At 46.2% G+C, this 144,179-nt stretch overlaps 2 protein-coding genes and 1 pseudogene across 2 annotated transcripts; 2 read left to right on the plus strand and 1 right to left on the minus strand.

Moving 5' to 3' along the window:
- Nucleotides 1-7,947: 7,947 nt before the first annotated feature.
- Nucleotides 7,948-65,715, minus strand: LOC120846292. The gene is made up of 9 exons (XM_040218008.1): nucleotides 65,670-65,715; nucleotides 61,841-61,906; nucleotides 59,390-59,508; nucleotides 24,188-24,268; nucleotides 23,980-24,131; nucleotides 22,836-22,876; nucleotides 12,954-13,068; nucleotides 9,309-9,485; nucleotides 7,948-8,017 (listed from the first exon to the last, which is right to left on the minus strand). Exons 1-9 carry the CDS (start codon nucleotides 65,713-65,715, stop codon nucleotides 7,948-7,950), a joined length of 867 nt encoding a protein of 288 aa, XP_040073942.1.
- A 1,554-nt stretch (nucleotides 65,716-67,269) lies between these two features.
- Nucleotides 67,270-68,328, plus strand: LOC120846293 (annotated as a pseudogene).
- A 71,661-nt stretch (nucleotides 68,329-139,989) lies between these two features.
- Nucleotides 139,990-140,853, plus strand: LOC120846287. The gene has a single exon (XM_040217998.1). It carries the CDS (start codon nucleotides 139,990-139,992, stop codon nucleotides 140,851-140,853), a length of 864 nt encoding a protein of 287 aa, XP_040073932.1.
- Nucleotides 140,854-144,179: the final 3,326 nt, after the last annotated feature.

A 144,179-nucleotide genomic window follows, 5' to 3' on the forward strand; every position in this document is an offset into this window, starting at 1 on the left:
TTTCTCACATAAATCGGTAGGTAGAGGCACGTAATGGACGTTACTTGCGGGCCTACCGGGACGATGGGGACGCTTGTTCCGCCGATGGTCAGAGCCCCGGCGTTGACGATTCGGCTCATGGCCGTTGACGATGTAACAGACATCTGAAAGTTGCTGCCTCCCAGATGCTGCACGGAGAACAATTCGGCAGTGCCGACAATGGCCGCCGCCGCGTCGAAGATAGAATCCACCGACGCGCCGGGCGGGCAGGAAACATCGAACGTACATGCTTTCGTAGGCTGGGCCGGCGATGCGGGTGTCATGGCGCCGCTGACAACGTAGACGAAACGGCCTACGTTGCCATGGAAATCGCCATCTTGGTCCATTGAAATCTTCGAAGCTTCCAGAGGGTCGTTCTAAACCAGTCGCGCCAAGATTACCATGAAGCATCATCGTACTGGAGGCGTTCCTCGCCAATATAAGAGTCTTTAGCACTTTTTATGCAGTCAACTTATTATTCATGCCCTTCTACATGGATCTCTTACAATTATATTGTTCTTCTTGCGTATTTAAATACAGTAAACTTATTTTTCAGTGCCTTCAGGCACCGACACAGCTTCTGGTGGTGGTACGACGGTGAACGCTTGTTTCACCGGTGTTTGGTTAGCATAATCTCGGTATACAAAAAACCTCTACATAAAGCTACCCGTCACCAGCGGATCTAGATCGGCTCACGAAGAACGAAGGGGTCAAGGAGAAATTGCTCATTTCACGGACCAAGATGGCGACCACACGGGGAGCTTGGCGTTACTTTCCCAGGATCCAGTGACTTTAGCGCACACCAGCACGGAGCACGTCGAGCGAAAGGTCTGTTGCAGAACCCAGGATGCTGGGTTCAATCCCCAACGCCTGCCCGTTTCGATGTTGATGAGCATCGCACCGGCGTGCAGTCGTGTAACACTACTGCGGGATGGACGTTAAAGACCCCAGGCTAGCGGTTGTACGGCACTGCATGGCTAAATTTCTCATCTACAGCTGGGAGAATCTTCCCCGTTGAGGCAGACCAAGTTTTAGGCAGTATCAACCTACATACAGCCCAATTTTTTTTTATTTGAATCGTAAATGATAAATAAAAATAGGTAACAGTAGGGATGCCAATTATACAAACATTGCTTGGATGTGGGCTAGTTGACTAGACATTGTGATGGTTTGCTGCGCCACGTAGATGCAAGAAAAACGCTCTTGATAAAGATATAAACTAAAGCAGAGTATTGACGAAAACAACGTACAGGAATGGCGCGGACTAACTGTGTAATTTCTTTCTCATCTCCCCCCCCCCCCCCCCCCCCGCCACACACACACACAACGCCACACAGCCACATTATTTTTATTATTATTATTATTATTATTTTTTTAGAATGGAGTGACAGCTCGCGCTGCAGAACCCAGGATCGTGGATTCACCCCCACCCCTGCCCTTTTCGATGTTAATGAGCATCGTACCGGCATGCGGTCGTGTATCACTACTACGTGGTGCACGTTAAAGACCCTAGGCTAGCAGTCATACTGCACTGGCTAAATTGCTTATCTACAGTAGGTGACAATGTTGCAATGTTCTGGCATGTTCTCCTGCTGTATAAACAACTAACGGCCAATTTGTTTGTCAAAATACGGTGTGGAAGAAAAAAGATGAGAAAGAAATTACACAGTTGTTAGTCTGCGCCATTCATGTATATTGCTTTTCTTCTATCATCTGTTTTGGTTTGAATTTTATCAAGTGCGTTTATCTTGCATCTACGCAGCACAGCAACCCATCAAAATAATTGTAAAAGCCTGTAGTTAATGGTAAATTGCGTTCCTGGTTGCAGATTGTCGTAAAAACACATTTGTTTCTAGGATTCACTTTGTAGAATTTGGATGTAGGATTCACGACGGGGACGACGGTCCATTCATGGCTCCATCGCCTCAAGCCCGGCTCGCCACGCAGTTCATCGCACCTTTCCACGTCTTTCGAGAGGCGATAGTGTTGTTGAAAATGAACGTCGTCCATGTCAAACACATTGGCGGGGTTTAAATACCTATGCCGACGGCAAAACACAAACGAAAACGCTGCCATTTTGGACACTTCTCCCCGATCTCGCGCCCAACTCGTCCAAACTCGCCTGGGTCGGAGCCGGCAAGCTTTTCCCATCCGCGGCGGCTTCTGCCACGTCACAATGACGTCACCGCATCTCGCCGCGAGTTCCGAATATGCAACTCTCCGACCGCCTCAAACCCTCCGTTTAACGTCACGATCTAGGGAGTGTCGGCACGTGTCGTCATGCACGGCGCCGACTAATCGCGGCGGTCGGCGAGTTTGGCGGAGAAATCGCCTCGATCTCGCCGCGCCGAGCTTAGCCCCCCAGTAGACACAATCTTCCAAGACACCAGTGGAAGCGGACGTAAAGTCGCGATTTACGGTGCTTACCTCAACATTTTAATGACGACTAAAATAACTTCACGAAATACTGTGTTTCACGGGGTCCGGAAGATGTTGTAAAGGTTGTTACATTATAGGTTCCCAGAAAACAAACGCCGTTGCAATATTTTCGGAAGTACCGACACACATAATGTTGTAAGTACAGCTTAGGAGGAATATGATGAAAACCATCAGAAGAAATAGGAATACGTTTATTTGCAATGAAGACGCTATGAATGAACGGCGTTTAGCGACGGCAAGTTATGAGCGTTCGGGAATTTATAAGTTCACGTGATTGCTAACTATGGACATGCGTTTTTATCGGGAGATGGGGTTGCGGTGATGACCTGATATCGGACGACTCGTGGCAGACGAACAAGCAAGTTTCTTCTCAGCGAATGGTAAGTGTCCAGTGTCAAGCACAACACGTGGCTACCGAGGTTGTCGACGCTTCGAACACTTACCGCTTTCGACAAAAGTCCTGGCACCTGGGCTAACTTTCTGGAAAGACTCGAAGTCTTCCTTGAGTCCAACGCCATCATGAACAGTAACTGAAAACGATCCACTATTCAATCGGTGGGCGGCGAAACGTATGCGCATCTGCGGAGTCATGGGCGATGCGTACTCTTAGTGGTTGGAAGTTTACACGATGCCTGCCACAACGTCCAAACACGTCATTGGCGTTCTACGGTCTCTTTTACCTACTTTTGCCCTACCGAAAATACTTTTCTCTGATAACGCAACAAATCTTGCTTCAAACAAAATAAACAAGTTTTTGAAGAAAAAAAAACCGGCATCAGGCATCACATTAGTGCACCATACCATCCTGCAACCAACGGGCATGCAAAACAGATGGTGTGCGAAACAAACAAAAAAAAAAAAACCTTTTGAAACTTACGAAAGAAGCAGTTCAGTGAAGAATCGCCAGGTTGTTGTTCCAGCAGCACGCGACGGTCTCATCTTACACGGTAAAAAACCCCGCCGAAGCAATATTCAGCGGACGAAGAGCCACACCCCTCAATCTCATGATACCATGGCTTATGAACGAAGATCGAGAGATTCCCAGATCGGGAGTAATGGCAGTTTATTCGGTCGGACAACTCGTCTACGTAAGGAATTTCATCGAAAGTCGGGCCTTCCATGTAAAACTTGAGTAGAAAAGGCTCTATGTTGGTTGACCAGAAGGTGTCATCTCTCTGAATACGTTGGATATCAATGCCCTTGAGTGTAAATATAACTAAATCACAAAACTCTCTTTGTGTATTGTGTAACTGCCCTTGTATTTTATAGTAGAAGCTATGGTGGTGACTTGTACCTTTCGCACCAGGCTCCTTTTTCTTATTTTTCGCCTTATACTCCTTTGCGGTTTAAGTATGCTTCAAGAATCTTTTGGAACGGGGACACTTTACGTCAACGAGGCCATTTGTTCCAAGTAGTCAATCAGGGAATTCTGCTAGAAATTCGTCCCTCCTTTTAACGAATAAGCCGCACTTCTGCACAGTGCAGTTGTAAAGCAGCATCCTCATTGATTCTACCATATTCTGTTGCGGGTGAAGAAAGTCTTTGGGTACACGATACTTGAAACAAGTCTGGCACTGTACGTTGTGGTTCGACACCCACAAATGTCGTCGTCCTTATAGAGCTTCATCATTTAATCATTACATCGTCACCTCATATTGCTCTTCATCAACAGTAAGTACGTACAATAGGCTATCGCCATATTACAATCCAAGAATTGAAAAATTGAGTTGTTCAGTCCTTTAACAAGTTTATTATTTATATAATGTTATTACGTTACATTACCTCGAGACAATCGACGTCCATCGTCGATCTTCAAATACTTATACCTGTATATAAATTAGGCGCACAAGGGGGTCGGGGGGGGGGGGGGGGGGGGGTCGGTGGCCGAGTGCATGGTCTAGCGCACACCAGCTCGGATCACTTGGAGAGAAAGCTCGCGCTGCAGAAGCCACCCCGCCCCTGCCCGTTTCGATCTGGAAGAGCAGCGTACCGGCGTGCGGTCGTTTGTATCACTACTGCGTGGTGCACGTTAAAGACGCCAGGTTTGCGGTTGTACCGCACTGGCTAAATTGCTCATCTACAACTGAGAGTCAGACGCCCACTAAGGCGGACTAACTTCCGGCTGTATAAACATACACACAACAATTTGCAATTAGACGCATAATAACAAAGAGCCCAGCGTGCCGCCTCTTTCTTTGGATGCCTCTTTTTAAACCAGCGCAAGCTCGCGCGTTCTCTCTTTTGAGACGGTTAGAACGGCCGCACATAAAACCCGCGTTTCTCCTACCCGGCCGCTTCCTCCTCTCATTATGTGTAGTTGGTTATAACTAAATCAGCTATAATAATAGTGTATTATTCATATTTACTTTCAGTTTCAGTCAGGGAGAAGGAGTTTTGCGGGAACTAGAGCAAATAAATGAGCTGCGCTTGGAGTATCGGCACTCTCTTCCCCGTCAGTGTTGTGAACGCCGCCATTCTGGTGCTTGTGCAGTGCAGGCGCAACTGTCGATCGTCATGATTTAAAAGTGCGACATCCTTAGCATTAGATTTGGTGTTAGGAAGCTCATGCAATGTTGCATTGCTTTGTCGCACCCTGTTTAAAGTTGAGGACGGAAAAGCGTTTCTTGTGATTTCAGATAAAGCTCAAATAACTGGCAAACATGATTTTAAGCCATAATATGGCCTAGTGTCGCTACTCTGACGCGTAGCTTATTTAATGACACTATTCATGCTCTTGTTCAAGAGGCTTGTAATACCTGGAGGGGCCATGACGTGAGCCCCGTGGATTTCACAATCCACTACCTTTTGACACCTGCCTCTTCCTCATTGTTCCCACTTGTGCCAGTAATACCCTTGTTACACGAGCGCACTTAACTGCAGTTACGCTAAGCCACAGTTAGCGCACAACACAGGCCGACAACATTCTTTGGCTATGCAGTCAAAGCTATGGGCGAACGTGCGCTTAAACATCTTGAGCACACATCGAAGCAGTGCACGAGCGCTCTCCCCTTCTTCTGAAATAGCTGTCCGAGAGTATAGTGCGGTAACTGTGGTGCCACGTAACAGCACTTAAAGCTGAGTTAACCACGGTTCACAGTAACGACACTTGGCCATAATGTGACTTAAAATCATGGTTGCCAGTTACCTGAAGCTTTATCTAAAATCACAGGAAACGCTTTTCCGTACCCCACAAATGTTTAAACAACCCGCGACAGAGCATTGCAATATTGCATCAGCTTCCTAGCACCGCATCTAATGCTGAGGAAGTCGTACTTTTGGATCATGACGATCGGCAGTTGCGTTTGCTCTGAACAAGACCCAAAATGGCGGCGCCCAAAACAATTTTGGGGAACGGAATGCCGATACTTTAAAGCTCATTTAGTGACTCTAGACATGAAGTGAACACGGGTGTATTATTTTCCTCTTCGTCTTTATTGTTTATTGATTTCAATCACTTCGAATAATGAACACATTATATCACGCTACAAGTGTGTAATTATTTGTCTTAGATTTATCAATCGGACCCAGTACTTAAACCATTCATTTATCGATAGTAAATCTTCCAGTATATTTTTTAAATGTGAAGGTAAAAAGACACGGAGATTGATGATGATACAGACGCCAACGCCGCCCTCGGAAATGTTTTGAACTCTAGAAATCAGCAGTTTGTCTGCCATCCGCCAGGTAGCGCAACGAAACACCCAAAAAGTTTTTAATTGTTTTTAAAATTAGCTAAGCTCTACACCTATTAAGAAACCAAAGCAAGATCACTGTGAAAATTTAATACATCGCAATGTATATCTATTCCTAACAGTACTGCTATTAGATGCCAATAAATCTGTTTGATGTCCAAAAAAGATATGCATCAAAACAGGTGAGTTTGAAGGGCTCCTGGAGCGTTATGACTTCGAAAATGAAAAAAAGCCATCGTCCACCTCTTGGGCAATCATTGCAGCTCTGAATGTTATAAAAGATTTTGTCATAGCTTAATTATTTCCTCAGCGGCATTTGAAGTACCATGACTCGAAGCACAAAAAAGTGCTACGTTTGATATAAAATATCTAAACAAAAAAAAATTTTACACAACATAAAATTTTTTTCTGCATATTACCTATTATAAGCACTACATCTGTAGCTAATTTCATTGCCCTAGCGCTTGTCATTAAAAACATATTTGTGATGAAAAATGTCAATTTTAGGGCAATATTTAGAGGGATGAAAAAAGCAAAGTGCAAATACCAAAAAAGTGTGTCGTTACATTCTGCTCCGACATCATCTTAACAAAACTGCTATATTGGAACCGTGCTATCTTTAATGGATCGTTCATAAAACATGAACTAGCGGAGCAAGTGAGGGTCCGCGCCATCATATTCGCAACGCTACAAACGCGCATGAACAGTAAAAACCAACACATACATAATGTCAAATGAAAGAGGATTGCATTGCCTTTCGAATGACATTAATCCCACAAAACAGTATTTAAAAGGAGATTAGTAATGACCTGCCAAGAAGTACCTAAACTGCCACATTCAGTGGGACCGTGGCCTTAAATGACTACGTGTTGTTGAACCAGTGGGTTGTGTCATTCCCAACGTTCTCTAACTCAGCTGAAACTCTTTCAGCTGTGTTAGACGTTGTGCTTGTTCGTTGTCTTTTGTCTCGTGTAGTTTTGGGGTTGTGCTATGCCTGGTATGGGTGCTTTATTTCAGATATGCGTACACGCCCGACGAAAGTCTATACTCCGTTTCACTTTAAGCCCGACCGTAGTCGAGGCCACGATCTCATACGGCCAATCAGGCACCGTCAAAAGTGCACCGTCACGGATCTCGTTGTGTTTGTGAGTTTTCTATCAGCGGCTCAAGCAATCACGCAAAATGAAACATCCCAGCATCGTTGTGCTCTGCGTGATTGGTTCAGTCGGTGATAGAAAACCCACAAAGGCTTGCAAACTGTGCATTTTTATCACTTATATATTATGTTGATTTGTTGAATACTTTAAAAACTTTATCATCATAAAAATACCAGTGCAGACACCTTTTTATCGCACCCTTAACCACAATATATGCACGAAAAGTTCCTTCTGGAAATTATAGTATTTCCTGCTTAGCAATCTCCTCGTGACCACGGGACTTTTACTAATTTTTTACAATTGCTTTAATCAAAGGAAGTCATATCCTTAATACTTTTGTTTTTATACTAGCCTAGATTAGAGCACTATTGCACACCATTTTTTTTATAACGGTAGCATAATTATAGTCAACTTAAATACAACTGGTTTTGTGTTAGAGCATGAAGTTGAGCATCGAATTACCATTTAAAAAATGATTCAAGGTTCGTGGATTATATATATATATTAACACTACGCATAGGAATACGCACCAATAGGAAAACACCGCGATTCGCTATCGGTTGTGTACAGATAGTAGACTCAAGTGTTTATTTATTTATTTTTTTAAGACGAAGATTCGCTGGTTCGCTTTCTTGCAAGTATTATTTCACCTCATTACTTGACTGTATTTGCTTGGGTTTGTCAGATTCGTAACAGCCGGGTCCACGGTGTCTGAAATTGGGTAAATATTAGGAACAACAGTCCAGCACTCTTCATTTAAAGGAAATATGTGACTTAGTGGTTATGATTTAAATAATTTATTCTGGTATAAGTCAGAGACGTATCCATATAAACATTAATTTGCGAAATCGTTTTTTTTGCTCGTTGTCCTTAATGGGTAATTACTCGGTTTTATATAGTCCACCTAAAACCTTATTTCATCGATAGATTTTATATTCATAAAGCAATCCAAAGTAAAAAAAAAATTAAAACAATACGCTGTGCAAATTCAAATGTAAACCCTAAAGGGCGCGGAAAGACAATAATGACCTTACAGGCGTCCGAACCAAATCTTCCCATTACGGCTAAGGCATGTAATTACTACAATCTATTTTCAGGGGTCAAAAAGCTGTGCCGCTAAAAACTCAGGTGTGGCCCCGATTCGACCGACAATGGGACACTTGCCGAGGAGATCGAACTTTATATGGTGCGCTTGGACCAGCGTGTTTTCCGTACGTGCTCGCGATTAAGCCGACACGAGGCCTGGGGTTTAAATTTTCTACGTGATCTTCCTCTATCAATTGCGGGCAAGGGATGTACCAATACCTACTAGAAGACAAGCCCCCCTCCCCCCCCCCCCCCCTCTTTAACGTAATCAGTAGTGAATCCAAGCAGCGCCGACTAGATTGCATCAGCGTCGCCGCACATGTGTCTTGCAGCATCTCACTACGAGCGCTATGCTTGCAGACGGCAACGCCAAAAAGCATGTGTCAGTCGCTTTGCAGCGTATCCTCGTCGAGCTTCCACATGTGTGTCTGTTTGAGTGGGTCGGGGATCCACTAACGATGACGCAATGCTCAGGTCTTGTCTTGCAGGCGGTATGGGCTGGGCACGAGTGCTGCATAAGCGTTCGACCGGGACTCGTGTTCGATTGAACAAGAGCTTCAACCAAACGCTGACCTAATGTTCTACTACGTCAGCTGAGCACTGCGTGAGAAGCACACACAAATATGACGTGTTGTTGCTGCACCCATACGTTTAGTACTCAGTTAAGACGCCAGGGACGCGACGGCTGGGCCTCCTACTCAATTGTTCAAACGTGGGCACCATGTTAGCATGTCCGGGGCACCTGAACCTCAGTGGCACTTGCTAAGCACAGGTGAATTGTTTGGGCGTGACCTCTCCCAGTCTCACATTGAATAGGCACACCAAAAGGTGTGATATATTTTACATCAAGCACATTCGTGTTCTAGGCATTATAAAAGGCATAAAACGGAAGAAACATCAATGAAAGTGCGCGAACCTTAGACCATTAATGTACTGGTGCGCAGTGCAATCAGATACTTTTAAAATGTTTTTTTCGTTCGTTGGAGGCTGGCCCATAAGGTGACCCTTCTCGTACTTGCACCAACGAGCTCCATCGCTTCCTGGTACAAAGGGCTTTGGTGGAGGGTCCTCGCCGTCGTACACAGAACCCAGGCTAAAAAATAAGAAAGAAGTGTACGTGTTTCTCATAAAATGCACTTAGCATTCCACACTTGCATGAATTTGAATAAAGTTCATCTGTGCGCCATAAAGAGACAATGTATGTACCTAACAGACGGCACAGTAATAATTGCATAGACTCCAAGGGGTGAAAACATTGAAATATATTAAAGAATTCACACCATCAATAACTCAAGCAAAACCTCTAACGCAAACGTATAATGCCGACGTCGTAAAAAACAAATCTTATGCATTAAGCTAGAGAGCGTGAGCCCTTAAGTATTTCTTCACAAAATATAAAATTCTGCAACTTTGCGTTCCTTCTGCCACGGACCTGTGCTTGGAGTCCGAGAATGTTTGATATGCTCAGTATCTAAAAGCATGTGGAGTTTCTGAATGCATTATTCGGTAACTATCTGTATGTAGTTGTGATTAATATTGTTTGTATTAATGCATTAACACTAATAGCCACATGACAGGGGAAATCCGAAACAGTGGACAAAACAGTACAAGAGAAAAGTGCGGCGCGTAGAGAAGAGTAATGATGGACAAAGGCGGGAGGTAGGTGACGTCACGGGGCGGAAGCCAATGCGCGCGCGGATGCTGGGGCGAGTCTCAACTTGCAGGTGTGCGGAGTGCGTCTGGCTTGGAGAGAATAGAGCGTGAATCAAGTACTAGCGCTGGTCCCAGTAGGCAGTAGAAATTCAAGTGAAATCCATTGGTGGATCCTTAAGAATGCATTAGCATGACCCTTGGAAAACATCACACAAGTACGTCCCTCTGTGGGAAGCTATGATACTGAAGCCATAACAAAACCGAAACGAGGCAACGAGAAACAGAAAACGAAAGAGAAACCCAAAATAGAAAAGTGAAGGGATCAGCGTTAGGGTTTCCCAAAGGGGCGTTCCGAAGGTTCATGCTAGTGCATTCCCTAAGGTCAACCAATCGATCTTCCTTAATGTTTACTGTCTATCCTGGCCACGTAATTTGCGAAAAGGCTTGGGGAGGAAAAATGTTCTTTTTAATGTTTTTGGCCAGAGAAAGGAAAATAAAATTGTAGGTGTGGCAAAACAAAAGCCGATGTCATTTACACTAAAACCGTGATACCTTCCAATGGCGTGGTCAGAGCCAAACAATGTTTTCGCCTATCCAACGCCAAATACAGCTGAGAAATAGGAATGCATACAAGCGCGTTTTATTTTTTGTTGTTTTGTTTTGTAGCATACCTGTACACCAGAATAGTATTTATGTTTTATTTATTTTTAATAGGAAACACTGCGAGCTTCAATTCAGAATTTCGGAGAATAAGGATGCAAACTAAAATAAACTCCGATAAATTCCGAATTTACGGAAAAAGTAAAATCCGAAAAAAACTCTCTGAGTTTGACAAAAAATAAATTCCGAAAACACGAAATCCCAAATATAACAAATCGAAAAATACATTAAGCATATTAGATGATGCCACAACCTAAAGCGTGTCGATCACAGGACCTGGGATCGAGACTATAGGAAAGAAGGAAGGTTGTTCTTTTCACACACCGTAGATGGTATGAGGAAGGGTTGCACGACATATTAGGTGAAAATTTTATTTGAATGCTAAAGTCAATACCAACAGAAACTTAGAAAGAAAAGGAGATGAAAGCGTGCGGCTACTTCGGAGATCTGAGCTCTGATTGGAAGGATAGTGATCGAGTAGACGCAACGTTTTCTTAATGAGAGCTCGGCACTCTGTCGTCGCCGCCTGCTCTCATCCGCTCTCCTCTTTCAGTTTATCAAGGAGTACTTATTTTCGCTATGAGATGAGGCATAGCAGATGATACAAGCTTTGGGCTTTCAGCCCGAAGGTTGTATTTCTTCTTTGCCTCCTGCTAAAGCTTTGTATACGCTTTGGCGGGGAGGCTGCAAGCATTGGGCTTTCGGCGTCCCCGCCAAGCTGTCTCGTGCAGGGTAAGCATCGTTCAGAGCAACACGTTCGTGCTTGTAGCTCTGCCGTCGCTCGAACGCAATACGTATTATAAAACAAACTTAGTCGGATTACGCTTTACGGGTTTATAGTTGGGGAGAGAGAAATTTATTTTTATAGTGGTAACATGTACTGTTTATGGTAATTGGGAAATATATAAATTTAGCAGGCCTCTTTTATGTGTTAACAGTTCAATCGGTTATATACACTGACCAAAGTCCCAAACAGATTACGTATATTCAAATTTGGGCCGCACAACGGTTTTGCAAAGAATGTATAAAAAGACCGAGACCTATTGAAAATATCATTTTGAGAAAGCGAAGTATACGATGAACATTGTTGGTACAGTTGTTACTGTGTTTTTCCTTTTTCATAATTTGTTAGACTGAAACCTAAGTACTTGTGTGCAGAAATATTTTCAAATGGCCAATTATTGAGCGTCGTGGGGAACGAAAAGGAGGAGAAGACGACCGACAACCAGGTGACAAGTGCGCGCGTGGGGAAGTCGGAGCTTGAACACCGCGAGGATCGGTATTCGTTTTTTTTACTTTCCACAGCGTATAGAGGGCCTCACATAGAGCACACCGTTATGCTGATATAACTTTAAATTTTTTTTTGTTGGCTAATAAGTCAGAGACACTGGAGACATCTGTGTATTTTGATAGATAACGCAATAATCGCAACTAATATAAATGAGAAGTAATAATGGACGCAGAACAGAATCTTTGGACACACCTTGGCGTTAGAGATATTCTGGTGGTTATAAATTTAAATGCTGATGAATTGTATGCTGACAAATTCTTCAAAGTTAATTAACACTGAGTATCCATCTGAGTACATTCGCGTCAATGTTTACTTAATTACGGTTGTATAAGAGTGATGTCTGGGACACTATCAAAGACTTTCGGAAAGTCTAAAAATACAATAAACTTGGGAACACAGTCAATATAGAGTGGAGGTCATATCTGAATTATACTAATTGCGTTTCACATGCTAACGCTTAAAAAAAAACAGGACCGAGAAGAACAGGAGAAAGTAATCGATTTTAGGAAATTTATTGAACTAAAACAAACGATATGTTAGAGCATTTAAAATAGGACACGTCAATGAAACCGGGTAAAGACTACGTGGGTTTTGTTTATCAGCTCCCTTATGTATACCAAGACCACATTAGCTACTCTCCGATCGTCTCTGGTAAAATGCCCTGTTCCAAGGATTGTCCGGATACATTCACAAGATTAGTCATATATTTTGGTATTTTTTAAGAACTTGGACTTGAAGACTATTCCAGAGGATGCGAATAGTTTAAAATAGTTAATTTTGTTTACAGCACGTTTCAAATAAAATAACAAAGATTTTAATAAGACGTAATTATGAGCTATGATCTTGCAAAATTAGCCGATTGATTGATTTGTTTCATTTGCTTGTCATTTATTTTGATTGACCCTATAATATATGTGTGCACACTTTGAAACTGTCAATTGTTGTACGCGAACTTACAGCCTCGATAGCTGGCGAGCAGCACTATAGACGCCGCTGTATGTCTTGGCATCATCTGTCGCCGCCGCTACGTTGTGGCCCGTCAAACAAATCGCTCCGACCTGTGCTTCTATGCCTGAAAATTGTATTATTAGCGTCAGAGATATATTTTTCCGATTCAGGAAAATTAAAAAAAAAAAAAAAAAACTTAGGTCATAGAGATATACAGGGTGTTTAAGAGAACGCAGGCCAAATCGCTCCTGCTAAAACTACTCATCGCAACAAAAAAAAAGGCTTGTGGCGTTTTGGTCCTTGGCCTGGGGCCAATTTAGAAAGATTATTAAAGTCCGAAATAATTAAGTTGTTAATTATTTTTGCGTAATTAACTTTTTAATATTGTGTTTAAGGGCATAGTTTAAATTAGAAAATTGCTCTGTATCATAGGAAACACTAAATCAACAAATTTCAGAACGATAGAAGGCACGCGAAGCATTTTACGGCTTTCTGAAAACCCCCACAAATTCGACCGGTTTTAAAGTTTCAGTTTGCTATCGGCGCGCATCTGGGCCCCGGCGGCACCGCGCCCCGTGGAGAGATTATGCAACGAGACTCTGCTGCGTCGCGCGATGACAGCGTAGCAGAGGCTGGTTGCACTATCACTCCACAGGGCGCGGTGCCGCCGGGGCCGAGATGCGCTCCGATTGCAAACAGAAACTCAAAAACCGGTCGAATTCGTGCGGTTTTTCAGAAAGCCGTAAAATGCTTCGCGTGCATTCTATCGTACTGCAATTTGTTGATTTAGTGTATTTCGATGATGCTGAGCAATTTTCTAATTTAAATTATGCCATTAAACACAATATTAAAAAGTTAATTACGCAAAAATAATTAACAACTTAATTATTCCGGACATTAATAATTTTCCTAAATGGGCCCCTGGCCCATGACCAAAACGCCACAAACCTTTTTTTATTGCAATAAGTTGTTTTCTCAGGAGCGATTTGGCTTGCGTTTCCTGAAACACCCTGTATAGTGTTTCTCCTAATAGGTTCGAAATCCTGCAAACGCTAAAATCATGGACAATATGAGAAACTGGTTTACGACCAGAAGTTAATGGCTGTATCATCGTAAAAGATTTGATTAAAAAATGCATATTTATTTTTATAGATTTACTTTTCTAAAAGCATAAAGTGCTTTGCTAGGAACCCCCCATCCCCCCAAAATGCCTGTCCGTCGGTCCGTGCATTTTCTCATCACGTGAACTGAGGTCACATGACCTATACCTTATTTCAGTTTCCGCGCACAATATAACGTGGCAGTTCGTGTCAGGTGACGAAAATACCAATCCACTTTTGTGGTGTAGTGACCGCGGCCGAAGTGACAACCAAGCGGCTGCGGTCGAACAACTGCAACTCCTTTTTAATATGTCAGCGCATGTTTATATTGACAACAACACTAGCGACAAAGACAATACAAGGTTGACAGACTTAGCACAGATAACCGAAACTACGATACAATATATCCTCCTCCTTAAAAAATCACAAAGTAGGTTAGTAACTCGTTAGTACGTTACTTCTGTAAATTAAAGAATGTAAAACCTGAAAACAATTTAAACTAAAACAAACAACCCTTTACTTATTTGCAAGCGCATTGCAAAGTTAACAGTTTGAACAATTAAGTATGTGGAAACATTATTTCTTTAAAGTTCTTAAACTTAATCGCCGTAGTGGTTTGGAGCCTGCCTTTCTCTTGGTGGCTGAACACGTCGAGCAGGAACCTTTTGCTGCTCGGCTGCTGAGACAGTCGGAACCACCAGTGGTGCAGGCTCGGAATCGAAGCCTGGACGGAGAGCAGCTGAATCCTCCCAACAAGTAGGCTCGGTGGTAGGCACCGGGTGGACGGTAGCTGGCTCCTCGAGGAGGGAGTCTCTGTGTCAGGAAAGGGTACGGGACGGTATAGTGCTCTAGGGGAGCAGGCGGGGAAGTAGTCGAAGCTCAAAGAAGATCAGGTGCTCAATGTGCAACTGAGGTCTCATGGCTCCTTGCTGACGGTCCCGGGTTCCACCTGGCTGTAGAGTTCTTGAACCCGCAGGAACCTTGGACTACTTCGAAGCGTTCAATGTTCTTCCACCTCCTAGGCGGAAAGATGACGATTCTCGCTGCCCAACCACATTTCGGCGACGGCTGAAGGGGGATTCCCTTTGGAGGCAACGGAAAGTTTGTTTACTCAAACGAAGACGCCGATTGAGACTTTGGTCTTGCGGGCAGCAGGGCGAGTGTCTGTGTAGCTTCGGCTACTGTTGTGCTCTTCACGCGCTGGCGCAGTCACCCGAGTTATACTGCCAGATAATTGAAAAAGGATGGTGACACGTGGCCTACGACGTCCAAGCGCTTTCAGGGCAACCTTCCACGGAGCGCCGGAGCCGGGGCAACTCCCGTCGTAGCGTGTGGCATGGAGCGGTACACGCGCAGGTAGTCGACCACCGCTTGCCGAAATGGTCGATGCTCCAGCAGAGCGACTTAGACAATATTATTAAACATGCTGTTGAAGCGTTCTACCAGCCCATTCACATGGGGCAAGTAAACTGTAGAACGGGCAAGGCAAACGGCGCCGTCCTTTAAGAACTGCCTGAATTCACGCGACGAAACCTGGGTCCCGTGAGGGTCCCGTTGTAACCCTCACGGGCGAAAACGGAATGCAGAAAACTGGTGACCGTGCTTGGGGGAACCTCTCCACACAACTGCACTTTAGGCTACTTGGAGAACTATTCAACTAAAGTGATGGCGAACTTTCAGTCCTGTGGTACTTTTTCCATGGAGCCAACAATGTCGTTGGCGATTTTCTGCCATGGACGTTCTGGTAGATGACGCGGTTGCAGCGGAGTAGCTGCAGTCTTGGCAGATGCTGCAATTTCGGAAACCTTCTTCTACTTTGCTGGTTAATGCCTGGCCACCAAGAGCGTTCCCGGAGACGCGCCTTGGTCTGAACTGTACCAGGGTGGGTCTCGTGCGCTCTCGCGATGATCTGCTGAGTGAGGGACCGAGGAACGACGAGTCGTTCCCCGCGCAGAAACAAGTTGTCGACAACGGACAGTTCTTCGCAGTAGGTAAAGAATTGCGGGAATCCGCCTTCCGCAAGATTCGACTGCTCGTGCGCCGAACCCTAATGGCCGTTTTCGGAACCATCCTGGTTGGCCTCGGCTGCAGACCGTAGGTTGCAGACGAACGAGCGCCGAACGAAGTTTCTCTCTCAAGCCTAATGCCAACGTCGTGTGCCGCATATAATTGTTTTATATGGCGCCAAGCAGGTTTTTTTTCTTTTTTTTTCTTTTTTTGTTGGTAAACGTGACACGCAGCGCCGAGAAGCTCGGATAAGGGCTGTGAGGCGTCAGTGTGAAGACGGGAGTCCACGGCTGCCGTCATCGTCGTCCCGGCTCTGCGGATTTAATTTTGTGGAAGGTACATATCTAAATAATACATAGCCCAGCGTGTTCCAGCTTAGAAGGTACTTCTATGCAGGCCAGTGCTGCCGCCGTGTCAGTAGAACTGTGTGCATGTTCGTTAAGCCTGCTCGCATGCGAGAACTGGAACATTATGACATCTGGCATGATATTGCCGCGCGCAGGGCCGAGAAAGCAATGCTCGGTCACGGACTTCTAGAAGGTTCCCGTTTATTCTTGCCCCAAACGTAGCCTCTATCATTCTAGAAAGTGCATGTTCATTCTCACCCCAAGCGCGCGACGCTCGAACCTTCGTCGGCGAATCTTCGAGATTCTGACGCATTCTAGATATAAGAGGCCGACCTTCGTTGTTCCTTCTTTTGGCGTTGAAAGCGCGCTCCGCTTTTTTGCATAAACTTGCCAGCTGCGAGTAGGTGGGCAGCTTAATCGAACGCGGCACTTCCGTCCAGCCGTTGGCCACGGCAAAAAAGTTTCCTGGATTAAAATCTTGCCCTGGGGGCCGCATTCTGCCCCACAACTATATAAAAAAAAAAAAAAAAAAATCTTAGCACAACGGAAGGTAAAATGCCCCTAACAACACCCAGTGTGGTCGGTCGTAGGGTTCAGTCGAGAGCCGTCTGCAATGGGAGGCCAACCATATTGTTTTTCGTCGCACCCGTAAGATGGCGCCACAGCGCAACGCAAAATGCGAATTCACCCGAGAGAGACTTCAGGGAAGGCCATGATGGCGCAAAGTAGAGACTGACGTGCTTCAAATCAACGTCTTCGCCCAGCGACTGCTCGAACTGCTCCTTCGTCAAGCAGAGCGGCGCAACGAGGGCCATGACTTCCTCGTCGAATAAGCCGTCTTCCAGTAGAGAAGAAACTGGAGGGCGAGAAAGGGCAGGGCGTCCGTCAGCCACTTGGTTCTCCGAGCCCTCTGAGCTCTAGAGCCATGAAACGACGAAGGGAAACCAGGGCTTGGTGGTCCGTACGGAGCGTAAAAGGACGATCCCAAAGATCGTCCCTTTACATACTTTTACGTTGGTTCCAATGCTTGCAGGCACAGCCTATGCGGTTACTTCACGTTCTCCGACTGCTTACTACTCTTCGCTGGCGAAAGCGTGCGGGGTGCAAAACGCGATTTTGCGCAAACTGTGATCACCCAGTGCCAAGCTCGATGTCGGACGCATCCGCGGAGACGATCACGGGGAGACTGGCGTCGAACATCTGAAGCACGATCACGGGGAGACTGGCGTCGACAACGGCGCTTTAGATGAAGCGCTGGTTCTTGCGCAGCAAGACTCTTATTAGCTCTAACACGTCAGCAAGGCAGGTGAAGAATTTGGCATAGTACTCGACAGGGCAATAAACGAGCGTAATTCAGCAGCGTTGGTAGGGGCAGGCCTGTTCAGAATGGTGTCTACTTTTGTTTGTCAATGACGGGATGCCTTGCGCAGTCACCTTATGTCCTAAAAGGATAGTTTTTTTTACTCAGAACACACACTTGTCGTTCAGCTTCAGACATACAGCCCTGATGCACCGAACAAAATGGTCAGGTTGGCCAGGTGCTCTTGCTCACTTTTGCCGAACACGATGATGTCGTCGACGTAGAGAAAAACGCCATGACATCCCTAAAGGATCCGTGGTATCGTCTGTTAGAAAGCAGCTGGAGCCGATCCCAGGCCGAAGCATATCCGCTTAAAATGTAAAAGTTCATTGTGCGTGATGAAGGAAGTGAGGTTACGACCCTCTGTATTAGGAAGCATCCGGTGGCATACTCCGTTTCATCTTACGATGGACCGCAACGGACGCTACATGAAATCTCAACCAATCCAGTGCCGTGTTAATGATACGTGACCTGCGAGAGATGCGCACCGACGCGCTTGGCGCGCGTAACGTACTACGTGCACAGCGCTTGATAGGCTGGGATGGCCTGTAGCGCCAGCTGCGCTCCATCGTAAGGTAAAAAAGAATATAGGACGATTCGAGATTTAACTTCGAGAAGTGGGTGGCACTGGCTAAACTGTCGAACAACTTTTCTGCATGCGGAAGAGGGAAACTGTCCGTGACAGCAGCTTTGTTGGGCTTCCGAAGATCAACACAGAGTCAAATTCAGCCGCCCTTCTTTTTCCCGTTGACGATGGGAAACACCCACTCCGAGTCATTGACGCGCTCTATATCATTCAAGCTTTCCAGGCGATGAAGTTCTAGAGACACCTGAGGGTGGAAGGACAGCGGCAGAAGCCGAAGCTTCGATACGACAGGTGGTACCGTTGCACGGACTTTGACTTGAAGAATATTACCCATGGCAATTCCGAGTTTTGTGCAAAGAGAGATACGAACTCGCGAGAAAGGGACATCGAAAACCGAGGGGGTGCAAGAACAATCTGCAATGCGGAGGGCTGGTCGGTTTAACATGAGGATGGCACCGACGTTGTTTCAGAGCAACGAAGTGTAGAACCTTCGACGGGAAGGTATAAAGCCTCGATGGCGTCGATACCGAGGAGAGATATGCCTTGCAACATAACGTAGACTAGGAGGCGTTCAGTGCGTCTCTTGAGCATGACTTGAGCTGAAAAGCAACCGCGTACTGGGAGGTTGCTTGGAGTATTAAAACAATTTCACTCGTGGGGCAGAAAGCAACGATTCCGCAGCGAAATGCTTTATGAATTGGTTGTCCGTCCAGATCGAGACAGACGAACCAGAGTCGAGAAGGAATGTCAGTGTCCTGTCAGCAACATAAACGTCGAGAAAAATGCCGGTGCGATCACTGTTAGGGACAAAAAGGACGCTCAAAACTTCGTCATCGTCAGATGAATGGTGGCAGCCTACTTCAGCCACGGCGAGCGCGGACGAGTGTTGCTGCTTGTTGCAGACAGAGCAAAAATGGCCACGCCGACCACAGTGAAAGCAATGCTAATCTTGCGCCGGGTAGCGCGATGAGGAAGCACGGTGCTGGCGGGAAGTGCAGCGGAAGCAGGGCGGAGAATTGTGCGAGCCACGGGAGCGCTTTGGACTGACAGAGCGACGGTGATCATGAGATAGTTGACGTTTCCCTGAGATGCGGAAGGCACTTGGAAAGCTGAGTCACGGCGTGGCGTTTGGCGGTGGTTCGCTAGCGGGGATGGCCTCCAACTAGAGGATGAGCGAGACCTTGCTGACAGAGCCCGACGCTGATTGATGTTTGAAGTTAAACGCTGAACTGGGCTGGGAGTGAACTCTTGGACTTCCTGATCAGCTTGTTCAAGCTGTTGTGCTTACAGCACTGCACGTGTAAACGAGAGTGCCAAACCTTCGAGAAGAAAGTATTCTCGAAGGTGCTGGAAAACGATGCCTTATAAAAACTGGTCACGGAGAGAGTCCTCGAGGGCGGCAAATGTGCAACGGGGCGCGAGTTCTCGTAGTTCGGCATCATACTTTAGGACGGGCTCGCCGGGCTGTTGGATGCCACGACGGAACCGGTGGCGTTCGACAACGACATTGCTCGCGGAGGCGAAGTACTGTGTTCAAACAACGACGGCTGGACCGCACGGCGGCCGGAGAAACGGCAACAAAAGAGCGAGCCAAAAAAAAAAAAAAAACTCATGCTGAGACGTTACTGGCGAAGTAACGCCGCAGGGGAGACTACGAATTTTTGTCGCCAGTGTGGTATAGCAACCAAGGAGAAGTGACAAGCAAGCGTCTGCAGTCGAGCGACTCTATTTTTATATGTCCACGCATGTTTTTGTAAAGAACACTAGCGACAAACACAATAAAAGTGGACGGCCTTAGTATACCAACTGAAAGTACGATACAACATGTTTTTCCAATAAATCTAGCGGATAGATTGTTATCCAATCTCATATAAACCAATTCATCTCCGCGCAATTCAGTAGGGACATTAGTACGATGTGACATATATATATATATATATATATATACATATATATATATATATATATATATATATATATATATATATATATATATATATATATATATATATATATATATATATATATATATATATATATAACGGGCATGGTGGCGGGAGGCCGAAGGCGTGGGTATAAAACTGAGAAGAAAATACCCTTAGTGAAAAACAGCAACAACGGACGATTTAATCTTCGACGTTTCGGCCGGAGTCCGGCCTTCGTCAGGAAGACTATATCTATCAATATATATATATATATATATATATATATATATATATATATGTATGCAGTCTTCCCGCTAAATCTACATGAAGATTGACGTCGCATGACTTCTGAACCAATTTAGTTTCGGAGCACTTAAGGCTATAGATCAACTGAAGGTGTCCTCCAGCTCCGGAGATGAGCAAATTAACTCTAAGGTATTGATAAAAACTAAACACATTTCTTCCACTTTCCTCTGCGACATATTCTTTCGATCTCTTAAACTCTTTGAAGTGCCATCCGATTGGAAAATTGCTAACGTCATACCCGTTCATAAGACAGGTGACCGCCAGCTAATCAGCAAGTATCGTCCCATCTCGCTTACCAGCGTTTCATGCAAACTCTTGGAGCATATTCTTTATTCTAAAGTAATATACCTTCTAGACTCTCATAACCTCCTTTTCAAGCACCAGCATGGATTTCGCAAGTCATACTCATGCGGAACTCAGCTAACAGCATTTCTAACTGACGTTTACCCAAATTTCGATTCCAATGTTCAAACTGACGCCATCTTCATTGACTTCTCCAAAGCGTTCGACAAGGTTCCTCATCAACGTCTTTTATTGAAACTAAGAGATATTAATCGTCACCCCTCTGTAGTCATTTGGATTTCTGAATTCCTCGCTAATCGCACTCAGTACACTTCTATCAACAATGTGAAATCTACTACAAGCACAGTAACGTCTGGCGTCGCTCAGGGTACCGTTCTTGGCCACCTTTTTTTTTAATCTACATTATTGATCATCTCCACCATGGCATCAATTCTGAAGTACGTTTGTTCGCCGATGACTGTGTCATCTATAGACCGATTCATTCACGCCACAATCAATTAATGTTGCAGAACGATCAACAACTTATAGTTCAGTAGTGTCATAAATGGCAAATGGCTTTAAACTATAATAAATATAAATCGGTATTGTTTTCCCGCAGCTCACATGTTCTCTCCTCCTCTTACCGCCTATCTAGCATCCTAGTAACTGCTTGTTTATCGTATAAATATCTAGGAATTCATCTGAATCTGACCTGTCACGGACCACTCACATAACATCTGTCATCGCCGATGCTAACCGCACTCTCGGATTTCTTCGCCGTAACCTCAGACAAGCTACATCCCTAGTAGAACAACTAGCTTATACTACCTTGGTCAGAACTAAACTAGAATTCGGTTCTTCCATATGGTCATCGTGTCAGGCATACCTTACTAATAACCTGGAATCCGTTCAAAGTAGAGCCCTCCGTTTTATTTATTCCGAGTATTCCCCTTTCACAGGCATATCAGGATTTTGCCAATCAACTAACCTTGATACTTTTTCTCACCGCCGCAGGGTGTCTCGTCTTTCTCTTCTTGATCGGATATTTTATTACAACAGTCATCTCAGACAAAATTTGCTATCGAACCCCTACCGCATTTTCTCTCGTCTCGATCATTCTTTTAAACTCCCCCCACTTTCATCGTCAACCGTCACTCAACAAATGTCTACTTTACCATTGGCCATTGACGACTGGAACTTACTGCCTGACGTAATTGTTTCGTTATCTGACACTAAGATATTTTCTGCAACCGTTCGCTTATTTTTTTATTACCTATAACTAGATAGCAGCATGTTTTTGTTGATAAATAGTTGCTATTTTTTTTAAGTGTTCACTCCTTTCTATAATGCCCCCTGGGCCTTCAAGGAATAATAAATGATGATGATGATGTGATGATATGTTCAGCGAGGAGAAAAAAATATGTAGGCTGATATCACTCCTCCCTCCCCCCCCCCCCCCCCCCCCCCCCGCAAAAAAAAAATAATATCTTCTAAACAAAGATAAACAATCCCTTCAGAAGAGTGCATTTCGGGCTGTATTGGACTTAAAAAGAAAGTTCGCTGCCCATTTTCATATGCTCAGTAAGTACTTTCTTTGCATGTTTCACACATGTTTCTTTAAACGACTGTTGGTTTATATATAAAGAAACTGTGGTATTTACTTGAGTATAAAGACATTCCTTATCAAATTTGTCCAAGGCCTTTCCTCTGCAGAGCAGTGATACTGTTAATAATCGTGTTTTATATAAAGCATAACAAATAAGAACAAGGTTTAAAAAACGACTCCCCGCAAAAATAAGGTCTGGGCTGATACCGTTTCGACCGAGGACGTTATCTCGGTGTCGTAAGTCGCAGCTTGTTCTTCCATAAACACGTGGAAGCACAGACTTTGTTCATAAGCAAGTGCGTTCATCACTGGAATAAATCCGATATTGGGCACGCCAACACAAGCAAAAACACCTCAATGTTTTCAGCTTACCGAAATTCATCTTTTGTGATTCTTCGTTTTTAATACTTTCCCTGCAGGGAAAAAGGTGCAGTAATTCGATTTTAACAAAACCTTAACCATTCCTACTATATTGTCACGAATGACAGGTGATAAAACGGCAAATGACTGAGTAAACCGAACGTTTAATAGGGCGACCGTGTGCCCAAAAATAAAAAAAGGAAACCGAAGATAACAGCAGAGCGTCGCGGGCGTCGAAGTCGGCGTAAGAGCAGAGTCGAACGCTTGCGCGAAACTGATTCCGGCTCGCCACGCGGGGCCCCTTTTGTACCCGCGTGGACTTCTGGAACAATGTGCATAGAAGATTCGGCGCGTAGAACATTCTAACCTAGAAGAAGCGACACGGTTCTCGAAATTTGCAGGAATCTAAATTGAAAGAATAAATAAAAGACGCGGCGCTCCCAGGAATCGAACCCTGGGCTACCGCACGAGAGCCATGTGCGGTAACCACTCGGCCACGCGCGCGCTCGCTCGCCGGTGGGCGTGGCAATATGTTGCTTACAACTAGGCTGGTGTAAATATAGCGATAAATTTCTACTTGAGTAAAATAACTTTATCACGAAAAGCTTGTAGCCGCCTAATGCCATGGCCCTGCATGGCATTAATGTACGAATAAATGGTTTATACGAATACAGCATTATGTAGTTCTAACTCTCCAAGAAAACAACGTGACTTCCTTCGATGTATGATATGTAGTTAGGGGTCTTATATTGACGCTGTAGTTGGGCTATTATGTAAAAATGGTGTCCCCTAGGATAAACGTATTTGCCCTCCCCCCCCCCCCCCCTTTCACGGAAACTGCACAGATCGTTGATGTAGCAATAATAATTCTTTAAAAGAAAATGTTACCCCCGCTGCGCCCTGGTATTCATGAAGGTCGACACCGTCCGTTGGCACTGAGTGAACACATTTTACACTTTAATATTCACAGAAATTGCTTGGCTTTCATCTTGAAACCCTGATAGGCTGGAGAATCTACAACTTATTATATTGATCTAGTTTACCCAGTGTTAAGTTTTCATTGTCTCTAAAGCATAAATATCTTATGGATATTAAACAAAAATTCCTTCCTTATGACCTTGTTTTACGAACACCAAAAAAGTAAAAAAAAACTTACGTAGTGAGAAAGAGCAGAGCATCAATGTTTTTTCTATGATGCTTTCCTTTCAGTTTTTTCTCAAACCTTTTCATAAAAACTCCGAGTACTGCCTCCAGTAGCTCGGCGTCCAGAACATTCTTCTTACCGGAAGCGAGTGCTCTATAGGCGTCCTGCAAATATACAACTTAAAAAAAAAAAATATCACATGAACAAAAAACGCACTTACTCTAAACAGACTTGAATCTACAAGATAAAATTGGACATGAAGCACATTCTTTTTTTCCTGGTTGAGTAGTATTTCATTGATCTGAAAGAAAATAACAAAATGTGGTGTAATGCTTCAAACTGCTTTGTATTGAAGTATTATATTAAATAAATAATGTTTTCAAAAGGTAACGAAGCACATTAAGAACTAAAAATAGGATTTACCTAAATTTATTTTTTGTTAATGCATAGCTGCGGTCTGACGGCAGTGGTTCTCGAGGTGCGTAAATGCATCATTATTATTTAATAAACAGGGTGCTCCTTTTTTAGATTAGCAGACTTGTTTAAAAATAGCCGTTAAAGCTACACTAGTGCGGCTCATCGTTGAGCTACACTTATCGTTGAGCAATTCGGCCAGGTGGACATATTATAAGGCGCTAATTCTAGCGATCAATCGCCTAATTAAGTAAAATATGTTCATGAGCGTTTTAAGTAGTAAGAACAGACATATGTTTTCAATTAGAAACTTGCTGCGCGTCACCAGAAACCACTAAGTAATTTACAGAAAGACTGAGCGCTCGAGAAGCTCAGAAGTGTGCTAAATTTACCACTCGTGCAGCAGATGCGATAAGGCGTCCGCGCGACCTTTTCGTCACTTATCATAGCCACATCCTTGTACTTGTTGCACGAATGGTACGCGCTCGGGCTCAAAGTATTTCTAAAAAATATTGATTTAGTGGTTTTGGATGACGCTCAACAAGTTCCTAATTGGAACCATGTGACTTTTTTAGTAATTAAAAAATTAAAGCCGTTTACAACTCCCTGTAACGCCGAATTAGAGCGCAGGACTTGAGGAGGGTGGAAGGGTACTGAGGGGTGCGCATACCCCAACGTTGCATACCCCCTCCTCCCTCCTCCTCACCTCCTCATCTTGCCTACTACTCCTCCCACCGAGCGGCGTCGCCATCGCCGTCGCCGTTGGCGTAACCGCGAGATCACGTGACCTCAGGAAGTCATGGGACGCCACCGGGGCTACGTGACTTCACGGAGGTCAAGTGACTTTAGAGGGGTCACGTGACCTTACGATTACGCCGAGGGCGACGACGCCGCCGCTCAAGCCGGAAACAGGCGCGTAAGAGCTGCACTCTAAAAGTTAATTAACAAAGTGCATTTAAATAGCACACTGATCGTTACGACTAGCCCCCTATACCATGTTACCCCGGCTTTATAACTCACCTGCGCAAACCGCATAAATCTAGCTTTCACGGCTTTCTTAAACAAATCTGGTATAAGCTTAAGAACACCCTGTATGCGTAATGTTTAACCGAACAACGGCCAAACGTTTTTTGCGAAAAATAACTTGTAGCACATAAAACGATGAATCTCGTATTAGTTACCGCAGAAAGGTCGATTTATTCGGTGCAAAAGGTGTGAAGTAATAACGCTTTTTTTAATTTTTTGCTTAATTCACATTTTGGTTGCAACAAAACGAAATTTTATGTTTTAAAGGGGCACTCAAGTGGTTTTGGGGGAAGCTACTCTTTGGTGCAATGGCGTTTAAAAAGTGTCAGTGAATGAGTATCTTCAGTTTTAGAAGGCAGAACCGCCTATTAATCAGGCAGGAATAAAATACGTGCGGACTCTTTTCTGTTCCTGCGCCGACCAATGAAATGATCGTATATTTGAAAATTTTGGCGGTCTTTGTAAAGTTTCGCTAAAGGAACAATTTTCAGTTCAATTAGATATGTTGTGTATGGTAATTTCACAAGACGTAAAATAGTTCTAGTTTAGAACACGCAATACTGCAATTATCGTTTCCCATACAAGGGGCTACGTTTTCTCCTCGCCTTCCTCCGCGGGGGGTGAATTTCCTGTTCCCTCGGGATGCGCGCGGAAGCGCACGTATTATGAACTGCAAACATGGCGTCGGTGGTAATCGTCGACGTGGACGGCGTGGTGAAAGCTCATCGTTCCGCTTAAAAGCGCTATCCTTGACTGTGAATTTTCGTCGTGTGTCGCTATGATAACCCAGCACGTAGTAGAAGGGAAGACCACCTACTCGTACGGCGATGTCGTGGCGGCACTCGCAATACAGCAGAAACGCCCGTGCCGTCGTGTTTGTTTACTTCGACTACAGTGGTGCTTTCTAAGCGTTTGTGTCCTCGAACATCGCCCGGATTTCTTATTTGGCGCATTTCATACGTGTGCTCAAGTTCAAGGTATTACTGGCGCGTACCGTATAAAGGATGCGAGTTTTCACGCGTTTTCTTCACCGGAAAAAAGTGATTAGTGTTAGCAATCCTGAATTCTCGCAACGTCTATCTGATCACGATATCATATTTCTACGTTGCCATATTGCTGCTAAGATTACATCGTCTTTTATAATCGTAGAAAGGGCGTGTGGCGATATTTGTACTATTGGCCAAGCCGTGTATTAGAGCCATGATCGTCTAAGACGGCGTACTGCATCTTTTTCTGTTCATTTTTTCATCCACTGTACTCTGCAAGCCTACCATGAAAAAAAAATAAAGCTTTAGGCTATAGAAAACTGTCTGTTTATATTCTGTTACGGCATTGAGTGGCAGTGCGTCCCATTTTTAGAGGCGCCGCTGAAACAGCTGATGGCGGCGTAGAAGCGGTCGCCGTGCTGACGACCCGCTGCGCTTGTTCCAGTGGTTGCGGGTGTAAGTACTGTTATGAACGGCCCCCGGACCATGTTCACAATGTCTACATCTGGCCGTTTGTTTTCGTCGAGCGCCTTCCGCGGGTTCAAGGTCATCTGACTCAGCGAGCCTGGCGCAAGCATCGCTTCGGAAGCACGCCTGCCCCGCGGACGCACCAGACGGGCGCCGTGATATAGCCAGACTTTGCCGTGTACACGCGTCTGGATATAGCCTCCGAAGAGGGAAAACAACGTCTCAGGTTTCCCACCAGGGCACGATCCGGGGCGATGAAATCATCAGGACGCCTTCATTCAACGCGTAGACACGAAGAGTCGAATGTCGGCACGTCACGTCGCGGCCCCGGACGGTGTTTTGACCAGCTGCGTGAATTCCAACGAGCCGGTGTTTTGGTGAGACTCTCGGCGCCGTCTAGACCGACGGTGAAGTGTTTACGGCGGCTCAGTGTGCGTAATAGTGGAATGTGGGGCGGTGTTTGAACTAGACACCTTTCTGTGATTGGCCGACTATCCGCCGATGTAGGGGTCCCTACCTAGGGACCTGGGGAGAACCAAGTGCTTAAAATGAGCGAACTTTGACAAGCAAACATCTTCTCTGGTCTTGAACCAACTGTACATCATGTAAATAAACAGTGTACATTTCGAGAGAGATCGCGGCTCATCGTTGTTCCCGCTGAGCTCCAGCCCAGTGCCTGGCTCGAGTCGCCCCTCCACCACCACGGACCCCGCTCGGTCAAAACAGTACGCGCGGCGCAGAGCGGTCGTTCCGGTTGCAACCAGTGTTGTACACGTTCCTGAAAAAAAGGAACGAAAGCTCGTTCCTCGTTCCTTCTGATTTTTGGAACGCGTTCCCGTTACAAGTTTCATATGTGAAAAAGGAACTCGTTCCCGTTACAGTTTCAAAAATGGAACGTATCGTTACATATACGTTACATTTGTATTTTTGCTAATTACCATATTTAGTTAAATCAATCAGAGTTTTTTTATGTATCCCATTAATAGTCAACATACGAGTTTGCATGTCGGGATGGAAGGGCACCAGGAGTAGAAAACACGCGGAAGTAGGGTTTTATTTGTTGATATATGCATGTTAAAAATCCCAGCTATTAAACATGTCCATGTTTGTAGTGGACAATTCAGACGAGCTAAATTTAATGTACTTTTACCCAAGGTTGCACTAGCATTTTACAACAACCTCACACGCTTCAATTTAACAGAGTCCCGTGTTAGAACTTGACAACAGTTGCTTCTCCTTGTTGCTGTCCGCAAGACAAGCGAGTGAAGGAGAGGGTAAAGCTTCTGGTAAGTCAGTATTGAAAGCTACAAATACTTGGTTGGGAAGGTTGAATTTGTTGTTCAGTTTGAAGCTGGGGGACAAGAGAAGGAATAAAGGCTATTTTTTGTGTATCTTTTAAGTGAATAATGTTCGGGATACAAGGGTGAGTCCGATATCTCGCAATCTGTGATCTTGTTGTAATTGTAGGTCTCGTTATTGAAGTTCAAAAATGGCTGTAGTCGCAATAAAATTTCTGGGTGTATGAGGATTCGTGGAACCAAAGAAAGTAGCTGAGTTTGAAACAACCCTCTTTCTTTGTCTTTTCCTACGACTAAAAGTTTTGCTTGTTGTGCCGCAGTTTCGGGCACTCAAAAATATATCGACTCCCACCAGCTCTCCTGCACCCGAAACTGTTAGCAAGCAAGGACCACACAAAATAATCCATAAGATTAGTAGCCAAAAAGTTAACGAGATCCTGCACTTCGTAAAGATATTGTGTTTGTACTTTCATACTTTCCCTGTTAGAAATAAAATAAAAATCACCCCACTGGACGAAAAAAAGGAACGCCGTTACTCTTTCCGTTCCAGCAAAAATGTAACGCGTTCCCGTTCCAGTTCCAGCGATGCAAAATGGAACGGCGGCGTTCCTTCGTTCCTCCTAAAAGGAACGCGTTCCAGGAACGCCGTTCCTTGGAACGCCGTTCCGTACAACACTGGTTGCAACGGACGTAGTCGTAGGTAACGCGCTCGTTGCAAACGTCTGAACCAGCGTTCCCCGTCCTCCCGAAGCGAAAGTCAAAGTGGCGACATCGTTCGACATCACGTACCTATGCAGAACGTTGGTTTGGTTACGGCTTGCCCCAACCGCAAATCGAAGAACGCCCGAAAGGTCTGCGTTTCGTCGTCCTCGAAACCCGAATACGACTCAGAAGCGCTGCTATTGTCCACATCGCACGTCGGAGTGGCGTCATAGGAGATCATTCCCAGGTCGGCTCTCTGCCGAAGTATGTCAACCTCTAACGTCGTCACGTCCTCGAGCGTAGAGAACTCTGACTCCGCCATGACCGAAGCTCGAATGACAAAGAAGTTCAACCGGTGCGGCTACCTCATGATCGCTGCGCGACGGAACGTCGTTCAACGCCATTAACCCGAGATCGTTTTGATATGCGTGCGATGACCAATGAGAGTGGTTTCGTTTTCAGATGGATCCGAGGTTTGACGGCTTTCAATTACATTTTTATTAAAGAAATAATCATCGGATGACTATATTTTTAGGTTTTTAGAGATACTTAGGGCGTCTAAATTCAGTTCTCATCATCAAAACACGAACTCAAAAACCACTTGAGTGCCCCTTTAATTCAAAACTTGTCAAGCGTTATATATAAAAAAAAAAAACTCGTATACCACAAAATTGTAGAATAGAGACTACAAGATACGAAAAAAACTTTATCGATTCGTTGAAGCAGGATGCATTGTCGGGACCCAGAGAGACGAAAACTGCACTCCATACCTTTATAAGATTTACTGATTTAGTGGTTTCTGATCATCATCAGAAATATAGTTAGCACTGCTTGTTTTAAATGAATAAAAACTTAGTTGGCAAACTTAATTAAAAACCTAATTATTCGAACCCCTGCATGCCATAATGAATTGGCCACCTGACAACGAATGGCATTTAACCAATCTTTATTTCTGTGTGAATGTTTTTAGACGCAGGCTTTGGCCGATGTTTGGTGAAACCTCTGTTATAAAACTCTACGTGCACAGAGTCAATATTATTATTAGATTTTGCGAACATTCTTAAGCGAAGTTTGACAGGCCTGAAAACATTAAGCATCTAACGAAACGAACGTTATTACGTGTAACTGAATTGCAAGTTATGTTCGTCATATATAAAGATATGAGTTACAAATTTGTGTTTATTAACTTTTAAGATAAATAGAAGCTAATCGGTTCATAAAAAAAAACTTAAATGTTTACGCCTTTTAGCAATGCGAGATTAGAGCGCAGCTCTTTGAATAATGTAGATTTTTTGATATACCGTAGTAGAGAATTTGTGAGAGAACTATATATATATATATATATATATATATATATATATATATATATATATATATATATATATATATATATATATATATATGTGGTATTAATGCAAGTCCAGGCGTGCTCACTTGGCTGCCACGCTGTGTGTAGGGCCGAGGCCACACAATTATTTTGGTTTTGCACGGACTGTACTAGCCCAGCGTGTCGATGACATTGTTGCACCAAAGGCGCCTGCCATCGTGAGCTCGTTCCACGCCTCTCGTGAACATCCTCGTGAGCGTGCGTCCCGTGGTAATCCTTCCGCTGCGTTAAATTCTTGGGCGCGTAAGCATCATTCAAATATGACATAAATACTTCATAAAAAACCGCCACGGCACCCTTGCGTGGTCTAGATCTCCGCTCCCGAAGCGGTGCTAATCCCAAACACATCCTCATTGCTACTTTTGTGTGCGCTCCGGTTGCTCGGGGGTGATTGTGCTCAGGAGCTGTAACAAAGACTGTGCCAAATACTACAAATCAATTTATTTCGTTTTATTGAATTGGATTAACATTGTTTATAATTACTAATTTCAAAGATATACGGTAATTGTTTTGCTCCTGTTCTGAATATTTTTAATACCCTTCATAGTAACTCTTCCTCTTCCACACGAACATCAACAAGAAGAAGAGGACATTTCACAACCATTCACCCTGAAGAAAAGCGGTCCCCGCTTGAAACGTCGGTGCAGTAAAGAAAGGCCTCTCCTGGATCTCCTCCACTTTCGTTTTACGTCCAACCGGCCCGTTGAACCTTCTTACCGTATATATATATATATATATATATATTGTGAGACAGAGACAGGTCGGTCAGATGACGGTTTTTTTATCAGAGTCTGATGGCTGTAGAACGTTTTAAAAAAGGTGCCACTAATCAGCTGACGATGCCGATCGCGCCACACACAGCCAAAAGTGACGACGACGATGTCCTTGGACAGTGCTACCAGAAGCGCCCTCACAGTTTTCCCCCGGTTGCGGAAAGGTGGCCACCTGGCCACAGAGGGAAGGAAGGGGTGCCGTTGAGCGGGGAGTGAAAGGTTTCAGTCGGGAGACGTGAATCTGTTCGCGGCCGCGGTAGCGGCGATCGGTGGGTGTTTGTACTGGTTCCACGAGAAAGTTGACAGGAGTTGTTTGAGCGATGACGCGGTAGGGGCCGATGTAATGAGGCAGTAACTTTTCAGAGAGGCCGGGCTTGCGTGTTGGCAACGAGACGAGAACAAGGTCTCCAGGTTGAAAGCTGACGTTCTTGTGGATGGAGTCGTGTCGGGTTTTCCGTTCCTGTTGGTGTTGAACAGTGCGAACTCGCGCAAGTTGACGGGAGTCTTCAGCACGGGACACGAGGTCATCGAGGAGAGTTGTATGGGGCTCAGTTGGAGTATACTCGAGTACTGTGTCGAGCAGTGATGTCGGTTGTCTTGCGTGGACGAGCTCAAATGGCGAGTACCCAGTTGTACTTTGAATGGCCGTATTATATGCGTATGTTACGAATGGTAAAATTGCATCCCAGTTGGTATGATCTGATGATACGTACGTTGCGATCATGTGCGCAAAGGTACGATGAAAGCGTTCAGTGAGCCCGTTGGTCTGTGGGTGATAAGCGGATGTTGTTTTGTGGATGACTGCACAAGCAGCTAAGACCTCTTGCACTGTTTGTGACAAGAAGGTACGGCCTCTGTCGCTGAGCAGCCAACCACTTAAGCGATCGGCACTGGTTGATATAGAAGCACCTTCGTGTTCAAGTGAGTCCTCAACACTGCGCAGCCGTGTTGGCGACGGAGACGTCGCCAAAAAGAAATCATCGGGGTCCCGTGCCAAGCCGAACGCGAAGCCAGGAGTTACCTAAAATGTGATGAGTGACGTTCAAGACGCTGAAAGAGGGCCTATATGAGGACGAATAGCGAGCTAATAAAATTCCTCTAAATTTCACAACACTAAATGTCTGAGGTCTAACATCTCGTGCGAAACAGGTGCAACTTTGTCGGCTCTTGCAACGTGAGCGGCTGGACTTTGTTTCGATTTAGGAGACAAAAATAGAGTCGGAGAAGGCCACAACAAGTGCGCTCAAGCCCTTTCTACACAGGTGTGAAGTTTGTGTAAGCCACGCTGTGGGGCTATGGGCTGGTTGTGCCTTGTTTGTCCGCAAAGACCTCGCTCTCGTGCACGGTTGGCACTGAAGGCCGTTTTATCTGTTGTGACATTTACTTAGAGGGTATTTTCTGGTGGCTGATTTGTGTTCATGCCGAAAGGACTGTTCGAGTCGGCTTTCATTTTGCCAAAATTTAGATGCTTTTCCTGACACCGACGAATGTGTTGATCGGTTTGGCGACTTCAACTGTGTATGCGAAGCCCATGACCGCTCGATGATCATCTGAGACCCGACAGCAGTAGCATTGCTCTCAAGAATCTCGTGCGCCAACACTGCTTAAGTGACGTCGGTGCCTTTTGAAAGTCTATCAGTTGCTTCACGTACTCGCGAAGTTTTGGCCACCAATGCATCGATAAGATATACGTGTCGAGTTGACTTTTGGAACACAAATTTGAATATTAGGTAACACGGGTATCCTTCTCTGACCATAGTTTTTTTAACTGTCAGGCTGGGTGAGAAACGTAAAGAAATGTTTAGACCCAAATGGGCACAGTGGAAGTTAAACAACAGTGTTCTATAGACTGACACGCGGAGTGGTTCTGTTTATCAACACGGCCGGAAGGCTGCGCATGCGCGGTAGCTATGTGGGCAAAAGCTACCCGGCTCTCCGTGTTTTCGCTATTGCGCTGTGTGGCGTGCGCTCGTTGTTGACGTTATAGGAACGCTTCTAGCTTTATTTGTGAGTCGCATTTCGTGGCAACGTATGTTGCGTGCTATGCCCGACTATTTGAGCTCGCTACCCGATCCTGAACGGTGGCGGTATCGAAACAAACTGTGCGTGGACGGCGTTGCCTACGAGGATCCGTACGCCGTAAACAAGGCCTGCTGGACTTCCGACGTGAAGTTGCTGCCACCGAAGTCGACGGCTTACGTCGTCGTTTATTTAGTTTTTTCGTCAAGCCAGTTCACGGCCGACACGGTGCAGGCGTACAAGTCTCTCGAAGCCTACGATTAGTTCGAGTCGGTTTCCGCACTGCCGGCGGGATCCGCGGACTGTGGGTCTGCGGGAGTGTATTTATTAATTGATTAAATACACACAGCGTCCTCAAGTCAAGGTGCGATACTCTTCCTACCTTCATGACCACAAGGCATGACAAGCAGTAACGCTTTGTCCGTTCTGCAGTGTTGGCAGTAACACGTTACAACTAACGGCGTTATCAGGAACGCGACACTTTTTCCAGTAACGTAGTAACCTACTCGTTACTTTTTCGACACAGTAACGGGTAACGAACTTAAGTTACTATTTCAAGTAACGTAGTTACGTTACTCATTACTACAATGCACTTCAATTTTCCGTGTTTTTAGGCGTCAGGCCATGTTTTTCTTTGCGTTTTATCTCGTGGGTATTTAGGTGAAACCGTGAAAAGAGATAAACAAATTATGTTCAGTTTCTGCATGAACATAATGTTTTTTGATATATGAGCTTATGCATCCCTGTATAGTCAAAACCGTAAAACGTGTTAAATCACAACTTAAAAAGCAACGCAGAAGTACCGTGCGTTACGTTTTATCGGTAGCGGTAACGCGTTCCTTTTATTTTTAGGCAACGTAGCTCAGTAACGAGTACCTTTTATTTGCAAGTAACGAGTAACGTATTTCGTTACTTTTTTTCGGTAACGCCTATACAACACTGCCGTTCTGTCGCCTATCCCCTTCTGCTGAGTAGCACGGGCGTAGCGAGCCTCCGACGAGCGCTTGGCCGGTGCTTTGTGCGCGAACACCGTGGGAACAAAATCCGGGTGGCCTCGATCAGTCGACGTTTTCCCTGCACCTAAGCAAGCCTCGGGACGAAGATTGAAATGGAATCCGCACTTGCCTCCAAGAAAGTGCTTGCCGCACAAACGGTCGTTCGCGCGAGGCGTCCATAATTTTCGATCCACGGATATTATCCACCTTCTATGCCTTTCAGAGTCTGCCGGGAACTTGTAGAAGCTCACTCCGCTATTTGTCTTGTACATTTCGGTGAGATTAACGGCAACAAGCTTCGCGCAATGCTGAAATGCTATGACGCCCATGCGAAACGTGCGCCCTTTTGCCCACACCCCCCGGCTCCAGCGCGATCGCAGCGCCGCCGTAGCGCCGTGACGTCAAGCCCTTTAATGCGCGGCTTATTACCTGTTTTATGGCCAGTGGTAGTAATACCGAACTTTCCATTTTTCACAGTGGGATAGTTTTAAGCAAGAAGCTAAAAACATCTCAAGTGAGTGTGCGTGTATTCAGTAATATTACGAGAAAGCGGACAGGCGTGCACTTACCAGGGTTGTAAAAGTTACTTCAAAAATTTACCTAAGATACAGTTACAGTTACTCATACGAAAAGGGACCTAGGTACGTAACTAGGTACGCGCTTAAAAGTACCTAGGTACAGGTACAGTTACTTTAAAGATACTTTATTTTCCCCGAATTCGTAAATATATATTGGAAGTAAAGCTTTTTATCCTAAGGATTAACACAAAAACTAGTTCGATAAAAGTGCTTTATTGGTGTCAATGCGAGAAATCAGAAAAACCGTATTCACATGAGCCGGCGGTGACGTTGAAGGGCTCAGAATACGTCGGCCGCATGAAGAAATGCATGAGTCGAGAGCATATGCACCTAACCTTTGCGACATCGAGCGAAAGGCTTCAAGCTTCTTCGTTTGTTTTTCTGCTTTCGCTAGTTTGAAGAAAAATAAGCTTTTTTTCTTTTTTCTTTTCGGAACTTTCTTCGTTTTGATAACCGCCAAATTTGAGTCCATTTATTGAGTGGAAACTGTATTATATACGCTACGTTACATTTATTTACGGTTGTAATTATAATCAATTTTCAATTATATTTTATATTGCATTTATGGCAGAAGAGAGCCACCACCCAGACAAGATACAATCAACAGAAGCTGTGCACATCTTTCAAGTTATCTCTTCTGTATAGTTGTCAGAGGAGCTTTAAACACGCATTGAAGTCGATTTCGGTTTGAGATGAGGGAAGCAGGTCGCTATTTTCCCTAAACGTAGTTCCGATTCGACTCGATAAATTCGTGTCGCTTGAACGGCATCGCTAATCTATCGATCGCTCAAATGAACACCGCCATTCGCTAAAGCGTCGTTCGATGAAACATCATGGCCGGGGCTTCGTTCGCTAAAACATCGTTAGATCAAGTCAGTGCCTCCCAGGTCGTACCCAGCTCAACATTTATCACGGCACATGGTAGTGTGTTGGATTTATAGCTTCCACCATTTTGATGAAGTTATAAATCCTGGACCTCAGGATTTATAGCTTCTACCATTTTGATGAAGTGAATAAAAAAGTACCTGTAAAAAGTTACTTAGACACAGATACAGATACCGAGAAATGAATTACCTAGGTTTGTACCTCAGGTACAACAAAAGTACCTAGATACCTATTTCCAGTTACTTGTACCTAGATATATTACAACCCTGGCACTTACACATATCATTCACGAACTGTATGAGCTAGAATGCGAAAAGCAAAATAGTTCTCAAGAGGAAATTCGCTTTCTGAAATCTGGGCTCCAATGCCATGAGCTTTAACGTTACCGGGGAGTGGCCATACGATCAAGATGTCAACGCCTTGTATCGGCTGAACAACGTACTAAAAGGACTTTGGATGAGAAGTACAGACAGGCCTTAGCACATACAATTTCGGAGTTCCTATGTAATGGCGCTTGCTCAAGATGTACCTTCAGCATTATGACCGCATTCACGCAGCACTATTAAAACTTATTTGGTCAGGTCCTCCCCTCATCAAACAAAGAGTATATGCCCCTCGTTTCACTGCTGCCCAGCTTGAGTGACGAGGACTCCGAATTATTTACTAGGTCGTTTTCTCTCAGGTCGCATTAGCTAGTCGGAACTTTCATGACCTATAAAGAGCGCGCTTGTGCCTATCGAAATGGCTGGGACCTGGATGACCGTCGTAGAACAGCAGTAAGACGCGGGGTCTGCGACGCGCAACTAATTCTAGTTTTGCTTTATCCAGCAGTACTACAACTACCTTATTTTCTTTTCCGCCAGGAAGGTGTAGACAAGCACCGTTTTCGGGAAGCCGGTCATCGAGAAGCTAGGAAGCGCAATTCTCACATCGCGGTACCACAGTCGCTGAAAGTTGCGAATGGTGACATCGCTGAATATCACGTCCAGCGGCAGACATTAGACACATCGTTTAACTACAATCCATATTCCGTATAGGGGAGTTTGCTATAAACGTATTTGGGATACGGAAATGAGTGAAAGGATAACAAAGAGAGCCCACATAATAGCCACGGCACTGGTCTCACCTTCTTCAAGTAGGTCGCGTTCAGAAAGGCACTCAACGTTAGGGGACGATTTGTAGGTATGTTGAGAGGTCATCCTGCACGTAATTCGTTTTCTGTCCTGTTCTCTGCTTATCAATATTTGTTTTCAGGCAGTGTTCGCGAGAGTAATAAGTGCCGGACTGACGACAAAAAGAAAATACTCAAAAACAAAACCTCGACGTTTTGCCATAGTAATATCAAATATACAAGCAAAAAAAAAAAAGTGCCTTATTTTTGTGTTTACTCTTCATACTCTTGTATTTGTTATTTTATTGACACTAAAGTCTGCATTGTTTAAGTGGGTCGTTTCCGGTTCTGCGTTGCGCCTCAGTGTGGCAATCTCTTCTTCCGTAAAAGCACCCCTTTTGTTTGAGGATTTTTCGGGGAAACTCTAGGAAACAAAAGGCACCTTTCGGAAGGCGAGGTAAAAACCTTGATTGTACGAGCTTTGGGGTGAAATATGAGACACAATCGGCACAGAAGTTATGTTTTCACGATCTCAATTTAAGTCACCGTTGCTTATCGGAGCTAGCAACAGGATTTGGTTGCTCAAAAGAATGTCCACATTTGCTAGTGCCACGCCCACGCCACTTCATGCCGAGAAACTCAGAAAATGGAGAAATGCCAAAATGTATTTGAGATAATGGGTACAAGATACTCATAAATTTATATAAAATTCAGTATCAAAAACCCTCGATCAAAAGTATCTGCAAGATACAAAGATACTCTAGAAAGTATTTGAAACAGAGTATATCAGTATATCGAGCAGAGCATCTGCGATAGGCACAAGTATATAAACAGCACATCAAACGAAAGCCTAATATATGATCTATATCGAAAAAAAAAATTATCTGCATTGTGAATTAGGTGTAATGCAGTGAAACAAACACCTGAAGAAAAGAGGAATCGCTAAAAGTACGATATTCAAAATAAATTTTCTAAAAAAACAAATTTAAATTTTCTTGAAGTTTTGTATGGTAACGTTTTAACATAATCGGGAAACGTTGATCAAAATTAGATTGTTTTTTTAACGTAACGCCATGCGTTAAAAAGTTGATATTATCCATTCTGCTATGCAATGATAATCTGGATCTTCACCGATTGTTTTGCATGGTTATATATTATCTGTTGAGATCTGACTTATTTCATTTATTGTATGAAATTTTATATTCTAAACACTACTGATAAATCAAAGGTTCGTTTAATACAAGCTATGAAAATGCATTGCCACAATTTAATAATAAATACTTAAAAACAACGTTAAAAGCAATTTATAGCAAAAAAAAATATTTCTGAAACTTGGCACAGCTGCATTCACAAATATATAGGTACAGCATTTACAAGGTTTTATGAAAACTTCTAAGGTAACAAACAAAAAGCAATCCTGTCTAACCGGTGACAGGTTGATCACGTCGATCTACAGGGCGAGGAGACGTAAAAGTTGCCTAACATGGCAGCTTCTCCCCACGCGCTAATGCTATTGACAATCGAATAGTTCCTTTTTTGTCTTAATATTTCTTTCAAATAAACACTTGTGCAGGTAAAATGGAGATATTAGCACTAACGCGAAAAAAAAAAACACCTCAAAAACGTTCATTGGGATCAGTCTGATAACGTGGCTAACACTTCACTTTCACGGTTTTGCGTTTATTTTTTCAATCACCAAGTTAACAGACCCGTCTTCGTTCTCAACCTTTACCCAGAGATGGAATGTCTCAATGATTTTCACGGGCCATGCAGCGTTCCAGTCTTTTTTCTTAATGTTGCGGCAGACCTTTAGGCAAGTTGCATCACTTCTGAAAGCACGATTCCAGGCCTTTATGTGGCAACCGCCTGAAGAAAGTCGTCCGCACATCCGATTGTTTCCAGGGGCCCTAAACTCGTGAAACACGAAGTTGGGGCCGAAGTTGAGAAAGCGCACCGATTGGACTATCACGAGGATGACTCGGCGTTTTTGTCGCCAACATCCAATCGGCGCGCTCCGCCAACTTTCCGCTCCAACTTTGTGTTTCACGAGTTCAGGGCCCCAGTTCTAATGATCTGAGGTAGGGCTGGGCGTCGATTAAAAATTTTAACCCGATTAATCGTCACCCTTTAATCGATTAATTAATCGATTAATCGGTTGCGTTAATTTTTATAAATAATTTATTAACAAGAATGCAACAACTCGTCTTGCATTTAAAGACTTATTTTACTCTCTGTTACACGGCGCAAAGGACATTTAGAATTGAGGACACATATAGTGCAACGATTCAAAGGCTCACATATTTTTGCTCCAGCTCCGAAGACAAAGAAGTGTGTCCACATTCTCCGGCAAGAAGACAAGAAGTCAGAGCTTGGGCGATGCTTTCTTCTTTTTTTTAGAAAAAGGAACCTCGATGAGAAGGCGTTGATTGTTTCCGTTTTGGCGGATGGTCCTCGCTGCAGCTACATGGGTGCTTCGCTCGTAGGCGATACTGAAGCGAACTTACGCTTCCACTGTGCGAAAACGGACTTTTCGGATGATGCAGTGGACTTCCTTCGAGTTAAAAACCTCACCGCTGGAGTTTACTTCAAACCAAAACTTTCCAGCGATATTGCTTTCCATACTCGTGAACTCTTCCATTTTTACGTGCCGAATACTGGAACAAGTAACCATGGCGTTGTTAGCTTCCCAGGTTGTTTTTCTGCTTGTTTGTCTTGCCTAGGCAGGATGTGTAATCGATCCTCAACACGTGAAGTTTCTCGGTCGCGTGGGGATAAATTGCGGGCCCGGCTTTTTCGTCTGGCCTCGGCAGAACTATAATATATATCCTCGAACACGTGACGCTTCCCGAGCGCGAGAATTGAACCTTGCTCATAGCACCTGGCTGGGAACGGACTTCTTTTGAGTACCGATTAAAAAACCGAATAACCGCTTAAAAAGTTTGATCGCGATTAAAGCCTTAATCAATTAATCGGAAGGTTAATTGATCAATTGCCCAGCCCTAATCTGAGGTTGTGCAGGCATGCCTGGTGTTGGAGCACTGCACCCACACCATCACATGCACTTTTGCCATGCCCTGTAGCAGAGAAACTCCTCTTGTTCAATTTATTTCTTTTCATCATCTCGTACCGCTGGAACCCATTTTTGAAATGGCTTGCTGCTCCGTCGGATATAGAGATTAGTTCTATACTTCGTTTCAGCTTCGGTCCGAGCGCGGCCGATGTTATGAGCCGAAGGGCCAATCAAACAGCGCAAAAAGCAGCGCGTCATGGCGTGCTCTCTGCGCTTGATAGGACTAGCCGGCGGAGGAGCACGCACAGAGAGAGAGAGCGAATACCGGCTGGTCCTATCAACTGCAAAGAGCACGCCATGACGTTGTGCCTCTTTCGCTGTTTGATTGGCCCTTCGGCTCATAACATCGGCCGCGCTCGGACCGAAGCTGAAACGAAGTATAGAAACACGGGAATATATTCTTCAAGTCACCCTTCAATTGCACTCAAGGCGAACAGTGCGCGTGCTGTATCATGTTCGATGTCGTCAATGATGACTTCGAAGCTCTAGGTTTTCTTCCGTGTTGTAGCAACGCAGGTGAAAATAGAAACCATTTGATTTTTCCAATAAAAAACTTGTACGGCTCGTGGAAGAGCAACATTCCAATTTTCTGCGAAGTCAAGATGCAGCACGGCAGTTCGCGGCTTGATGTGGCGTTTTTCGAAGCATATTACAAGTCTCTGGGCTTGACAAATGATCCAGTGGAAAATGTACTTCGTCGCCCATTTTTTTGTTTTTTTTGTTAAGCAATTCATTGAATTCCAAATGTTTTTAATCAATTCACCGGGTTCCCATAGTGCCAGCTCCACTTCGTCTTCCTCATTGATTCACCCCGATTCTAAAGCTAAACCATCTTTTTTTTCGGGCACGATTTACAGTTTATTATAAGACACCCCTCCAATGGGTTTTTGCACAGGCCGTTTCTTGAAGTTGTTTAGACTCAAATCTTTTCTGCCTGCGTTGGATAACGCCGCAAAACAAAGGGCGAAGTTCCCATAGTAAATACAACCGCACTGTTTGTGCACGGAACGTTTCATGAGCCATTTTGGTCGCAGGGCGTAAAATGTCGTCAGCCAACCTTAATATCTAGATTAAATGTCTTCATTTCTTTTTGTACATCTCATGGACAGACATTGTTAAAAAAACGTTCGCGACAAGGGTGTTTTGTTTGTCTGAGCACAGTGTCACAACATCTTATCTACTGGGACGTGGCCCTCGGCGCAGGCCGAGGGCCACGTCATTTTTGTTTAAGAAATGGCATTGGTTGGCGTTGACGATCGCCCAGACGCGCTTTCGTACTTTCAGATTTTTTTAATCTTCCTAGAAGATATGTTCTGACTTCGGAAATTAGAGACATAAAATTTTTTTTCGTCAAACCGGAGGATAGCAGAGTCAGAATTCGGCACTTTTCTTGTAAGGACGAGCTATTCACGTAAGCGCACCGTACGTTGGATGTCCATTGAGAGCAGGACGAACAAGAGTCCAGCAGCTCGGGGTTTTCTGTTGTGTGATAAACCTCACTAAGACGGCGGCCGATCTTTTTCGAGAAGTCTTTTGTTAGCTTTCTTTCTACATATTTATCTCGAAAATCTTCCTTCAGCGCGGACGGAATTTTCAACGCTGTCACACTTACGTTTGCTGCACTGATGACCTCCTTCACGTCTTCGATCATGGCTTACTCCTCCCCAACTGCGGCCACGCTTAGCGAAATTCTCCTCTACTCATTGACGAAGTCTTGCAGGTCGCTTTCGATCATTAAAAAGCGCTTCTTGCAAATGTTGTCGTCCTGTTGACAAATACCGCTTGTGCCGTTGGAAGTAGCATGCTTAGCAATTCGAAGTCCAGATCAGACACATTGCGGAAACTGCGCTTGTATTATATTTTACTTCTGTGTCTTCTGGCATAATCAGGGCAAAACTGTCTATATTCGCTTAAGGTGCCTGCCATTGTTCCTTCTTCGGTGCCAGAAACGACCAGCTCAGCTGACTGCGCAACTGAGCTTTGAGAAAATTAAAAAGCGGTAAGTTTTTGGCTCTGTGCTGCCAGAAGGCCACCGCCACAATGACCAGCTACGCATGTGAAGAGATATAAGGCTTTAGAGAGAGAAAAATCCGTCTAATGTTATCCCGTCCAGAATGGCCACAAAATCACCTTCGGTTGGAAGATAAGAAGAGAGGAAAAGGCACAAGGGGTAAAATGGGAAGCCGCCGCTACCCCAGCGGGTAGGCCCGCCATTAGAGTCTTATCAGCGTAATAACTTCACTGGCTCGACCGAGCGGCCAACTCTTATTTGGTAGATCTACAACACCACCTATATTGTCCCGAATGAAAAGGTGAAACAAACAATAACTGGGGAAATTGAAACGTTTAATGGGGCGAACTTGTGTCCAAAATTAAAAAGGGAACAGAAGAAAGGAGAGCGTCGCGGGCGTCGAAGTCGGCGTGACAGCAGAGTCGAACGCTTGGGCGAAAACTGACTCTGCCTCACTACGCGAAGCCCCTTATGTACACGCGTGGGCTTCTGGAATAATAGGCGCAGAAAGTTCGACGCGTAGAACATTCGGAACACGAAAAAGCACCAGGATTCTCGAATTTACCAGAACACTAAGTTGCAGGAATAAACAAAAAACAAGTCGCTCCCAGGAATCGAACCCTGGCTTTTCACGTGCGAGGCAGGCACGATAATTGTTAGGCCACGCGTGCATGCCTACTTGGCCAGTCGCGTGCGCGGCATTACTCCCCCTTTTAAAAAGTGCAGCGCCCCGATGCAACACAAAACAAAACAAAATAAAAAAAATAACAATAAGTTAAGGAGTCATTTGGAGCACATAAGGTCCACAGTCCTATCGAGCGTAGTACGGCTTCAGGCGCACGACGTGGACGACTTCAGGTTGTGGTGGGCGGCGTGATAATGTTCTTGTTCTATCGCAACTGGTCATGTAGGCAGCACGTGCGGCAATATTCCTCTCCATGTGTTTGCTTTAGCTGTCAGCCAACTCTTAGAGACTCGCATCTGTTGCGACATGAGAAAGGAACTTTACTTGTGCAGTGTCCGAGAAGGGCTCTCGGTGGCCCAGGCATCGGCCAGCAAATGACCTCAGCAAAGGGACAGCGGAATAACACCGTCGCGGAAAACAAAATGAAAGTAAAGGCCTATCTATCCATATGCATCGTACCCTAAGCAACTGTCAAGGTCTAGCGGGCGTTCCCCTCGGGTACATTGAGAGGGCAAAGTCACCGAGGCGCGCTCAGAGGCGTGACATCAAAGCGTCACGAGACTGAGACGTTGTGAACCCTGCAAGACGCTACGAATACGTCGCCTAGACGCTTGCAAATCGGTTGAGGATAGAGCGCATGTGGGTAGGCTTTAAACTGTTTCTCTTCCTGATAATGCATCCTCTTTTGGCGTCATGCAACAGAAAACATAATCAACCCTTGAATTCTTACAATCAACATGAAACCTCACTACTTTGAAACAACTTAATTAGATTACTACTATTTAAATAGTAATGCTTATAACGAGGTAAAAAATGAAGATGGCTCGTATATCCTTTTTGTATGTGGATTTGTAGAGACGTCTAGAGTAAGGTTGCCTAAACACGCAGGACGCTTACGATGTGTTTACTTATATCAAGTTATGTTCTGCGTGAAACATATAGAAACAACAGACTTCTCACATGTCAGTTCTGCTACAAACACAAATATACCAGGGGTCTCAAACTCATTCGAGTGCGAGGGCCAGATACCCCATCCCCCGAAAGGTCGAGGGCCAACCTAGGGGGGGGGGGGGGGGGGGGGTGTTAAAGGTCATGCTCCCGCTTTTTTTTTTGTAAACTCCCAGTGTATAGGTACTGGCATCTTCAGTTGTGCTTTGTTTATACGACTGATTTGGATCCTTGCCTGATGTGATAACAAAAATTAAATGGGCACTGCTCCTACGAGAGCAATCACACTGCTGTTTTTGTTCACCAATTCACTCGGGAATTATTCAAGCTCTAGATTTCCTTAAAAGAGGAGAAAATCTTTTCATATGACAGTGCTTTGTTTCTAGGGGATTCTTGATAGCAGCAGTCTAAAAAAATACATGTAGTGAAATGGCGTTTTTTTCTGAAGGCAAGAATCTCAAGCTCTTAGCTTTATCTTCGACCATTCCTCTGCTGAGCGAGAGTTTGTGCAGCCGAAGTGTGTCCTTGAGCAAAGTGCTCGCGCTTGCAGCCCAAAAGCGAAATTGTGGTACGGGTGACTAACGTGACACAATTTGGGGAAGCAAAATATAAAAGACACAAGGCAAATGAAAACGGAATAGTAACTGTGTGGATACGTTATAAGAGGAGAGCTATGTTTCAAGCGAAAATAAATCTGCAACATGATATCATTATAGCGCATGCCATTTCTTGCGCTCAAGGCATGGGAACGAGGGCTCGCAGCCCGTCGCCCTCGGGCCGCGTCCCAGCGACTCGCGGGTCGCGTGTTTGAGACCCCTAATATATAGAATAGTTCAGATGTCAGCAAATAATAGATAGCCGTGGGAAATAATCAGTAACGATTCAGATTGTCATGCATAGCGGAGTGGAAAATATGTTTTTAAGCGCCTGACATTACATGAAAAAAACGAAATGCCCACTTTAATCTTTCCCGCTAAATCTAGCAGAAAAGTTTCCCCGCCAAATTTAGCGGGGAAAATTTTACGCTAGACTTAGCGGGGAATTTTTTCCGCTAAATTTAGCGGGGAATTTTTTTCCGCTAAATTTGGTGGGGAAAATTTTCCGCTGAATTTAGCGGGGAAATTTTTCCGCTAGATTTAGCGGGGAAATTTTCCGCTGTTTGGCGGAAATTTTTTCCGCTAAATTTAGCGGGGAAAAATTTCCGCTATATCTAGCGGGGAAAATTTTCCGCTAGATCTAGCGGGAAAATATTTCCGGTAAATTTCGCGGGGAAATTTTTCCGCTAAACTTAGCGGGGAAATTTACCCATCATGCACCGCGCGGTTACGCCGATGGCGGCGGCGACGCCGACGCCGCACAAGCCGGAAACGGGCATCTAAGAGCTGCACTCTAAGAACTAAATAACCACTCTAATTTTTGTCATCGTTACAAGATTGTTTTAAAAGATTTCTGTAAAAAAAAAAGAAAAAAAAAATGAAAACTGGCATTTTTGAGAAACTTGACTTTCAATATCGTACCTCTGGCGATTGGTCTTTTTAGAACGCAGTTTTTACGCGCCCGTTTCCGGCTTGAGCGGCGTCGGCGTCGCCGTCGGCGTAACCGCGCGTAACCATCGTAACCCTCGTGAGAGTTACGAGGGTTGGTTACCCTTGTTGCGTTGTCACGCATGAGCACAGCAGGAACGCGTGATTGTTGATAGTCGCCGCGCCAAAAGCGATATCTTCGGCATCGCACTTTTTCTTTCATTTGTTCTTGGCAGCAGCCGATAAAAGTCGGTCGCGCCGCCACCTGTATTGTTCTTCGGTTTTCGTCTGTCGGCAAGCTTGCCTAAATTAAAACGTGCGTCTGCCCTGCTCCCGGTGTCGTCGTCTCGCCGTGGCCTGGAGTCCTGATCGGCCAAACGCAACACCCTCACGAGGGTCACGAGGGTTATGAGAGTTACCCTCACGAGGGTCACGATAGTTACCCTCACAAGGGTCACGAGAGTTACCCTCACAAGGGTTACCCTCACCAGGGTTACCCTCGCGAGGGTCACGATGCTTACCCTCACGAAAGCCACGAGGTTTACTTTCACGAGGGTCACAATGGTTACCATCACGAGTGTTACCCTGACGAGGGTTACCCTCACGAGGGCCATGAGGGTTACCTCCTGAGGTCAAGTGACCCCCTGAGGTCACGTGACCCCTGATGTCACGTGATCCCCTGAAGTCGCGTAACCCCCTGAGGTCACGTGACCCCCTCAGGTCACGTAACCCCCTTAGGTCACGTAACCCCCTTAGGTCACATGACCCCCTGATGTCACGTGGCCCCTGATGTCATGTGACCCCCCTGAGGTCACGTGATCCCCTCAGGTCACGTGACTCCCGTGAGGTCACGTCACCCCCTGAGGTCACGTGACCCCAGGGAGTCACCTGTCCCTTAGTACACTTCCATTCTTTCACTCAGTACCCTTCCATCCCCCTTCTCAAGAGGTGCGCTGAAATCCGGCGTTACAAAGAGTTGTAAACGGCTTTTATTTTATTTTCAGAGTTTGGTTTCGCTGCATTAAACCTGAAAATGCCGACTATTTTTTTTTAAATAGATATATCTTAAGCTCTCGTTATGTGCTCTTCATGCCAAAATGTTACACGAAAGGAACGTTATATTCACTCAAGTTCGGCAAATATTTGTCAAAAAGAGTAGTTTTGACAATTTTTATTTCGCAAATAAAATTTTCAGTTGTTATTAGGACATTGTACCTAAAGCATAAAACAAGGAAGTTTTGACAATGTTTATTTTGCAAACTATGAAGATAAAATTTTCAATTGTTATTAAGAAATTGTACCTAAAGTATAAAACAAGCAAAAAAAGTTATATTGCTGTCAAGCCAATATTCGAGCGTATCAGGGCTCTCAAATGTGCGAACTCTGACAATCGCCAAAATCTCAGAATCCGTTTTTGGTTAAATAAAAATTAATAACTCGGGAATAAAAATTTTTCTTCAAAACCGTTTCTGATTTTGCTTCAATGAAGACTTTGCCGACAAGTTATTTTCTCCGGAACTTTCGAAGACCCAAGATTTGTTCTTGCATGATTTGAGATAAAATCACCCATAGACATGTATAAGTCAACGATGCGCACTGTCGGAGTTACTAATACGAAGTTTATTGCGACGTTTCAAGCGGGGACCACCTGTTGAAGAGCGCTCCCCACTCGAAACGTCGCGAGAAACTTCGTGTGAGTAACTCCGACAGTGCGCATCTCTGAGTTATTAACTTTTCCCGGTACATTGTTTTATATTTTCTCTACCTCACCTATATGTTTGTATGTATGCTAAACTATGTATGTATGTATGCTAAACTGCCCCACAGCCGGCCAGTTTAGCGAGTTCTCTCCCCTACAAGACCTGGACAACTTTGCACGCAACCTTGGGTTGCGAGAATATTTTCACGGCAGACCTGAAAATGTCCCTGATCCTTCATTAGTGAACACAGACAAAAGCTGGACTTCCAACGCCAATCGCGATAAACATTTGGATCTATAGATAAAAGCAGTCCAAAAAGACGTAGTGGCAAAATACAGAGAACGCAAACCGCACACCTACAACTTAAGCTCTTCCGTGCGGGATTCTCTTAAATTTCTGAGCAGTAGACGTGCATAATTATTAAGCCAGCCGACAAGGGAGGGGCCTTTGTAATAATGAACACCGATGATTACTTGGATGAAGGCCATCGCCAATTGCGAAACACATCAATTTATCAGGCACTCGAACATGATCCTACTAAAGCACGTTCCGCCATTGTTATGCGCGCACTCACGGACCTGAAAGACAGGGGCAAAATATCAAGGGCAATTTTTGATTCTCTCAAACCAAAATATCCTAAGGTAGGGCGTTTCTTTATGCTTCCAAAAATACATAAAGCGGGGAACCCTGGGGCCCCATTATATCTGGCACTGGTACATTAACTGAACCTATCTCAAGTTTCATAGACCGCCTTAGCGAAATTCCACCGACATTTTATTCTTTTGTAAAATACACTAACCATTTTCTCTCACAAATCTCAACGGTCGTAGTTCCAATTGGCTCCTTCCTGGTAACATTAGACGTCTCCTCACTTTACACAAATATCGCCCACGAGGACGGAATTGCCTCGCTGATTGAGGCGTACGAGAGCGTAAGGCGCCAAGACCTCCGCTACTGTGGCACTCTGGCAACACTTGCCCGCCTTGTATTAGAACTAAATAGCTTTGAATTTAACGACAACTTTTTCATACAAGTCAGCGGAACCGCAATGGGCACTAGAATGGCTCCCAACTACGCAAACATCTTTATGAATAGACTAGAAAATACGTTTCTTTCGGACAGACCTCTGCGACCCTCCTTTTACAGACGATACATTGCTGACATTTTTTTTAAATATGGGAACACACGGAAGACCAACTTTTGGAGTTCATCAGGGATTTTAATTCGGCACACCCATATATTAAATTTACCCATGCGCACTCCCGAACCGAGGTTAACTTTCTTGACGTCACGGTCGTGGTGGTAGGAGAGAGTTTAAAAACAAAACTCTACAGGAAGCCTACAGACTGCTTGAAATACTTGCATTACAACAGCAGCCGCCCCCGCCACTGTAAAACTAGTATTCCGTATGGTCAGGCGCATAGATTCCGACGGATATGCTCGGACGAGCGCGACTTTAATGCCAATGCAGCCCACCTTCGGAGCGCCCTCATCGAGCAAAATTATCCGCCACCCGTCGTTGACAGCGCAATCGAGAGAGCCAGGGCACTAGACCGCGATAAACTGCTAACTGGCACGCCACCGGACAGAAGGGAGAATCGTAAAAATAACTTAGTCTTAACGTATTCAAACAACACCCCCAACATTAACAACATTCTAAAAATACATTTTAATAATATCCAACAAAGCGAAAGGCTGAGAAATATAATTCCTTCCCCACCACGCGTTGTATTCAGACGTCCTAGAAACCTAAAAGACATGATTGCGAGGGCCAGGACCACCCCGGTGGAGAACATTGGGAGCCGACCATGCCTGAGTCCGCGATGTGAGGTTTGCCCACACATCTCCCCCACCCAGACAGCTAGGAGCACGGGATCAAACTTCACCTTCCGAATTCGGGGTGATGTACACTGCTTTACCGCCAACGTTGTATATTTACTGGAGTGTCGGGAATGTCACATGCAGTACGTGGGCCAAAGAAAATCTCCATTTCGGACGAGGTTCAATAATCATAGATCTGACACCGAAAAAAAGCCCACTCTGCCACTCTCAAAACACCTAAAACTAAAAAATCGCTCGTTTGAGAAATTAACTGTCACAATTTTAGAATCCGAATTCGGTACACATCGCGAGCGGGAACAGAAGGAATCATTCCTAATTCGTGTGTTCAACACACTGCGAAGAGGGATTAACGAAGATGCTGGCATACTAGCACCACTTCAAGTCATTGACACCTAAATCTTAAAGCGAACGCAAGAATTAAATTGGAGTGGCCAGACGACGAGGCTTTACGTGCCCACGGGTCGACGGGCCGCAAGCCGGCGCCGATGGAATCCGTAGTGAGAGAGACAGAGAGAGAGTGAAGGGAGACCTTTGTTCGCACGCCGCGGGTAGCGTGGTCTCCCCACCTGGAGGGTATTATCTTACTCCGTGCCCTTGCCCAACTAAAAACTTTTTTTTTTTTTTTTGGTGGGACTAGGGAAAAATTGTACCGATCTCCCCCGCTCGTCATTCTGAAGAATAGAGGCCTCCTCTCGAAACGTCAATAAACCATTCCTTGTTTTTGTTCAGTCCATGGATATTTTCTGTATATATATATATATACATTTATATATAACGGGCATGATGGCGGGAGGCCGAGGGCGTGGGTATATAACTGAGAAGAAAAACCCTTTTGTGAAAACGGCAACAACGGACGATTTATTCTTCTCACGCGCTTCTCACGCGCTGAAAGTCTTCCTGAAAATTACTGATTTAGTGGATTTCGTGAGGCTGAGCAAGTTTCTAATTGGAAACATATATCTATTTTTATTAAGTAAAAAGTTAATTAACAAATTTTAGTTAATTAGTCGACTGACTGTTACGATTAGCCCCCTATAAAATGTCCCCCTGGCCGTATAACTCACCTCCACAAACGGCATAAGTGTAACTTTCACGGCTTTTTTTAAACAAATCTGTTAAGCTTAAAAAAACACCCTATATATATATATATATATATATATATATATATATATATATATATATATATATATATATATATATATATAAATGATTCTTTTAGGCGGTTTGAGAGTAGGACGAGGAGGGTACGGTGAGAGTCCTGTAATTTGACGCGTGCGATGTTTGTTTCAACGCGAAACATTTTGACTGGTTGCTCCAGATTTTGTGAAAACGCCTCTCGTGAAGCCGTGGCCTGTGACGTGACATGACGTCACAGTTTCCCAACTAAATCTAGCTGTACAATTAACGCCACGCGGTCTCAAGACCAATGCATTTTTGCCGCTAAATTTAGCAGGGACAAGGGCGTCACATGACTTCGTGTAACGTCACCCATGAACAAATTCAGGTTTCCCCGCTAGATTTAGCGGGAAAATTTACGTCCTCCGACCTCAACACCAATTCAGTTTCTCCACTAGATTTAGCGGGAAACTAATACCACATGACTTCATTTCACGTGACTTATAAAATGTGTCAGTTTTTCCGCGAAATTTAGTTGGAAAACTGGCGACACATGACCTCAACGCCAATTCAATTCCCCGCTATATTTAGCGGGGCAACTGAAGTAGTGTTGAGGTCACGTGACGTCCGTTTTGCCGCTACATTTAGCTGGAAAACTGAACGCGTGCTGTAGCATTATGGGACATCACGGACCTGCACAGCAACTCAGTTTCTTCGCTAAATTTAGCGGCGAATTAGTGTACAGGTCTGTAACGTCCACTAATGCAACGCGCGCGGTTACGCCGACGTCGACGACGACGCCCACGCCGCTATACTCTTAAACGGGCGCCTAAGAGCTGCGCTCTAAAATTAGAGGTTGGGAATCAATAGGCCCCTTTCCAAAGTGTGGCAACTCTGTGCGCCTCGGGCAACAGTGTGCACGCTCTCCATGGTGAAGGAATGTTTTTCCTTCGGCCCGCTGGCTCTGCGTGAAAGAGTAACAGGGCAAATGAAATAATGCGGCTGTTTGCTGCCGCCGGCTGGGAAAATAATCTTGCTAGCTAGCTTGCTAGGTATGAAACCTGAAAACAAAGATGGTGAGATGATGACAAACCATGACAAATATGACAAATCATGATGTGTCTGCAAGTCGCCACTAAACTTGCATAAAACGAAGCCCTCAAGGGGAACCTAATGCGGTGCTGTCCCAACTCTGCATGGAAGCATAAAGTGTTAGTGGATGCCTCAATAACATAAAAGAAGATTAAAAATATGTGACTGCAAGGTAAAGCTTTTTGGTTTTTTTCGTGCGTTTATTGTTAAAGTGTAGAAAATGTTCGCAGGACTGATACGGGAATTCAACTACTCGTTTAGCCTCGCCAATGGTATCAGTCTACCGAGCAACAGCAAATAAATGTGCGGTGAAATAACAGCGTAATGTATGAAGCAGGCACGTAGCCAGGATTTTGTTTCGGGGGGGCCCGCCCATGACAAAATGCTGAATGAGAAGGAGGGCGAGAGGAGGTCCCAGCAAAATCGAAGATTTCGGGGAAGGGGGGGGGGGGGGGGGGGGAGGCCCAGGCCCCATGGGCCACCCCCCTGGCTACGTGCCTGGTATGAAGCAACTGCAGGCAAAATAGTGTGGCCGGCCGTGTCACAGAAACCGGCTGTTCCAGAAACCGGCGGGCGTCGTGATGACGTCTGCGGAAGAATAATGGCCAAAGAAGTAAACGACCGCCTTCGGCGGATGAGCTCGCGGCCAGGCGCGTGTCAGGTTACGCTGGGAGCGCTTAGTTGAAGCGACCGCATGTTCGGTGTTTCTTGGTATACACAACCTAGAGTGGTTTTGGGGGGTACACAGGTCTCTGCAGCCCCAGATTTACGAGGCAAGCTGGCGGCTCGCTGTTTGAATGTGTTTTTCGTCAGCGTTCGGATTGCCTGGCGGGTCTTAGTGTTTAGAAGAACCCTGCTTTAGGGTCAGGGGTCAGACCGAGGGGGCAACAACCTACCGTGGGAACAAAGAGAGTGCGGGAACCGCGGACTGACAGTGCAAGAGAGAACTCTAAGGCGGACGGACGCATTGCGACGTCGAGGGATGCGGCGAGACCCTGTCGACGGCCCCACTCCAGGCACCGGACGAAGCTTCCGGTGAGTGTGCGACCGCAAAAAGTGGGCGTGCGGGGCCAGTGAGCCGCGCCCACGGTGTGCCAAGCCACCCGCCGGAATTTTTCCACCTCGGACGGACCGCGCAGGGAGACGCCAGCACCTCTACGCCAGATGAGATTTTTTCTTTGCACTCACTTATCCTCCTATTTTAGTTTACCATTTGGAGTCTCTTAAACTTAGTATTTTTCTAGTGCTGTCTAGGCAACCCCAAGCATGAAATTGTAACTGTTATACTGTGCGTACCTGTGCTTCTGCCGTTTGATGTCTACGTTATTTTTGCATATTATATAGCGCCTAATTGTCTACCCTATCCCTTTCAAATTAAACGTCATTTATATATCTGACACACGCCTCCGTCTCTCTTCATTGGTAAGACTCTCCACCAGAGCGTGGCCCTATCGCTCGGTCAGCGGTCCCCTTCTTTCACATGGTTACTCGGGAGGCCTACCGACTTCCTGTGACAGGCCGGAAGGCAACGGATCCGTCAGGTAAAACCGACGCTCGTTTATCCGCGTCAAACGTATACCCGGCTAACAGCGATAGTGAAGAAAACACAAAGCAGTAGAATTCAGAACCAATATATTATCCTCATTAAGCAAATGCATGCGAATTCGTGAGGTTAGCCAAACGGTCGCGGCAGCGGACGCTCCGATAGGCATATATAAGTACTCCCTTCCGTCCGAATTTGTCAGTGTATTCATATCGCGTGCAGACCGGGACACAGCACTGTGTTAGCATCTTCTCTCATACTCTGGAGCGCCTAAACTGTCCTTAAAACAACACATGAAGCGCCTAAAGCTCGGTTGGTGCACAGCGAGGTTGCGACCTGCTTTCCTTCACCATGTCACGCAGCTGCTGACCGCCTCGCTGTTAGCATGCAAGGGGTCTATACTGTATGAGCCGCTTTCTTAAGTTGATTCTCATCAATATATAAAAAAAATATTTTATATGTATGTTTGATTTGCAAAATAAAAAGTTTGACCAATCAGGGCACGACACCGCCACGGGAACAATGTACTACTTACGCCTCCCCTTTGTACAGACGGCCCTGCTCGCTGCCGCCCATCACATCGGTGCGCTCGGAACCAGCGACGCAAGCTCGACGAAGATTGCCACGGACCACTACGGGCTACCATTGCTGATGCTGCTATCTGCTGAGACTGGCAGACTAATGACGCTGCAACCCACGCTCATCGAGAACCTTTACAACAACTGGCAACAACGAACGGTGACGTCAAGCCAAGTACTACAAAAGCATGAAGCACTGCTCGGCCTACCAGGGCACGACACCGCCACGGGAACAATGTACTTACGCCTCCTCTTTGTACAGGTCAGTTACTTGAACCATTCTTCGTGCATCAGGAGTAGTAATCGTTTCTTAATACTGGTGTCGTGCCCAAACGACTTTGCTGTGACGCGGAAGTGCATGTCTATCTATGTTCAAGCATGCGCCAATATCTTCGTGTCACACTTGCTGTTGCTGCTCTCCGGTGATGTGGAGCAGAATCCCGGTCCCCTTACTACAGCCCAGGCTGACTTACTGAGTCAAATCCACGCTACTGTAACCCAATTACAGACGGCCGGGACAGACAGACCTGGCGAAACAAATAGGTTCACTCACTGAAAATCAAAAGCGTACTGACCAGTTAGTTTGCGACCTGAACGCACGAGTGAGCGCGTTTGAAGAACATTTGCCAATTCCCCTGAGGGACCAGCATACCGCCCAAAAAACCGAGTCCGAGCTGAAAGCAGCCCAAACAGAGCTCGTGCTTTTAAAGGCGCGCTGTGTCGACAACGAGAACAGGTCACGCAGGTCGAACTTAGTCTTTTTTGGATTTCAAGACAAAGCGAAGGAAACATGGTCTGAATCTGAGTCACTCGTGGTCAACCTGTGCGCGAGTAAACTAAGAATAGCAATCAACCCTGATAACATAGAAAGAGCACACCGTATCGGTCCTTTTAATACTGAAAAAAAACAGGCCAATCATTGCAAAATTCTTTAAGCAAAAATATGCAATATTAACAGCAGGTATAAAACTTAAAGATACTGGATTTGTATTCAGTGAGGATTTTCCTTGACCTGTGCAGTTGGCCCGTCGTAAAGTATTGGAATTTGCTAGAACACAAAACACTCGTTATAAACTGCGCGTAGACATATTGTACATTCAAGAAAAGTGCTTTAGTTTTAATGATGTGTCAGACAGTGTTGTTGAAATAAAGAGATAGCAACCCGGGAGCACCGCTGTCCGGTCACCACGTTCACGTCAAATTGAATCCAGTGCACATCCTCATCGTAACCATTCTATTGTAAAGCTTTCCAACAGACCCGTGCCCTTTCTTTAAACCAATATAAGAAGTGTTAAGTCAAAGCAAGATGAGATATGCAGCCTCATAGCATCTACTGATTCTGACGTCATAGTTCTTACTGAAGCATGGCTATCATCATCTGTCACTGATATCGAAATTTTCCCCGACGTATCTGGTTATAATTTATTTCGACGGGATAGGACATGTGGCCGAGGGGGTGGGGTCCTGATCGCAATAAAAGATAGTTTCGTGTGCAAACTTGTGGATATTTCCTCGCCACTTGAAATGTTGTGGCTCTCCTGATCATCTTTGCATGCTACATTTCTTATTGGTGTATGCTACCGACCACCTCACAAGGATCCAACTGTTCTTATTCATCTGAATGATGCACTCGGTGTTTTGTGCCTCAGACATCCCCTGTCCAGCATTCTGCTTTTCGGTGATTTTAACTACCCCTCAATAAACGGGTCGGCCCTAGCCTGTTTCAACTCCCCTTGATAAGAGTGAAGCAACGGAATTCATTAATTTCTGCTTTAATTTCAATCTTTCGCAAGTTATAACTGAACCCACGCGATCAACTTCCCATTCTTCTAATATTCTTGACCTCATTCTTTGTTCAAAGCCTGAGACTTTGAAATCGATCAACTACTTACGCGAAATAAGTGACCATAAACTAATTCACTGCACTTTTTCTTTGCATCTTCAGTCTAAATCCAAGCGACTTAAGACCGTATCACTATACGATAAAGGGGATTACCAAAGTATGAATCCTGAATTAGAAAATTTTTTATTTTTTTTTTCTGGTTGATTTTGATGTTCGCTCTGTTTCTGATAATTGGTTTCTTTTCAAACAAAAAATGCAAGAACTTGCGGCTATGCTCATTCTAACTGTCACTTTTTTTGTGAAAACTCGTCTGCTCCTTGGTTTAACTGTTCTTTAAAACACCTAAATTCAAAAAAAGAAGAGACTTTCGAACGGCTAAGCCCACTGGGTGCAGCTTAAGCTGGGACAAATTTTATTCCGTCGATAGGCAGTACAGAGTTGAAATTAAGAACCAAAACAATCATTTCATAACATCGATCTTGCGTGTATGCTTAAAAATGACCCTAAAAATTTATTAATCCTAAATCTGATACTGCAATCGCACTTAAAAATAATGGTGACACTTGGTTCAGGATAACGAATGTGCCGAATTACTGAATCATGCTTTTTGTTCCATATTTACGCAAGAAAATAGCGAAGCCTTTTTTCTCCTCTTCCCGCTATTCCTACAGCCATGTCTGGTGTTGTGTTTGAACCCGCAAGCGTCGTTAAACTCATTGACAACCTTAAAATCTCTTCATCAGCAGGCATGGATAACGTAAATGCAAAAATTCTAAAAGACACGAAAGACTTGGTGAGTGTGATATTAGCTAAAATATTTTCGCAATCTCTTTCTAGTAGTCTTCTGCCTGATGACTGGAAAGTAGCAAAGATTGTCCCGATTTTCAAAAATGGTGACAAATACTCCCAATTTAACTATCGACCCATCTCCCTAACAAGCCTATCATGCAAACTAATGGCGCTTATCATCTACACTAACATCATTCAATTTCTGTCAGACAATTGTTTAATCAACCCATCCCAGCACGGCTTTTGAAAAGATTTTTCATGTGAAACTCAACTTGCATCGTTTACTAACCTTGGTTCAAACATTCAAACTGACGCTATCTTCTTCGACCTTGCTAAAGCATTTGATAAGGTTCCTCATAGACGACTCATATACAAGCTTCCTAAACTCAACTTAGATTCCTCGATTCTGAACTGGATCATTAACTTTTTAATTAACAGACAGGAACTTGTTACCGCTAACCAGTCATCATCTTCTTTTGCTCCAGTCATTTCCGGTGTTCCTGAAGGACCCCTTTTATTTTTAATTTACATTAATGACATGCCTATATCAATAACATCGCATGTTCGTCTTTTCGCTAAAGACTGTGTCATCTATCGCCAAGTGACTAACCCACCAGATCACGTACTCATCCAAGATGACCTCAACCGCATCCAAGCTTGGTGCAATACATGGCAGATGTGTCTCAACGTCCATAAGTGCAAGCTTGTGTCTTTTACACGTCGCTCTAAACCCTCTATCTTTTCCTACTCCCTTAACAGCGTTTCTTTGGAAAAAACTAATTCTTACAAGTATCTCGCAGTTCATCTTACATCCGATCTTTCCTGGGCTACTCATATCAGTCACACCATATCTTCTGCTAATCGCTCTCTAGGTTTTTTAAGGCGCAATTTGAAACTGGCCCCTCCTTACATAAAACAACTTGCGTTCTCACCCCTTATCCGCCCTAAACTGGAATACGCATCTGCTATCTGGGATCCGCACCAAGCCTACCTGATCAATAACATCGAATCAGTTCAGCGCGAGCATTACGTTTTATTTACTCAGATTCTTCTTCTTTTACTAGCGTCACATCTCTTCGAACCCGTGCCAACCTCCCCCTCCGCTCTGAACGCCGCCGTTTAACTCGGTTATCTCCTTTTCACAATTTTTTTTTACAGCCCGTGCCTCCGATTATCATACATCGTTCTTTCTGTACGCCGCAACCGTCGCACGGGTCACAATCTCGATGTTCAGCGACCAAAGGCCAAGAACCACCACATTTCAGAGCTCATTTTTTTAACGTACAGCCTCTGATTGGAATGGGCTCTCCCAGAACATTGTAACTATTCATGACTCATTAGACTTTAAGGAATTAATACGTGCAATCGCGTTCTATTTGTATTTGGTGTTTTTTTTGTTGTTGTTTTGTTTGCATATTAATTTTCTTTACGATTTTGTTTTATTTTATATGCATAATTTGCTTTTGTGACATTTGTACTCTTTTGTTGATGTTAATTGTATGCCACCCCTTATGTACGCAAAAATGTTCCAAAAGCCGGGATTCATGATTAAAAACAAATACCTCCGACTTGCATAACAATACCAACATTTATCAGACGTTTCGTCTCCTATACGGGAGACATCATCAGCGCTACGGATGAAGAGAAGGAAGAAGAAACGTTGGATTTCTGGTAGCTAGTCGGGTGTTCCCAGGCCGCACTAATGATGTCTCCCGTATAGGAGACGAAACGTCTGATAAATGTTGGTATTGTTATGCAAGTCGGAGGTATTGGTTTTTAACCCCTTATGTAATACCCACTACGGGGGTCCTTAAGGTATATAAATAAATAAAATAAAATTCCAAGGGTGTTTGTTCACAAAACTGCAAGTACAACAACAAACTTATTTCAATTTATTTTTAACCAGCTTAAAATGAACAAATAAATGCTAGAAGACAGTCCAAATAGTAAGTTTTCTTGTCCTTTTTGTCAAGAATGTGTTAAGATGAATTATTTTGCTATATTTAGGTATACCCCAAATTATCCAAAAGTATACCGGGGAAAAGAAGAAAAAAAGAAAGAAAACGTAAACCGTTTGCTAAAATCCGCTGTCGGCGGTAAATAAAAAATAATGATATTTGAGGATTTATTAAGATGGACATTTTGTTCTTTTCTGCACTTGGGGTGCTATAGTTTGTTACAGCTTAAAAATTCACGATTTTTTTTGGCTTTTGCCTGCTTTTTGTATATAGCAACACATCATCCTTTTTTAACTGCGTCTTGTCCTCCTTAATGGCGCATTCACACTGGAAGCGGATCGGCGTTCGCGAAGCGGTCGCGGATGCGGTTCGCGAGCGACCCCGTTCAGACACACTGAGAGGCGGTTGGCGGTTTTTCGGCGATCACGCGTGATCTTGTGAGACTTGCGTTTGTCAACCCTGTTTTACAATCCAAAATCCACTTTAAGTCAAGATCCAAAGCCAACGTTTTGCTATTTTGGCACTCGGAATATTTTTCTCCGGGATGTTCGCGCGCATCACGAGTTCACGCAGGGAAAAAAGAAGCATGGACCCGCCAAACTCGCCTGTGATTCCCTCGACTTCGCCCACAAGATAAGCCCAGCTAGGCGCGCCTTGCTGACTCAGAACAGGATGCCCCCGACCTTTTTTTCGGAGTGGACCCTTCCCGAATGAATAGCTGACCTTGTTCTCGGGATAGAGGGCCAGTTTTACGCCTTCGTTGTTCGCTCTTATCATTTTCGAAGTTGTGAGCGGTGGGGTGGACCGTGGTGCAGGGGAATGTGTTCGGTGCCAGCCAGTCGTTGCTTCGTTGGTGGCGGACTCTCCTCTCGTCACTCGCTCGTCGATCGAGTCTACTGTTTGTTTGGCATTAAGCTCAAATAAACGCCATATGGATTACCTCTGCATTGTCTGGTACGTACACTTTATTCTTTGAGTAGGTTCCCTTTATTTATTTTATTAGTAATAAACGTTACAGGTCGAGCTAGCGCAGGTACCCTGCCCCCTCAGCGGTAATGCGTTGGTTACGCAATCAAGATCACGACGTCTCTATCGGCCTTCCTGGTGGTCATGCACGTTGTCGAAAGCTTTAAATAGTTCACGCGACTATCCTAGTGGGTAGAAAAGCTGACATTTCGGTCGATCAGGGGCGGGTTCCGACGTTCTACAGGCAGAGATTAACAAGGCAGCGAGCTTGGGCTGTGGCACCCGGAATAATAAACAAACTCTTACCCGAACCAAATCACCGGTGCGAAGCCCGTTAAAATTACGAGTCAGTTCTATTCGTGGCGGATTCAAGTGACGGACGTGAACATGAAGTTTCTCCGTTGATTTGTCGAAAGCTAAGACTACAGCGCTAGGACTACAGCGCCTTGGACGCCTCACCAGCAACAGGTGCCATCTTGTTTCGAAAGTCACTGACGTCACGTCAGTGTCGCGTTGTGATTGGTTGCCGCTTTGCGGTTCGTGAAAGCGGTTGGGAGAAATCGGTCTCGAAGCGGTTGGCAAAAATGCGCTCCAACCGCTTGATCCTAGCCGCTTTGCGGTTGAGAATGCGCGGATCCGCTTCGCGAACGCGGATCCGCTTTCAGTGTGAACGCGCCATAACCCTCCCCTTTCTCCTCGCTGCATTTATTGGAGATCTTACTACACAATACAATACAATATTTTTTTTTATATCACGTACCCCTGAATGTAATACAGATAAAGACCACGAAAGCCAATCTTGGATTCTCGTGGGGCTCAACGGAACGTCTGTTTATTTATTATGTAGTCAACATAAACACCAAAGCACACTAATTTTATCATAAGTAGCCGTAGATTCTTAGAGCATGTATTTACAAAGCATGGGATGGCATATTTAAATTCCTGCGATTGGTTTATAAACTTCTGTCCCCAAAAAGCGTCAACGACAGTTACGCTTAAACATAAATTGGGGCAAGTGCAACTCAGGCAATGACGTGGAGTTAGATTTAAACTAGTCGCAACACTATTTGGAACGTTGACACTCGCATTTCCACAAATTGAGTATAATTCACTTACCTTGTCTACAAACTTTCTTAAATATTTTTCTATTTGATTTTTATCTTTTAATTTATTTTTGTGTTGTTCACCATACGCGATGTACAGTTCCAGATACGCTGAGCTACCAACAGATATTCCTGCAAAGCAGACGATGGTACCATGTCAAAGCAAGACCAAGCGGCTTTGTCTACAGCTGTGATTTTGTAAAATAGGTATATAAATTGTCATAGTTTTGTAGTGGATTCGTTGTCATGTTATCACAAATCGAGAATGGCTCAATTTATAAATATAAATGAAAATTTACCAATGGTCAGTTCGTACTCGTAAAAAACCGTTACATCTGACCACTAGCACTTGCCGGGCTATGGGGGCAGTAAACTACGTGGCTTATTTGAAGTAAAAACGGCTTTGTTGTTTTGCTTAATATGCATTAGTCATGATCATGCAGTACATTTACCGGTATTCACTTATAGGAAAAATAAACGGATGTATTTCGGTGTTTATTTATTATTAAGATGGGGTGTATCGGCGACCTGCTTCGGATGAACACTAGAACAACAGTGATTTTAGGTAAAAACACTTATGGCGAGCTAAGCATTCTAGAAAGACAGTCCTAGCTGTAGCAAGAATTTCAAGAAATCGGCGTGTTTAGCCTTAATGTTATTTTGTCTTTTTTACACCAACGACCGTTTATCGCTGGTTTTCTGTTTGAAACGATTTTGCATTCTTGATACCCAAGGATGTTTATCGGGCCTTGTAAGGTTAAAACGAGAAGTCTACGTCTTAGTCATGACGTACAGGCCGAATACATAACCGTTGTTTTTCTTCACCATCTCATATAATAAAACAAAACTATATTTTAATGCGGAAGTATAGCTATCCCATGGAGTGGAAGCGTTGGCGTCTGTAACCGCAAAAGAACGCAAAAGAAATGCCCATTTTCCCATTGGCTGAACGAAACTTCCCCTAGATGGCCCTTGGCCGCCGTTTCACGACAGCGCGCGCTCGGCCGCCGCTCTTGTGTCCAGCGATCCCGGAGGTGGGGGAGGGGGGGGGGGGGGGGGGTTGTTGCGGCCGCTTCTGCTCCTCTGGCCGCCGACGAACAAGGCGGCCCCTGAGGCATCTATGTCGTCGGCGGCCGGAACCTCAGCAGTTGCGAAACGTGGCCGTCCACGCCAGTACACAACAGATCTCAAGGGAGCTAATGAATGACATTCATGCTTTCGCATTCACAACTCAAAAGGAGTGGTTAGGTGTCCTCGGAGTTTTTATAGCCCGTGTCTTCAAGCGTGTGTTTCTACATTTGCCGTGATACATGTGCAAATCACTATTATATCATGTTGATTTACTAAAACAAATGCCTTTTCTTAGAATTAAGAATACAATCAAAAAGATTTTTAAAAAAAAGCAGGTAAATATTTCACTATTTTGCTTATAAACTTCTGAACCCTAAAGAATAAACGTATTTTTTCTTGAGTCACACGAAAAAAAAGGTGTCAATTGAACCACCCAATTTTTACTTTTTTAAAGGGTAGTAAAGCAATTTGTTCAAAAAAAAAAAAAGAATTTAAGAACAGCAGAACTGTCAGAGCGGCGTTGAGGAATGTGACGTTTAGAGCTCTGGAACAAGTGTGTTGTACCGTATTCCGCAACTTCATGCTCACTTTTTTAGCCATTGTAGTTTTCGGGTTCGGTGGTAAAAAACTAAGGTTAAATAAACTTTAATATAAAAAAAAAAAAATTATCACCTCGGGCGGTTAACTGCTTTTTAAATATTTCGTTTTTTTTTTTTTTTTTTTTTTTTTTAAGTCATTGCAGGTGATTGAAGGAAAAACGGTGAAGGCCCGTGTAAATGCCGTTGTCGAAGCGTGTTTTTTTTCGGAAACAAGTTGTTTTTGTGTTCTTAATATTTATTATTTGAGTACTCCTCGTAGGTTGTTTCTGTGAAAATTAAATGAAGTAGGCATAAATGTGTTGTTTGAAGCCGTTTAATTCGCATTGCGTTACTTCACAGTGGGACGTGTGCATATCATTTCTTTTTCAGGACTTTCTCTCACACTGAAATTGAATGTCGGAAGTGCATGTAAGTGTGCCGCTAAAGTAAGATTTTTGTCTGTAAAGTCTAGCCCTTCTGCTGTAAGGTCCGCGGGGAATGGTGAAAGGAGAATTTTAAGAAAAGTATTGTGGCGACAACAATGCCGAGGTACTAGCACGCACTTCAAACTCTCGAGAAGCCCCGCATGGTGCATGTGGAACCTTTCGAGAGGTGAACGTGCTATCAAATGATTCGGTGTCGTCTTGCCTTGATTAACGCTACACGGTTAGATTCGGTAAACATTCATTTATGCCGGCAGCACATTTCTGTAACAGCTTGTGCTATGCGTTTGCGTAATGCTGTCTATTACATGGTCAGTTACCGTCAAACAAACATGACTACTATACGAATTCACACATAAAGTAATTGCTTGCCTGATGATCGTTCTATAATTTCAGAATTGTTGTTGTACATATCAGGAATTACATCCAGCGACGTCACTAAAAGAACAAGAACAAGGCATCAACTGAATTATTCCTCTCAATGAGAAAAACTGGAGGGAAAACTAGTAATATGTAAATTAATTTTTCGCCATCACAGACCTAGATCTTGATTTGAAAAGACCTATATTTTATTTTTATGAATCTGATGCCCTCAATATAGTAAAAAGAGTCAGTGCATTATAATACCTAAGGTCATTGTTTTCACGCGATCCTTGACGAACGCTGAGATCTTTCTTGCTTTAACATCCTAACTTCATCTTTCAAGACTATGCGCACACAAGACAATCTGGCGCGATTTTTCCGGGATATCGTGTTTTAAACTACTATTACGACTGCATATTTTCTCCACGGGCCATCCCAAATTGTCACGCTGGAAGCTATGCTTTTATGCAAGAAATAATTGAAACACTGTTTGATGTCTAACATTTCTACACGATATATGTAGGTTTAAAAGTTTACACCCCTTTAAAGAGTTTATTTTTTAAACAAAACGCCTACTCTCGTTAGCAATCAGCATTATTTATTCTCAGTACAATCCAGTCGATACGTTTTGATCAGGAGAAAGTCTATCTTTGAAACCTTGCAACAGCATCGTGTCTTATGGTACAAAATAACTTAATTTAACGTTCACAGACTTCACGCAGTAAAGTTTGGTGAGGTCAGATATGTCAAGTATGTTAAGTTCAATCTATACTAATTAACGGCAATGACGCAGCTTGCTAAGAATTACCAGCTTCTGGGGGCGATGCCGCAATTAAACATCGTTCGTTTTTTGTTAATGTTCTGGAGAAATTGTAAAAAAACAATACTGAGAACATGGAACATCCTCACTATTTGCTCAAAATCATTTGCATATCCCTCTGCTTACATCTACATTAGGTGACACTACACAACGCACTTCTGCACATCAATGTTAACAAAGAAATTAGCTGGAAGACACCACCTCCTCATGGAGAACGAGCATTACGTTAAGCATTCTTATATGTTCCTGAACATGGTACGCTTCCAGTTGATTATTATGCAAAACGCTGGGATTGGGTCTTTTCGTCCTTTGATCCAAAGTAGGGATATGCGAATATTTGAGTTTCGAATTCCAATCAAATAATAGTTCTCTGAATAGTTCAATTTAACCCTCGAATTCTTAGTGCTCGAATTTGCTTGTTTTTATGATAAGATTATACGAATATTAGTACTATTAACACAAATAAGGTTTATTCAAAAACGCTGCTGATATGCAGAAATGCCCTTGCAGGCTTGTGTTAGGTCTAAATCAAGCATGTATTCAGCAGCTTTGACGACGAACAGTATGAACAAGAAGTAGTTTGTTCCTTCTGTCTCTCGAACAAAGCAATCATGCTAAAAACCTCTTCGATGCGCCCGACGAAAATCCAAAAACCAAGCACGACGCTCTTTTAAATTCGAGAATCTTGCGTCACTTGCAGCTATCTGTGTGCACTATAACCTTGCGGTCGGTTGTTACGTTCATAATATGCCAAATTATTGCCCAACTAAAAATGACTAAGATAATTTATTTGGTTTCTTTCTCTAACCCGTCGCTCCCCGTGGCGTCGAGAGAGATGCCAGTGCTATATGGAAGAAGGTGTCGCCAGATTAAAACGAATGGGCCATATTCGTCCATGTATCCAGTGCGCTATGTATCCACACATGAATGGCTCGGTTAACTGTGTTCATTAACATCGTTTTTATTCGCCCTGCCTTCTCTTCGTTCTGCGTTCCCTGGAGTAAAGTAGACATGGAGGTGTTTTACTCATCTATGTGGCACTTTTGTTTTGTTTTGTGAATATTGCGAACAATCACTTTGTTATTCGTATTCGACTCTACATTCAACTTTTTTCATTATTAGGTCCTCTTTTGTTTGAATTCCATTCTTTTGTGAAATTTCACTATCCGCGCTCCTCTACTGTAAAGTATCGACTCGTGGTAACTTCATTAATTATCTTAGTCTAAAGTAAGGGGCCCTGGCAATAAGTGGTAACCGTATCTGTGCCTTTTATAAATAAAATAATTGGGTTTATCCCTGAGGCTTTCCGCCCATCTATTTGATTCCTTTGATGTTGTCTCAATAAGTTTAAAACATATTAAGTTCCTTTCCTGCTTTTCTGATATGTTGTTTTTCTCCTTCAGATGTGTTGTCTTTTCCTTATGCGCGGAGACGTACACTGTGTAACGAGCCTACGTGCTACTTTTTTATTATCCTGGGAACATTCAGGAAGTCAATAACTGAAATCAACAGACCGCTTCCAGCGAATGACATGCCGGAACAAAACAGTTCGGCTAATCAGCGCAATTCACATAAAATAACACCACGAAGTCTCGATGGTGCATCGTAAATGAGCAGCTGGATTTTCTGTCGGACCATTCCCGGTGCGCCGTCTTTCGCTGTAGGCGCGTTGGGTAGCAGTGATAAGCCCCAGAGTGGAAACAAACCGTGCTCTTTTAAATCAAATAGATCAGACTTATTTGATTTAAATCAGGTTAGTTCGATTTCAATTACTGTAGCTAAAATAGTGATTATTTTCCATTAGATGTATTTGTAACATGGCAGGTTAATTAGTCAGTTCGTCCGATCACTGATAACAACATGGTAGTAAGAGTTATGCTAAATGTAAATTAGCTCACTAATTGAATGACAGATACTATGATCAATGATCCGATGTTCTCAGAAGAGCACCTCTCTTTGCTCATATTCAACCTTATATAAAGCTTTCTTTCTTCGCGATTTTTTGATTTAAATTCAAAACAAATGCGCATAGAAAGCATCAAGTAAGAAACCACCGGTAAATAAAAATATATTTCGGGATTCTTTTGTGGCGAGGTTCGACTTAAATCACTTTCGAGTTTAATCCCCATTTAAATCATAATTTAAAGCGCGATTTTAATTGTATTGATTTTTATTCTCCACTCTGATTGGTCTTCCATGAGCTTTTAGAAGTGGAATATTGGAATAAATCTTTCAAGCGCTTATAGACCCAGCAAAAAATGTCGAGTCATTGGGCTCTGGGGGCAAGTTAATATTCCATTTTGATATTCCACAGACGATACCGACAGTGCACGCTCAGCACGCCTTCCACCGGCCAATAAATAAAGATGGCTGTGTGTAAAACGCTATTTTCGGAATGGTTTTGCACAACATGAGTGGCTGCTTATTACAATGCTGCTCTCTCTTTGTCGACTCAGTTATTATTAATACACTTTTATCAGGCGACGGCTTGATTTTCAAGAACAGGACAACATATAAATCTAAAGGGAGCACACGAGACATTCTTTGTTACGATTATTCTGTGATATGGTAGCCGCTACTACGGTGCCGTACTAGTACGAACAGGCCGAGTTTCCCAAGCGTCCAGACATGGCGAACTCTCGTGATTGCGAACTGTCTTCTATGTGCCTTTCTGACTTGTGTTTACTTTCTACTGGTCCACAACGCTGTTTTTACCCTTGCCGTCTTGCACTAGTATCAGCCAATACCAAATGTCTCACAGAGCTTCATTGCACTACAAATTAATCACAGGACTCTGGAAATCACTATACATTTGTTGCATACTAGCTTGCAGTGATTAAGGCATCAAAAATCCTGATCACAGATTATACAAGTCACAGAGCATTACACAAACGTTCCATAGGCGTCCACTTAGAACAGAACAGAAAGCGCTCGTCTAAGCATTTGCGAGACTTCAATAGGCATGCCGCGAGACATCGACAGAAAGTTGAATAATGAAGCTTTCAGTGAAAGGCTTACCATACTGTAGGGCGCATAATACAAGGAATGCTCTCAGCAGAACCATCATCAATGTTGGTTGATCCTCAGTGGTGGAACGAAGACACTTTTATGGCCTTATATATATACACATACTATTATGAGATTCAGTACCCTTTGGATCAGAATTAGAGTGTTTCTCGCTTGTCAGCGTTGAAGAGGTGCCTTACGCTCTTGGAGATCATTGTTAGATAGTTTTTTTTAGTATGCCCTTTCCCTGTTACAGCTTCACGGGTCTAAAGACAGTATCAAATCAATTGTTTTGTTATACGAGTAATATTTTGTTCACATTGTTAACAAAGCTCAGTGCATTTTGACGGAAGAATGAAATGGTGGTTTCTCGTAAATTATAGAGTACTTTATTTGTGGTTGTTCTTAACTTCAGTATAACGGGTTAAATTAAGTGATCATATAAAGACAGCGAGCAATATGTCGTCATTATACCCAGTAGCTTAAGTCACCACATTACTACAGACTATTGATCCAGTTACTCTAATGTTTTGCCACCTATTCTTGTTGCCTTTAATGAATTGTCCTCAACGATACCTTCGGGCTTACTGTGTCTACGCTTGATCCCGGATTGATACACGGTAATGAAAAGGACTTAAAATGAATTGAATGTTTATTTTTAATATAGTTCAAGAGATATGAGTATGTTGATACAAAGGGAAGGCAGCGCCAATGAGCGTCAGCTGTGTCCTCAGCAGATGAGAAATTGTGTCAATGCAGTATGATTGTATTGATAGCCTAAGGTCTTTAACGTGCGCCACCCAGTAGTGATACACGACCGCAAACCGGTACATTGCTGATACAGATCGAAACGACCAGGAGTGGGGACTGGACCCAGGATCCCTGGGTTCGCCAGCGCGATCTTTTACTCCGTGGGTTCCGAGCTGCGGTGCGCGCCCACACTCGCCGGACTATTCCCGCAGATCAAAAGGTCTCATATTCGCGTTTTAACAGATGGCAGACAAGAATCGAAGCCGCGAGAAAACCCGTAGACCGGGGTTTCACAGAAGGGTAGACATAGGATAAAAGCAAAGAAAAGCGTCACTCTCCCACATGGAGAACAATAAAGGGTAAAGAAAACAAGTGAAAAGCTGAAGTACCGCCACAATTCTGCGCGTGTGACCTGATCTCGAGAAGCTAACCTTAGAAAAGTTGATGTCAAAATCTTGCCAAAGCTTATTTTTCTTGGATATAAGAACATGAATTCAAGTCTAGATGCAAGAAACTAGGTCACCTTTGAAAGAAAAGTCTTCGAAAGGGCATATGAGCACTGAAGTTCGGAAACAAAAGCAAACAATAAAACCAGCAATCTAAAATTGCAAAAAATTTGAAGCTTAATATTTTCTTTTATGACACTTTCTTCGAGAACAGTTTAGACGTGGGTATTCACTGTAAAAAAAAAAAGAAGAAAAAAGCACACCTTGTTTTACCAAATCAATATTTTTTTCTTAGTGTCGTAATAGACCCTTCCCGAAATTGTTTCCGGCAACTGTGAGACGCTAGTTTTGGCGGTCTTGTGAATTACGACAGGCAACGCTGGCTTGGAGAAAGAGCGGGGGGAGTGGCCATTCATATGGCGTCCGTCGTAGTCGCTGGTTCTGGTGCTGCTGCTACCAGCCTCGTATGGGCTAAGAGTTTAAATAAGATTATGCAGGACTTCAAAGCCGACAAGGTTGACGAGTACTACGCCGCCCGGAAAACGAGCGACCGTAACCGGCGGCGTGGTTACAAGTTCGTAACGGAAAGTTACCTTGAGCCATCGTCGCTGGAAACGACATGTCTTAATCGGTGAGTTGACGATTCCACATTAGCGATCGCTGGTCGTTAAGCAGTCTACGGTTATTCTCTTTTAACGCCCGCATATTGCGTACGCAGGAATGCGACCGCCGTCGTGGTGCGCGGGCGGTGGTACCGAAGCCAAAGGAAGACCGGCAAGCCGTACAGCGTGTCGACAACGATCGCTGCGGACGGCTCTATTTCGGAGTGCAGCTGCCAGTGCGCCGCAAAAGAAGGCCTTTGTAACCACGCCTTAACCCTGCTGAGGCTAATCGTGCTCCTTAAGGGGCAAGGGTAAACGGAAGCACCTCCCGAGGTGACGTGCACGGAGCTGCCTCAGCAGTGGCGTTGGCCCCGTGGTTCGCAAATCTGTGCTGCCAGCGTCGCGGAACTGGATTGGAGAAGTGCACGGGAAGGAGGACCTTCAAAGGCACAGGGGTCAAGGCTGTACGACGCCAGAAAACGACCAAGAGACCTGGCAGGCATGCAGCAGGCCATGCAGCGCCTGGGAAATTACCTCGGCAACCTCAGGGACTCCCCTTTTGCCAAGCACCTGCGGACTGTGCAGGTGCTGGGCACAGCTTCGATGTTTGGACAAATCCACGAGGGCAGCCCCATTTCCTACCAGCAACCACTCACGCCACACGGGTTTGTGGTGCATGTGAGCCCAAACATTGCTCCCTGCGGCAGAGATGCCTCAAGCACTGCACTGCCCAGCTGGCCAGTTCTTTTCCCTATGTCAGACACTTTCGGGCCTGGTGCACGGAGCCTCAGTGATGCCGAAAGGTCACTTTTTAAGGTATTCTTCCAGCTTCCTTTATCGTCACGTTCCATATTCAGTGACCAAAGAGTATGATACAGTTCATGCCTTGGTGGATACTAAAATAAATTAGTATATATGAAATAGAGATATTTTACAATCTAATGGTAAAATTTGCATAAGTGACTACCTTCAATGAGACCATTAACAATAACTGAAAGCAAGGGTCATGGTAGTTTTCTTGACATATCCACTTTTCACCAGACAGTCCCTGCACATTCATAACCGCAAGTTACTGTATATGTTTTTGTTTCTATTGATTTTATTTTTGTTTTTGTTTTTTAGTGTCAAACAGAAATCCCGCAAATTTCTATCAAAACCTCGGGTTGTATCCGTAATCTCAAAACACAGTGTCACAAAAAAGAAATGGCAGAGAACAAGCTGGCATAGGAAGTCTGCGACAAGATGGTAGCGCCGCCACGTCTTGGCAGAGCTATATCTAACAGGATGGCTGGCTGCAACAGCGGGTAGCGAGCCCATTGCGTCCACGGTGAGCGGAACCCCGAAATGTCGAAAAACGAGGTTTTTCTTCGTGAACTGTGCACATTATTACAAAATGTTCCGCCCAGAACGAATCATTTTAGTTTTTCGTCACACAAAATACTTCAAAGACAGGCAGTACTGCAGAAATCGGGAACAACTGAACCCTGTGTCAGTACTCGTCGGCTCAGTTGCTAGTACTAAAAGCCTCTGGTTTCCTGTCCAGCACTCGATGAGTAACCGATGAAGCTGCTTCATGCCAAACAAACAAAAGCCATGTGGCATGCACCAGTGGAGGACCACCTTTTTTGTAAGGGCACCAGGTCACCTCGGTTCCAACCTGCTGACCAGGGACTGCTTGTCTATCGTCTTGCCTCGGGGCCACGGAGGTAGCAGTCAAAAAGGCAGGGAATGCTTGTGGTCAGCACTGGGAAAAGTAACCCAGCACAAGCCTCGAGGAGTAGGGTGCATCTATACCAGAGGGACGTTTATCGAGGCACCCTATCAAGGAGCAGTTTGGACGCCGCCTCCGATCTCTTTTGTAGTTACTGCAGCAACACATCCACACTAACCATTTTGCACTAGCGGTGAGACTTGAAAACACAGAGCCACTAATTCGCACGCAGGCGAAAAACGTGCGAACTCAAGAAGCTACCTCATCTTTATGTCCAGTTTGTCATACATTACTGCTGCGACAGCGAAAGCAACCAATTAAAATAGGAACGAAAACTATTTACGTTCAGTTTTGTAATCACAAGCATCTATGAATTTGTCACGTAGTAACTGTTGAGCTGTCGGATAAACAACCAATTTGTAGAAGCATGTTCTGGTAAACCAGCGTGCCGCAATCTCATCACACAAAAACGCAAACAGATAAACAAAGGAACACGACGGAGTGAAGGGGGCTCCGACTCAATCCAGGAGATGCAGCGCTGAACGCATATATGTTTTCGAATGCCAAGGAGATGCTCTGACGCACACTGAGGACCTTGAGTGGGAAGACTTGTGCTGCGAGTCGTGGATGGAGCATGTGCGTACTACAAGTACGGTGAGCTAGAAGGGGTAGTGTGCCGTGCGGCGGCGGAGAGCGGGTCCTTTTTGCGATGACCGTTCCGCGTGGTACGTGGGGGCGCTGCTGGTAGCAGGAGCGCTGCGGGAGCCTATCAGATAGCTCTGCAAGCGGAATGCACGGCTGGTTTTCGTATCGCTGGGACGGCGCGGTTGATTATATTTGTTTATTAACTGCTGCTCTGCGTCCTTATGAATAATTCTAGCGCTTCCGGAACGCACAGCCGCAGTTCTGTTGCGATAACGTGCGTGCCCAAGGACACGCCTGGTCGTAGTGCATTGTTACCATTTTTACGAGGTCTTTTCCCATTTAAAAATCTTAACGAGTAGTATCCACCCTATGTAATACCCAAAAGGGCCCTTAGCGTAAATAAATAAATAACTAAAAATAAATACTATGCTATATGTTCAAAGCACCTTTGGCAGAAATTTAGGGCATCGACTTATATTAATACCTTGACTCGTCAGTATCTAATCCAGTTTGCATTGCTTGGCACACTTAACAGTTAGGAAGCTACCTGTGAATGCATCTGGGCTACTTTTGCTCTTCAGACTGGTCTCGCACAAAGAAGACACCGACAAAACAACCAGAACAGAATTATGGAATGCTTTATTTGTCATACAAATTTCTTCAGGCCAACCTTTCCTCCTTTTTGTTAGTCAAAAGAACGCCCCATTAAAAAACGGGCACTTGTCAGTCAAAGGCTCTATACCTGTACCAGGGCACAAAGTAAGCTGGCTGACATTGTTGATTAATGCCTCCGCCTCTTCTCGTGTTGCGAGTATCTCCTGGCACAACCTTTTGCCTCGGATGAGAACATCGGCTGAGTTCCCCCAGCTTGCATCGTAATCTGCACCTGCTTTTTCACAGCTATCTTACCTTGTTCCACAGCATCGGCTTCGCACTCTGCGTAGAGAAACGAGTCCTCAGCACACGGCAGAAAAATTCTCGACCATACGTTTGGCCTGGTCAGCCCTGAAAATGACAGTCTTTCACGAGCTGGATCAGGAAGTTCGACATCGTTCAGGAGGCCAACATCATTAGAAGCCGCTTCTGGCAGCATGTTATCCTCTCGTCTTCGCTTCGAATTGGGGAACACCTGATCGCTGAGGTTGCGTTGCTTCCTTATTTTCTGCAGTGACTTTGATAAGTACTTAAGAGCATCTGGGAAAATAGTAGGAATGACATCTCTTGTCAAGAGCGGTCGGTCACGGGGTTTTTCAACGACCTTACCGTTCATCGTCATCTGAAAAGACCGCTGGATGTACCTTGGCTCAAAGTGGCACTCGCAGACAACGCTGCACTCGTCGAGGGCTCGATCGCCCCTCTTTGTGTTCCTCGACCATTCTTCACGGCGATCAGCCTCAAGCGGCACCCGAAACAAAGAACGTGCCTCTTTACACAAGCGATAGCCGCTGATGCAGTTCGACACAAAACAGAAGCCGTCTCGCTTGTCACGCCGTCTCCCCGTTTTGTTTCAGTCCACACACACACACAGCACCATGCCCCAACTGTCAATAGGACGAAGCACCATTTACCACATGGTACTGGCCTGCCCGAAACATCCAAAACCACAAGACGCAGAACGGCTTCAAAACCGCCTCAACCCTGTGGGGGTTTCTTTACGGAGGGGGTCCCTCTATACTAATAATCGCCGCCCGATCGGTATGCCTTCCGCCCGTCACCCAGGGAGTTACACACTGCAACGAGAAGACAGCGACTGGGTTTACTGTACCTCTCGGTTGCCCGTCGTCGAGAGCCGGTAGTCCAGGCCCGTCGACCCTTGTTGTCGCCCGTCGATCAGAGCTCGCAGTCGGGGTCCGTGTCCAGGCCTGCGGATCGCCTTTCCCACGCCAGCGCTGCGTAGGCTGTCTGTCCCGGGCTATCAATGCCCGAGTCTCGCTGCGGAACCACCCCGGGATCGTCATAGCCCAGGTCATATGGCCCGGTCTTGCCGTTTCCACCGGTCTTGCTCCAGACCTCGCTGGTGGACCGCGCCAGGGTTCGATGGGCCAGGCCAGGCAGCCCCGGCTCCGTCGTTCCTTGTCCAGCTACCAGCCTCGCTCAGCTCGCACTGTCTCGCCGCCGGCCGCCTGTCACGTGCCCTCTGCCTCGTCCTTCACTCACGGCTCCCACAACCCCTGGGAGACGGCCATCAGAGCCTCGGACGCGGAGGATCAGCGCCAGCTGGTTATCCTAGCCGATGAGGCATGCAATTCTAATGGGACCCCGGATACAGGGACCACCTCAGGATGAACACCCGAAGGCATCCTTGATGAATTCAATAAAATATATTCTCTCTCTCTCTCTCGTGGCTCACCTCAAAGACCGGGGGAGGGGGGTACCCGCCGCAACCTCCCCCCCTTTCACCCCCCTTGTCAACCCGCTCGCTGCCCATCGCAACACTGCCCCCCCCCCCCCCCCCCCCTTACTCATTTCCCGCCGCAACCACCCCCCCCTTCGCGCGTTGCCCGCCGCTACTCCCCTTCCTCTGCGGCGGCTTGTTACCTGCTGCAAATACTTTACTATACGTTGTTTCAGCTTACGATGGACCGCAAGGGTCGCTATGAGGAGCAACTCATAGCGCGGAGGGCGTCAGGTGCCCTTCCGGTTGGGTGGAGCGACACAGAGAGCGCAAGGTCACGAGACAAGCTACGAACTACGGATTGGTTCGTGCAGCTCGTACCATCCATTGCGGTACATCATAAGGTGAAACAGAGTATAGAAACCCGCGGCCCCCCGTGGACCGCTCGCTGCCCTCCGCTCCACCCTCTCCCCTCCCACTTCAGCCCGGCTTGTTGCCCACCGCTTGCCGCAACACCCACTTTTTCATTGCACAGCCGTACTGCCCTGAGAGAAGGGAGGGGTCGCGATGGTTAAGTAAATAAAAAAAGATTGAACGGCAGCCAGAAAGTTTTGGAACTTGAATACAATTGAATTCAATTCACAGATAAGTCATAAGTCAAAGTCAGAGCGGGAGTATGTTGTCATGTCTGACTGTAATCAACTTAAAGGGGATGAGGCAATGAAATATATAGGAACAGTAATGACAAATAAGTTAAGGATACAGAGGAAACCGCTCACCAGTAGAGGAGTTTAAGTAATGAAGTTGTAGCTATCAAACGAAAGTAATGGGAAAGGGCAGAATGGGGAGGTCGAACGGGTACATCGACAGGTGCAGATGATATACCAATAAAATTGATAAAACTGTTAGGACCTAAATTTAAGGAAGTGTTAAGGAAAGCATTAAGTAGCATTATTATGAAGGGAACCCCCGGAACAATGGAAGCTAAGGAGGGTGAGTTTAATATGCAAGGGAAAGGGCGACAAAGCTGACATAAGTAGCTATCACCCCATAACAGTGACATCAGTGGTCTACAGGTTAGCAATGCAGATTATCAAAAAGAGATTACAGGCATAGGTAGGAATTGAGAATGTGCAAAGATCTACAAGTGGGTTAAGCAAAGAAGGGAGGTTAGAGGGCATTTTAGTTTCATTAACACAGTGTATCGAGGTAGCAGAAAAGGAAGGTAGACAGCTCTGGTTAGCATTCTTAGATATAAGGGGGGCTTATGGCAATGTGATTCAAGGCGATTTGTGGAACATAATGAGGAGCTTAGTTGTGGACGACGTCCCCGCAAGGGGCACCTGTGAAGGCAGGTGTTTGGAGAGTGGCGTCTCCACGGACCCCGAGCCATGCGGGTTCGCCCGCCCACGTATGGCTGTGCGTGGCTTTCCCGTGTCTGGGGAAAAGGGAATCCTGGTGGTTGAGCCGAGCCCGGGGCAGGTTTGGACCCTTCGGGGCCCCCCGGGTGAGGCACTACACCACTTCGGCCCCCGCTTCTCATAGACGGGAGTCCTGGTAAGGCCCGGCCAGGATGATTCAGTCTAGTCGCCATTTCTTCTACTATCCCCTCCGATCTTTCACTTTTACCTTTCCTGCTTCCTTTACTTCTCTCTCACTTATCTTACTCCTTTTTCAACCCTCTTTGGCGGCAAGGGCTAACCTTGGGTGGCGATGGACCTCTGTCTTGACCCACACTTGGGTATAGTTTCCCGGCAGCACTGTTAGCGTAACGTCTCCAGCCAAGCCCTTCTTGTTATGGTGCGTTACCTAACCCCTTGTTGGGCTCGGTGGTGGGCGGTGCACCGCGGATACCGAACACTCTTTGCCCTCCTATGGCGCCCCACCCCTCCAAACCCCGTTCAGGGCAAGCCTTTAAAAGGCGTTGCCTTGAACACAAAACCATTGAAAAAGAATCTAAGGAAGAAACCTTTACAAAGTTTTTTGTCGTTCATTCGCTGGATGAACAGAAACCAGTTGCAAAGCTCTCACCCTTTGTTGTAGCTGAAGTTCTTGAGCACCTTGTAGGGTTTTCCTATAAGGCTAAGAAGCTCCACTGTGGAGACCTCCTTGTGGAGGTAGAAACAAAAAACCAAAGTGAAGCACTCTTTAAGATGACCAACATTGTTGACTTGAAAGTGTCGGTGAGCCCTCACCGTACATTTAACACCATTCGTGGTGTCCTCTCTGAGGATGACTTCCTTCATACCAGTGAGGATGAACTTCTTGAGGTCCTCGAAGGCTCTGGTGTCATCACCGTCAAACGAATAATGTTTAAAAAGAATGGTGAAGAAATTCACTCTAAGCATGTTATTTTGACTTTTGAGAGACACTCTACCAGAGACAATCAAAGCTGGGTACCTTAATTGCCGGATCCGCCCTTATGTCCCCAACCCACAGCGGTTCTTCCGTTGTCAGCGTTTTGGCCACGGGTCACGCAGTTGTCGCGGAAGGGAGACATGTGCAAAGTGTGGAAGTCAAGGCCACGCCTCCGACATTTGCGAGGCCGTGGCCCATTGCGCTAACTGCGGTGGACCACACCCCGCTTACTACCGCAGCTGTCCTTTCTTTCAGCAAGAAAAATATATTCTTGCCCTGAAAGTCAAAGAAAATATTACATACGTGGAAGCAAAAAAGCGTTTTTCCTTTTTGTCAAAGGGTAGTTATGCTGAGGCGGTGCGCAGGGGCCCTGCACCGCGCTCGGAGTCGAGGGCCACCCAGGTCTCTCCCGAGATCTTGGCGGCCGACTTCAGGGCCCCAGCTCCCCGACAGTGGCAGCAGCAGCTTCCCCCAGTCCCTGGTGGTAGCACGCGTGCTGCCCCTCCATCTGAGGACAGGCCGGCAGCTGCCGCGCCTGTCCCCTCTCCTAGGTCCCCATCTAGGGAGGAGCGAGCTTCTCGCTCCTGCTCGCTGGAGAGGGTCCCCCTACCGAAGGAGCTGCATGGTACCCATGCAGCTCCTGTGAAGGGAGGTGTGAAGACAAGCTTGGGTGACCCCTCGCCCAGTTCGTCCGCCACTCCTCCATCCGGTCGTGGCCGGGGTTTTCCCCCACGCGTGCCAGGCCGGACTAGCTCTGTCATGCTCCATCCACCAGACACTTCCCAGGACATGGAGATACCAACTGATGCTGACAGTCAGTCTACTCCTGGGTCCGACCAGGGTGGTATGGAATGGGAGACAGCTTCTCGTAAATCTAAAAAGAAGCAACCTGTAGTAGCGCCCAAGTGATAGCCCCTATAGCTGTTGCATTGTGATCACATCTTCCACCTAGCTCGAGTTGGCTCTCCATAGTTTTATTTATTTTGCTAGGTTTTATCTCCTTATATTTAAATATTTACACAGTTTTTTTAATAGATGACAAAGTTACATTTTATGCAATGGATCTGTCGCGGTATTTTAAGAAATATTGATTATGTCAATCATTTTATGGATGAGCTTCGACCCATCGCTCTTGCCTTGCAAGAAACGCATCTTCACTCTAATTCTTTTAACATTTTAAGACGTCATCAGGTTTTTAGGAAAGACCGTCCCGCTTCCAGTTCTTCTGGTGGCGTTGCAGTAGTTGTGCGGAGTGGAGTCGCTTGTTCTCAAGTTCCACTCCGCACACCTCTGGAGGCTGTTGCAGTGCGTCTCCTCGTGGACCGCCTTGTAACGCTTGTTTCTTTATATTTACCACCAAATATTCCTTTCAATCTTCAAGAGCTACAGGGACTTGTAGGACAGCTTCCTGAACCGTTTTTAATTTTGGGTGATTTTAACGCTCATCATCCCATGTGGGGCAGTACCCGTCAAGACTCCCGGGGTGGTGTTATTGAACGTCTTTTATTGTCTTCTGGGCTGTGTCTTCTTAACGGGAAAGAACCAACTTTTTTTAGTGCAGCACACAACTCATTCACATCTATTGATCTTTCTATTGCTTCACCTTCATTACTTCCTTGCTTTTCATGGAAGGTTCTCCATAACCCTTTTGGAAGTGATCACTATCCTATTGTTTTAGAAAGTACTGTTCCATTGCCTAATCTTTTAAAGCGTCCCCCTAGGTGGAAATTAGACAAGGCTGACTGGACACTTTTTAATCTTCACTCCACTTTAGATTCTTCGATCCTTTCTTCTTTGTCACCCGAGAACGCTACACTTCATGTTACTGAGCAGATACTAAGGGCTGCTCAGCGCTCTATTCCACAAACTTGTGGTAATGTGCCAAAAAAGTGTAAACCTTGGTGGAACAAGGAGTGCATGTGCCACAACCCTGGCAGATCAAGACAAGGCCTGGGAAAAATTTCGCAGATATCCCACTTCGCACAACCTTGTGAAGTTTAAACGCCGAAAAGCCAAGGCTCGTTGGACTAGGAAGCGGGCAAAACGGAAGTCTTGGATGAAGTACCTGTCTTCTCTAACTAGTTTTGTTCCTGTCAAAGAGGCCTGGGACAGATATAGAAAAGTAAATGGGGATTATAGGTGCTTTGCCATCCCAACGTTTAATGCTCCTTGTTCGTCATTAAAAGACATAGCTAACGTCCTCGGAGAACATTTTTATAATTCATCCAGCTCAGCCAACTACAGTGCTAACTTCGCACAGTTTAAAGCCCGTGCGGAGCAACAAAAGCTAGTCGTAACTGGAGGGAAGGCAGCCTCTTATAATCGGCCATTTATGCGATATGAACTTGAGATGGCCCTTAATGTAAAAAAGCTATCTGCTCCTGGGCCCGATGGGCTTCACCATGAAATGCTTCGTAACCTGTCCACGGAATCCCTTGAAAACCTTCTTTTTTTTAATTCCTTATGGGAAAAGGCTTGTTTTCCTCAGACTTGGAGGCATGCATATATTATTCCCCTTCTAAAACCTAATAAAGATCCTTCACAGCCATCAAGTTACCGCCCAATCGCACTAAAGAGCTGCCTCGGAAAAACATTTGAAAGGCTGATAAACAGGCGACTGGTTTATGTATTGGAACAACAGAGGGCCTTTGATAACAACCAGTGTGGATTCCGCCGAGGTCGTTCTACTCTCAATCACTTGGTACGCTTGGAAACAGTTATACGTGAGGCATTTGTAAACCGGCAGCACTGTGTCGCAGTTTTTTTCGATTTGGAGAAGGCATATGATACAGCGTGGAGACATGGGATTCTTCAAGATCTGTATGCATGTAATATCCGTGGCCGTATGCTGCAATGCATAAGGGAATATCTAACAAACAGGACTTTTCAAGTTCGTCTTGGCTCCAACCTATCTGATTCCTACGTGCAAGAAAATGGAGTCCCGCAAGGAGGAGTATTGAGCGTAACTTTTTTTGTGCTAAAAATTGGGGCTGGACAATTAATCGATTAACCTTCCGATTAATCGATTAAATCTTTAATCGCGATCAAATTTTTTAACCGGTTAATCGGTTTTTTTACTCGGTACTGAAAAAGAAGTCAACTGGACGCACTGTCCTGGACGACCTGCCCGAACTAAAGCTGACTCATGCCCCCCCCCCTGCTCTCCCTTAAGGAAAACGCTGCGTGGCGTGCATCCGGTCGTTCTGTCCTGAGCGGTTTTCTGTTCCCAGCCAGTTGCTAGGAGTACGAGCAAGGTTCAGTTCTCGCGCTCGCGAAGCGTCACGTGTTCGAGGATATACATTATTAGCCTCGAGAGCGAACACAAGCGTCGCTGCGGTCGCCGCGCCCTGATTGGGTGAGGTGTACCGTGACGTCAGGGGGAGTACTCCGCTCCGCGATCTCGCATCGGCTCGCTTCCCAGCACCGGTACCCTGGTTTGGCGTTGTGTGCCGCAAGCTCTTCGAGGAGCTGGACTTCGTTTACCCGGTGTACAAGACGTTGAGTTAGGCCGATATTGACGTGCATCCGTACATTTTATAAGCCTACTCGTCCCTTTTACTTTTAAAATTGGGTTACAAATCCCGAAAGCTATCGGAGGAGGCAATTCCGCGATGAACCCTTACCGCCCGCCTACACGACACAAGGCAATCTTGCGAGGGGTCGGTGAGACGGTGGCGCAAGTGTTTCAGACGCTGGAATTCTGTTCCTTGCCTGTTCATGATTTATCACGATATTACACCCAGCTTTCAAGGCATTTGAAGTGGCATTTATATCATGGGCCTTTGAGTGGTCGGCAAATTAGCTCGCGACCCCGACTCTGCGCTGCCACTCTGCATGCGCTGGTTCGCAGATGTTTTAAAGGCCCTGCGTCTGATGATCTTGAAAGTGCTCGTAGAACGGGGTTGTTTTCAATAAATGTAGCTTCTTCGTGAATTAATTATATAGTTTATACACGTATGCAGGCATATTTCTTAGAAGATGCACAATTACTGAAAATTAGTTTGTATGGTAGCAGAAAAACGGCCGAATTGCCCCCAGGTGCCTGTATGATATGTATTGAACTGCCCAAAATATGCACAGCAATAGTGCTGTAATTTGGAATGTTTATACTTTTTCCTGACATTCCTTATTCCAGCCATGGGTATTAAAAGATACACGGTTTCGTCTGAATTGTCATTTCCAATTAAAAGAGACTGCTACAGGTCCCCAAAAGCTTCCTCAGACTTCAAACTCCCTACAGCTGGACTCTCTAACAACAGAGCAAAACAGGAGTAAAAGCAAGCATTCGAACGTCTGTCCAGTGGTAGATGCTTCACTAGTAGCAGAAAATGTGGAACCTGTGAAGGGCGACAGCCTACGTGAGAAAAGCTTCTGGTATTTTACCTTCAGGACACTTCGATTTAAGTAAAATCTCAATTTTAGGGCTTAAGGGACTAATAACGAGCTAGACACTTTCGCTTACGTTTGTTATACATTACTTGAGGGTTGATATAAACAAGTCCACAAATATCACCCGTGTAGTCATTTTAAATACTATCCGAATCCAGCAAAGGTTAAATGCGAGCAATGTATATAACAAATGTTCCTTTTTTTTTTTTTTACTTTGCTCCTGCACTTGGGCTGTCTTACTTGTGATACTCTCCCCATGGCCCGGAATGTATTTAGCATGTTGCTCGAGGAGCATGCCGCTTTTCTGCTTTGGTGATCTTGTTTAAAAACAGAGATACAAAAGAAAAATAGTATACATAACCTGCCAATTTATTGAGATCATCAACAGCATTTATTGTGCGAGATGTAAATCTATAGTGATGCTCCTGCAATTGTGGCCGTACTTCTTTATTTTCATATACCAGCTGCGATTCATGCGTTGCCTGCCCTGTCAAGCATGCTTAAAATGTTGGTTGAAGTTTCGCCTGTAGCTACAGGCCATACCTAAATAAAGGCGTATATAAAAATTTACACTTCCTACGGAAAACACGCCTAAAAAAAATTAAATAGAAAAGAGCGCGCCGACAGCTAGCGTCGTCACAACCTCCACAGGGCGAGCGGGGCAAGTCGGGGAAAAATTCTCTCCTCGCCGTGACGTCACCACGGTTCGCCGTAAGGGGGCGCCACGCGAACTTCTAGGGGCTAATAGTTCTACCGAGGCCGGACGAACAAGCCGGGCCCGCAATTGATCCCTTTACGACCGCAAAACTTCACGTGTTGAGGATCTATTACACATCCTTCCCAGGCAAGACAAATAGCAGAAATACAAGCTGGCAAGCTAACAACGCCATGGTTACTTGTTCCAGTATTCGGCCCCTACATATGGACGAGTTCACGAGTATGGAAGGCAATCTCGCTGGAAAGTTCTGTTTAAAAGTAAACTCCAGTGGTGAAGTTTTTAACTCGAAGGAAGTCCACTGCATCATCTGCAAAAAGCCGTTTTCATACAGTGGAAGCGTACGTTCGCTTCAGTATCACCTACGAGCGAAGCACCCATGTACGTCGCTGCAGCAAGGGCTATCCGCCAAAACGCAGACAACAATGACAACAATCGAGGCCCCTTTCTCTGAAAAAAAAACAAAAAACATCGCCCAAGCTCTGAGTTCTTGTCTTCCTGTCGGAAAATGTGAACAAACTTCTTTGTCTTCGGAGCTGGAGCAAATATATGTGAGTCTTTGAATCGTTGAACTATATGTATCCTCCATTGTAAATGTCCTTTGCGCCGTGTAACAGAGAATAAAATAAGTCTTCAAAGGCAAGACGAGTCGTTGCATTATGCTTAATATATTATTCATAAAAATCAGCGCAACCGATTAATCGATTAATTAATCGATTAAAGGGTGGCGATTAATCGGGTTAAAATTTTTAATCGACGCCCAGCCCTACTAAAAATGAATTAAATTGCACGACTGCTACCTCCTTCTGTTTCATATTCTCTTTACGCTGATGATATACAGATCTCGTCTTCCTCTTGTAACCTTTCCAGCTGTGAGCGCCAATTGCAGATAGCCATAAACAAACTTTCCAAGTGGGCTGACGAGAACGGGTTTCGGTTCTCTGCATCCAAAACAGTCTGTGTGCCCTTTTCTTTGCGTCGTGGGCTGTCATTGGACCCATCACTGGAACTAAATGAAAACCCTGTACCTGTCAGGAAAGAGCACAGATTTCTTGGTGTGATATTTGGTAGAAAGCTTAATTTTATTTCACACCTGAAAGCTTTAAAAACTAAATGTCTTCAGTCTATGAATCTTTTGAAAGTTCTATCTCATAAGTCATGGGGTTCTGACAGAAAATGTATTCTACGGTTGTACAATGCTCTTGTAAGATCTCGTCTTGACTATGGTGCGGCAGTGTATGGATCGGCCCGGCCATCTGCCCTCAAAATGTTGGACCCAGTTCACCACCTGGGGTTGAGACTAGAAACTGGTGCTTTCCGAACATCCCCTGTCTCCAGTTTATATGCAGAAGCTAATGAGCTATCACTGAACAAACGACGTACCTACCTTAGCCTAACGTATGCTTTTAAGATTCTGGCTGACCCTCAACACCCCACTTATACTTCCCTTACAAGGTCGAGGTTTTCCCGTCTCTTTAACAACAAGCCAAGCATTGTGGCACCATTAAGCTCCCGCATTCAAGAACTTTGCACTTCACTGCATCTTTCATTGAACCAGGTCGGCCTCATTCGAAATGTCGACGACTGTATTCCACCCTGAAAGACACTGCCAGTTGCCTGTGACTGGTCGCTCACAAAATTTAACAAACATGGCATTTCCCATGCTGTAATACTGCAAGAGTTTTGTGAAGTACAAATCAAGTATGATGGTTATCTTCATGTTTACATAGATGGCGCCAAGACTTCTTCTTTTGTTGGCTGCGCTGTGTATTCAGAACACTTCTCTAAAGTTAAGCGACTTAATTCATTTGCCAGCATTTTTACTGGAGAACTCTGTGCAGTATCAATGGCAATAGACCACATTCTACATAAGAAAATAACTAGGACTGTTCTGTTCGTTGATTCTCAGAGTGTGATTGTTGCAGTTTGCTCTGTTAAAGACACTAAAACATGCTTGTACAACAAATTCAGAGTAAACTCAACGCTGCTCTACATGACGGTCAAAGCATAATATTTTGTTGGGTACCTAGTCACGTTGGCATAGAGCGCAACGAGAAGGCCGACAGGCTTGCAGGGTCTGTGGGAAACCTTGTCCAATCGTCTTTCTGTTTACCATATCAGGATCTAAAGCCTTTAGTAAAGTCATCACTTTTTTGTTGTTGGCAGTTGGAATGGGACAGGGAGTGTGAAAACAAGCTCCACGTTATAAAGCCTGCTCTTTGAGCCTGGGAAAGCTCTTCATGCAAGAGCCGTCTTTATGAAACCTTGCTGTGCCGTCTGAGAATTGGGCATTCTTTTATCACTCATAAGTACCTACTTTGGGGGGAAGATCCTCCTACTTGTGATCAGTGTGGTGATACTTTACAATCTTGCATATCTTGTGGTCCTGTCCCGCTCTGGAGCCCAAGCATCGTGTTTATTTTCCTGAGTTGTTTCAACAAAAAATCCCGTTTCATCCGGCCCTCCTGCTGGGGAAGAATCCCATGGTCCCTTTTAGCAGGGTAATATACTTTCTTACTAGCATTGTCATTTTATACCAAATATAGCTTTACCAAATCCTAGGTTGCACTTTGGTAAAACTCTCACCAAAGCATGCTGATTGTTATTATCGTTTGGCGCAGATGGCCTCGTAGCTCTTGCGCCATTAAACCCCCAAAATCATTCATTCAGTTGTGGACGACGTAATACTTAAATCTTTAAGGGATATTTGCGGAAACAACAGGGTACTAATAACATAAAAAGGAAAGAGACCAAAGCGATAAGAGATAAAACAAGGTCTTAGACAGGGATGACCTTGTGGGCAACCTGGCGATTCCAAGCGGTTGGCCCAGGCTGCCCCTCCGGCAATCATAAGTGGTCATCTTGACCACGAGGGGGCCAAGGGCAACTGGCCACGCGAGCGGCGCTCCGCCGCTGATAAAAGGCCGTCGCAGCGGATGCGTGGTTTGGTGGGGATCGCGGCGTAGGCGATAGCGGTCATTAAATGTTTACGCGTTGTTCAACCGGTGTGCTGTGTCATTCTCCGAGACGGGTAGCAGCAAGGGAAATCCCACACTGGCGCCCAGACGTGATATGCTGCTCGTCTGGAAGGATGGCAGCAAACTGGGTTGGTTCTTACGTTTTACATAGTCAATTTTGCGTTCCTGAGTTTGCCCACAGTTGAGGGGGTGTTTCTTCGCAAGCCTAAGTTCATTGACCTGCAGAAGCCTCCACTACCACACGATGCCGTCTACAGAGGACGCCGAGAGAAACGTGAGTGAGGACGACCTGTTGACGCTCGGTGCACTCGCGGATAACGCCGCCAGCGACATAAAACCATACGCTAAGCCTGCAGTCTCAGTCCCGGCAGGCGCAGGGTGGTCTAGCAGAACTAAGAGTGGCCATGACCATGCTTCTTCACATACAACGAGAGCAGATGATGCGCTCAAGCCCCACTCCTGCTGAAAGCACGCCCCCCAGAGACTACCTAAGGCTCTGGCTTAGCGTTCCGGTTTTTTCGGGGTACGTAGATAGAAAGTCAGTTGCGATGTTCGTCTCCGAACTGCGGGACTACCAAGCTGCGTCGGGAATTGACGACGAAACCATCCTCACCCGCCTTTTGCCGGTTGCACTGACAGACAGTGCAGCACTGTGGAGGCATAGACAAACTAAATTCACAAGTATGTCAGATTTTGAGGCACGATTTAGGACGGAGTTCCTGCCTCCGGATTACAGCATGCGGATTAAGGACGAGCTGCGCGCGCGCATGCACACAGCACCCGGAAGAGTCATTTATCGAGTTTGTAAGGGCTCTCCAGGGCGTGTACGATATCGCCGACGCCGCGGCACCGGATGCGGAGAAAGTACAACGCGCCATCCGCCAAAGCCACCCGCGTTTCCATCCCCATCTCAGGGGACGTACCTTTACTAATTTAGACGAGATGGCACGGGAGGCGATCACCATCCAGGCCGACATCCTCGCGGAACTAAGATACCGCCCCCCTCTACCGAAAAGCATGACTCTGGAACTATCATTTGCGTGGTCTGGAAACGCACGTGCACATAGAGTCGAGAGAGAACAAGACTATTCCAATCAGGCGCCCGTCCCCCGAACCCCAGATCCTCGTACATACGAATCACGGAGGTGCAGCGGTTATGAATGCACGCATTCACAACGCTACAGCCCCTCCATTGGTCGAGATGAGTTCTTTTCCTCTGGACCGGTAGCACGGAGCTTGGGAGAGGCAAAAAAGAGCGGGACACCGCACGAAGCCAACGGGCGGGCCACGCCCCGTTGTTTTCGATGCGACCAGCCAGGACACAGGCACCGGAACTGCAGCGAACGGCAGCGGCCGCCTCAGACACAGGGAAATGGCTACGGCCGGCGGTGGTAAGAAATTTCTACTCCCCGCCGGCCGCGCCAAAAACACAATGCACGAGATCGAGCCACCGCAGCCGCCTCCGGGCCTCCCAGAGGCTCGCACGGGCTCCGGGGACTGGCGCTTTTCTATATACCCTCGGTGGCCCTCCATCACTTTTTCTTCCTGATAACACTCTCCGTTGTGAGACTCCCGGCGTGTCCGACTTTGCATGGAGACCCGGGCGCCCAGGTCACACCTTTCGCGGTCTTGAGACTCTTGGCGAGTCTGCTCTCGCATCGACAACCGGGGGGCCAGCTCACAACACTTTCACTCTTCCTCGTGAGACTCCCGGCGTGTCGGCTTTCACACCGACACCCGGGCGCCCAGCTCACACCGTTCCCGGTCTTGAGACTCCCGGCGTGTCTGCTCTCGCATCGACAACCGGGCGGCCAGCTCATAACACATTCACTCTTCCTCGTGAGACTCCCGGCGTGTCGGCTTTTTTCACCGACAAGCCGGGAGTCTCACTCCCGGCGTGTCGGTGTGTCAGTGGGTCAGGTAGGGTGTTCGTCGAAATCTCGTGAGAATACCACGACGTTGTCGAGGTAGACGAGGCAGCTCTGCCATTTCAGACCTGTTAGCACGGTGTCCATGACAGGCTGGAAGGTGGCTGGCGCTGTACAAAGCCCGAACGGCATCACTTTGAATTCATACAGTCTGTCGGGAGTGACGAAGACAGTTTTCTCCCGGTCGCGTTCGTCGACTTCAATCTGCCAGTAGTCACTCTTCAGATCCATCGACGAAAAATATCGGGAGTGGCGCAGTCGGTCTAATGTATCGTCGATGCGGGGGAGCGGATAGACGTCCTTCTTCGTCACAGCGTTCAGTCGACGATAGTCCACGCAGAACCGCAGGGTTCCGTCCTTCTTCTTCACAAGGACGACTGGGGACGCCCATGGACTTCTTGAGGGTTGAATGATGTCGTCGTCGAGCATCTCTTGTACTTGATCTTGAATCACTTTCCTTTCCTTTAAGGAGACTCGATACGGCAACTGGTGGACAGGAAGTGCGTCGTCGTCGGTAACAATGCGATATTTCGCCATTGATGTTTGGCGAATCTTCGATGTCGTGGCAAAACAGTCACAGTATTCGGCAAGGAGATCAACCAGTTGCCGGCGCTTCGTAGCTGGGAGCTCGGGGTGGATGTCGAGCGGCGGCGGCGGCGTCGCGCTTTTCTGGTGTGGCGACGAGGTTTCCTCGGAGATTGCGGTGACCACGGCTGGCGCCTAAAGCTCCTCGACGTGGCCCACGGTGGTCACCTTCGTTAGGTGCTGCGGCTCCTCTCGAAAGTTCGTCACAATAACAGTTGTACGTATTTCTTGGAGATGCGTAACGCCTCTTTCGACATCAATTCCTTTTTCGAGGAGCAGTAGGACGTTGCCGTCCAGAAGAGCTTCACCGTGCATGGCTGCGTCGGTTATAACGGTGACGAAAACACTCGACCGCGGCGGTAGGTTCACATGTTCGGCGATAACTCGGATCGCGGTTGACGTTGTGGTAGTCTCCACCGGTGGTAAAACAGGTTTTCGCAGCGTCAACTGGTTTGCCCCGAGGTCGATGACGGCGCCATACTCGCAGGGAAAGTCCATTCCGAGGATAACGTCCCTCGTACAGTCTTGCAGAACGACGAACTTCACAGGGCACGTTTCACCGTGGAACTCGACGCGAGCAGTGCATCTCCCGACTGGCGTGATGAGATGTCCTCCGGCGGTTCGTATTTGGGGTCCATCCCACAGTGTCATGACTTTTCGCAGGCAGCGAGAGAGCCCCCCACTCAAGACTGAGTAGTCTGCTCCGGTGTCCACAAGTGCCGATGCGTCGTGGCCGTCGATTCTAACGTTTAGGTTGTTGGACACCGATGCAGGGACGTCGTTGTGATCCGTAGCGTCGAGAGAGTGGGAAAGCTTCGTCGTTCTTGGAGGCTCTTTACTAGGGTCGTCCTCGGCAACGGTACCTCCAGGCGTTGTCGCACTTAGTTTTCCCGGCGACGCAGGGGAGACACGCTTTCTCGGCGAGGTCGTGACACTGGGGACGCTGAACGTCGTGGCGATGGGGAGCGGGCTTCACGGCGGGGAGACGACACTGGGTAGGGCGAGCGTCGGAGGTACTCCTCGGTGTTGCGAGGGCGTTCGCCGCACCTCGGGCGTGGGTCGTTCGGGTAGATCCCACACGGGCCCATTTGCCGGTAAAGACAACGGCGGTAGATATGGTCGGCCTCCCCGCAGTGGCAGCAGATGGGTCGTCGATCTGCTGTCCTCCACACGTCGGTTTTCCTTGGCGCCGGCTGTTCTCGGCGGTCGTATTGACGTACTTCGTCGTTGCGTCGGGGGTACGCCTGCGTTGGTTGGTCTCGTCGTGGCGCCAACGGGTAATGTTAAGCAGTTGGCGGCGGTCGTCGGGCCACTGCGGCGTAGTTCATTGTCGGCTCATCGGCTGCGGCCACGCTGGCAGGAGTCTCCGGATGAATTGCCCGCTGAACTTCTTCGCGTACCACTTCGGCTATCGACAGCGAAGCCGGCTGGTTGGCAGCAGGCAGCAGCTTCCTGAGCTCTTCCCGAACGATGTCGCGGGCAATTGCCCGAAGAGTGTCAGCGCTGATGCCACCCTCGTCGAATCGGGAAGACGTCAGCGTTGAAGCAGCAGGCGTGCCGGCGAGTCGGTTGTAGTGGGTGGCTCGGATTGACAGGGCCCGCTCGATGTTAGATGCCTCGGCGACAAATTCATCGACAGTTGTTGGTGGGTTGCGAACAAGGCCACCGAAGATGTCACTCCTCACTCCTCTCATCAGGACGCTCAGCTTCATCTCCTCGGTGGACTGAGGGTCGGCGCGGCTGCTCAGGCGGAGGACGTCTTCTACGAAGCTGGTGACCGTTTCGTTGGGCCCTTGAGTTCGTACTTGAAGGAAGTCTTCCGCTCGCTGTCGTCGTGTCTGGTTCGTGAATGTCACCTTCAGGCCAGCGATACAGGTGTCCCACGACGTAAGCGACGCCTCGTGGTTTTCAAACCACTGGCTCGCGGTACCCTCCAAGGAGTAGAGGTTTTGGAGGCGCCACTCAGTGGTCCATCTATTATGGCGTGCTACACGTTTGTAGTGCAGAAGCCAGTCCTTTACGTCTTCGTGGGTCTCGCCATGAAAGGTCTTCGGGGTTCGCTGGGCAACAGGCAGGTAGATGGCGGCGGCGGCGGTCGGGGACTGCGATTGCGGGTCGTCCATCGTCGGACTCGTTGGCCGCCTGGTCCTGGGTGGCAGAAGTCCGTATTCCGAGTGTAAACCTTGGGTACGGCGACTGGTTCGAGTTTCAGGTTCCGCGTTGAGTGGTCTTCTCACAGGGCTTGGAGTTGGGCTTGCACTGCGGGCCCTGGGAGGAAAACGCTGCACGGGCATGCGGCACCCCGCACCTCCACCAAAATATCACGGGTGGTGACTAAAAAAAACAAGAAATAAACAGGAAGAAATCAACGTTTAATGGGGCGAACTTGTGCCAAAAATAAAAAGGTACAAGAGATAATAAAAGAGCGTCGCGGGCGTCAAAGTCGGCGTTGCAGCAGAGTCGAACGCTGGGGCGAAAAACTGACTCCCCTCGCCTTGCGGAATCCCTTATGCACCCTCGTGGGTTTCTGGATCGTTCGGCGTAGAAGGTTCGGCGCGTAGAACATTCTGGCCTGGAACAAGCAAGATGGTTCTCGAATTTACCAGAACATTACTTTACAGAGTCAATAAAAATGCGCCTCTGCGGCTAGGGATCAAACCCTGGCTTTCAGCGTGGAAAGCACGCGCGATACCCGTTAGACCACGAGCGCGCTGCCTTCTTGGTCAGCTGCGCTCGCGGCAATATCACGGAAAGAGTGCACCGTAACCTGATGCAGATGCTTGTATCGCATACATAGCGACACAAAGACTGGGACGCGAAATTAGCAGAAATGGCATTCGCTACCCGCACAACAATCAACCAATCCACGGGTTTCACTCCGGCCCAACTTAACTTTGGGAAAGAGCTCGTGTTTCCCATGGGAAACGGCCTCCTTTGCACAGATCCTGGAAGCATGCAGCGCACTACCACGCAGATCGCAGAAGATCTCCGGAAGCGTTTCACGGAGAACCTGCGGGAAGTTCGAGAGAGCCTCGACGTCTCGAGACTGCAGCAGGCAAACCGGTACAACAAGGGGAGGCGACATCTGCAGTTCAAGGTAGGAGATCTGGTATTGAGGCGAACTCATCCGCTGAGTGATGCTGCTAGAGGCTTCACGGCCTTTTTAGCACAGAGGTGGGATGGCCCCTACCGTGTTAGTAGGAAGCTCTCCAACCTGTCCGAGCTGGTGCATTGTGAATCTGGTGAAGGGTGCGGGTCTATTCATGTCGCCGACCTAAAAACTTTCTATAAACCCGAGGAGGTAGATGTGTCGCAGGTTCCAGATGACGACTATCCGGACCACCTCTCGGAAGATTCCACTCCGTCTCTACCGCGGTACAACTTGAGACGGCGGTGAAGACGACCGGGAGTAGCACGAGCTCTAGGTGCATTATGTTCATGCCCTCTTGGGTGTTATTGGGGGGGGGGGGAGAAGAGAAAGGGGCCGCGCACCCGCATGCACAGTGGGGCAGGCATCTTTCGTGTGTGCGCGGCTACTTATTCCTACCGCGCCATGGGCTCATGTTGTTTTTAATTTCTAGTTCCTCGTGCCAGACAGCGGCGACGCAGCTCCCATCATCAGACCATTCCCCGCACAGCTGCATCGGTACTGTCCGGAAGTACTGACGTCGGACCCGTGCTTGCCCATCTGAGGAGACCCTTGCTGATCCAGAAGGAAGCCCTCCCCAAGACCATCTAAGACGTCCTCTGTTTTCGTTTTTGGAAGGCGGAAGATGTGTGGGCAACCTGGCGATTCCAAGCGGTTGGCCCAGGCTGCCCCTCCGACAATCATAAGTGGTCATCTTGACCGCGAGGGGGCCAAGGCCACGCGAGAGGCGCTCCGCCGCTGATAAAAGGCCGTCGCAGAGGATGCGCGGGGGTGGTGGGGATCGCGGCGCAGGCGATAGCGGTCCTTAATGTTTAAGTGTTGTTGAACCGGTGTGCTGTGTCATTCTCGGAAACGGGTAGCAGCAAGGGAAATCCCACAACCTTTGTCGCCATCGCTGTTTATGTTTTATCTCTAAGGATTAGAGGAAAAATTACAAAAAAAAATGAAAGCTGTTTACAACTCCCTGTAACGCTGAATTAGAGCGCAGCTCTTGAGGAGCAGTAATGAAGAATACTGAGAGAGGGTCACGGGACTTTGGGGGGGGGGGGGAAGGGCTCGCCTGACCTCGGAGGGGGGTCACGTGACCCCCCCCCCCCCCCCTCCCCGAGGTCCTCCCGTAGCAACCCGAGGTCCTCCCGAAGGAACCCGAGGTCCTCCCGAGGTCCTCGGGGGGGGGGGGGGGGGGGGGGGGTCGCGGTTACGCCGACGGCGAGCCGGAAACGGGCGCCTAAGAGCCGCGCTCTAAAATAATAATGAGTTTAACCTTTTATACCTCAGTCAAGGTCAAAAGATCAAGCAGTCATTACCAGGTCCGATGTATGCTGCTGACATAGTGCTAATGGCCGATAAAAATAAAGAGCTTTAGTCCTCAATGAATATTTGTGGCGCAGAGGGCCCCGCGTTAGGCTTAGAATTCAGTAGTGACAAATCAGCGGCCATGGTGTTTAACAATGACGGAATCGCAGAGCTAAAGATTCAGCGATTAAAGGTTCAGCATGTCGATAAATACAAGCACCTAGGAGTCTAGATTAGCGAGGGTATGGAATACCTGAATAAGCATGCAAAATGTATAACCAGTAAGGGCAAAAAAAGATACCGCTGCAGTCAAAATTAGAGCACTGTGGAACTATAACAGGTATGAGGTGGTGAGGGCTATCTTCGAAGGAATTATGTTTCCGAGCCTGACTTTCGCACGCACAATTTTGTGCATTAACCTGGACGCCAAGTCAAGGATAAAAATAAAGCAACCTAGAGTAGGTAGATTGGATCTGGGAGCACATTGTGAAACACCGAACCAAGGTATACAGCGCGATATGAAATGGTCCTCATTCTAGATCAGGGAAGCTAGCAGTAAGATAGATTTTAAGGATAGACTAAGAAAAGTAGAGGCAGAACGACGGGCACGAAGCTTTCTTAGCTTCCGAGAGGAAAATATGTGAACCAGGCATGGCGACTAAGTCGGCCTTGGAAATTTAAAGCTTGTTTAAGTACAATACTAAGGAGCCTATCTTGAACAATTCTAGGGGAAACTCCTTGTTGTTCGCGGCGAGGACGGCAGTATTGCGGACTAAGACGTATAGAGCTATATATCAGGAAGTAGATACGACTAATCTAACTAACGCCCTGGGATTTATGGATTGTGAAGGAAAATAGACAGGGGGAAGGTGGAAACAACCTAGAAAAGATTAACTGACTGGTGGCAGAGGTCGAGGCAAGGGCAAATATTTTCTCACTCCCCTCAGAGCTACCCAAAGGGCGGAAGGTGGGGGCACTCGGTTGCATAGATGCGCCTCCGTCGTACGGATCGTACATAGCTTTTAAGGATAAATATTTAATTATATAACTTTATGTAAAGGGTAAGCACAAGAAAACCACTGGCTAGGTGGAGCAAGTCGCCGCCTAATTCCATCTATCCATCCATTCATGGTGAAAATAAATGCGGATTATTGTTGCAATATCTCCATTGCGAACCAAGCTTACGGAGTCGTTGGTATTGCAAAGTTGACGCTATTGCGAGAATTACAAACTGACTGTATAATCCGTTACAAGTAACAAAATTACTTTGAAACCCTTATAATTATCAGGATTTTTTAAGGGAATAATTATATATTTTTTAACGTTCTTTTCCTTACAGTTCTCACATACGGGAAGGGGTCTTATCCATTACGTTTTCATTCAGAAAGGAAACAAAAAAAGCGGAATTTTGAAATATTAAAGAAAAGCGTTATTTTTATTTTTAATTTTTATGTAGGGGTAAGTTTTGTCGAAATCCCACTGCCAACTGCGCTTGCAAAACGCAAGGACTGGCATTCTTCACGTGCTCAAAGCCTTTGTTTACGTCACCTCAAACCTCGACTCAATTGTTCTGGTTTGGTTGTTTGCGAATTGCAACTCGTCAATGAAGAGGAATGCACATTGATAGAAAGCCCCGTATACTTGGTGCAATCAATATTCGGCAAACCCCTCAGGTCAAAGTGTACCTCTTTAACGAGAAGCAAATAGCGGTCAAAGTATGAGCCAGTGTAGGGGATCTAAACGCTCCTTTTATTTTTGTGTCTTCATTCTTTCTTTGCATCATTCTGTCCCAGAGGGAGAGAGAGATACTTATTTGTATCAACTTCAAGCATGAAGATAATCTTCACTTTCGAGAAAAGCGAAGTTTGTGGGAGCCGTATCTAGGTCCCAGAGTCTAAATGAGCCAACCGGATTTAGCTGACTTTGTGGTGTCGAAAGAGAATGATAGACCTTGCCAATGCCTTTTTTCTAGCCACTCAGTCTCGCGTCCAAGTAACTGCAAGTATTTGGAAAAGGGTGGATTGAAAAGCTGTTCATGCTTCACACAAAATCTCCACGTAGAAATGAGACAAGAGGTCGATGAGACTTTTGAGAGCCAGATGTTGCTCAAGATAACAAAATTGTGAGTGGCGGAAACAATTAACGCTTCCATCACACTTCTGTTACCCTAGGACAGTATAGGTTAAATGTAACGCCGCCGAAATAACGGATTACGTTTTGCCGTAACGGTCACTTACTTCTATGGAAGTGCATCACTGTAACTGTAATGAGTTAGATTTAGCCATGGGTAGTTTTAATTGTAATTGCTTACTTCTTTTAGTAACGTGTACAAGCCTGATGATGAACATTTTAGGTACTTGCTCGTGTTCTCCTGTTCAATCGCAGCAATGACAGGAATAACTGAACTATAACAGTGGCTACATTTACATGAATGCAATCGTACCGTTTCTAATCAAGAAGGGACCATTGCAATCGCACGCAGTCTGTCTTCTTGCTTCTTCCTCTTCTACCCATCTGCTACGAATCAAAATATTCAAATCTCAATTTGATGCGCTGCGGTCACGTCCATGTAAATGCAGCCAATATCCGAAGCTCAGCACTTGCCCTGTGTATTGACAACACCAGCGCGTGATATATAACCGCCGCTACACCGTGTGGCCGTTCGTTCGAGCCGCGAGCTCATATTTACATACTATTATTCTTCTGACTACCGCCACAGTGCTGTGACCCATCTTTCGAAAGGTCGGGGTTTCAATAAGGGGGGGGGGGGTATCAGTCACAATACCGAGTGGCGTGATAACATGCATTCTTTGTGTTATGCTCTAAGTAGGACACTCCTCGAGAAAGTCGCCAATCTCTCCGACTTTCTAAATATGAAAACATCTGGATGGTGCTTGCCTGGTCTGTGGACGGTGCTTGCCCAGGGAGGGGGTAAGAAAAGAGGTGTGTGTTTCTTTTCTTTAGGCCTTGACTCGTCTGGCACTGTACCGTACAAATGTAACAAACTATTTATTTTTTGCCATGTATATATATATATATATAGATATATATATATTTCATTTTTATTACCCATCTGGAGTAGTTGTCGCTGGACCTGTTGCAGGTAAAATCGACACTTCTTATTTTAAGAGATATATAGTAAGAGATATATATGAGGTCAAGATGTTTGTTAAATATAGGTATCCTCAAATAGCTTCATTAGATACAACAAAACACAACATAAATATATTTGGAATAAACCGACAAAAAATCATATCACCAATGTTTCGACTATTCTTCAAGAATTCACAGAAAAAATAGGGTTGTTCTTTCTGATATTAATCATTCCCTACGAAACATTCTGCACGTCAGTAAATCACTAATACAAGCTAAGCATGAAGGCTTAGTAAAAATGACCTAACAAGAAGGATTCCGTAAGTCTTAAGGCGGCGGACGAAAATCCTAATGAAACGTCTACCCCACTTCTGAGGCTGTGCGAAGACTCCTTTCGAACTACACTATTGCGTGATGCATATAACATTGCTTCTGTAGGTACAAAGCGTGTTTCATTGGAAGGCACAGTACAGAAAAACACCAGGAGTGAAAAGGTTATCTATAATCTCTGGGTTGGAGGCACGGACCAGCTAACCCTAGAATAATAAAGACCTCCGAACGTCCCACACTTCCTCCATGGAGGGGCATCACAATCGGATGGCGCCAATTCGGCAATTGCACCCGAGCCCAATGCTGAGCATCCTTCGACGATCAGCATCAGGCTCAAACGCTTACGCAGAGCCAGTGTTACATGTGTGTCTTAACTGAATCTCACTGTGATGATATCAATATGTTAGTAGGCTTTGAATATTCTATGTGGTGCGGCAAGAGCACGCTGTCCCTTATGGTGAAGTGATGCAACGACCAAGACCCTTAAAGGCGGTTATTGTTGTTGCTGGTGTCATGGTTCTTAAGGATGTTGGCGCATAACTATACTCCGCGACAACTTTTCTTGGCAATGCAGTGGAAGGTACAGGCCCGCGTCCCCTCTCCCATTTTGAGTGTGCGCGGGCTCTCCTCCTCTCCCGGAGGAGAGCCCGCGCACACTCAAAATGGGAGAGGGGACGCGGGCCTGTATTTTCCACTGCATTGCTAAGAAAAGTTGTCGCGGAGTATAGTGACGACATGAACGACGTAAATTATGAATCATTCAAGTGAAAATGATGCTGATTACATTTTAACCCCAAAGATATTTCAGAGTGACAAATATTACAACTGTGTTGCAGGCGGACAAGGTTTTGACTAGAAGAAACATCGGCATCATCAACAAATGAAATGTTGCCACCTTCCTAGAAAATATTCGATCAGAATTTCATAAGCCTGCCCTTCAAAGCGACGCAGACTCGCATTATTTCTATAATTCGTTTCACACGAAGCGCAGCCGATGCTGCGATTCGAATGGGTGAATGAAGTAGCGGCAAACGTGCATCGCCATGGCGCCTTTGGTCTCACTGGCGAAACAAAGCATGCGCAAAGAAGCTTGGATCACGACACACTCACTGAGTGCGATCGGTTAAGCCTCTGATAGGTGAACTCACAAAGACGTCGAGCGCCGTGAAGAGGCAATTTTGGTGTTGCTTATTTGGCTGCATCGATTCGTAGCGTCGGTTGCGCTCGGACGGGATGCGAAACAGAGTATAGCATTTGGGGTTATGGCATTTGCAGGGGGTTTGGTCTCCCTGCAAATGCGGGGATTGGACGCATTTGATAGCGTCCACTCTTACTGTTCTATTTTGGCTTTAATCGGCCATTTTGACGCCGAAACATATATACGTTGGAAGGGGCTTCAGGGCAGACTTTGGAAGTAATCCTTTACAAGTAGCATTTTACACGTAATCCTTACTTTTTAAAGTAATTTTGTAATTGCCGCGTTACTTTTTTTCGCAAGTAATTTGTAATGGAATTTCGTTACAATGTATTGGTAAGGAATTACTTTAATTAATCTTTACTTAAAGAAAAAAAGAAAAAAACTTCCAGCCTCTCCTCTTCGTTGAAGAAGAACGAGCAGCGAAGCTGTAGCCTCTGTTCTCGGGAGTAACTTTCCAGGCGAGCGTTCTGCTCTTCTTTCGCAAGGGAATCTGAACGCTCGACACAGTGTAACTTTAGGCGATAGCGGCCTCGAGGCGGTTGCGGAACCATTTGCGTTGCTGCGCACGTCGCCGTCGCTCATAGATGATGAAAGCGAACTCTCGATAGCTACCGCCATCTATGAGCGACGGCGGCAACCAGCCGGTTGTATGGTTGCCGCCGTCGCTCATAGATTGTCATGGGTGTCATCATTTCTTTGCTGGTGGACACGATCCTGGGGAAACTGCTCCGCTGTAAAAATATGAGCAGTACGAGCGGAACGTTCAGCAACCTTAAAGGGGCCCCGCAGGCACTTTTTTACTGGTTGTTAATTTGCACCGAACCTGAGCGCACTGAACGTAGTAACTTAGTGAAACTTTTCTTTTCTCGAAATTCGCTTTATTTTAAAAGTTATAGGAAAATTAAAATTACAAAAACAAGCAAAAAATAACCCCCCTCATGACGTTCTTGGTTGCTTGAGTGGCCGTGAACTAGACGAGGGGTAGTGCGCTCACCGCGAGCGCTCACGGCTGCAGCACTCCGTATCGACGGCGCGAGAGGGCGCCACTAAAGCATGTTCTAGATAGGCTGTATGCAGCGGGCAGCCAGAGCGGCTCTCATTGCATTTGCTGCGCGATTAAACACTAATTCGGTATGACACTTCATCGGCCACAAACGACAGCAAACACGGGGTAAAGATCAGTTCAGAATGGGAGCCAGTTCGCGCTACCATAGCGCGAAACGGCCAAACCGCAAGACAAAGCTTCTCGCCGAAAGCCTTCGGAACGCTCGGAGAGCGGTCAGATCCTCCTGCTCATACGACCGCAGCGCCGCCGTGTACATCCGGGACCTTTCCGTGTCGGCGCTTGATCCCACTACTCCTTTTTAGTATGCGCCGCCTTTTCCACCGCTTGGTGGCGGGTATGTCGACGAGTCATTTCTTGTTTCAGTACTTTATAAATTGCATTTGTTTCTTTCTGATCTAAAATATTGAACAAAAACTACTTTTATAAATAATTGGTACGGTTCGCGCCACTTCTATTTTGCATTTCGACTAAAAATAAGTTTTTAACGGCTCTGACCAGTAGTAAGCCCAGGACCAAAGACGTCATATTTTGCGCGCTTTCGGTACCGCGGGTCGTTCTCGTCGGCGGAGGAGATTTCCGCGTCGTCCGGTTAAACTATGACGCACTGATGTTTAGTTACTCTCTCCGTGCCCGCTGGCTTGCCCAAGCCCCAAAAGACGTGGAAACCGCAAAAAAAGGTGTTCGCGTAGATATGATTGCAGGGCCTCTTTAAGAGATCAAGTTCAATACATAGAAAACATCAGGAAGGGAAGAATAGCCGAAAAAAATACACGTTTTTTTGTATGACCGGTCACCAGAACCACTAGAAAACGGGTCAAGGCATGTACAAATATACAAAAGAAAAATATGAAGAAGACAACGCCGAGTGGGCTCTCCGTCGCCTTCCATGGTGTTTTTCTTCTTCTCCCGGGCAGGAGAAAGCTTTTCGTGTTTATTTGTTTCTGTCTTTTACATATGTCACCCTTTCCAACTTCTTCGACGTCTCCCGCCATCTGCAGAGCCATTGAACGCGGGTCCCAACCCCCTGGATTAGCGGGTTCACAACTAGCGTAACAGACGATATAGCCTCGCGCGAGGGGTTGAATTCTCTTTGCCTTTGATGTGCGCTACTGTATTCTACCGCGCTCTTTAGGTACGCCCGGCGCGAGGCTAAGAGAACCGTCTTCGAGGGTACGAATGATACTTCTTTTAGCTTACTTGTCTGGGCATGGTGGTCGAGTCCACTCCTCATTTTACAGTCAACTGTCAGCGTAAAAGGGGGGGGGGGGGGGGGGTATGCCACCAAAGGAGTGCTGGCAGAGAGAGAGAGAACTCGTAAACGTGGTATGATCGTCTATTATTTTCTGAGACCGGTGGCCACTTCTTCTCTCTCTCTATGCCCTCCCCTCCCCTGGCCTCTACGAATATTGGTTTGAAAGTGAGCACCAACCAATGAACGATCGATAACCCGTCACCGCCAATTTTTCTCGGACTGGTCTAGTTTTTGGCCAAGGAGTGTCCGTTGTCTCCACGGCCATCTCTTAAAGGACACATGCAAAGAAAAAAAAACATTTTTCTAAAAAGCTTAGGTGGAAAAAGGATATCATAAAACGATTTTACAACAAAGAAAAAACAATTTTAGAGGTATATTTATGGCGCTATACGAATTTGTAGTTGGCGCCCTTGGGAGTCGCCGCTGGTCACGTGGTAGGCCTGTGCTCCGCCCCTCTGCGTCGCCGCCACCGCAAAGTCACGCCGCCGCCGCGCGCTCAGCATTGTACGACGCCGCTTCAACGCGTTTCTCCACGATGCCGTAGCCGCCGCCGCTCAAGTTCGTCTGCTCCGGGGCGCCGCCGCCGTCACCTGACCGCCGCACAGGTCTATCACGTCTCCTTGCGCTTTTTCAAGAGTTTCCTTCGGGGTCTAAAAGTTACTTATTAATCTTGGTTTTTTTTTACACTTCAAACAAAGATGATTAAGTTACTTTTAGTGGCCATAGGAAGCTTCCGAAAGAGCGCAAGCACCACGGGACAATTATGGGCCCGTCACGTGATAAATCAGGGGCACTTTTCCGCGGCGCCCGCGGGCGCCAACTACAAAATCGTATAGCGCCGTAAGTATAGCTCCAAAAGTTTTTCTTCGTTGTGAAACCGTTTTATGATATCCTTTTTCCATCTAAGCTGTTTAAAAATAATTTTTTTTCTTTGCATGTGTCCTTTAAGGAGATGTTCAAAATTCAGAGCATTAAGAAGAACGGAACCCTAGAGTTTCAGTGCACACTTTGCTTGCCAAAATACACGTTGTCATCAGCACGAACAACAAACTCTAATCCACGGAAACACATCAATGTAAGCTTGGACAAGTGCCGCAAAATCTTGTAAACTAGAAATTTTAGAAATAATCACGCACATGTTATTTTGTACTAACCTCCAATAAAAGTTCCCACAAAAAAAAAAAAAAATTCCCGTTTGTTTTTACTCAAGAACATGTTTTCTAAAAGCTCATGGTGACCACAGTAAAGGACAAAAAAGATTGAGTCACCATTTTGGCACTTCGAGCCTGTGGGTTTCCGTACTCTGGGAACATACAGTGACTCCAGCAGTAGCCCTATAAAGCTACTTTAATGTTTCAACTCGTCGCTTAAAGGTGGCGCTGTTATTGTTTTTAGCTCAGTCTCGGTGGAGTCCAGTGGCCTGGGTTTCAACCATGAAGTTATTGCAATAAACGCTAGAGGTTCAGGTGGCGCTAGTGTGCTGTTGCATTTTAAAGCAGAGAGCTAACAGTCTAAATTTGACTTCCGGTAATGCGTTTCTATGGGAAACGGAAATACATTTCTCTTCGCGCTGGTTCATAAGAGCAAAGTCTGCTTAGTGTTGTGACAGAATAAAAAATTCGGAACGTTTTACAATCGGATGTACAAAGATATGTGTCAGTTAGAGCGTTTTTCTTTGGAATTCATGGCGTTGAACAGTGCTCTAAAATAGCCCACGTCACACGTGTATAATACATATGTGTCTGCAACGTCACGCGTGTATAATACTTGTTGATGTTGCAGACTGCTATTATAGAGTACGCATTTACGCATATAGTCAATACTATTAAGCACACAAAGTGACTCAGCTTGACGAAACACCAAAAGGATGCTAATATATGCCAAATCAAACAATTAAAAAAAAAAAGAACGAAGCATGGAGGTATGAAACGAAGAACACGTACTGGATTAGTAACAAACTGTGCATCAGTAACAAACTGCGTTTCTGTAATCTGAATGCTATTGCAGCTTGAATAACCCCTACGCACTTTTAATTATTCTTTTAGAGCGCAGCTCTTAAGGCCCATACGCACATTCGCGTTTGAACGCGTTTGAGTGCGTTGCGGAGTCCTCGCGGCCAGGCGCGGTCGCTTGCAGAGCGACGCGCGCCTTCCCGCAACGCTCGGTAGCGCGACGCAAGCGAGTAGAGACTCGCTCAACTTTCCGAAGCGTTGCGGTGCGTTCGGGTGCGTTAGACCAATGAGAAGCCGAAAGAGGAGAGGGGGTGACGGTCGCAGTGCTTGCTTTTTCGTTTTGGGGAGCGGTGGGGACTGTATTTTCCAAGGCTGCGATGGTTCAGGCTTGACAAAACGTCGGGGAAGCCGGCGAGATTCTCCCAAGATCGAACACTTCGACGCTGTCGCCGTGCGCCGCCATGTTGCCTTGGATTTCGGTTACTATTTGTGAGCCACTAGCGACGATAGAGCGTTTTTATTGGCTCTTGACTGCGGTTGACTGCGTCGACTGCGTGTCAACGCAACTGTGCGTACAAGTTTGGCGCAAGCGGTCTTCGCAACGCAACGGGCCCGCTTGCCGCTACGGAACGCACCGCGCTCAAACGCGAATGTGCGTATGGGCTTTTACGCGCCCGCTTGCGGGTTGAGCGTCGTCGGCGTCGCCGTCGGTGTAATAGCGCGTTGCATTCTGGGATGTATGGCGTCACACGTGACGCCACGAGGGTTACCCTTATGAGAGTAACCCTCACGAGGGGTAAGCCTCGTGAGGGTTACCTCTCGTAATGTGTACATAGTACCCGTTACGAGTAAAGAAACGACGCTGATTTCTATTCTTCCCTGACGAAGAGAAAAGTATCACGTACGTTTTCCCATAGGAATACACAAGAAGACTGGAAAAGTAGACTGCTTGCTGTCTGCTTTAATTTGCAACCGGAACTCCCGTAGACAGTAGAGCCAGGTGGGCCTCTAGCCTTCATTGTAAAAAACTTTATTTCAACGATGAGTTTCCCAACTGAGTATTCTAGTAACGTAGCAAGGTGCTTACATCTTTCATTGGTTGGAGAGATGATTGACGTGGGAAAGGTTGTTTTTACATTTGTATCTCTTTGCCGTAATAATATTTCGATAGGCTATTTTTTTATGCGTAAGAAAGAAATTACTCAGATAGAGCCAGTATTGTTTTCAAAGGTATCCAGGATTGCCTTTCCGTTCCGATTTCGAACGATAACAAACATGACTGTCGGCTTTTGAGGTGGGCTCAACGAGTGTAGCCCATTTACCTCGTTTATTTTTATGAGTGCGAGTCGTTCTGCGTTCAACGAGATGTCTGGACGAAGATCTCAACCGCAAACAACTGTCGCAAGTACGCGACTTCGGATGCACTGTGTGGGTACTTGTTTTGTAGCGGTACTGGCCTTAGCCAAGCGCCACACGTCGACTATGTTGTACGATCTAGCTTGATGTGTTCATTTGCGCTTGTTGATAGCGAATAAACATGTTGGTTTCCGTGAAAGCGGCCCCGCTGCCTCGTAAATTTTGCAACCGTCAAGACTGCGGCCATGGTTTCAATACCCAGAAGATACCCACACGGGAACGTTCTACACAAGTAAGAATTAGAGAGCCATTTTGGCTGCAGTGAATCGGGCGTTCGGATCGCATCAAGTTAGTCCAGCTAGGGTACATGAAATATGAGCGAAAGACGTTTTATCGAACAGCGGTCACTTGAGCGAATCGATGTTTTTAGCAACTCACACGGGCGCGTGTTAATCTATCCGCCACCCTGCGTTCACGACGCTTCGCGTCGACAACCTGCGGAGGCTCATAAAAAAAAAAAAAAAAAAAAAAAAAAGCGTTAATTTATCTAGGACACCCGCACACGCCAGTTTGGGGCGGCCGTCCATTCTCAAAAGTGTATCTTGATGAAAAGTCGACGTTCGCAAGAAGACGTCTTCGGACCAAACGATTGCCACCCGTCCAGGTATGTTCCCGTCGTTTGGCTTCAAAAGGAAAGTAGCTCTCAAGTTTGCCAGTGCACCTGGCCTAGCAAAACGAACATGTTTACTTGGCCTTTTAGTCCTTCGTCAAGGTGCTCACTCACCTTGCTCGCGGATGTTATGTGATAAAATAACAACATTAAAGGTAAAATGAGTGCATATTTATTTTCTTTATTTTTTTACTTCTCTCGGTCGCTTCTTACGCGCATCGACACACGCTGACAGACGTTTGTGGGTGATTCCACGAAAGATCGAACTTGCAGGTACACTGAACATTTTTTTTTCTGTGTTTTTTTATATGTGATGTACACACAAATGAATCACACAAAGTGAACTTGATTTTTCGAAAACGCGTTTTCACTGCGAGAGAAAAAAAAGTTTGAAGATTGCGCGACTGCCCTGCTCCCACCGCGGTCCTGTCGAAGAAAGGCAAAGAGCGGTGCAACACAAATGTTTCCTGTTTCATGTAACACACCAAAGTTTAAGTCAACTGCATGCAATTATTATGTGCTTTATGAATTAAAATATATATAAAAAATCATAACTTTAGAGTAAATGCTACAAATACGCCAATGTTCAGGCCTTTTACCTCAATATGTATGGCATTAGGGAGTTTGAAAACTATACATAATATTGTCACGGGTGGTGACTAAAAAACAATAAATAAACAGGAAGAAATAAATGTTTAATGTGGCGAACTTGTGCCAAAAATAAAAGAGTACAAAAGATAATAATAGAGCGTCGCGGGCGTCGAAGTCGGCGTGGCAGCAGAGTCGAACGCTGGGGCGAGACTGGCTTCGGCTTGCCCGCGGAGCCGCTTTTGTACACACGTCGGCTTCTGGAGCATTCGACGTAGAAGGTTCGACGCGTAGAACATTCTGACCTCGAATCAGCTAGACGGTTCTCGATTTCACCAGAACATCACATTACAGTGTTAACAAAAATGCATAGTCGCGGCCAGGAATCGAACCCTGGCCCTTCGCGTGGGAGGCAATCGCGATAACCATTAGGCGACGGCCGCGCTGCCTGCTTGGCGCTCGGCATCAGTCCCTCCTTAAAAAGTGCATCGCCCCGATGTATTCCAAAACAAAACAAAGCACATGAAAAGAACGGCAAACTAAAGAGTCACTTGAAACAAATAAGATCCACAGTACTATCGAGCGTAGTACGGCTTCAGGCGCACGACGTGGACGAGTTCAGGTCGTGGTGGGCGGCGTGATGATGTTCTTGTTTCGTCGGGCATCACCTCGTAGTTCAACTCGCCGAGGAGACGAAGTACCCTAGACCTTTTCATCCTCCTCCGCATGGGCGCTGCCATCTTGGAATCACGTGACGCAGCAGCCATTAGGTTGCTTCAACTTGCTGCTCCGCTCTCCCCTCCGCGCCTTGGCGGATGCGTTGAATTCGTGTTTTTCGTCGCGTTTCACCGCGCTTGTTTGCCTTACTTCGGAAACTATAGTCCGATACGTCTACTCGATGACTCCCGAGGTTTGTTTACTAATAGTGGCGGAACATTCTCAGTAAGAAGCGCGTATATTTATATCACGCATTCAAGATCGGCAAGGCGTCAAGAATTGTCAGCCCAAGGAGACTATCTGTGTTCCCTGAAAGTATCGTCCTTTGTATTCATAATATATCGAAAACAGTTTCCTTTGATTATGTGAGGAAACTCGCGGAGGAGATAGAAAACGAACGTTTAACTTGTATTTTATCTGAGGCTAAAAGTAAAGGTACCCCAACATCAAGCGATTTGTTTGTTCATAATATCACACCTACATCTGTATGAGGTTCTCAATCTCTTTTTTTGTGACGTAGACATTCGGTTGGTCAGTTTAGTTCTGAAGTTTAACAAATTGTATACCACGCTCGCTCCCATTTCGACAGTCATTTAAATGATTTATTGATTACATTTAGATAAACAATGCCCTCCACTTAATTTACTTAACACAAAGGTTGGGACTCCAGCGTAAGGAATTGCCACATACACTTAACAGTAGCGAGTTTTAGAATAGCGTGCACAAAGAAATAACGTCGCTTCTGTTTGCAAATCCAAAACGCGGTTTAGGTTTGGCGCATGCGCAATAATGACGACGCTTTTTTTTTGCTTACGTTGTTTTATTTTTTTGCCAGTATGTAAAATCCGCAATAATTGACGCCCCCCTCCCCTCTCAAAAAAAAAAAAAAAAGAAGAAGAAGAGCCGTCTGCATAACAGCTATTTGAGTCCAGGATTGTCGATGGCGAATAGAGGTTTCCTTTTCGTGGCTGGCTACGCCGAAATTTATAAAGCGAATTTGTTCAAAGAAATAAATATTTGTTCACACAGGTTCGTGAAGTGGTGCCTTGCGCTAGAATTCAGTCAAACCTTCCGAGGTATTTCTCCTCCTGCGCCCTTTAATTTTATTTGGCCAATTTTCCGGAAGACAAACGCCATATTTAATTTGGCGCGTCTGTCACTTATATCATATCCTGAGTAAGCAAATTTTCATATTAAAAAAATGTATTTCCAAGGGCAAATATCGCGAAATGCTGCTTATGAGTACTTTAGCAGGATTGATAATTTATGAAATGTCCTACTCAGCCTGTCAAAACATGCTCGAGTAATAAATAAAAAAAAAAGAGGCCAAGACAATGTTATTTGTTTATATCAATTATCTGCGTTCACTAAAGTTTGGTGCCCACGAAAACCAAACAGTGAGTTGTAAACTCGCGAGTTCATCTGTTCTGGCCAATTCAGCACATTGCTAATCAAGCTGTCGATATGCTTCCCCCCTTTACATTCACATGTTACTCTCTTCATTAGTTTGTTTTTCTGGAAACTGGTGTTATCAGGTACGGCCATACACGATTATAATCTTCCCTGTACATCAGTCAGGCGTTTCGCAACCGACATAATAAGATACATCAAAGGAGCTGGTAAAAAAAGCCCACAATTTAAGCTAAAATACACCTCGTAGTCATCAAAGTGGCTCAGTACTACACTACTGTTTCATTGGTTGTGTGCTACCAGGAAAATAGTCGTATCACGAAATTAAGCAAAAACAACGTAAAACAGCATAGCCGCGTTCACGTTGAAATCGAAACCAACCAAATTGAAGCAACCTAATGGCGCCGAGCGCGTCAGCGCCCTCTGTCCGCCGGTGAGGCAACTGCTAAAATGAAAAGGTCTATATGGTCCAAAGTACCGTTTCAGCAGTTTCTTACTGAGGCCGCGGCGACGGATGGGCGTCTACACCCACACCCTGTCTCCGGGCTGGAAGTGAACGTCCCTGCGACGAAGGTTGTAGCGGCCCGCGTCGACGCGTTGCTGGTCTTGAATCATGAGTCGCGCGAGCTGGCGGACTTCTTCGGCGCGTTGAGCAACCGCCTGGGCGTCGTCGCTCTCATTGTCAGATGGCTCATGGGGCAGCATTGCGTCCAGCATGGTCGTTACCTTCCGACCGTGTACCAGCGGGAAAGGGGTTAATCCAGTGGTCTCCTGAACCGCCATATTGTAGGAAAACGTGACGTAGGGCAACACCTCGTCCCACGTCTTGTGCTCTACGTAAACGTACATAGAGATCATATCGGCGATTGTCTTGTTGAGTCGCTCGGTCAGCCCGTTGGTCTGCGGGTGGTATGCAGTGGTTCGACGATGGCCGGTGCCACTGAGACGAAGGATCTCTTGCGTCAGCTGGGCCATGAACGAAGATCCGCGATCTGTAATCAGAACTTCGGGAGCGCCGTGCCGGAGGACGATGGACTCGATGAAAAACTTGGCGACTTCCACAGCAGTCCCTGAAGGAAGAGCTTTCGTTTCGGCGTACCGCGTGAGATAATCTGTGGCGACGATGATCCAGCGGTTCCCCGACATCGAAGGTGGAAAAGGACCAAGTAGATCCATTGCGATCTGCTGGAAGGGTGTAGTTGGAGGAGAAATGGGCTGCAGAAGTCCGGCCGGCCTCGTCGGTGGTTTCTTGCGTCGCTGGCACTCGTGGCATGATCGTGTATATAGGTGGACGGTCTTGGGGAGCTTCGGCCAGTAATACTTTTCACGAATACGGGCCAGTGTCCGGCTGTAACCAAGGTGTCCGGATGTCGGGTCGTCGTGGCAGGCTTGGAAGATTTCCTCTCGGAGGTCACTCGGGATTACCAGCAACCACGGTGTGTTGTTGTCGCCGAAGTTCTCTTTTTAGAGTACACCTTGTCGGATGGCGAAGGTCGGCAGTACTCGTGAGAAGACACGTGGCACGGTACTCCTGCCCCCTTCCAGGTGCTCGATTAATGCGCGCAGCTCAGGATCATCCCGTTGACGTCGTGCCATATCGTCGGTGTTCACAGCTCCTAGGAAGCACTCGTCGTCATTGTCGTCGCTGCAGCCGGAAGGGGTTTCGACGGGAGCTCTGGACAGGCAGTCGGCGTCGCTGTGCTTGCGGCCTGACTTATAGACCACTGTCATGTTGAACTCTTGTAGTCGAAGACTCCATCGAGCGAGGCGTCCTGACGGGTCCTTCAGGTTCGCAAGCCAGCAAAGCGAGTGGTGGTCCGTGACTACACGGAACGGGCTCCCGTACAAGTACGGACGAAACTTCGTTATTGCCCAGACGACCGCAAGGCATTCTTTCTCAGTCGTGGAGTAATTTTTCTCCGAATTGGACAATGTCCGACTTGCGTAGGCGATGACTCGCTCGATGCCTTCTTGCACTTGGACTAGTACTGCACCCAGTCCCACGTTACTTGCGTCCGTTTGAATTTCTGTTTCCGCATCCTGGTCGAAATGTCCAAGCACAGGAGGAGTCTGGAGTCGTCGTTTCAGTTCGTCGAATGCCTGCTGTTGCTCCTCGGCCCATTCGAACTTCTCGGCGTCTTTCGTGAGATTCGTAAGTGGTGCGGAAATCCTTGCGAAATCCCGAACGAAGCGTCGATAATAGGCACAAAGTCCAAGGAATCTTCGCACGGCCTTCTTATCTGTCGGCGCTGGAAATGCCGCGACGTGCGAGTCTTCTCGGGGTCTGGGCGGACGCCTTCGTTACTAACCACGTGGCCAAGGAACTTCAGTTCGCCATAGGCGAACCGGCACTTTGACAGCTTGAGTGTGAGTCCGGCGGTCTGAATGGCTTGAAGAACAGCCCGGAGTCGTCTCAAGTGCTCGTCGAAGTAAGCTGAAAATACTACGACGTCGTCAAGGTAGACGAGACAACTCTGCCACTTCGGCCCTGCCAGTACGGTGTCCATGACACGCTGGAAAGTTGCTGGCGCCGTGCATAGTCCGAAGGGCATCACCTTGAACTCGTACAGTCCATCCGGCGTGACGAAGGCTGTCTTCTCTCGGTCCCATTCGTCGACCTCGATTTGCCAGTAGCCGCTCTTCAGGTCCATCGATGAAAAGTATCGAGGGTGGCGCAGCCGGTCTAGAGTGTCGTCGATACGGGGGAGTGGCTAGACGTCTTTTTTAGTAACCGTGTTGAGCTGCCGGTAGTCCACGCAGAACCGAAGAGTTCCGTTCTTCTTCTTAACCAGCACGACTGGAGAGGCCCATGGACTGCTTGAAGGTTGAATTATGTCGTCATTCAGCATCTCTTGAACTCGCTGATGGATCACCTTCCTTTCCTTAGCGGAGACTCTGTACGGCGATCGATGCACAGGGCGCGCGTCGTCCGCGGTAACGATGCGGTGCTTGGCAACCGCGGTCTGGCGCACCTTTGACGACGACGCAAAGCAGTCGCGGTATTCGGCGAGGAGGTCAACCAACTGACGCCGTTTAGGGTCCGGAAGCTTAGGGTCAATGTCGAGCTGCGCTGGCGACGTACTGTCTTGCTGGGGCGGCAAGGATTCGTCAGTAATCGCGGTGATTTCGGCGGGGTTTCGGAGTTTCTCGACGTGGCCCACGGCTGCACCTTTCGTGAGGTGTTGCGTTTCGTTTCGGAAGTTCGTCACGAGGGCCACAGTCCGCCCATCCTGAAGTTCAGCTACTCCCCTTGCGACGCCTATGCCTCTTCCCAGGAGCAATTGGAGGCTTCCCTCGAGAAGAACTTCGCCACAGGAAGCTTTATCGATCCCGACAAGTACGAAAACACTCGACCGCGGTGGTAGGTTTACGTGGTTTGCGAGGACTCGGACCGTGGGTGACGTCGCTTGGGGTTCCTCCGCTGGTGAAGCAGGTTTTCGTAGCGTCAGCCGGTTTGTTCCGAGGTCGAGGACGGCGCCATACTCGCAGAGAAAGTCCATTCCGAGGATAACGTCCTTCGAACAGTCTTGCAGAACGACGAACTTGACAGGGCACGTTTCACCGTGGATCTCGACGCGAGCAGTGCATCTCCCGACTGGTGTGATGAGATGTCCTTCGGCGGTTCGTATTTGGGGTCCTTCCCACGGCGTCATGACTTTTCCAAGGCGGCGGGAGAGCCTCCCACTCAAGACTGAGTAGTCTGCTCCGGTGTCCACGAGTGCCGATGCGTCGTGGCCATACCTCGGCATTCTCACTCATGAGTGCGATCACTCACGATCACTCACGCTCACCGTCAGATTTGAGGTGATCGTGAGTGAGGCCGCGAGTCTCGGAAAATTGTGAGTGTGAGTGTGAGTGTGGTCGTGAGTGATGTGAACTCATGAGTGCGAGTGTGAGTGTGAGTCCTGAGAACTCATGAGCATGAGTCTGACCGTGAGTGTGATCGCGAGTTCTGGGAACTAATGAGTGTGAGTGCGAGTGCGAGCCCTGCGAACTCATGAGCGTGAGTTTGATCTTGAGTGTGATTGTGAGTTCTTAAAACTCTTGAGTGTGAGTGTGAGCTTGAGCGCTAAGTGAAGTACTCATGAGTGAGTTTTGAGGTCTCTTGAGTGTGATTGTGAGTTTCGAGGCTCATGAGCATGAGCCTGAATCAAGACGTGAGTCTTAGGGTGGATATGAGTCCGGTGATCGCATTAGTCTGCGTGATGACGTGAGCCTGAGGACTATGGCCAAGATGAGTCGCGGTGAGCGCTGGTATTATCTTCGCTGGGTTGGTCACGTGAGCTCCCGGGCCGTCTTAGTGGGCGAGGAGACTCTCGCTTCGCAACTACTGCGTGGGGTTCAGGTTTTCAGGGTTGGTTTCGGTGTCGCCCGCCTGCTCCTTCGCCATGTAAGCGCGCCGGTTCCTGTGCAGGGCGGAGGAGGGGGGGAGGTGCTTGTTCTTGCAGGCTCCTCCTTGCCAGCGCCCTCCGCAATCTCTCAACCAGCTGTAGAGGGCAGAGGGGGTATGGGGGGGGGGGGGTCGCTTTCGTCTCTCCTCGGCGTTCGCTCTTCGCTTCCCGGCAGACGGCGAGACGCCAACGGACTGATGGCGACTCGAGGCGGCGCGGTAACGTCGGAGTTGGGGAAGCGCTCCAAACGGTTAGCGCTCCTCTCTCTGCGGCATGGAAAGGCTCATGTGGATTTCGGCTCCTGTTGTCAAGTTGGTGTCAGTGGGCGCAGAATTTTATGATTGCGTCAACTATAATGTTCGCACGGCTGCGACAAAATTAAATGACTCGAATGATCCTCATCAGCACCCGGAATTTTATTTTACCGCGCACCACAACGTACCTTTCGCAAATGAGTCATCACTCAGGAAGTACAACAAAGGCGGTGTCATGATCGATCGAAGCTTCGAGTGAGGTCTTTCACATTGTGCGATGTCATGCTTTTAAGTGTCGTATAGGGCAAAATGGCGCAAGTGCTTGATGGCCAGCCGGCAATGGCCAGGCGGCGCCACGAGAGTGCTGCATTCAGCGCCATAAGCGGAGGTGTGTGTGCTAATGGGTCGGCCAGTCTGCTTGTCGGGCCGTGACGAGCGGCGGCGACCCCAATTCCAGCAGTCCCCGTGTGCACGTGCGCGCCATGTCCCTGTTTATTTTATGCGGTTTTTTAAGACCATCGGGAGCCTTGATAGGTCGAAGTGTTTAGAGCATAATCTGGGGTTGTCATTTGGACACCAGTTTGAACTGTCTTCGTGCACTTGCGGGGTCGCTCTATAATAATCGCCGCCCGATCGGTCTGTGCTTCGCTCGTCTCCCAGTAAGTGACACAACAGAACGAGAAGGCAGCGAATGGGTTTACTGTACTTCCCGGTTGCCCGTCTTCGAGAGCCGGCAGTCCGGACCCGCCGACCCTAGTTGTCACCTGTCGTTCATAGTTCGCAGTCGCAGTTCGTGTTTACGCCTGCGGATCGTCCTTCCTACGCACTGCGTATGCTAGCTGTTCCGGGCTATCACAGCCAGAGTTTCGCTCCGGAACCACTCCTGGACCGTCATGGCCGAGGCCGACAAGGCCAGGCTCGCCGTTTCCGCCGGTCCTGATCCGAAGTTCGCTGGTGGAATGCTCCGGGGACCGACATGAGCCGGGCGGAACGATAGAACCGCCAGAACGGTTCTATCGTTCCTGCCCGGCTTCAGCCTCGTGCAGCAGGCTCTTCCTCTTTCCTCGCCGGCTGGCCCCCGCTCGCGCCTCGCTCCGCCGTCCTCTTCTCCCGACGCCCCCACGACACATGTGGGCAATGAGAACCAAACTCTGCGTGCTAGAGAACAGTGCGCAAGCCTGGTGTAAAAAAGGCGACAGGCAAAAAAGTGTGCGTGTGAGAAGGATATTTACGCTTCGCACGAGCTTTTTCTAGAAAAAAAAATGTGCATCCTGGTTTCTTCACGCATTTGTTACCAGACTCAGCATTAAATTTGGTAGCCGAAACAAACAAAAATTTGTTCTACGAAAATCCACTATTTGAAAACTTGCATGCTTAAAAGGTTTTGGTTGCGACCGCGCGTGCCGAACGGCGCGCGCGGTCGCAACCAAATGCACGCCTACGACTACGAGTGCCGGAACAGGTGGAAGGGCATCTCGCTTGAAGACCTCATCGCCTGATTCTCGACGTCAAAGCGAAGCAAAAATCGGCCCGATTTGTTCTACTGTATTTCTCTAAATGACTGTCTCAGAGACTCGTAAAACAACTTGTATAAATACGTTATTTTCCAAAAGGAGTCTGTCAGACCCCTTTCCAAGCCTGCACATCTATTTTCGTTCACTTCAACAATTAATGTAAAATTCACTTACTTGGTGCATCGCACTCCTGTAATCCACTTTGTCACCGTGTCGCTTCCCAAAATCTTAAGGGGAAGCGGTAAAGTCTGACGCTTGGGTAACCTTCGCGACTGTGGCAGTCTTTCACGCAGCAGTAGCGGCGTTTATTTTTGGGGGAAACTCTAGGCTTAGGGGAGATGTCACAGGAACCCGGAAAGGTCACAGAGACGTAAAGTTGAGACTTATTTTTATGAAAAAAAAAACAGTTCCAAAAAGGCTCACGCCGATCCAAAATGCCACGTTCACACGTGGTTTCTAAATGCGCCCGCCCGCAGTTCTCGCGACCCGGGCCGTCCTGGACTACCCAATTTGTTTTATTTTTCAATTGCTAGATAGCGCAACGTGTAGTGCCAAGCTGCATTGCTGGTTGCTATGGGCACACTTAGCAAACTGTGGAAGCTACGACTCAGTGGGCGAATTAGAGCGTCTAGAATGGACGCCTGTGAGTTAGAGCATCTAAAATGAACGCCTGTGAGACGCTGTCACGTTTTTCACCCCAACAAATCTACTGGCTCATCGAGATTCGTAGAATTCGGCGTGTGCCGTTTGCCTTCGATGACGGAGGCGCGCGGTGGCCGCAACGTCGCGGCGCCTGCCCCACGGCCACGGCCGGGTTGCCGGCGCGCCGGCTGGACGCGACTCCGAGGCGCCAATTGCCCGGGCTTCTCGGGCTTCGTGCATGACGCTGTGCTCCCCTTGGCCGTTGTTTACTCATGTTTCATGCATAGGTACACAGAGTGAGGCAAGAATTTCTTGTAAAACAAAAATAATATATTTGATAACCAACTTTTTACAATTCAATTCTGAAACACTTCTTATCGTTGGAAGGCATATGACACATATCGCGATGATTCAAGCCCGTAATGAATTTTTACAATGGTGTAGCAAAGGTCAAGATTGATCATCGGGTCGTTGAAGTGCGCTACTGCGTTGAATGAGCACTTGTTAACCGAGCGACAGAGAATCTGTCTCGAACCGATGGTTACAGAAAGGCCGCGGGTTTGATAATTATGCAACATAAATTATAATATCTCTTGTGAATGCGCAACTAAATGACTAGAGAAACTGTTTGTCATCATTTCCGCGAGTTACGAAAAAAAAAAAATACCAGTCAACTTCAACTTCCCGAATGTGCTGCTAATTTCCGGGAACTAAATGCGCGAAACAATGCTAAATATTGTATTTAAAAACACCGCCAAGTTCGATTTTGGTAGGGGCGGACATTGTGCCCGGGAAGACACCTTCGATATGTTATTTTACAATTAGAATAGGATTTAGGCAATGTTGACAAAGTCATAACCTGTACTGACGCTTCTGTGCCGAACAAATCACTTAATACCCCTCTAGTATTCATACCCGTGGCGACACCTCGAAAAGGCGAGAAGACCGATTTTCCATGACGTTCAAGCGCACCATCAGAGTAGGCTCGTAAAGGCCGGTTCACACATCTGCGTTCCAAGCTACAGGAACGACAGAAACGACACGAACGACATGACACCGGGGCAACCGTGACACATGATTACTTAACAAAGCTGCTCATTGCATTATCTGTCACGCTCTGTAATAAGAACATAATCGTCCCGGTGTCATGTCGTTCGTGTTGTTTTTGTCGTTTCTGTCGCTCGAAACGCAGATGTGTGAACCGCCAGTTTCGCAACGCCTTCTCTGTCGCAATGCTGGTCTTTCCGCACGAGGGTAAACGCCACTTCGCGCGTGTCGATCACGAGCCGTCTCGTGCACTACCGCTGCCTCCTGTGAAGTACAATTATGGCTGCGTCAGGCACGCTCCAGGCAGTTGGTGAGATCGGTCTATTGGCTAAAGCGAAAGGCGCGCTCTCGTTTTCATTCTTTGTCGGGGGATGTTTACAGATATTGCGTTTTCCTGGTCGATAACAATAAACTATTGATATGTTGGGCCTGAAATATTCGCAGTACACACGGATGAGCACTATATAAATAGGATTACGCTTCCAGCGAGAGCTCGCGCACGTAGAATCGGTCAGCTGCCCTATGGCAATGAAGACGACGTAGACGATTGAGGAGTTTCAGCGATGGTGTCACCGCCCTGGCGGCCGGTCGCCGAAAGAGAAAGAGGGGGATAGGTTCGCTGGGCGTTGGCTTTGTGTACATGCGTTGGCCGCGAACGTAGGCTTATAAACTTCGGCAGCAAGGATATTACGTGGTTCTAGTGTTCCGGTACGAGCAACAGGGCTGACACGATCTACTACGACTAGCTACGACCACTCGCCGCAGCGATGCAGACGTCGAAGGAGCGCAACCAGTGTACTACGCAGTCAGTCGCCGTCGCCCGACGCAGATCGTTTGGCATTCAAGGCTTTCCGCCCCGGATTCTTCGTTTGTACTTGGAACCGAGTATTATTTCCTGTTGTTTGTGTATGTGCTCAGTGGTTGGATATGGATCTCATAGAGCAGTTTTTCAGACTCAACAGTGACTCAAAGTTGGTGTCGGAGGTGCTTGCAGCAACGCTTCCGATTGGTGCACGGGTGTGACGACTACACGGGTAAATTTTAAGATACCTGCTAGCATCGTGGACCATAGTCGCTTTATGTTGACACGATTTTAAGTTTAAGTACTACGTGCAAAGGCGAATCTATCGCGTTTCTAATCCACCTTTGTTTTTGTTGTTGTTTTAATCACGCACGACCGACTACTAAGCAAATGCTTCTGTACCGATCACGGAGTGAGTGACTTCGGCCTTACATTGCGGAACGCGCAATAAAAAATTATGTTCGTTCGACGAGAAAACTTCCCTTTCGAGTGACCTTCTTTGATTGATCGATAATTTCTCCCGTATCTAGGTGCTTTAATCAACACGATCGATTAGGTTTGCTTCCCTAGTTAAGACATTTTGCTGCCACACGCGGCACTAATGCTTGGCACGATGTATGCCACTGGTGGTATTGGGAACTGGTTTACTTCCAAAGCTAAAAGTGTAACAGGTGGGACCATTCAGTTTGCTAAAAATGGGATGATATGGGAATTTCGTTGCATAACTAGAGTTTTACGTTTAAGATTGATAAGAAACATGCTCATGTGATGATGCATGTCTACAGCATAAGCTTTGCAGATCCAGAATGGGTGTGCTGGTGGCTACAGCCTCAAGGTTCTTAATGGTCCAAATGGGTGATTACACGGCGATAAATATTTCGGTGGAAAACTGCCCATTGACTCGGTGAGTTTTGACTGTGACCATTGGTGTGCTGTTGGCAAATTAGGTAATGGCGCACCTTTTCCCTGACCATCTGGCTTCATGGAACATCGCGTCTAGATGTGCTTAAATATGTTTATATCAAGGTTCACAGTTGACCCCTCTGCACCATTACAGGAAGGCAGTCTCAAGCTGCAACAAAACACTAGTGAATATATAATGCATAATAACAGGCAGTGTCCATGCAGGCGTATAGTCCGCAGAAACCAATTTAAGCCGAAAAATGTTTTTTTTTTTTTTTTATAGTTTGCATTAGGTGTATAATCCGCATGGCCTGGTTTCCGCGCCCAGTGCATAGTCCGCCAAGCTGGTGTGTTGTGTCTTCGTGCTTTTTTTCTTGGGTGCCATTTTCTTCATAAGTTCTTCGGCGAATGCTATTTAGCCTGAAGAACTGCTCTTGAGGCCCACATCCAGCCACTGAGCACAGACACAAGCACAGAAAATAACACTTGGTGCGAAATACAAAGAAAGCACCTGGGTGGAAAGCCGTGAATGTCAAACGAGCAGAGTCGGGTGACGGCGACTGACTGCGTTGCACCCTTTCGACGCCTGCATCGCTGCGGTGGGTGGTCGTAGCTAGTCGAAACGAGATGATCTTCAATTCAAGCAAGAAATCTTGCCATATCATAGTCATGATATGTGTGCAATTTTTCGGCGACGTGGGCTCTCTCACGTTGGTGCAGTTGTCATCAAGAAAGGTACATATCAATAATGTTTGGCGTTTGAGGCTGAAACTATGACGCATACTTTATCTAAACCTAAATTCATCGGTCTGCGGCTACAAACATTTTCGTTGACGTTGCTTAGATGATGTAACCATTCAGGCCTCGCATTAAATGGTGTTGCGAACTCTTCGGTTGTGTATGAAAACCTATTTTTACCCTAATAAAATACATTTTCAAAAGGACACGTGCCTTCTGCTGATACATATCTTCCAATTTACAATACAGAGGCAAAAAGAAAACCATCTGTGTACATCTACCACTTAGCATAAGCACCTTTTGCCGTTCATTCTTGAGCACACTCAAATATCAGCTTAGGTTGCTCTTGTTTTAGAAGCTTTGCCCTGTTTTGTAAAAGAAAAGTTAAAAAAGCTTTACCTTTGTTCTCCTCCTGGCATTTAATACAGACTTGTTTATTTTGCTCATCACACACAGCAGATATCACCGTGGTACATACAACTCGAAAGGCCGATGAGACTATTGCTATTACAATAAAGCTTTCCACAAAAGTCATAAGGAGCCTTGTAGGGGTGCACAAGCACATGGAAATGAGATTGGTGTTTCCGGGGCTTGTTTACCTTATGCATAAAAACAGGACGATCAGCGACCAGCTGATCGCAATATAACACCAAGAATACTGATGTTTCCATACATAGAACGCAGGATAAATACCCCAATCGTCCCTTGTATGCTGTAGCTGTCATACTTTCCATCCAACCGCTTTTTAGCACAAGTAACTAGAACCGAATAGTTCGCAACACCGTTTAATGCGAGGCCTGAATGGTTACTTCATCTAAGCAACGTCAACGAAAATATTTGTAGCCGCATACCGATAAGTTTAGTTTTAGATAAAGTACGCGTCATAGTTTCAACGCGCCAACATTGTTGATATGCACCTTTCTTTGGACCCGCGTACATTCGGTTCAACTTGATGACAGCTGCACCAGCGTGAGAGCTCACGTCGAACACTTGCACACATATCTTGACTATGGCAAGATTTCTTGCCTTCGACTGGCTTGAACACTTTTTCATTTCATTTATTAGCCTCGTATTACAAAGGGGGGGACATTGGCAAGAGACACAAGACAATAATGCCATAAGATTAATATAATTAATTCAATGGGCGTATCACAGGTGCAGGTAACCAATAACAGCTTCGGCAAATTTTTGAGGGTCCGTTATCGTGACAACGGCTTCTGGTGACATGTTCCAATTTTTAATGGCGAGCTGCAAGGGTGAAAACTTGTAAATATTAGTCCTGGGAATGTCTAGGTGAAGTTTGCAGGAGTGGTCAAGTCGGCGAGAAATGAAAGAGGCAGGTATGCAATAAATAGACTTACGACCCTACCAAAAAAAACGGTTTAAAAATAAACCGGAATGAATCCGGAATTTTAATCCGTCATATGGGCCCCTAAGCAAACCGGATTTCTAGAAACCGTAAATGAACCGGAAATACCCAGTCCGGAAACCCAACCGTAATTGGTCAAAGCGGAAGCTGAACCGTATCTGGCCAATCCGTAGAGCTTCACCGGAGTGGGTCTAACCGTATATTAAACCGTATCAGGCAACACCTGAATATAATAGAAGTAGTTTAATAGAGTGACACACCTACTGTTTCACCTTCCGATGTACTGCAGCCGATGCTACAAGCTATCCCTTACAAAAATGTCCTATCTAGACATATAATGAAAATACAGATATGGATATATAAGGAATGGGGCAGATATGACCACAGATGCATAATCAGGCCGTATATGGATAGATATAGCCATATCTGCCCAATTCCTTATATACCATATATAGACTGCTTTATATGATCCCGTGTTTGGGCCTGGCAAATAGGGTACCCACCTCATATAAAGCAATTTTCATGTGATGCTCCTTCTAGCATCACATTAAAATTATTGCCATGGGGCAGGTACCATACTTTCAGGTCCAGACATGGGATTATATAATGCATTTCTATGAATATCCACAAACTATACATTTTACTACTATCCCACACTGCCAAACGTGTGTTTACGTAGATACATCGGCAGAATAGGCCACTGACCAATCTTTAGTGGCCTGGTTCGAAATTTGTAATTCCGACAAATATGTATGCTACAAAAATCAAATGCAGGCGATCGCTAGTTAGCAAACATTGTAACATATCATTCGACGTCTGAAAGTCACAGCCCTTTGGCGGGATTGGTTGTCGAGGGAGCAGACAGATATGGTTTGCAAAAAAAGTTTTATACATAAAAGCGCCAAAATTCCCAACAAGCACTTCCGCCGTTCAAGAAAAAATAATAGTAATATCACACGAACAACCATTAAAATAAACTAAATATGTAATAGCACACAGACTCCTATTAAAATAAAACAAAAGGAAGGCGACAATTAAGCTGCAAACTATACGAAAGTTCCAAAGTCGTTGATCCTTACTCACAGGGTAAAGTTCCGATTCAACTCTCCGGTCGAGCACAGCAGTTTTGACATGGGCTTGCTTGCTAGCCTTGTCGTTGAAGTCCTTCCTTGCACCGTGCGATGTTCAAAGTCCCCCAGTCGCTCCTCGCTGGCCTTGTTTTTCCGTTCGGTCCCGAAATCATCCCTTGTGACCAACACGTCGCACACACACACACGCACAGACACCATTGTTTGCCGGAAGCAATACAAGATGAAAAGTTCATCACTGCTCCTTGAACACGACGAGGTCACCACCGTTTCCCGGACTGGAAAATGACGAGGGCATCATATTTTTAACCGAAACTTAAAAGAAAAAAATAAATAAATAACGAACACATAAGTAACAGAAACCCGGACTAAATCATAAGAAAAAAATGAAATAACGAACACACAAATAAAAAGAGTAAAAACACAAAGGACTTACACAGAAAGCCACATTTGTTCAATTAAAAATGACGTTTAAGCCTGATAAAAAAATATTCCTGCTGCGCTAACCATAACCAATATGGTGTGTAAACTATGCGACTTTGAGCAATGCAGGAATATTTGTGATCATAATCAAATGTCATTGCGAACTCAAAACGTGTGGCTGCCTGCCTAGGTCCTTCATATTACTATTTTTCTGAATTCTGTGTTCATTATTGTGGCTGCTTAGGACCAGGCCGAACTTGGTGGTGCTTTTTCCATTCCGACTTTATTTCGGACAGCTTTGTACCCATAGAGAGAAGCACTAGCTTCTCTACATAATCCCATCCCTTCTCCTTGGAGATACCCTGCGTGTATGCTGTAATTGGAAGAAAAAAAAGCAATAATCAGCAGATATACACATTATTAGCTACATTGTTTTGTAATAATTTTTCTAAATAGGCCCCTGGCCTAGGACAACACAAGACCTTTTTTTGGGCGATGTAAAGTTTTGACACAATGAATTTGTTCCGCATTTTGCAGAACTTTCCCTGTAAAACCTTAAAGTGCACCATTACGATTTCGGCATACTTTACATCACCATTGTGCCTCCTATGTGCATGACATTTAAAAGCCAAATCCACAAACACTTCGCAATAATTGATGCGTAGTAAGCAGTGTGCTTTATGTGGGGCCTTTAAGTGCAAAGCATCCAAAGTGCGCGTCCGTCTGCATTTGCACAGTATACAGAAGAGGGGAGAATGCGGGCAGACTGCTGTTTTCACTCCTTGCAGCATATAGCTCAAGGATTCTCTAATTTTGCTTATACAGGGCATTTCACCGCACAGAACGTACAAACACAAGCTTGGAGATCGCACACGCAGTCTCAAAAAACGATTACATCGCATTTTTTTTTGCACCATAAAACGTTCTGTAATCATAATCATAACATCAATGGGAGTACAAAAGATTGCATTAAAGTTCCCAATTGGGTCTGCTTTATATCGCACAGCCACTGTCTATACACAAATCAACTAGCTCTACACATACCGCTCAGCACACCACTGCTAGGCTGAATCAGATAAGTGTCACACTTGCCGAGCTTGAAGTACAGTCGTGATCTATACAAAGGTGAACAAGCAATCGTCGACTGCTCAGTACTGGGAGCATCATCCAGCAGCTGACTTGCTTTCCTTTTCAAATGCCTTGCAAACCAAGTGTGGTAAGTCGTCGGATAAGGAGAGAATGTCACCACACACGGAACTGAGCCGTTGATACTCGCCTGTTTACCTTCATATGGATCAAGTCTCTGTCTGACCGAAGTAGCCAGTGTGTGTGCAGCACAAACGGCTGTATTGAAATCTCAAAAGGATGAAAGTTCAGAACAGGCTTAGTAAGGTTTCACGTTGCAAGTATGCCCATGCAAATTTCACTTTCTAGAACATAAAAATGCATTTCAAATTGTCACCCAAGACAAGCTGCTCTTACACAGCTGTATATATAAGGCAGCTTACCCATCAACACCTTTTGCACACTGCCATGAACTGAGCCTCGGCTTGGTCGATGCTAGCTTCTGCTCGGCGAGGGTTGCACTGAGTAGAAAGGTGAAAAATGTGCCGTAGATTATGTGAAACAAACAAACAAAAGCAATCCTAGCATGCACAATTCGCTAGAGGCACTGACAAATAAAAATCAGAGGTTGGGTCAATTATGTTAACGCAATATACTTCAAACGCGTACCATGAGTGCTGGCAAAATACTTGCTGCCTTCAATCTAGATAAGGTTGTAAATGTACATGCCAAATAACAAATAACTTAAAAGCTGAAATATATTTCGATGGAACTACAAAAACCGAGGGCTAGATCTGCAAATATGGTGCTGTCTAGTACACCATAGATGTGTAGAATCGGACTACGGCGTACCCCTTAAAAAGACTGAAGCAAAACAAGTGTAGAGTCTGCAGTGTCACTACAATAGAAACAATGGTATTGTGATCTCGTGGAGATAAAAGTTCGGAATAACTGTGACAGGCTTTGGCATGACAAATATGCCAATGGCATTATTCATTTTTGTATATTCTACGGTAACAGTGCAGGGAAACAATCACACAACAGATACTCAGAAAGACAAGCACACGCGCTAAACTTATAGCTCTTGTGTATTCGACTACTTCATTCTTCTCTTCAACGTCTGGATAGACTTTCCAGAACGTAATGAGCAGAAGAAACAGCACAAAATACAAGGAAAAAAGCGAAAGACAAGACAAAGGAAGAAAGAAAACCCTTACACATCATCATTCTCTCTACCGCTATTGTTTAGATAGAAATTGAAGCTCTTTGGTCGACAACGCTATAGAAGGACTACTTACACACTTGTCCTTCAGATGCTCTATTCTTTGCGATTTCATTATTTCTCTTGTCAATTGGTCTTATATCATATCTATTATGGAACAATTTCCAAAATGTGCTATGCAACCACAATCTTGACAGCAGACTCCCAAATGCTCAGCGATGACTCGGTGGTTATTATAAAAATGTTCCCTTAAACGATCATTCAAACACCTGCCAGTCTGGCCTACGTACGTCTTACCACACTACTTATGTAGACCAGACTGGCAGGTGTTTAAATGATCGTTTAAAGGAGCATTTTTATAACACCCACCGAGTCGCCGCTGGACATTTGGGAACCCACTGTCCGGAGTGTGGTTGTGTAGCACATTTTGAAAATTGCTCCGTAATAGTTAAGAGTCGAGACCCATTGCCAAGAGAAATAATGGAAGCGCAAAGAATAGAGCATCTGAAGAACAAGTGTGTAAGTAGTCCTTCTATTGTGTTGTCGACCAAAAAGCTCCAATTTCTATCTTAAGGATAGTAGTGAGGGAGAGGGATGACTTGTAAGATCTTCCTATTTTTGTTTTTCCCCAGTTTCTTTTTTTTCTGTTCTTTGCTTCTTTCCTTGTATTTTGTGCTATTCTCCTTATCACACTCTGAAAAGTCAATCTAGACGTTGAAGAGAAGAACGAAGTAGTCGAATACACGAGAGTTGTAAGTTCAGCGCGTGTGCTTGTCTTCCTGAGTATCTGGTGTGCGAATGTTTTTTTGCGCTGGCACCATAGAATATGGTTCATCAACTCGCCCAAGCATCCATTCTATCATTTCTGCAACATTAAAATGACTCTGAAAGTGCGAGCACCTACAGGGTGTATTCACGCAAGTCTTGCAAGTGTTGAGTTGTAGGTGCAGTGCCCTGGTTGTGTCCATGTGCGATATACGACCCAATACCTCAAGGACTAACACTGCAAACTTCTCCGAAAACCGATGGGCGCGGCGGCGAGCGGTAAAAGTGGTGGTGTTTACCACTCTCGCCGTTTGTTTGTGTTTGTGTGTTGCTACTAACAAGCGCACCAATGGGAAGGCTTCAGCCATTATTGGGAACACTAAATAAACAAATACAAAATACAGATACAACACAGCAATACTGGATGCAATTAGTGACGCATTTCTGTTGGGGTTCTGTGGATATTTTTACAGCGTGTAGTTGGTGAGCCATTCCAAAGTTGCGATGGGTTGCTCGCTGTAGGTGAGCAATTTAGCCAGTGCAATATGACTGCTAGCCTGGAATCTACAACCTGCACCACGCAGTAGTGATACGCATGCCAGTACGATGCTTTCTAGATCGAAATGGGCAGGGGTTCGAACTGAACCCAGGGGTGCTATGTTGCGCTTTTTGCACTCCCAGGAGACTTGGAAGAGGGAAGTGACGTCAACGACTAGAGCAAACGCAGATTGGATGTTGACAGAAGAAAACAAAATCAACATCCAATCTGCATTTGCTGCGTTGTTGACGTCACTTCCCCCTCCCTAGTCTCCTGGGAGTGCAAAAAGCGCAACATAGCCCCCCAGGATCCCAGGGTTCTGCAGCGCAAGCTCTCGTTCCACGTGCTCCAAATGGTGTGCGCTTGCCCAGTCGGCCACCGACCCCCAACGCAAGGCAACGCAATGCACTTCTGTTGTAAACTCGGCATTCCGCTAACGAATGAAATGCGCAGTTTCCCTAAAGGCTTTCATTCCACGTGAGTGACAACAGAATTGCTAAAGGACAGCCCATAAATGCAGCCTGTGTCAAAAACAATCCTAGCAGCAATAAGTTGCTATTATATTGCTAAATATATAGAGCACCTTACCATGAACAGCCTTGGCAGTCTTCCATGAAGCCAGGACTTCAGCAGGGGAGACTGTCATTTTGTGTCGTCTCAGGTCACTCACATCAGGATGCCGAAAGTGAATGCAAACATCTAATTGGGAAAGGCTGCAGTAAGTACAAAGATGAAAACACAGATTAGAATATATGATAAAAAATATCATGGACCAACTTGAAAAAAGTGCACAAAATGACAAGGACAAAAAGACAGGAACACGTAGGACGCAGACTGGTGTACATTCGCAACTCGATTGATTGTACAGAAAAGAAAATAAGAGGATGAGAGAAATCAGAAAGGCTGTACTCGGAGAATGTGAGCTTCAGGAACCGGGATGTGAGGCAAAGATGTCAGGTATATTGTTTTACAGACACTCTTGAACTAGCAACAGCCTTTCCATGAAGTAAAGTGGTGAGTTCATTCTGATTGAACATCTTGAAATATAGTACCCAAAAAACAAGGAATAAAGGCTAGGAATACATACACTACATACAAGTGCAGACTCCCAACACACATACATTAGAAAAGAAAAAAAAAAAGAATGTGTTAGGAGCTTTAACAAAAGTTCGAACAGGTCTAAGTGGGCCATGCTAATTCACCCATATGCATAATACTGGAAAAACAATTTCCTTGGCAGCTCAGGTAACCGACGGACATGTGGACACCATTGGTTGCCCCATACTACGAATAAGAAAGGCCTAAAATAATTATCTTCTATGTTTTTATAGTATCTGCTAATTATTGACGTTTTTCCTAAGGATGACATACACGAGTAGTGTAAACAGTGCATAGGTATGTGACAATCCATCGTAGATTTTAGAGAGAAATTGAGCTCTCTTTATGTACTAGCCATCTATCTGTTACCTTCACTGACATGAAAATTATGTTTTTTTTTTTTTTTGTTTTTTAATCGGCTTTTGCTAACAGGTAAATCAGCGCGTTCCACTTGGGCCTGTGCTCGAGCCCTTCCGCATTTATATTTCTCCCTTCTCTGATTTATGCGAGTTCAGTTTGCTCTTTCATGAGGTCTATGTGTTACTTTCCCTGTCTCCTTGATTTTTTTGCGAACTATTTTTCAAAATGTTCAATTAGTACCAGCTCACCACCTTACTACAATCATGCAACAACTAAAACCAATTACAACTTGCACCATTCGCTAAGGGCAATACCAAACGAAAAAACAGGGATTTGGTGAGGTATGTCTAACACTATATACTTACACTGAAAAAAATATAGATACCAAAAACTGGCGAGACACTACATTATTTCAGGACATGCTTGTAAATTTCCCTAGAAGCTTGTAATTAATACTTGATAGCCTCTAAAAAGCAGCAGTAGGAAAAGAATAAATGCTTCACCATTTAAATCAGCCTGAGTGTTTCTGGAGCTGTGAAATTCGTTGCACGTGCGTTGGATCATACAAAACACGTGTACAGCAAATGATATTTAGAGCTCGACATTTCGCGAGGAATAAGTGCCGGCGTCAAAAATTATTTCGCGGGCACAAATTTTTGCGATCGGAAGTGGTATGCTATGCATTATTAACCATGGGGTGAATTCATTGCGGCACCAATTTTTGGCAATTCTTTTCTGATTACGAATCGCGAAAATGAAATCGTTTGGAGACGACTGGGCGGTGGAAGCTACGGGCTTGCTCGATCAATCAATCGCTGCTTTTTGTCGGGTCCAGCTCTCCGCATGCAATGGCGTCGGCGATGGATGGGCACCGCACCGCGCGCTTCCAGACATTCTAGTTTACCAGTAAACAATACGGCAGAGGGAGGCCTTTGGGGAGGCAATCCTCCCCCATCCGCTTTGAACCCCACCCCCGCACCCCCCGTCTCCCAAAGAGTTTCGCCGCTACTGATGAACCTTGAGCGAGTACAGTCTCAGCATCGGGGAAAAAAGAAGAAAAACAGCCTCGCATAACACCATTCGCGCACAATTAATAATACTGGTAAAAGCAAGCGATCTACAGACAATAACAAGCTTTCTGAACGCAGGAAATAAGCTAGCCCTAACGAACAAAGAAACAAACTTACTTCGGTTCCCGTGCCATGATCTTGGCTGTTGAGCCGATTTGACGAAGTTCCACGTCTCACAGTCGCTTCCGTCTTTTTGGGACATGTTTGAAACTAAGGCAAACTCCACGCATCACGACTAATCGGGAAATTTAACCGTTAGCCGGTCGTGAACGTAAGCATTCAAACGCACACAGCCGACACGGCCGATACGGCCGGCAAACCGTGCGAAACATAGGCTGTTGATTCGATGAGATTGTTCTTGTATCTTCAAAACGCGTCAAATAAAAGGATAAGGAAACCGCATTAGAAAACTCATAAAAGACACAGCAATAATAAATTATTGCAGACATCATTATTGCCATAATATTATGAATAAGTGCTGAACACGTAGCAAAATATTAAATACGAAACTAAGTGTACAACGGTTCGAAACGAATTCAGCAGACATGTAGCCTTCCAGAAAACACACTGGGATAACCGGGCGTCTCTAGTGTAGTTTGCTAACGCGCTATCTTGCTGAGCGTGCGGACGTTGGTTCGAATCCCCGAAACACTCTTTTCTTCTTATGTTTTTTTTTTGTATTGGTTTTTATTGTTTTAAATATTTTATTTACCTTTTGTATTAGTTTTTATTACTTTAAATATTTTTTTTCTCGCCTGCTTGTGTAAGTTTTTATTATTTCTAATATTTTTTTCCTCGCCTTTTTGTATTATTTTTTATTTTTTTAAATATTTTTTCTCACCTTGTATTAGTTTTTATATTTTTAAATATTTTTCTCACTTTTCTGTATTATATTTTATTATTTTAAATAATTTCTATGTTTTTGCAGTCGTCGGCACCGTTCTTTAGGGTAATAATCACGGAGAAGGTGAAAACAAGAAGTGCGAGCCTAAGTTCGAATCGTTGCAAAGCACAAACCGTGGCCCTCTTGTTTTGCCGGGATAATTCATAACCGTAGGCAAACAGTACAAGTCCTTTCAAAAAAGAAAAGAAATGTAATAATAATGAGCATATTGCGAGCGAAATGGGAAAATGTGTAAGTGGTAAAACTGCCACAGTAATGCAGCCGAAGTTTGTCTGAAAGCGGCCATCTTCACCCACTGTCGAATCAAAAATACCGTCATTTTAAGGCAGTAATTTCGCTGAGTTCATAGCGCGCTACGTATTAAGCACATCTCTTAATATTCTGACTTTCGGAAAGTAGTATTTAATTTGTTGTGGTAGATCAGTGCTATCCCCCGCGTGCCGCCAGGTTTTAATTATACAGGTTGCGCTCCGCAGTTTTACTTTTTTATTAGGCCTAGACACAATTTTATTCCTGAGATTCAAGTGCAGCACGGATAATTATACTAGCTTTCAAAAATGGCATCGTTCAACGTTGTAACAATTATTTTTCATAGCCGTCAAGCGGTCACATTCACAAACCCGGCAGTGTGAACATCCACAACGCAGTGGTGTTTCTCGCTTTTTTGCGTTAAAAAAATAAGTTTTTATATTCGCGTTCCTCTGGAACGGTATGTCGTATAACATAAGTTATCAAAGCGACAGATATCGTTTGGCTATGGGAACATTGGAAATATTTCTGTTAGATAATCGTAACTACCACAGAAAGCAGTTGATTCCTGCCTGAAATAGCATATTTTCGCACTCAATTTCGTAGCGTCATAAGCAATAAACACGTCTCTTACTTTTCTAGTCTCTGGAAAGTAATGTTTATTATTGTTTTTGTAACTCAAAGCGCGTGCTCAATCATGCCACGTTTTTTATTTTATTTTATTTTTTTCATTTTTAGGCTCCGTTATACCGTTTTTTTATTTTTATCAGGGCCAAACACCTCCGTATACCACCGGACCTTAAGTATAGTACATTAAATTAAACTAGCTTCCTGAAAAAAGTAATGTTCGGCGTTGTAAAATTTATTTTTCGTGGCGTACGCGGTCATATTCTCAAATCCTCTGCAGCTAATTTTCTTCACCGTATTGTTTTTTCTTGCGTTTTCGCGATAAAACACGTCAGCCTTGCCATGCTGGGATAAAATACCCTAGCGTCGGCAGTCATTTAGGAAGGATTGATCAACGCAAACATTTCCACTCGCTATCCATGAATTGCCACAGTTTGTCAGAATCTCAATGACTTGGCTTCATAGTGAAAAAGGCGAAAAAAATAAGACGATGCCGGTCACTAAACGGATCTTCCATGAAGGGGCTCGCCAGCTTGAACAGCAAAGCGCCGATGCCGGCCAGTCACTGAACTTCCATGTAAATACTGGCCATCAAAGGACATATTAGCTTTCACTTCACAAAATAATTTTAATTTTTGTGATTGTTTTCTGTTCAGATAAATTCTGGATCACGGTTAATATGAAACATACACTTAACGCCAATGTCAAACCTGTCACATTGTTTTTTCTTTCTGTGTTGTCTCAAAATCGTCACTATACGTTTCAGACTAAATGAATACCAGGTTTTCTTTTCCGCCAGCTCTGCATGACAATCAATTTACCTCGTTTCTTCATACTGGCTACTGCATGTCAGGAACATTGGTGGTTTTGATAGAACCGAATTGGATGGACATCTGAGAATTCTAACTTATTAGTTATTACACTGAAGGCGACACGTACTGACACATGTAGCGATGTAGGAGTGTGATAGATTTAGAGACTTTTTTTATTATAAGCACGACCACTGATTCCAACCAAGTATCCTTAATCCTAAAGTTAGATTAAACGGAAATTGTATTACCAGATGCACCACTCGCTGAAAGTAACTCTGTCAAATTGCCACAATATTTCAAGATCCGTCCTCCAAGTCATACCTCAGAAAAACATTTTTTTTTCGGCTAATATTGGTTAAAACAAGTTACCGGTAAATACTTTACGGTTACGCCTACGGTTACGTTTTTTTTTTTAATTTCAAATAACAATTTCGTTAATGTTACGGTTACTGAAAATGTTCGTTCCTAAATGGTTTTCGGTTTCGGTTACGGTTTACATCCCTGCTTTGCGTACCTATATTGATAAAAGCCCCTGAAATTGCCTGCATGTGCACCATAATAGAATGTTCAGCATGCAGGCATAAACAAGGAGACCGGAGGAAAGCTGTCAAAGATACTGAAATGACAGTTTCCGATTGTGTGTACATCTAGCTGTGGCATCAAATTAGTTCTTGTTTTTGTTTGTTTTTATGTGGAGAAAATTATATAGAATAGGTTATTTGACAGTTATAGAGAAATTATTTAAAAAATAATTAAGAATAACAAAACGTAGTTTAAGCATAATAATGAACAAGTATTGCAGAATGCATAAAAATGCTAGATGGAATCAGATGGCGATGACTTGCACAAAAATCGCCGTGGTGTCGCCTTTTTGGCGCCACATATCAGCTGGCTGTCTTCTGCGGTCTGAGCTTTGATCGACGCAGCAGCCCGTACGTACGGTATTGGGATGGATTGTTTGCAACTTGATATTTCAACCAAACGCTTGAAAGTCTTCAGCGTCAGGCGGCTGGTGCGATTTTCTTTCGAACAAGATATGGCAATGTATGGTTTGTGCAAAGCGGATATTTGCAGTCTAGACTTTGTTCAATTTGCCTTTTAACCGAATTTGACAAGGAATGGTTTGTTCGAACCGCATATTGTGTGTCTGGAATTCCTTCAATTGTACTTTGAACCGGACTCCAAAAATCACGGTTTGTTCGAACCAATTAGGAAAATCACGGTTTGTGTGAACCGGAATTTGACTGTCTGGAATTCCTCCAATTTGACTTTGAAGCGGATTGGGAAAATCACGGTTTGTGCGAACTGGAATCTGACTTTCCGGAATTCCTCCAATTTGACTTTGAACCGGATTAGGAAATTCACGGTTAGAGCGAACCGGAATTTGCCTGTCCGGAATTCCTCCACTTTGACTTTGAACCGGATTAGGAAAATCACGGTATGAGCGAACCGGAATTCGCCTCTCCGGAATTCCTCCAATTTGACTTTGAGCCGGATTTGAAAATGCACGGTTTGTGCGAACCGGAAGCCGCCTCTCCGGTGTGACTCCGGTTTGATCTTAGTCCGGATTTTACTTTCCGGACGGATTTCAAACCGTTATTTTTGCTAGGGGAGATGGAGAGTGATAGAAAAGTTTATGGAAGTAGTTTTAGTTGGCATACAGCTCTACGTTCACTTAAAGGAGGAAGATAACTTCATTTGGTAGCATCACGGTAGGTCTTGGTTGAAGCGATGATCGTCTCCCACAGAGAATGACACGCTTTGTTTAATTTATACGCTACCGGTCTACGGGCGTCGCAAATCTATCCCCCTTTTTTCCGCCATGTTGGATCGATCGGAGCGCCCCCTATATTCGCTGAAACTCCTCATGCTCCGACTCTACAACAATGCAAATACCTCGTTCAAGCAGAGTAGCGCAATCTAGAACGCCATCTCTCGGCGACTAGCGGCGAACGCTCGGGGGCTCCAACTCCGGTCAGAAATGCAAGGGGAACGTGAAAAAATCCTCGTTTCCTCAATATTGTGGAGATGTGCGGAACGTCAATAGTTTTTGATAAATAAAAGAGCAGTTTAGAATAATTTGCGCTAAGTTGCGTGCCATGTAAGGACATAATTAAGAAAAAATTGCCCGAGCGGCATCATGCAGCACACGACGCGGTGACGTCGCACCGTCCACGTGGCCCGCTACGGCCAACCCAGAAAGTCCATCTCCGCTGCGTACAAAAATCGTCTGCTTCAAACGCCATTGCCTTGGAAATTGCCTTCTCAAAATTTTCACACGTATCCGATATTATGAAAACTTTGATAAAATGTTTATTGATTTACCAACTTCACGACAGACTAGTTTCGAAAAGTGTGAAGTTGGCGTTTATTTTTTAATCAGCCGTGTGGAGTCGATCTCCATGTATTCTCCCATAGGGCGGGCTGCCTCCTGGAACCCCGAGTACCACGTGACTCGCGCCGCGCTGCACCGTGGGCCATGTTGTCGGCGAAACACGCGGATCAAAGGATTGCGTTACTCTGCTCCGTAGGAGCTATATAGTGCTCTATTAAAGACTACCGAAACCGACAGATTAATCTCTACGTCACTAGTTATTTCGGAACACTTGAAAGACGAGAATGCAAAACGTCAGTTTTGGTATATCGCGTGCATTACTGGGCACAAAATAAGCCTCACATGATTCTACAAAAAATGAGCGGTATACTAAGCCAGCACTGCCACAAGAAACACTCCTTTTAGAAAAAGTTTAGAACGATTCAGCATCTCGCGAGCTTTGAGTGTGCACGCGGCCAAAAGCCCGACAGAAAGCAACAATTACGTCCGGCCGTCTGGCTGCCGAGCTCCGAGCCTCAGCTTCCTTCCCCCCCCCCCCCCCCCCCCCCCCCCATATAGGGCAAAGCTCCTTACGTAAACAAATATCTGCTAGACAAACCGAGCACGCGCCCAAACGGCCATACGTGTGCAAAAGGCCGCCGCACCGCACGCACCACTCCAGCAATGTAAGCGACGTAAGCGCACAACCAGCACCACGCACAGCACACTGCACTGCATGCGTACAAAGAGTGAGGAGCATTTGCGCTTCCGCCACCTGCGCCCTGTCCAAAGCGGACACCGTAGTGCGCTGCGAACACGCGAAGAACGCATGACGTCGAGCCAACGCCGCGTCGATGGAAGAGAGAGGAAGAGAAATGTCGTCTAGACGTACGAGTAAAACAAAAAAAAAAAAAAAAGTGTTGACGAAATGTAGTAATATGGTGGCTGAGTAGTAAGCTCTGTCGAGCATCGAATGTCGAAGAAACGATCTTCGGATGACACATCGATGAAACAAATGTCGAAGAAACGATCTTCCGATGAAACATCGCAGTGTCGCTGAAACAATGTCTATGAAACCTTGTTCGACGAACTGATTGCCCATTATAAAACTGCGCGTCAAGAATGACGCGGCTTGCCACATAGAAAGTGGCGCGCCCTACATCATCGAGAGCGCGACAAAGAGCCACGTGGGGACGGCCCCAAACCCCCAAACCAAACCAAGCAAAGTCATGCCAAAGTCAAACCAATCCAAACGAAATCAATTCAAGGACGGCTGCATGTATCAAGATAATAAATGCTGACAGTATTTTATAAAGGCCGAAATGACTGAAAAACAATGCCGGCCGATGATTCTCTAAATCGCAGCCTATTCCGGCAAACACGGTCGACCAACAAAAGCAGAAGCAACTCGAGAGAGAAGAAAACTCGGCCACCGCGGCCTCTGTTCATAGAATAGCATACGACTGACAGACACTACTGTCAACAGGGATTATAGTGAGAGTTCAAACCGTCGTCACGTGAATCCACCCTACCTAATATTTCCGCACTCTCCCAAACCCCCCCCCCCCCCCGCCCCAAGAAAAAAATATGGTCGATGTATATGTTTACTATGAATACATTCTGCATAAACTTCCGTAGAATTATGTGTGGGTGGCACAAAAAAAGAAACGGGGGTGATATATGTAGTAATTGCTTATCTGTGTATAAATGAGCGAGGAATGGCACAGCGCGGCGATGCTCTAATCACTGCTACGTTGTCTGCGTAACCGGTCGGAAGTCGCGTTTGTGTTTTTCCGCCGCCCTTGTCAGCAGGCGAAAGTTAAACACACCCACTTTCGTCAGCTTGCATTTAGTTTCTTTCGTAACTCATCCAGGTTTACGAAATTTGGCAGAAATGTGCGGGGCATAAACATTAACTTAGTACATTCCTTTCAAATTGGATTAGTGGCTCAGGTGCTCACTGTTTTGGGGTAGTTTCCCCGCCGCACGACTCACGCGAAGACAAACCAACGGCTTGAGAGAAACAAAAGAAACAAAAGAAAGCAACCGGCAAGCGTGATGACCTGTGAGTGTGAGGACCTGTGAGTGTGACGAGCGTGAAGACCTGTGTGAGGACTGTGAGGACCTGTGAGTGTGATGAGCGTGATGACCTGTGAAAGTGAGGACCGTGAGGAGCTGTGAGTGTGAGTGCCGTGAGAACCGTGATGACCTGTGAGTATGAGGACCGTGAAGATTTGTGAGTGTGATGACATGTGAGTGTGAGGACCGTGAGGATCTGTGAGTGTGATAACGTGTGAGTCTGATGATTCGTGATGACCTGTGAGCGTGATGATCTGTGAGCGTGACGACCGTGATGATGACGGCAAGTGAGTTTTGGTTTTGCGTTGAACCGTGAGGGTGAGTCCGGGTGACGACCCTATTCTGAATAAATCGTGATCGTGAGCGGGCGTGAGTTCTGATTGAGGAAAAAATGGTCGTGAGTTTGAGTGAGGACAGCTTGAAATGCCGACCTATGGTCGTGGCCGTCGATGACGACGTTTAGGTTGTTGGACACCGTTGCAGGCGCGTCGTAGCGATGCGTGGCGTCGGGAGAGTGGGAGCGCTCCGGCGTTCTTGGAGGCTCTTTACTCGGGTCGTCTTTGGCAACGGCACCTCCAGGCGTTGCCGCACTTAGTTTTCCCGACGAGATAGGGGGCACAGGCTGTCACGGCGCGACCGACGGAAAGGCGACGCGGAACGTAGGGGGGATGGAGAACGGGAACCTCGTGGTGCGGTGGGCGCTGGTGACGGAGGGCGACGGAGGTATTCCTCGATGTCCCTTGGTCGTTCTCCAAAACGAGGTCGACGGTCGTTTGGAGCGAATCCTCGCAGGCCGAGCTGGCGGTAGGGGCACCTCCGGTAAAGGTGGTCAGCCTCCCCGCAGTGGAAGCACACCGGGCGTCCGTCATCCGTGCGCCACACGTCGGTCTTTCGAAGTCCACGCTGCTCTTGGCGCGGCGCGTACTGCGGCGAAGAGACTTCTCGTTGGGGTGCAGATGGATACTGCCGAGCAATAGGAGGCTGCGGACGACGAACAACGGCGGCATAGGTCACAGCTGGTGGTTCCGGTGCGGCGTCGGCGAGAACGTCTGGCTGGAGCGCTTGCTGGACCTCTTCTCGAACAATCTCGGCGATCGAGAGTGAAGCTGGACGTTCGGCGGCAGGTATCAGCTTCTTCAGTTCTTCACGGACGATGTCCCGGACCATTTCTCGGATCCCCGGAATATTGGGGCTGAGGGTGCAGCTTGACGGCGTGGGTGCAGCGACGGCAGGAGCTCGATGGAAGTGAGCGGCTCGTGCTTGCAGGGCCCGTTCAATGTTGGTCGCCTCTGTTACAAACGTTTCGACGGTGGTCGGCAGGTTGCGGACGAGGCCTCCGAAGATGTCGTCTCGTACGCCTGGCATCAGGATCCGCAACTTCTTTTCGTCGGTGGCTTGAGGGTCGGCGCGAGTGACCAGGCGCAGGACATCCTCGACGAAACTGGTGATGGTCTCGTTTGCGCCCTGGGTTCTCATTCGAAGAAGGTCCTCGGCCCTCTCCCGTCGATACTGGTTAGTGAAAGTTCGCCTCAACTCATTCTTGCAGGTGGTCCACGAGATCAACGAAGTCTCCCGATTCTCGAACCAGTGCCTGGCCGTTCCTTCGAGCGCGAAGTAAAGGTTCTGCAGGAGCTGGTCGTCCTTCCATCGGTTGTGCTGGGCCACCCGCTCGTACTGTTGAAGCCAGACCTCGACGTCTTCGTGCTGCTCGCCGTGGAATGGGGCCGGTGTCTGAGGAGCGACGGGTAGGTAGACGACGGTAGGAGCGGCGGGGGTCTGCGACTGGTTGGCCATCGTCGGCTGCCTGGTCCTGGGTGGTAAAAGTCCGTGTTCCGGGTGTAGCCCTTGGGTGCGGCGATTTCATCGAGTCTACATCTGGTCTTCGTTGGTTCCTCGGGAGCTTGGGTTTGGACTTGTACTTCGGGAGCTCGGAGGGCTGCGCTGCACGGACATGCGGTACCCCGCACCTCTACCAAAATGTCACGGGTGGTTACTAAAAACAATAAATAAACAGGAAGAAATAAACGTTTAATGTGGCGAACTTATGCCAAAAATAAAAGAGCACAAAAGATAATAATAGAGCGTCGCGGGGGTCGAAGTCGGCGTGGCAGCAGAGTCGGACGCTGGGGCGAGACTGGCTCCGGCTTGCCTGCGGAGCCGCTTTTGTACTCACGTCGGCTTCTGGAGCATTCGACGTAGAAGGTTCGACGCGTAGAACACTCTGACCTCGAATCAGCTAGACGGTTCTCGATTTCACCAGAACATCACATTACAGTGATAACAAAAATGCATAGTCGCGGCCAGGAATCGAACCCTGGCCCTTTGCGTGGGAGGCAAGCACGATAACCATTAGGCTACGGCCGCGCTGCCTACTTGGCGCGCGGCAACATAAGCCAGGGCATCTAAATTATTCCTGCCAAATATTAACTTCCGTCAGGAAGAATAAACATAAAAAATTATGTTGAAACGACACATTTTCTAGAAAATACCCATATTGAAAAAAAAAAAATAAAAGAAAGCTCGGTCTCGATTTTCTTCAACTCTGGGGTACAAATCTCCTTAGGCCAGGCAAAACGAACGTACGAAAACATGTTGCATCTTTTGCTTGGTACAATACCTCTAAGCGGTCGAAGTGGCGGTTGCAAAGCGTCTTGACCCCGGCGTTTTTCGCTTCACCCCGCTGTTGGTTTCTCTCTTTTTTTCCCCTTTTCTTTTAGGAAAAAGTAATTTTTTTCTTTTTGTCAGGACTAAGAAATTCGTGTGTGCTGAAATAAAAAAAAGATATATTTCCAGATCTTTTTTCTCGTGTTTGTTTACCAGAATTTATCAAAGTTTACGCTCCCTGCTCGCTCTTGGACTTCGCATGTCTCGTTTATTAATACTGTAGGGAATAAAAGAAAGACGCCTCGGGTACAAGGCTACGGGGAGCTTATGTTACGCAGAAGCCATGGAGGAGGTTTATTTACGTTTGCCACGCGGTATACGTGGTTCGCATTCGCTGTCGCTGTCGGGAGCTGGTAAGACATTTGAGCTCACGTTTGCCGCCGCGGGGACAATGTACACATCCCCCTTGGCTACACCATAACATAAGCGCCCCGTACCCTTGTACCCGAGGCGTCATGCCTTTATTTTATACAGTTGTAATAAAGGAGACCCGAGCAGTCTTCAGCCTAACTTCGGCACGTAGACTTGTACATGCGCTTCTTTTCTTATGCCTGGAAACGTAACAACGACCTAAATATGACGGCTTGTCAACGCTTCACCTTGAAGAATATTTAGAGAATCCACAACTCTGCGCGCATTAAGGTGAATTACTGCGACAGTTCGGCTGGACTCTTTTCGAATGCGGGGTGGCAGAGTTGGTGTCGGCAAGTCAGTGATGTCATCAGGACATTTGTGTGTTTGTGCGTGTGTGCCCTAGAAAGGCATGGATGCAGAGCTCCACTCCACGTCAACTTTGACTCTGCCTGGTTCGTGGCCACTGGCGTTGTTCGTCACCGGGGGAACTCCTCGGTCGCAACAGTATCGCGAAGCCTTCGGGCTTCAGTCGGTTCGGCGGCGCAGACGAAGCAACGGGGGATGCGACAGACGTTGCCGTCGTGCACTCAACCCACGCAGCACATAGCTCACTCAGAGTTTTTTTTTTCGCCGAGAACCTCTGCATTCACAAGAAGTAGATACATTCCAAAAGAGCTTTTCACAGTGTCAAGCTTCTAGATGTAGAATCACAGCGGAAGCTGCACACTACCAGGATCTGTTAATTTGCAAAATGCAGACCAGGTCTGCCAGCACTGCTTTGGGTGCCTTAGGTGCTCCCATCTTCATCTGCGTTTTATCATGCAGAAGCTTCGGTGCAATACGAGAATTGGACCGCAGCTCGTGCATGATGAAACGCTAGAACGGCGCTTTCATGGTCGCGTCTTCTGAGCGTTGACGGACGAACGCGAAAACCAACATTATTAAACAACCCACTTAAGAAACTGCCATGGAGCCGGCTTTGGAAAAGCGGCTCCGATCCGTACTAGAGCCCCGAGCTAATGGCGATCGCAACGCCGCCATTTCTTCCGCAGTGGCCACTCTGGAAACCGCACGGCTGAACGTATTCCTTCTAGCCGAGTCGTGCAAGTGCGGTGGCGCCATCTCGCAGTAGCCGGGGTATCGCATTCGATACCGTCTGCTGTTACGGTTCAAGTTTTGGCTTTGATCGGCCATTTTGGAGCCGAAATGTAGGGGTTACAGGGCGACCAAGCCCCGTTTCCGAAGCGGATACGCCGCGATTAAACACCGTAGCTAGAAGTCTAGGACGCACCCAGGTCGGGACGTCCTACCTGAAGTCGCCGGTGAGACATGACTATAAAAACAACATTGATTGTGCCGCAAAAACCTGTACACTAAAATTGTATGCAAACATCATGCTCCTGTCATTTTGTACTAATCTCCAATAAAATGTCCTACAAAATTGGCCCTTTCCGTTTCTTTTTACGCAAAAAACATGCTTTCTAAAAGCACATGGTGACCGCAGTAGAGAGAAAAAGATTGAGCTGCCATCTTGGCCTCTCGAGCCTGAGAGTTTCGGTACTCTCGGAACATTCAGTGACTCTAGCAGTAGCTGTAGAAAGCAACGTTCATGTTTCAACTCGTCGTTAAGGGGTGGCGCTGTTATCGTATTTTGCTTGGTGTCTGTGAACGCCAGCGCAGCGGTCCAGGTTTTACAGGTGAGTTTCTCAACTGAGTGTTTTTGTAATGGAAGCGAAAACGGACGTCGACACGCAGTTTTTGTGTCCGCGTCTCACTTGAATTGCAGACGACGATAGACGGCTGCGAAATAGCAGACGTTGCGGAGGCTGCCACGCGTCTGCTCGCACGACCAGCAGCCACTGTCAGACGCCAGACTACTCGCACCGTATGTCGCTGAGGGGAGACACTAGGCTTGTTAGTGTATTCGGTCGAGCATCCAAGCCACTCCAGTAGTAATGGACGAGGCCACTGATTTGTGGGTGGGGCTTCGGGCGGGCCATAACTCTACAATAAATTGCGTCTATCGGTGCAAATACTGCGCGAACAAATGTTTTTTTCGTACAAAATTATTTTAAAAACGCGCGTGTCCGACGTTGCAGTGTCCCTTTAATTATGTGGGTCTTCTGTGGCGAAAGTAGGAATTCAAGCCGGAGACGTTTCAGGTTCCAGCAGATCCTTCTTCAGTCCGGCCAAAACCCCCGATAAACTTAATTGTCTTTCACAGGAATAAAAATGTCATGGGAAGAGATAACATGAAAACAAAAATATGTACGACTTGAAAAATAGTTACTAAATAAATATTTCGCTTAATGGTTTGATACAGTAAAAGGAAAAAGGCAATACAACTTTTTGTACAATAAAAATAAAAATAAAGGTAGTTGTTTTGGGAAAAACAATTTTCAGCCATGCGATTGGCGTGAAGGGAACAGTTACCTGGTGTCATAATATGTTGATCATTTGTTCAAATATTCACTCGTGTATATACAAAGAAAAGAACGGTGCGGTACGGAGGAGATCTATAATAAATATAAAAAGACGGTAATTTTCCTTTAGAAATGTTAAGGCCCATCGGTTTAGGGTATTACATTTATAAATTAATATTTATAATTTATATTTTGCAACGGTTAGAAACCAGCTGCGCTGACATGTGCTGCCATGGTGTATGCGCTTGAGCACGGACGGACTGATAGACGGACGCGGAGTCTTTTTGGATGTGTTGCTATAAAAATGCAAACTCCACTGCCTGTTTTTTTTATTTGTTTTTTAAACGACAACGATAATTTAAAGTTGGTTACTTTGAGTGCTCTATGTGCTGCGTGTTGACCGGTCTTCAGCACGCACGTCTTGCAAACATCGATTTGCGCCTTTCTTTTATTTATTCTCAGCGTTTTATGGGCCATGCACTGGTCGAGGTTGAAAAGAAAAAGATTCGCGCCCCGGCTGGACGTGCTCCGCATGGGCTCCGTTTCCACCTGGTTATAGCTTTGTATCATCGCAACCACACCTGTCGAATTGATACCAAAGCGTTCCTAACGTCACCAGGACCACATCGGTGCCAACATCTTCGCCCATCGACACCCGGTACGTGAAGCGCCACCGAATTATGACCAGCCACGCCGGCACTCCTCGCTAAGCCTAACGTCGCCTTCACTTGGCGAGGCGGCCGCTGGCTCGACGTCAGCCCTTAGCGACAGAGGCAGCAACCACCTGCGCACGTGCGGTTCGCTCGACTCAACGCACCGACATGAGCGCCTCCCAACCAGCTGCCGACGCGGGAACTTCAAACTCTCCGCCGCCGCCTACCACCAACTCGCCGCCGCAGCAGCTCCCAACTTCTCCGACTAACACCACCATTCTAATCACGCCAACGCGTGTCGAATGCATGGTTGAAGGGGACGAAATCGTTCCCGACATCCTACGTGAACCTGGATGGAAGACAATTCGCTCCCGCATCGCAGCAACAACCGCTACTTCAGCCACCACCACACCCGCTGCTGAATCCACCAAGCCCCAACAAAAACACCGACAACATCGCAAGAAACCTACCACCCGGCCAGAAGACCCGCTCCCCCCTGATGACTTCAAGGTTGTCATTCGTCCTCAGGGCGGTCTGGACATCAGCACAACTAATGCAGCCCAGCTAGCCGACTGCATCTTCCACCAAGCCAAGATAACAGACTTTGCTCAAGACCAAGTACGCATAAACACCCGTTCAAACTTCATCGTAGTAAGTACTCCCGATGAACGCAGTGCCCAACAATACATGGACCTCAATGCAATCACTTGGAACGCTTCCCACTACCCCGTCCAAAGCCACATACCCCCACCCAGCACCACCACGCCAGGAGCAATATTCCAGATCCCAGCTGAAGACTCCGAACCACTAATCATGGAAAGCCTCACGCGTCATAACCCCACCATAACAGTCCTCGACGCCCGTCGCTTCAAAGACACGGGCATCGTGCAAGGCCTCTTTTTGGGGCCGCATGTACCCTTCTGGGTGCGGTACCGTGCGGTTATTCTTCGTTGCTACCCCTACAAGAGGAAAACCGAAGCATGCATGGCCTGTTGGTCAGCTAGCCACAAACGAGACGTCTGCCGCAAACCCTCACCGAAACCCCACAGTACAATTTGTGGTACACCGGGCCCCACACCAATTCACCCATGCCAGCGTCGCTGCATCCTCTGTGGACAAGATCACCTGACAGGGGCAGCGGGATGCCCTAAGCGCTTCCAGCCTCGCCGCAACCTACCGAAAACCCTACCCAACATGCCCCCCTTCGCCCCCGAGACCGGACCTGACCGCAGCACCACGACCTTCACCACACCCGGGCTCACCTACAGCCAAGCCGCTTAAGGCCAGGTGCGCGCAGCTCTGCTCCCAAATCCCCCAATTCACCCACCCCACCCCCGCCCTCCACAAGGCAAAACGAAATGCGCCAAATACGCCAGGAAATGCAGCAATTGCGTAACACTATCACCCTCCTTCGCGCAGACAATGAGCGTCTACAAGCAAAAAACCGTCTCCTTAAACAGCAACTCCAAACCTCCCACAACCCTCCAGCCCCGTCACCCGATCAGCTAACCACCTCCCCCCCGAATAAGAAACGGGCACTGCCCCCCAATACTGACCTTCCCCCCACATCCTCAGGCAACGCAGAAATAGCCACCCTACGCGCCGAAATAGAAACGGCTTTCGATAACCACCGCCAACACACCTCTGCCCAAATCAATGCAATCCAGGAATCGGTACATTCCCTACATCAAGGAGTCCTACAATGGATGCACCTTGCCGCCCCAGCTACCACACCCCTACCTATAACCCACGAAAATGACCCGGACCTCTAACCCACAATACATCTGGCAATGGAACTGCCGCGGTTTTCGAACTAAAAGAGCCAACCTCCAAGCACACATTGCGTCCATACCCAACCCCCCCATTCTCATAGCACTACAGGAAGCATACCACTCACCCAAGCTCAAAGACTATGCATCTCACTCCCTATCGGATTTCCCCCAGATAGCCACCCTTGTACATCGCAATATTGCCACCCAGCACGTAACTTTCGCCTCACCGATCCCACATATACTCACCACACTCCACCTTCCCAAATCCCCTGTCACACGCCTGCATGTTCTTAATATCTATAGCCCCCTTAAATCCAAACACATATCCTTCAAATACATCTTCCAGCAGGCACTCGCTTTCACTAAACGTGACCCTCTCCTAATTGTAGGTGACTTCAACGCCCCTAACATAGAGTGGGGCTACTCTTATATCACTCGCAAAGGCCGCCTACTCTCTGAACTCACCCATTCCCTGAACCTCACCCTTCACACCGACCCTTCCTCCCCCACACGCATTGGCAACAGCGCCCAGCGCGATACCACTCCCGACCTCACCTTTAGCACCGGACGACTCACCCCTCACACATCCACAACACCACACACACTTGGCAGCGATCACTACATCACCAGCACGTGTCTTACCCTCAAAGGCATCTCCACAAGCCCCCCACTTCCACCACCAACACACACAGATTGGGATTTATTCCGTACCGAATGCCCACTCCCACCCACCACCACCTGTGATTCCAACCTAGAACAATGGACGACCCACCTTCTCTCAGCTAAACAGATTGCAACCAAAACTATCGACCCTCCTCCCCCAGCGGAATATGTAGATACTCACCTCCGTAACCTCTGGGAGGCCTACACCAGCCTAGAGCAGCGCTGGCGGAAACATAAACACCGACGCAACCTTCGCCTCAAACTACAAACTCTCCGCACTAAGATCGAGACGCACGCACTCACATTAGCCAGGAACAACTGGAACAATATTTGCGACGAAATGCGAGGCCAGCTCTCCACTAAGAAGTTCTGGCACATCCTCCGTGCCCTACTCGACCCGCACACTACTAAGACGCAATCTTGCCACCAAACCACACAAATTATAGCGGAAACTCAGCTCTCACCCACCGCCCTATGCGACACCCTCCGCTCCATATTCATCCCACCTCCATCATCACACCCTGTTGGTCCTCCACAATACACTGGCAACCCCAACCCAGAGCTCGAAGCCCCGATCACCTTTGCAGAACTACAAGCGGCGGTGCAAGCCCTCAAACGCAACACCACACCAGCACATGACAACATCACAAACACCCTCTTACGTCACCTCAATTAGGAGGTCCTAAGACAACTTGTACAGCTCTTCAACCAACATTGCTTAACCACACCCTTCCCTCCACCTGGAAACACTCTGACATCACCCTTATCCCCAAACCTGGAAAAACACCCTCCATACACAACCTTCGCCCCATCTCACTCACCTCCTGTCTCGGCAAACTTCTCGAACACGTCCTGCAGAATCACGTCAATGTGCACCTTGAATACACACAAACCTACCCACCTAATATGATCGGCTTTCGACCCAACTTATCCACGCAAGACTCCCTTATACAGCATCATCATGATTTCCACCAACACCCCCCGCAACGAGATCACACCTCTATACTCTCACTAGACCTCCAAAAAGCCTTTGACAATATCTCACACCATAGCATCCTTCAGGCAATCTCATCCCAAAACCTAGGCCTACACTTCTACCACTATATCTATAACTTTCTCGCAAAACGTACTGCTACCATCCGTTTGGGCCATGTCCAGTCTGATTCTTTCCACATGCCAGACCGCGGAACGCCACAAGGAGCGGTCCTCTCGCCCATGCTCTTTAACCTCACCCTAATCCTACTGGCCCGTACTCTCCTCACTATCCCCACACTACGCAGCACACTGTACGCAGATGACATTGCCCTTTGGGTCCACTCTGGCTCCGACCAACACATTAAAGCAACACTTCAACACGGCGTCAACCAAGTCCTACATCACATCGAACATTTGGAGCTCCAATGCTCCCCACACAAATCCGCTCTCCTCACCTTTACGCCGCCTCGTCACAAACCCCTCCAAAACCCCCCATACAACTTTTTATACACTCTCACCCAATACCACACACACAACAAGTTCGACTTTTAGGCCTCACCATCACACACAACAGATCACCCGCACCCACCCTCCAATACGTAAAGAAATATGTTACCCAAACCTCACACCTCATTAGAAGGATCGCCACTAAAGAGCACGGCATCAAGGAACAGGATCGCCTCCGACTCGGCCACAGTTTTCTACTCAACCGTATCCTATACCAGCTACCCTACCTTAACCTTACACCCACTCAACTTGACTCCCTTGATGCGCTCCTCAGGAAGACATATAGACATGCTCTCCTACTCCCGCCTCACGCCCCAACGGACCACCTGCTCGACCTCGGCATACACAACACAATACGCGAACACCTAGACGCCCACCACATGTCCCAACTCACCCGCCTCGCATCCTCACCCACAGGGCACTACATTCTTAACACTATAAACATACTGCCCCCACCATCCCAATTTCTCCACTCCCCAATCCACCGCACATACGTAACCGCATTCGAGTCCACCCAATCCCTCGCCACATGCACCCAACTTTCCATAAAGCCCGGCGACTAGCACGAGCCAACATCCGCGCCAAACTATACCCACCATCACCATGCACACTATACACTGATGCCACACCCTACCCTCACAAACCTGCACACTGTGTAAGTGTTCTCGGCCAACATCCACCACCAAACGTCACGGCGGCCACCATCCTCACTACAAACACAACCACGGCGAAGGAAGCGGCCATTGCCCTTGCGCTCGCCCAGAGCCCCACCCTCCAATTCGTCCTATCTGATTCTCAGCAGGCCATCCGCAATTTTATTCGCGGCAATACCTCCCCCATGGCCTTCCAAATTCTCACCAACAACCCTCCATCCGACACCGTGACCCTGCTGTGGACACCAGCCCACACAGGCGTAGGCGTTAATGAGATGGTGCACGATCGTGCTCGCGAACTTATCGACCGAGCCGCCGTTTCAACTGCGCCCACACGCGATGCCCCTGCAGGCATGCCTACCTCCCTCCTGCAATACAGGGATATTACCCTACACTACCGCCTCCTCCGCCGCCAATACCCACCTCCGCACCCCCACGTCTCCCAAGAGGCAGCACACATGCTGCGCCTCTTAGAAACACACACTTTCCCCCACCGAACACAACTAATACACACTCACCCACACCTCTTTACCACCCCCGCCTGTCCTGCCTGCGGGGCATTCGACACTCATTACCATTCCCTTTGCGAATGCCCCGCAGACCCATACCCCCCTTTTCCCTCCCCTCACCTCTGGGAGCAGATGTTGCGCGACCCGGAGGAGTCAGCCCAAGTCCTGACCACCTCCCGGGCCCTGGCGATCGCGGCAGCCCTCTGGGCCTCCGCCACCCCCAATACCTGATCCCGGAAGAATAATAAAGTTTCCTCCTCCTCCTCGAGGTTTGGCACGCGCTCCCCGCACGTGCCAATCTGCCTATGCCGGAAGCGCGCGCCGATCGGCACTCTTCAACCACATATGCCTGATATTGCTTGGACATGCGTTTAGTGGTTTCACCTGCAATGACGCTCGATCTCTCAATCGCTCGCTCACTCAAACGATTTCTTTTAACTATGCGCAACCCTATAACATATCCTGTGTTAAAACGATCAATGCCATCCGTGACGTGCGGTGCATTTAAGGAACTCGTTCTTCTGGACATGGATAAAAAAGCTGTAACATTATTTAGCTCCGTGCATTTTGGAGTTTCAGCATTGTTTTGAAGACTTGCTTGTGATTCCTAATACCACTGCAACCGGTTTTTCCGCAATTAAAAAGAAAAGATGAAATATTTCTTTATTGTTATTTTTATAGCTGCGACTTGGAACGATAAAGGTTTTACCGGTGGTTGTTTTCGGCGGTACATTTGGCCGTAGGCAAAATTTATTATATATCTTCTCTTCAAGCGTACTAGCTTGGATAATTTCTATTTCAGCGTCTAGAGTACTGTCTATAATTCAAGCAATCTATCACCTCTAGTATCTCGTGGCATTTTCCGCACAAGAAAACACTTACGGCTGTTAACTGTGTTTTGTGTCCTAATCATATTTCAGTTAAAACGTGCTTAGTTTATTGTTACGTAAAAAATTCTATACTTTTCAGAACCCAGAGAAGACATCTGTGTGCGCGGACATCACGTACACCGGGAACCATCCTGCGTCATCTGTCTGCGCAAGAATGAAGTTTGAGAGCTTGACACCTCCAGCTTTGGGCAACTCAGAGGCCGTTGAGTTGGTGTTTTCTGCCCATTGGGCATTCAACACAAATTGTGTTTAGGTTGAAGACATTCCTATTCTCATTAACGGCAGAGAAAGCTACAATGGCATCTCGTGTTTAGCTTGACTTTCTTTTCCTCCTTCTTTCCTATTAAAAGGCGAAGGCAATGTGCGCTGCAAACTAGATTGCTAGAGCTGACGTGAACTTCCACTTTTTGTTTTCGTTTTTTTTTTCTACTATGTATTAACACCAGTGCAGAAACTACTTTGGTATTGTTGCGTTAAGTTTGTTAGTTTATTGTTTTTCTTCGAGTTTAAGGAGATGGCGGTGTGCAGACTAGTTTGCTGTGTTTGTGTGAACACTGTTAGGTTTTGTTTTCTTCACATATAAGGTGAAGTTAATGTGCAATCTAGTTTGATATGTTGATGTTAACGCTGTTATTTTTTCGTTGGTATAACACTGTAAACTAGATTGTAGGGTTCGCGTGAACTCTAATTTTTTTATTAAAAGGTTAGGAAATGTGTAAACTAGTTTACTTGTGTCCATGTTACTCTGTCAGTTTTTTTTAAGTGTGTGTGCGTTTGCTTTATTTTTTGCATCTTGCGGGTTTGCTTGTCACGGCATCTTGAGCAGTTGACAGATAAATGGATGTTAATAAGAACCTTCTGGTGCGGTTCAGTGTTTTGTATTCTAACAGAAGAAAGACTTTTGTAGCTAGGGGTGATGATTTAATTCCCGTTCGAGTATTATACAATTCTTATCAAAATATAAGGAAATTGGCACCCGACTTTAAGGTGAAGGGACAAAAATAGATCCAGTAATTTTCTTGGCAGGAGACACGTGAAAGTCAAAACAGAATACATCGACTCTTTTCCAAGGGTCACATGATTCTAGCAAAAAAAGAATCCCATAATTCTTATGAGGGAGTCGTCCGACTCCACTGTATATTGGAATCGGGTGACTCTCCTGGAGGGGTCGCGTGATTCTAGCAATACAGGAGTCCCCTGATTCCGCCCCAGAGAATCCACTGACTCTCGTGAGACAGAGTCACTTGACTCCAGGCAGTAAAAGAGTCATCTGACGCTACTAGCTGATAGAGTCATCAGATTCCAGTGGAGAAAGAGTCCAATGACTCCACTGAGCGCTGGAGTCACTTGACACTTTTAAAGGTGTCACCACAGGGACAACCCTGGACTCCCCTAAAGGGAGTCACCGTGACTCTCCTTTTTCTTAGAGTGTAAAGCACGGCACAGTAACTACCAGCTTGAAGGCAGCTCTTCGGTGAGCCGCATACCTGTGCTCCGTGAAATTGCGCGTTTGTGCCGGAACAAGTAGGGAAGCAGCACAGTATCATTTAGCACGGCAAGGGAACTACCAGCTTAAGGCAGCTCTCCGGTGCACCGCACAATCAAAGTGAGCCTTCGGTCATTTGAATGAAGCGGCACCATGATAGCACACTGCCAAGCACGACTCGCGCAAATTCCGTCGCTAAACTGTGTATCCAAGCACGCTTCACTGCAGACCTCGAAGATTCTGATGGTCAACGAGAGCACAGAAACGTCACCTTAAAATTTATCCTAGCGGTATCCGAATCAGTCCGAGCAAAGTAGGGCCGATTGTCTCTTTCGTGGCAATATCCCCGTCGGTCACCAGCGAAATGCGCAACATTCCTCCGTATTTTCACGTTTTACCTACGCCAGACGCCACGCTGAACTTTGAAATCGCTTTCGAACGGCCTCATATGATGGCTTCCGCGTCTGAAATCAATTCGCCGAGACGAACGACAACGAACAAAGCATCCGATAGCTCCGGCCAATGCTCCGACCCAGCTGGGGCCAGCGTCTGCCTGGGCGCTACCATCTTTCGTGTGACTTCACGTATTTGGTTTAGTCACGTGACGAGTGGTCCAATTTGCGTACAATGGGCTCGGTAAGTGTGACGTGGTGTATTTTGGATGTGCCATGATTCAAGGTGATGTCTTTTTTGGAGATTGGTTTCAACATCTAGAACGGAGGGATTCTTGATGTTACCGGATCCCCTGCTTAAAATGTCTTGCATCTTATATCGACAAAACAAAGAACTTCATGGAAAGGTTACGCCAGCACAAGAACGATGTACGCGAACTCGACCGAGAACGCAGTGGCGTTGCGGAGCACTGTGACATTTTTGGCCATCCGGTAGACTTCGCGAACGCGTCCGTTCTTGATGTTGAAACCAATCTCCGAAAAAGACATCACCTTGAATCATGGCACATCCAAAATACACCAGGAAATATCAACCGATCTATGGGTACCTTACCATCTGTTTATGTCAGCGGACTACGACACGTGATTAGAAAAAGACTGGATGGCAAGGCGGAAGCGCGATTAGAAAATATTCGTACCAACAAAGAAGACAAGGCTGCTCCGACGCACGAGATCATTCGCCCCTGAAGAAGAAACCGAACTGGTTTTGAAACGTTGGGTCCGAGTTTA

Source organism: Ixodes scapularis, unplaced genomic scaffold (assembly GCF_016920785.2).
Source record: "Ixodes scapularis isolate PalLabHiFi unplaced genomic scaffold, ASM1692078v2 PGA_scaffold4__175_contigs__length_147842914, whole genome shotgun sequence".
In the NCBI taxonomy this organism is placed as follows: Eukaryota; Metazoa; Arthropoda; class Arachnida; order Ixodida; family Ixodidae; genus Ixodes; species Ixodes scapularis.

Bases quoted from the DNA above. Each gene is read 5' to 3' on its own strand.
- LOC120846287 (XM_040217998.1), top strand. From the start codon at position 139,990: ATGCACCCAACTTTCCATAAAGCCCGGCGACTAGCACGAGCCAACATC.
- LOC120846292 (XM_040218008.1), bottom strand. From the start codon at position 65,715: ATGGTTCTGCTGAGAGCATTCCTTGTATTATGCGCCCTACAGTATG. The intron at 9,486-12,953 runs GTAAGTTCGCGT...CTTATTTTTTAG, and splicing joins GCTCGCCAGCTATCGAGGCT to CCTGGGTTCTGTGTACGACG. The intron at 8,018-9,308 runs GTTCGCGCACTT...ACCCAATTTCAG, and splicing joins CAGTACATTAATGGTCTAAG to ACACCGTGGACCCGGCTGTT.